The sequence below is a fragment of the Prinia subflava genome, chromosome 5, assembly GCF_021018805.1.
Source record: "Prinia subflava isolate CZ2003 ecotype Zambia chromosome 5, Cam_Psub_1.2, whole genome shotgun sequence".
Taxonomy (NCBI): Eukaryota; Metazoa; Chordata; class Aves; order Passeriformes; family Cisticolidae; genus Prinia; species Prinia subflava.
The window spans coordinates 584,312-692,463 of NC_086251.1; the positions used below are offsets into that span (position 1 = coordinate 584,312).

General features: G+C 48.9%; 4 protein-coding genes and 1 long non-coding RNA gene across 8 annotated transcripts; 2 read left to right on the forward strand and 3 right to left on the reverse strand.

The window, feature by feature from the left end:
* Positions 1–411: 411 nt before the first annotated feature.
* Positions 412–9,422, forward strand: LOC134550618 (collagen, type I, alpha 1a-like). The gene is made up of 9 exons (XM_063397350.1): positions 412–478; positions 2,783–3,300; positions 4,702–4,890; positions 5,716–6,003; positions 6,614–6,776; positions 6,900–7,828; positions 7,921–8,089; positions 8,263–8,366; positions 9,004–9,422. Exons 1-7 carry the CDS (start codon positions 412–414, stop codon positions 7,999–8,001), a joined length of 2,235 nt encoding a protein of 744 aa, XP_063253420.1. The 3' UTR covers positions 8,002–8,089; positions 8,263–8,366; positions 9,004–9,422.
* A 500-nt stretch (positions 9,423–9,922) lies between these two features.
* NAT10 (N-acetyltransferase 10) lies at positions 9,923–32,043 on the reverse strand. The gene is made up of 28 exons (XM_063397494.1): positions 31,165–32,043; positions 29,638–29,729; positions 29,139–29,310; positions 28,763–28,885; positions 28,432–28,493; positions 27,361–27,475; positions 25,974–26,081; positions 25,760–25,893; positions 25,280–25,373; positions 24,830–24,928; positions 23,012–23,148; positions 21,937–22,061; positions 21,534–21,684; positions 21,093–21,189; positions 20,116–20,232; positions 16,764–16,865; positions 16,560–16,634; positions 15,999–16,115; positions 15,525–15,658; positions 15,046–15,094; positions 14,438–14,531; positions 14,239–14,349; positions 13,759–13,931; positions 13,554–13,673; positions 12,895–12,993; positions 12,450–12,523; positions 11,305–11,388; positions 9,923–10,303 (listed from the first exon to the last, which is right to left on the reverse strand). The coding sequence occupies exons 1-28, from the start codon at positions 31,270–31,272 to the stop codon at positions 10,210–10,212; spliced, it is 3,060 nt and encodes a 1,019-aa protein (XP_063253564.1). The 5' UTR covers positions 31,273–32,043; the 3' UTR covers positions 9,923–10,209.
* Positions 32,044–36,851: 4,808 nt separating this feature from the next.
* Positions 36,852–62,394, reverse strand: CAPRIN1 (cell cycle associated protein 1). 4 transcript variants are annotated; one of them, XM_063397495.1, is made up of 18 exons: positions 62,231–62,393; positions 61,693–61,876; positions 53,278–53,340; positions 52,033–52,119; positions 50,563–50,801; positions 50,371–50,453; positions 49,230–49,367; positions 48,623–48,675; positions 48,451–48,537; positions 44,071–44,226; positions 43,871–43,979; positions 43,384–43,445; positions 41,315–41,464; positions 41,021–41,171; positions 40,194–40,388; positions 39,278–39,378; positions 38,815–38,878; positions 36,852–38,127 (listed from the first exon to the last, which is right to left on the reverse strand). In XM_063397495.1, the coding sequence occupies exons 2-18, from the start codon at positions 61,870–61,872 to the stop codon at positions 38,063–38,065; spliced, it is 1,983 nt and encodes a 660-aa protein (XP_063253565.1). In that variant the 5' UTR covers positions 61,873–61,876; positions 62,231–62,393; the 3' UTR covers positions 36,852–38,062. The 4 variants fall into 4 exon arrangements, with proteins under 4 accessions (XP_063253565.1, XP_063253567.1, XP_063253566.1 ...); XM_063397497.1 differs by having other exon boundaries at positions 61,693–61,898; XM_063397496.1 differs by lacking the exon at positions 48,451–48,537 and having other exon boundaries at positions 62,231–62,394.
* Positions 62,395–66,514: 4,120 nt separating this feature from the next.
* Positions 66,515–85,376, reverse strand: LOC134550737 (uncharacterized). The gene is made up of 3 exons (XR_010080405.1): positions 81,712–85,376; positions 79,349–79,437; positions 66,515–67,293 (listed from the first exon to the last, which is right to left on the reverse strand). It is a non-coding gene; the product is annotated as an uncharacterized LOC134550737 (long non-coding RNA).
* A 9,999-nt stretch (positions 85,377–95,375) lies between these two features.
* LMO2 (LIM domain only 2) lies at positions 95,376–102,379 on the forward strand. The gene is made up of 4 exons (XM_063397502.1): positions 95,376–95,567; positions 95,668–95,845; positions 98,419–98,634; positions 101,431–102,379. Exons 1-4 carry the CDS (start codon positions 95,561–95,563, stop codon positions 101,648–101,650), a joined length of 621 nt encoding a protein of 206 aa, XP_063253572.1. The 5' UTR covers positions 95,376–95,560; the 3' UTR covers positions 101,651–102,379.
* Positions 102,380–108,152: the final 5,773 nt, after the last annotated feature.

A 108,152-nucleotide genomic window follows, 5' to 3' on the forward strand; every position in this document is an offset into this window, starting at 1 on the left:
AGGGTGGTGATGCTGCAGATGACACAGGGGTGGTTTGGTGGCTGCTGAGCAGGGCACAGCCCAGTGTGGCGGGGGACCAGGTGAGTGAGGGATGAGGAGTCCCCCCCAAAAAGGGAGGTTATAGCCCCAAAATGCCTGAAAATTCATGCGGGGTTTGTGTGTAACACTGAAAACGGCAAATATTCCCATTTTTGTATATTATGAGAAATTTTAACTGCATTTGAAAACCCATTCCGAAATAAACGCCTGTATCTGCTGTGCCATGGACAGGATACAGACTGTAAGGAATTGTGATTAGGGAGCTGAGGGTTTGAAAATACAAACACAATTCTCTATCCGGGGCCGCGGCCGGCGCCGCTCCCGGAAGGAAACGCCGCAGCCCCGGGGCGCAGGCGCGGAGCGGGAGCGGCAATGGCGGAGCCCGGGGAGCGGCGGGGCCGGGCCGGGGGCACCGGGGGAGACTGCGGCGGGCTCGGAGGTGAGCGGGGACCGGGGACAGGGCCGGGGGGACGGGGACAGCCCCGAACGGGAACAGCCCCGAACGGGAACGGGGACAGCCCCGAGCGGGAACGGGAACAGCCCCGAACGGGAACGGGGACAGCCCCAGCGGGCGATCGATGTCCCGGCACAGGGATGGGTGTCCCGGCACAGGGATCGCTGTCCCGGTACACGGATGGGTGTCCCGGCACAGGGATCGGTGTCCCGGCTCAGGGATCGCTGTCCCGGCTCAGGGATCGCTGTCCCGGCACAGGGATCGCTGTCCCGGCACAGGGATCGCTGTCCCGGCTCAGGGATGGGTATCCCGGCACAGGGATCGCTGTCCCGGTACAAGGATCGCTGTCCCGGCACAGGGATCGCTGTCCCGGCACAGGGATCGCTGTCCCGGCACAGGGATCGCTGTCCCGGCTCAGGGATGGGTATCCCGGCACAGGGATCGCTGTCCCGGTACAAGGATCGCTGTCCCGGCACAGGGATGGGTGTCCCGGCACAGGGATCGCTGTCCCGGTACAAGGATCGCTGTCCCGGCACAGGGATGGGTATCCCGGCACAGGGATCGCTGTCCCGGCACAGGGATCGCTGTCCCGGCACAGGGGTCACTGTCCCGGCACAGGGATCGCTGTCCCGGCACAGGGATCGCTGTCCCGGTACAAGGATCGCTGTCTCGGTGCAGGGATCCCTGTCCCGTCCCGGGGCCCGGAGCGGGAAGGCGGCAGCAGCGGGAGCTGCGGGCAGGGGGCGCCGGAGCTGCCTCGGCCGAGCGGGGCCGGGGGATCCTCTACGGGCCCAAATGAACATTTTGGGGTAAAATCTGAATGGATGTGCGGGAGAGAGAATGCACAGTGTGGGTGAGAATGAGGGATCGGCGCTCCCCGGAGGGACCCGCTCGGGCCGGGCTGTGTCCCTGTGGATAATTTGCTTTATGGAACGGGACCCCCGGGACTGCCGCGGGAATCCAGGGGAAGGAAACCTGCTCTGGCTGGGAATGGGAGCGGGGCTCAGGCGGGGCTGCCTCGGTCCCCGGGGTGTGATCACAGCGCGGTGTAAGGGACGCGTCGATGGCAGGGCCACCTGTAAGGATGCACAGCGGTTCTGTAGAACGAGACACGGATAAAAACCCTCGGTCGCCATCCTCCTCCCAGCCCCGCTGTGTTTTCAGGACCTTTAGGGAGGGGTTGGGCTCTGGACAAGGCTCTCGGGCACAGGGTGGGATTCTCGGGGTGTCCTGTGCGGGGCCGGGATTTGGGCTCGGTGTGGGTCGCTCCCGGCTCAGGCTGTGCTGCGATCCTGTGCCTTGGAAGGTGAAATGAAGGGATCAGCGGGATTTCTGCCCGCGGGGGAAAACCCCGCCGGGCCCGGGCGGGTCAAAGCCTCCGCCGCCCCCGGGACACCGGGACCGGCCGGGCCGGGAGCGCCCGGTGCTGCCGCCCCGTGGGGAGCGCCGGCACTGCAGCCCGGGGGGCGCTGAACGGCGGGATCGGCGTGGGACGGCGTCCTGGGAATGCTGAGACATCCCGGGAATGCTGAGACATCCAGGGACTGCTGAGACATCCCGGGAATGCTGGGGCATCCCAGGGAATGCTGAGGTGTTCCCTGCCCGGGGCACTCGGCAGCACATCCCTAATTCCAGGAGTTGTGTTTTTGGGAACAGCACAGGAGCCTTTCCCTTGCCCAGAGGAGCAGCCAGAGCCTCCCTTCATCCACAAATCCCCAGGATGGAACACAAAATAACAGGAATGTGGAAATGCCCCCTACTGGGAGTTGATGGTGCTCTGGTTTACATTTTGGATTTATAATGTTAAAGGGGGAGTGTGGAAGGGTTTTTCTCTCTCTGCTGTTCATTATTGTACTCACTGCCCTTGTTGCTCTCACTGTTACTGTGTGTTGCCATTAACATTAAATTAAATTTGTCTTGGTTTCCATGATTATTAAACTGTTCTGAGCTGGATTTGTGTCTCTGGTCCCTTCCCCATCCCCTGGGGCTGAGGGAGCTGCTGCTGGTGCCCAGCTGGGCTCTGCCCCTGGCCCGGGGCACTCCTGGGGCTCCGAACCCCCCGGGCTGGAGCAGTTCTGGGGCTCACAGAGAGAGCCAGGGCTGCGTTTTGGGGCTCAGACTGAGCTCATTGGGCCAAGTGCAGACACAGACACTGAGCCCTGGTTCGGGGCTGGAAACCAGGGTCCCTCAGGCAGCTTGGGGGTCCCAGAGAGACCCAGGTGTGCATTTGGAGGCTCGGAGCAGAGCCCGTGTCCTGTGTGCGGGAGCTCTCGCACCGGGCTCTGCCAGCCGTGTCCGAGCTGCCCCGCAGAGCTTTGAGCGCTGCATTTGGGGCCGCTCGAACCCAGCCCGAGCGCCGCGTTCGGGCTCCGGGCGGGCTCTCCCGGCCGGGGCCGGGCTGTGTCCCCGAGCTCCGAGCGGGGCCCGAGGCACAGCCCCGGCCGGGCTGCCCCGGCCCCGCGGAGAGCTCCGCAGCAGCGGCGGAGCGCCGCGGGCGGGGCCGGCGGCGGAGCCCCGGGGCCGCGTTCGGGGCTCGGCGCGGGCTCCGGGAGGGGCTCGGGGCTGGAGCGGAGCCCGGCCCGGCGGGACCGAGCGCGGGATCCCGGGGGCTGCCCGGAGCCCCGGCGGGTCCCGGTCCCAGCGCCCGCCCCGGAGCGGTGCCGGTGCCGGCCCGAGCCCGCCTCGGTCCTGCGGGCCCGGGACCCGCAGCGCGCCCGGCGGGGGAGAGGCGGCACCGCCCGGGCCCCGCAGAGACCCCGGCAGGGCCCGGAGCCGAGGCCCCGGTGCCGGTGCCGGTGGCAGCCCCGGTCCGGCCCGGGTGAGAGCGGCGGGGCCGGGAGCGATGGCCCCGCCCCATCCCGGGCCGGGCCGGTTTCAGGGGCGGGGCCGGGGCGGCCTCAAGGGGCGGGGCCGGGCCGCTCTCAGGGGCGGGGCCGGGGCCGCTCTCAGGGGCGGGGCCGGGCCGCTCTCAGGGGCGGGGCCGGGCCGCTCTCAGGGGCGGGGCCGGGGCCGCTCTCAGGGGCGGGGCCGAGGCCGCTCTCAGGGGCGGGGCCGGGGCCGCTCTCAGGGGCGGGGCCGAGGCCGCTCTCAGGGGCGGGGCCGGGCCGGTTTCAGGGGCGGGGCCTCGGCCCGTGTCAGGGGCGGTCCCGGGGCGGGGCCTGGCCCGGCTCAGGTGCGCAGGGCGGGCCCGCTCAGGTGCGCGGGGCTCCAGTGCGGCTGCGCGGGGCGGGCCCACTCAGGTGCGCGGGGCCCCAGTGCGGCTGCGCGGGGCGGGGCCCCAGTGCGGCTGCGCGGGGCGGGGCCCCAGTGCGGCTGCGCGGGGCGGGGCCGAGGTTATTTAATCCCCGGCTTGCCCTCTCGCCGCCATTTGCTCTCTCAGAGCTCGGAGAGGCTGGAGCTGCGCCGGGCTCTGCCAGCGTGGCCTAGGAGAGGCGCGCTCTACCTCTCTTTCTTTCCCCTCTTTCTCCTGCCCTTATCCTCCTCCTTCTTCCTCCCCTTGTCCCCTCTTTTCTACCCCTCCCGCTTTTTTCTTTCTCCCCCATATCCTCCCTTTCCGTCCCAACTCCCCTCCTGCCCTTCCCCGCTCCCCAGCCTCCCCTGCTCTCTCCGCTGCACGTCCCCGACCCCCCCCCCCCTCCTTTCGGCCCTCTCGCTCCCCTCTCCCCAACCCGACTCCCCTCTGTTCCCCCTCTCCCTCCTGTGTCCATCATCCCTCTCCCCTCCTCTGTCCATCATCCCTCTGCCCTCCTGTGTCCATCATCCCTCTCCTCTGTCCATCATCCCTCTCCTGTGTCCATCATCCCTCTCCCCTCCTGTGTCCATCATCCCTCTCCCCCTCCTGTGTCCATCATCCCTCTCCCCTCCTGTGTCCATCATCCCTCTCCTGTGTCCATCATCCCTCTCCCCTCCTGTGTCCATCATCCCTCTCCCCCTCCTGTGTCCATCATCCCTCTCCCCTCCTGTGTCCATCATCCCTCTCCTGTGTCCATCATCCCTCTCCCCTCCTGTGTCCATCATCCCTCTCCCCTCCTCTGTCCATCATCCCTCTCCTGTGTCCATCATCCCTCTCCTGTGTCCATCATCCCTCTCCCCTCCCACCCGGCCTTTCCCTTGCCCCTCCTCTCCCGAACCCGCCCCGCTCCTTCTCCCTGTCCCCCCTCATCCTTCCCTGCCCTCGCCTCTCTCCCCTCTCCCTCTTTCTCCCGCAGCCGCGGGGCTCGGGGTGCCGGAGAATAAAGCCCAGAGGGCCGGAGCCGGCGCCCCCTGCCCCCGCTGGAGCCCCGCACGGGCCGGGCCCGCCGGGCGGGTCCCGCTGTGCGGGTCTCAAGGAGCGCCCGGCGCCGCCGGGGCTCCGGCTGCCCCCGCACCACAGTGGGGGCTCCCCGGCGGCGCCGGGGGTCCGGGAGGGCCCCTCCTCGGGGGGGTCCTGGGGGCGGGAGGGATGGGCTGAGCCCCCTCGTTAGGAGGGGGTCCCGGGGTGGGCTAGGGAGGAAGGGCCCCCTCGCTAGGAGGGGGTCCCGGGGTGGGCTAGGGAGGAAGGGCCCCCTCGCTAGGAGGGGGTCCCGGGGTGGGGGTGGGTCAGGCAGGGAGGGCCCCCTCCGGAGGAGGGGGTCCCTGGGGGGGGGTCGGGGCGGGCCCCCTCCGGAGGGGGGGGGGCCCGGGGGAGGGGGCGGGGCGGAGGGGGGACTTTCCCCCCTCCGGTCCCCGCCCTCTCCTCCGGGTCCCCTCCTCCGGACGGGGCTCGGCCCGGCCCCCTCCCCGGGACCCCCTCCTCCGGACCGGGGCCCGGGGGGGGAGGGAGGGGGGGCGGGTGGGGTGGGGGGGAAGCAGAGGGGGTCACGTCACTCTGAACCGTGAACACACACAAAAAAATCACCGCACAAACGAACGGCCCCTCCCGTCCGACCCCCCCACCCCACCCGCCCCCCCTCCCTCCCCCCCGGGCCCCGGTCCGGAGGAGGGGGTCCCGGGGAGGGGGCCGGGCCCAGCCCCGTCCGGAGGAGGGGACCCGGAGGAGAGGGCGGGGACTGGAGGGGGGAAAGTCCCCCCTCCGCCCCGCCCCCTCCCCCGGGCCCCCCCCTCCGGAGGGGGCCCGCCCCGACCCCCCCCCAGGGACCCCCTCCTCCGGAGGGGGCCCTCCCTGCCTAACCCACCCCCACCCCGGGACCCCCTCCTAGCGAGGGGGCCCTTCCTCCCTAGCCCACCCCGGGACCCCCTCCTAGCGAGGGGGCCCCCCTAACCCCATCCCGCCCCCCGGGACACCCCAGTGTGATGTAGGGAGAGCCGGAGCCCCGGCGGTGTCGGGCCGTGTGTTTGACCGGAATGGGGACACCCGCCGGGCGGGGCTGTCCCCGTGTGGGGCTTCCAGGGAGGGAGGGGGCGCCGGCTCCGGCCCCGTGGGCTTTATTGTCCGGCACCCCGAGCCCCGCGGCTGCGGGGGAAAGAGAGAGGGGAGAGAGAACGGGAATAGGGGGGCGGAGGGGCTGGTCGGGGTCAGGGAAGGGGCGCAGGTGAGGGGGTCGGGGTGTGCAGGACAGCGAGGAGGGGGGCAGGGGGAGGTGGGGGGCGGCACGGGTGGAGGATGAGGATGGAGCAGAGGTGTGTGGTCAAGGAGCAGAGGAAAAAAGAGGGAAGGGCAATATGGGGAGGCGGAGCGGAAGGAAGGACAGGGAGAATTGAGGGCAGGTGGGGAGGAATTGGGGGGAAGGGGAGCGGGGTGAGGGGGCAGGTGGGAGCCGGGGGGAAGGAAGGGTGGAGGAAGGAGGGTGAAGGTGCAGGAGTAGGGTAGGGCTGGGGGTGTAGGGGGAGAGGGAGAGGGGCAGGCGGGGACCGGCCCGGGGGGGGGAGGGAGGGGAGGGCTAGGGGGGAGAGGGAGGGGGGGGGTTTGGGGGGGGGAGGGAGTAGGGGGTGGGGGAGGGGAGGAAGGGAGGGGAGAAAGGAGAGCTATAGAGAAAAAGAGATAAAGAGAAGTATAAAAGAGAAGTATAAAGAAAAGAAATATAGAAGTAAAGAAATAGAGAGCCCAGCCGGACAGCATCCGGCCCCACCAAGCGCCGAGTGGCAAATGGCTGCAAAGTGGATTCCCGGGGTTTAAATACCCCCCGGCCCCGCCCCGCGCAGGCGCTCTGGGGCCCCGCGCACCTGTGCAGGCCCCGCCCCGCGCAGGCGCTCTGGGGCCCCGCGCACCTGTGCAGGCCCCGCCCCGCGCAGGCGCTCTGGGGCCCCGCGCACCTGTGCAGGCCCCGCCCCTCACACCTGGGCCGGCCCCGCCCCGCCCGCGCCCGTAAATCCCGGCGGATCCGCGCCCGCGCCGCTTTCTGCAGTGGAGGCTCAGCCCGGGATGCGGCGGGACCGGCGCTCGGAGCTGTGCACCGGGGGCTGCTCCCGGCGCCGCGCAGAGCTTGAGGCGCTGAGGTGAGGCCGGGAACGGGACCCGGGACCGAGAGGTCGGCTCCGGGTCCCGCCGGTGTCTGCGGGGGCTTCGGGCGAAGCCGCTTCTCCCTCGACGGGCTGCGGGTCTGGGGCCGCAGGACCGGGGCGGGACTGGGGCAGGGACAGGAACCGGGAGGGGAACCGGGATTACCGCGGCCGGGAAGAGCCGCTCTGGGACCGAGCCCGGCCCTGCCGCTGCTGCTCCGACTGCGGACCCCGGCGGGGCTGCGGGCGGACCCCGGCGGGGCTGCGGGCGGACCCCGGCGGGGCTGCGGGCGGACCCCGGCGGGGCTGCGGGCGGACCCCGGCGGGGCTGCGGGCGGACCCCGGCGGGGCTGCGGGCGGACCCCGGCGGGGCTGCGGGCGGACCCCGGCGGGGCTGCGGGCGGACCCCGGCGGGGCTGCGGGCGGACCCCGGCGGGGCTGCGGGCGGACCCCGGCGGGGCTGCGGGCGGACCCCGGCGGGGCTGCGGGCGGACCCCGGCGGGGCTGCGGGCGGACCCCGGCGGGGCTGCGGGCGGACCCCGGCGGGGCTGCGGGCGGACCCCGGCGGGGCTGCGGGCGGACCCCGGCGGGGCTGCGGGCGGACCCCGGCGGGGCTGCGGGCGGACCCGGCAGGAAGGTAAAGTTTCCCCAGAGCAGGCGCTGGATGTCGGCTGGAAGCGGCGGGGTATGGGAACCGCGGCTCTCGGCCCCGGGACACCCCGGACGCCGTCTGTTCCGCCGGGCAAGGCCGGCCTTGGAGCTCCCCCCTCGGCACAACCTGAGCAGAGCAGAGCCCGCACTCCCGTCCTGTGCCCGCCCCATCCCGGGGAAATGAGCAGAGCTGAGCCACCGCCGGCAGGAGAAGCTGCTCCAGAACAGGCACTGTCCTGCTCCAGCCGCTCCTTCCACAGCGGCCAGGTGAGACCTGATGCTCTTCTCCTTCCTCTTCCCCCGAGATCTCTGTAACGGTAAAATAAATTCTAGTTGAAATATTTCAGCTGTTTTTCCAGGTCACAAGACATCCTGTTATGGAAGGGACCCACAGGGATCGTGAAAGTGAGCTCCAAGTGAATGGCCCATCCAGTGACTGAACCCACCTTTGGTGTTCTCAGCACCCTGCTCCAAACTGAGCCGACCTCAGGCTATGAAGTCCTGCCTGGGATGGAAACTACCGAAAAGGTAATTCCTATGCTAATGCAGTTCCTTCTTCTATGCTAATGCTGCTGTAAACACCAGCCCTTCAAATGCCCGAGAGCAGAGCTCAATGGGCAGCACCTGACTATGGACTAACACAGGTGTGCTGTGTGACAGCACAAAGCTCTTCCATAACCCCCATTTCCTGCCTTTTCCAGGGTTTCTCCAATAGCTGCAAGGTGTTTGAGCCATGCACCTTTCCAGGGAGAAACGAGCAAGGCAAGCCCTGAGGGTTCCCTTGGTCCATGGCAGAAGTGTTCTGGTGAGTGTCCACAGCTGGATGTAGTGCTCCATGCAGAGCTGGAATTCCAACAGCTTTTGGTGCAGTTGGAATTCCAACTGGTCCTAATTATCTCCTGCCCAGCTGTGAAGGGAGGTGGGGTCAGACACATGAACTCTCACCTCTTGCCCAGCTGTGGCTGCCCCATCCCTGGAAGTGTCCCAGTCCAGGCTGGACGAGGCTTGGAGCCATCTGGTCTAGGAGAAGGTGTCCCTGTCCTGGCTGGAATGGGATGAGCTTTAAGGTTCCTCACACCCCAACCCCTTCCACGGTTCTACCTCCTAGTCTGGAACTGTGACACTTGGGAACACTCCAGGATTTTTAAGCTTGGCCCCCAAAATAACAAACTGCTGTTAAAAAGAGGAAGGCCAGGAATTCTACATCCTTCCCTCCCCGCTATTTGGTTTTTGGTAATTTGCCCCTTGCTCACCTCCACCACAGGGCTTGGAGCACTTCAGTACCCATTTAGGGCTGTCTGAAGTGCAAGGACCCAATTCCAGCTGGGAATGTCTTAGACACCACCCCCTACCCCTGCTTCTTCCCCCTCACAACCCTCCACTGGGACAGCTCAGATTAAATGATTCACTCACCGTGTTTGCAATTCCTTCTTTTAAAAAAGGAGTTTTTAAAACGCAGCACTGGAATATCCAGGACATCAGGAGGGGCCCTGGAAGTCACAGGTCAGCGGCAGACTCAGAAGAACAATCCTGAACTGGTTCTCAGGGCATGCACCCACTGCATCCTGTGGCTGCAACAACTCCAGAGCTGCTCCTTCCCCTTGGAACAGCCAGGGAAAACATCCCCATCAGGGATTTCTGACAGGAAAAACCTCACAGCTCCAGGACACTTGGCTCCTCCCAGATCCAGGCCAGCACTCCAACAGGCTCTAAGGAATAACCAAGGGGACAGACCCACCTAAGGCTGCACACCACCATTTTTAACAGCAAAAACAGGGACAATTTCCTCACTCACCTTTTCTTTGTGGGTGCAGCTCTCCAGAGCCTCACACTCCTTGCCTTCCATGTCTGCTCCTTTTCCAGGACCTCTGCAGCCAGTTCAGGGCAGCCAGGGGCCACCACAGCCCTGGCAGTGCTGCTGGGAGGTGTCCCTGCTCAGGGCTGTGCCACTGTCACCAGCTGTGGTGGCACACCAGAGACAGCAGAGCCTTCCAAACCACGGGCAGGCAAGGGCTGTGTTGTGCAAAACCTGTGTTTAATTAAAATCAGCCTCCTAAAGAAGAAAACCTGTCTTTACCTTTACCCAGCAAGGAACTGTTTCCTTAGGATTCGCCAGGAAAAGGAGCTGTGAGATCTGCAGGAACTCAACACTGCTGTGCATCAGCTGCAGGGAGGTCTCTGTTCCAAACCCCACAGCCAAAAGCCAGAAGAATATCCAGGCACTGCACCAGGACTGGGATTGGGACACTGTGGCAAAGGTTTGGAGCCTCTGGAGTCCCAGCACGCCCCAGCTCCACACCAGCCCCTCAAGGACACCAGAAGCAGCAGCTGCAGAGCTCAGGCAGAGTCACATCTCTGCCCTTGGCTGTCCAAGCTCTTGTTTAATAAACCACAGAAGCATTATTAAGGTGCAGGAAGTTTACAGACTCATCTGCCCTCCCAGGGCATTCCAGCTCCTCACTCTGCAGTCACCCTGCATGGAAAAATCTTCACACAAACACTTGGAGCCTGCTCTTCCCACAATACAAACACCTGAAAGATGCCTCTGAGGATTCCTCTTCCCTCCTCTTCTTGCTTTAGAGGAGGACAGGACTCCTTAAGCACAGACCCAGCACTTGCTCATTCAAGTTCATTGATTGGCTTTGAAGTCATTTCTTCCTCTTCTGCTTTAGATCTTTGGTCTTCTTGAATTTCTTCTGCTGCTTGGGTCCTCGTCCTGTTTCTAGTTTTCTCTTCTTGTCACTGGAAAACAGGTAAAAAAAAATCTGTTAAAAACACACTGGGTTGCCATCCAGCAGGGGAATTTTGGTTGTAAAATGAGAGTGAGGGAGAAGATTTAAACTTGGTGCTAGAAAAAGCACAACCAAGAGCCTGACTTGGATTTTACAGGGTCCTGAGATTCTCTAATGCAGATTATCTTGATTTTTTTGCTCTTGTCTTTGCTTTTCAGAACTTTATCTGTCCTAAATGGGGCATCTGGAATTTGGAGTACCTGGAAGAGAAATTATCACTGAGAGTTTTAAGAATTTCATTTTGTCCTTGCACTGGATTCTGACTCAAGCAAACACAACAGAATTCCGAGCTCTAATCCTCATAATCAACTGCTAAGACTCTCCTGGAATGCTTTTGGAAACTTACAGCTTGGAAGAAAAAACATGAAAGGGTGGAATAGAGATCACAAAATCACTTGAGCTGTCAGGCATCCCAGGAGGGGGGAATAAGTGAGCAGGGAAGTCTCAGCTCTAAATCCCCAAAGAATAGTAAGAGAAGATTGCATGCTGGGCAAGGCAGAAGAAAGAAGATGGGTGAAAATTAAGGAATTGCAGAAACACAGACACTTTCCAGGCTCAAGCTCACATTTGGAAGAGTTTTTCTCCCCTGAATTTGCATTTTCTCCAGGGGCTCCCACCCAGTGTGGGATCCCAAAGCAAACGGGGCAGCCAGGTGGAATGAGTGACCCGAGGGGGGACCAGTCCCAGATTCAGAGTGGGATCAGGATCAGATCATGGGCAATCAAGCCAGAATTCCCCAATTAATGGAGAGAGGACCATCCTTGGAGCAGCACAGCAGACCGGGAGGCAGAGCCTGCAGCTGCTCACCCCCCAATTCCCCCAGGAACACTGAGCATCCCTCCAGGACACCGAGTTCACTGAACCCTCAGGCTTCACTCTTTGGGAAAACGTTTCCCAGAGGCAGCAGGAAGGACCAGAGGGACCCCAGGGGGACATTCCAGCTCCCTTTACCTTTTCACGCTGACGACGGAGGCGTTCTGTCCCGCTTTGCTCAGCACCTCGTTCCACTCCTCGTCATCCCCCCGGATGATGTACCTGGGAGGGCAAGGACAAGGACAAATCAACTCAAACTGGCAGCACAGAGGGGAAAAAAGAGGTGTTTCTGCTAAAAATAAGGTGTTCTACTCTGCCAACGAAGCCACTGTGCCAGCACCCAGCCAAATTTGGGGAACACGCACCAAGCCAGGCTGGCAAAGCTTTTCTACGTCAGCCTGGGAAGAAGGGAAGAGCTGCAGCTGGCTGTTGAAAAGAGAAATAAAAGCAGTAATTGCTACTCAAATAAGCTCATGTCCCGTGGGCCTTGCCTTTTTCAAGAGGCAAAGAAATTGTGTAGCAAAATGGAGTGACTGCTCTCCATCTCGAGTTCTTGGAGCTCTGGAATAGATCAGGGTTTGTCCACAATGCTGGGCAAAGCCCCACAAGTTTTCTATAACCTGCACTGAAAAGTATTCAAAATAGATTTTTGTTTCTATCTCCTCATGGAGGAGAATAGAAAAAACATTCCTGGAGGAGAAAATAAATACATTCCTGGCTGAGAAAAGAAGAAAAAAGAAAAGGAAACACGGTCCAAATTGACAAAAAGGTATGTAGCACTATCAATGCTGCAAAATTGAATTAATTTTAAAACATTGTATTATTTTGCTCATGTGACTGACTTGCAGGTCACCTCAAATCACACCCATCCTTGTCCCTTCTGCAAACATGACAACCAAAGATTGCAAGAAGCTTTTGTTGCTTTTTGCCAGATTAACAGGGAACAATTCAGAGCCAAGCCAGACAACTTCCCTGGGACATGAGCACAGTGAACAGAGTTTATAGGACACAAAGTGGTAGGGGAGAGAGAAGAGACAGAATCAGTGGCATCTCTATCTCCTGCTGGTCCAGAGAGACAGAAATCTGCTGGCACTTGAGTAAAAGCTCTGCTTGGTTGGTCTTTTTGTGTTGGTTTGGGTTTTTTAAAATGTTTTACCCACTGCTGACCATACACACTAGTTCTCATTTACTGCAGCCACAGCCTTGTGCACAAATCCCAGCAGGAACCCAGCATTTTACCCACGGAAAAACTGGATCTGAGACCCAGGCAGGTGAATTCTTACTGTGTCAGGTCCATTTCCTTCAGTTTCAGCACTTCTTGCTTGTGCTTTTCCTGGAATTCCTTCGCAGCCTCCTCCTGCAACAGGACAGCACGAGGTGCATTAGGAACTGAGGGCAACAATGGCTTTGTAATGGGAGGGAAATGCCTTTTCCCACAAACACATCCCTTAAAACAAATACCAGCTGGTGCTGAATAGCTCCTGTCTTTTATCTAATGGCATTTTCATGTTATTTGTACACACAAACTCGTAATTTTCTGTGCAAACCCCATACTGCAGCTCTGAGGCACAACTCCAGGTGCACAAAATGCAAACCTGGCAGGTTTTAACTCCCTTACAGTGCCAGACACGGCGTGGAACCCTTTCCATCTAAGGAAATTCAATGTTTCTGCCCTCAAGGGAACTCCCTGGTGTTTAACATCCAAACAGGAACAAAGTTTGTAATTACCAAATCGTCGTTTAAAGATTTCAGCGTTGGCTCCATCACAACATCCTTGGTTGCTGCCATCTGCTCCTCCACAGCTTTTTCCTGGACTGTGTTGAACAGCTGAAAGTGAAATAACGCAGCAGATGTAAGATTTGGCTTTTAAAACACCATTTATCACCTCTGCAGTGAACTCCTAATGCCAGACTCCAGCTTTGCTATCCTGAACCTTAAAGAGAGGAAGAAAACTAGGAACCAGATCTAAAACTTTCCAATTATTTCAAGTCTGGATTTCACGTCTACCTCTGGAAAATCATTTTATTCTTTTCCAAGGAAAGCTGAGATGCCACCAATGCTCTGAAGAATGGCTCAGGCAGCGTGGATTGTCTGCTCAGTGTATTTCAACATGGAAAAGCACAAGATAAACACTCTGACTTGGGAAATCACCACACAGAACCATGAAGTGATTGGGGTTGGAAGGGACCTGAAAGGTCACTCAGTTCCACACCCCGTGCCAGGAGCATTTAAATCACTGCCACACGTTCTCCAGCTGGGATTTCCCCCACCCTGCCCAGAAGTTTCTGCTCAGTGTTCAGGATGCCCAGCTCTGATCCAGCTCCCCCCCAGCACCGTATTCCCTGTGAACACTGGAATTTTTGGAATGGTGCTCCTGCTGCTCCCACCTGCACCACTTTGCGGACGATCCTGTTGAAGAGCCCCATCAGCTGACTGCTGGGCAGCTCCAGCTCCTTCTCCAGCTGCTCCAGGGATTTGTGCTGCAGGCCAATCCCCAGGAAAAGCGCCTGAGGAGGAGACAACAGTGTGTCAGAGCACACAAACGAGCACAGACACACACCCTGCCCCGTTTTCCCCTCTCCCCGCACGCACCGACTGAGCAGCAGAGAGGGAGATGTCTCCCATGTGGCCCAGGAAGAACATCCTGGCCATGGTGGGCACCATGTCCATGATGAGGTGGTAGTCCACCATGTTGCGGGAGTACATCTCCAGCCTCTTCAGGTCGTAGGGGATGAAGGCTGCCTCCAGCTCGGCGCGGCTCAGGGCTGCAGGGGACAGGGCGGCGGGGTCAGGAGTGCTCTGCACAGCTCACCACGGCCCCACTGTTCAGCATTTATCCAGGTGGTTTAGTGCTTTTCTTTTGCCTTTAACCATTCACACTGGTTTTGCTGTCAAAGAGGTTTGTCCCCTTGCTGCAGCAGAAAAACCCTCTAAGATAAAAACCCCACAGGACACAGGTACCAAGCTCTCCCCAGAGGACCCCAGACCTGTTCAACACCTTGGAAAAACAGCAAACTGCAGGTGCCAGGCTCCTGCCACACCCTTACAGCTGTGCCAGTCAGGGTTACTCACGTGCTTGGGGCTGCTGCTTGATGTTCTTGTTCTGCAGGATGTTCAGGGCCAAGGAGGGAGAGAAGGAGCTGAACTGGTAGGAGAGCAGGGCAAGGAAGCGCCTCCTGAAATCTACAGGACAGGGTAAATTACCCCAGGGGCCCTCTGGAGTGATGGAGAGCCCCGAGGGCTCCTGCAGGGTCAGCAGGATGGGAGTTACCTTTCCAGAAGGCAGTGAGCCAGGGCTCCTGCTCAGAGTCCTCTTCGTTGAGCATCTTCAGCATGATGCAGGAGTGCTCCCCTGTCAGGTCATTCTGAGGAGTAAAGACACAATTCTGTGACTCTGTGATGGATTTCCCATCTCCCCCGTAAACCTTTTGCACTCTGTGCTCAGCTGGGTAAGGAAAATATCCTCTAAATCAACAACACCAGATGCATTTTTATTTTCCTTATGTGACTGACTTGCAGGTCACTTCAAATCACAACCATCCCCGTCCTTTCTGCAAACATGACAACCAAAGACCTCCACCTATAAACCTATAAACTTGTAGAATTTGACAAATCTCAGCTATTTTACCACTAACTACAATAACAGCCCTCAACAGCTCTAATTTTTTATATGCAAACTACCAGGAGGGCCCACATTCCCAACCCTAAAACTCAACTCTTTACCTGCAGACCCAAAGAACAAAAAGGAACATCAACAAAACCCTAAAAGCAGCCTCAGCAAACCCTCCTGCCCCAACCCCCTTCTCACAGGAACTCCTGGAATACATGGCCAGGGATTTCAGCAGGGCTGGGATTTCACAGGAGCAGGGGGGTACTCACAGGGGTCTGCCTCAGATAGACTGGCACAAATCCTGCACGCTTCCAAAACCTGGGGAAAAGAGGGAACACACTGAGAACCATGGAGCTGTTGACCACACAGAGATAGATAAATTATTAAATGGTTAAATGCAATTTAACTGCTGTAAAAATCTAGCTGGTGAGAAGCAAGCATGACTCTCTTCAGACATCCCAACACCCACCTGAGCAAGGGGAGTGAAAAACTACAGCCTGTGATGTCAAAAAAAATGCACAAACTCTCAAGGTGCTGTGAAAAGCATCCACATCAGCCAGGAAAACAACCCCCAGCTCTGAAGTCAGCAGCACCTCAAGTTTCTACAGGTCCCAGGGATTGGAATTTGAGCACTCCCTACGTATCACAGTCTGTTCTTACTTCTACACCCTGGAAAAGCTGGGCATGCAAAGCTCCCTGTCTGTTCAAGAAGGGCAGGATGCAAATGGGAAACAGAATCATGTCCTACTTGAGCAGTCTGGGTGTCAGGCCATAGGACACCCCGAGATAGTCCAGGTGCTCAGCTCGCCTCTCACTCAGTTTGAGCAGCAGGGGAGGCAAATCCTTCCGAGGTGTCACCACCTCTTCCAATAGACCAACAGTCTGGAAAAGAAAGTGGGAACGGGTCAGCAGCAATCCCCAAATTATGGAAAAGAAAGTGGGAATGGGTCAGCAGCAATCCCCAAAGTATGGAAAAGAAAGTGGGAATGGGTCAGCAGCAATCCCCACAGTGTGGAAAAGAAAGTGGGAACGGGTCAGCAGCAATCCCCAAAGTATGGAAAAGAAAGTGGGAATGGGTCAGCAGCAATCCCCACAGAAAGCTGCAATTCAAGCTCGTCCTCTGTATGGAAATCAAATCTGAGCATTTCCTCCTTCCAGAGTGGAGACTTACAGGGGAAATTGTGCAGCTTAGCACGACAGAGAATGTACAAAGTGACCATACCTCGCTGCTCACAGTTGTGATTTCTTTTGGCTTTTGAACTGTTTCTTCTTCCAGACATGGGAATTTGCCTTCGTAGTACATCTGCAGCAAAGCCAGAGCTCTGCTGCCGTAGCCCATCTGTGGAGAGGCAACACCACACTGGAACAAGGTCTCTGATTTTTAACACAGGGCCACAGCGTCCTCCCCTTAAAGCCCACCAACAATCAGCAGTCACTCAGTCACTCCAAAAATGATTATTTTTTTTGGCAGCTCCAGGGAGAAGGGCAGCACAGAGCCAGGGAGTCTGAAATGAGCAGCAGCCCTGGTAGTTCAGGGCTCTGTAGTGATCCTCAGGGCTTAGCTCTGGCACTCAGAAAACGCCAAACACTTGGTGATGCCACAGAAAACACCCCGGGATTGTGTAGGGGATGATGTTCCCGTGCTGCCTAGGAATGACTGGAGCACTGCTTTGGTGCCCTGAGCTTAAAATGCAAAAAAACCCTGGAGGAACTGCAGTGTTTTCCTGTTCCTGAGCCCTGCCCATTGCCAGGGCAGCAGCAGAGCCGGGTGCCAGTACTTTACCCCCTGGTAGTCCGGGTGAACCGCGATGCGAACGACGCGCCCGCCCGAGAGGCCCCCGAAATCGGGATCCTGGAACTGCACAGGGGACAGAGAGGCCGCTCAGAGGGCACAGCCGGGCACTGTGCACACAGGAGATCCGGGAAAGGATCCAGGAATCCAGGAAAGGATCCACCCTGGGGGCAAAGGCACGGCCGGCTCACCCACCTGCTCCGAGACGGTCCAGGGAATGAGGTCCCCAGAGGCTTTCCTTCCCCGGGACAGGCTGCTCATGATGGACTGGCGGGAGATCTCCCCCTCCAGGCACACCTGGCAGGAAGGACACACAGACATGAACACACAGACATGAACACACAGACATGAACACACAGACATGAACACACACACAGAGACATGAACACACAGAGACATGAACACACACAGAGCCATGAACACACACACACAGAGCCATGAACACACACACAGAGCCATGAACACACACACACAGAGCCATGAACACACACACAGAGCCATGAACACACACACACAGAGCCATGAACACACACACAGAGCCATGAACACACACACACAGAGCCATGAACACACACACACAGAGCCATGAACACACACAGAGCCATGAACACACACACACACAGACCCATGAACACACACAGAGCCATGAACACACACAGAGCCATGAACACACACACACAGAGCCATGAACACACACACAGAGCCATGAACACACACACAGAGCCATGAACACACACAGCCATGAACACACACACACAGAGCCATGAACACACACACACAGAGCCATGAACACACACAGAGCCATGAACACACACACAGAGCCATGAACACACACACAGAGCCATGAACACACACACACAGAGCCATGAACACACACAGAGCCATGAACACACACACAGAGCCATGAACACACACACAGAGCCATGAACACACACAGAGACATGAACACACAGAGACATGAACACACACACACAGAGCCATGAACACACACAGAGCCATGAACACACACACAGAGCCATGAACACACACACACAGAGCCATGAACACACACAGAGCCATGAACACACACACACAGAGCCATGAACACACACAGCCATGAACACACACACACAGAGCCATGAACACACACAGAGCCATGAACACACACACACAGAGCCATGAACACACACACACAGAGCCATGAACACACACAGAGCCATGAACACACACACACAGAGCCATGAACACACACACACAGAGCCATGAACACACACACAGACATGAACACACAGAGCCATGAACACACACAGAGCCATGAACACACACAGCCATGAACACACACACACAGAGCCATGAACACACACACACAGAGCCATGAACACACACAGAGCCATGAACACACACAGCCATGAACACACACACAGAGCCATGAACACACACACACAGACCCATGAACACACACACAGACCCATGAACACACACACAGAGCCATGAACACACACACACAGAGCCATGAACACACACACAGAGCCATGAACACACACACACAGAGCCATGAACACACACAGAGCCATGAACACACACACACAGAGCCATGAACACACACAGAGCCATGAACACACACACAGAGCCATGAACACACACACACAGAGCCATGAACACACACACACAGCCATGAACACACACACACAGAGCCATGAACACACACACACACAGAGCCATGAACACACACACACACAGACCCATGAACACACACACACAGAGCCATGAACACACACAGAGCCATGAACACACACAGAGCCATGAACACACAGAGACATGAACACACAGAGACATGAACACACACACAGAGCCATGAACACACACACACAGAGCCATGAACACACACACACAGAGCCATGAACACACACAGAGCCATGAACACACACACACAGAGCCATGAACACACACACACAGAGCCATGAACACACACACACAGAGCCATGAACACACACACAGAGCCATGAACACACACACAGAGCCATGAACACACACACAGAGCCATGAACACACACACAGAGCCATGAACACACACAGAGCCATGAACACACACACAGAGCCATGAACACACACAGAGACATGAACACACACACACAGAGCCATGAACACACACACACAGAGCCATGAACACACACACAGAGCCATGAACACAAACACAGAGCCATGAACACACAAAGAGCCATGAACACACACACACAGAGCCATGAACACACACACACAGAGCCATGAACACACACACACAGAGCCATGAACACAGAGCCATGAGCACACACACAGAGCCATGAACACACACAGAGCCATGAACACACACACAGAGCCATGAACACACACAGAGCCATGAACACACACACACAGAGCCATGAACACACACAGAGACATGAACACAAACACAGAGCCATGAACACACACACAGAGCCATGAACACACACACACAGAGCCATGAACACACACACAGAGCCATGAACACACACACACAGAGCCATGAACACACACACACAGAGCCATGAACACACACACAGAGCCATGAACACACACACACAGACATGAACACACACAGAGCCATGAATACACACACACAGAGCCATGAACACACACAGAGCCATGAACACACACACACACAGAGCCATGAACACACACACACAGAGCCATGAACACACACACAGAGACATGAACACACACACAGAACCATGAACACACACACACAGAGCCATGAACACACACACACAGAGCCATGAACACACACAGAGCCATGAACACACACACACAGAGCCATGAACACACACACAGACATGAACACACACACAGAGCCATGAACACACACACAGAGCCATGAACACACACACACAGAGCCATGAACACACACACACACAGCCATGAACACACACACACAGAGCCATGAACACACACAGAGCCATGAACACACACAGAGCCATGAACACACACACAGAGCCATGAACACACACAGAGCCATGAACACACACACAGAGCCATGAACACACACACACAGAGCCATGAACACACACAGCCATGAACACACACACACAGAGCCATGAACACACACACACAGAGCCATGAACACACACAGCCATGAACACACACACACAGAGCCATGAACACACACAGAGCCATGAACACACACACAGAGCCATGAACACACACACAGAGCCATGAACACACACACACAGAGCCATGAACACACACACACAGAACCATGAACACACACACACAGCCATGAGCACACACAGCCATGAGCACACACACACAGACATGAACACACACACAGAGCCATGTGCACACACAGAGCCATGAACACACACACACAGCCATGAACACACACACACAGCCATGAACACACACACACAGCCATGAGCACACACACACAGAGCCATGAACACACACACACAGAGCCATGAACACACACACACAGAGCCATGAACACACACACACAGCCATGAGCACACACACACAGCCATGAGCACACACAGAGCTCTCCCCTGCTCCCTGCCCTGGGATCAGAACTGACACTCACCTGAACCACAGCCAGGACCTCTGGTAACGAGTTCTGGGTGGGCGGAACGGGCGGCAGGAGGCAGAAGAGGTGATGGGCAGGGGCATCAGAGAGCATCTGGAGGTCATTGGGAGAGTTCTGGAGGGTGAAGACATCAGAAAGATGAAAAACTTGCTGAGAAACTGTCCAGAGAATCACAGAATACATCAGGACTGAGTCCAGCCCCTGGCCCTGCACAGGACAACCCCAAGAATGCCACAAATGTGCCTGAGAGTGTCACCCAAATGGTTATTCCATGAGGAGAGCTTCAAAGTCCAGCTGATTTCTGAACATCCGTCTATTTTCCAAAATTTAGAGCTGTTCAGAAATTTGGAACTCACACAGATTGAGGGATGGAGGAGCTCCCAGGCCAGCTCGTGGCTGTCACACCCCCAGACAGCACCTGCTTTCCTCAAGGGAACCCTTCTACTCTAATATGAACCTGAACTTCCTATTTTCATACAGCTCCTCACTCCTAAGCACCAAATCCTATTGGTTTTTTTAAGCCTCACATTTTTAGAACTCAGTGTTTCAGCACTTCTGGACTTCCCCACTCACATTTACAGATCACGCCTGGTCTTGAAACCCTGAGCTGAATTATTGCTCTTTTCAGTCTCACAATGCTGCTGCTCCTGATGAACCTGAGGCCACCAGGACACGGTAAAGAGAACTGCAAATGAGGTTCAGCACTGATAAAACCCTGACAAGCTCGGAGGCCCGTCTGGAATTTCAGTCTCCGCATTTTTATCAAGCCAAAAATGTTCCAGACTATCTGGAAATCCACAGCCAGGAGCCAGGCAGAGCTCCCAGGGAAAGGAGAACACAGCTCTGTGCACGACAAGAAGCAACAGCAGCTGCTGAGAAACCTCAGTCAGGCTGTCACAACAAGCACTGCTGTCCCCAGAAAATCCCACGCTGGAGTGGGGAATGGAATTGGATGGCAGGAGCCCAAGCCTTACCTTGTAGTGTGAAGCCACATAGAGGGCCATGAGCCTCTGCAGGAAAACTTCTGATGCTCTGTGGTAACAAAAGAGTGTGTCCCTATTTACATAGTACCTTAACACAGGCATTAAGGAAAAAACCTCCTTGGAAACCAGGAAAAAGCTTCCTGTTGGTTTAGTTTCAATATCTGGGCCACAAGATGGCTTGTCCTCTTAAGACTCCAAAATAAATTGAGTCTAAGTCTTAATCTACCAAAATAAATGATGATGGGCAGTGTTTGCAGCTTCACCTGTAAAGATAAACCTTTTGTAACTCCAACAAGGGCCTCCCTTTGTGCAACCCTTCCCTGAGGTTGTCTCTGGGGTTTGGTGATGTCCTGGCAAGACACAGCGCCAGGAAAGGGCCCCGTGCTGAACTCATCCCAGCCTCCAGGCAGAGGAACACTCAGCAAAGGATACAGGTCACAGGAGTCTGGCAGAGGGCAGCCCGAGATGATCCTGGTGATGTTGAGGCAGTCCAAGCACAGCAGGTCATTCAGCCACCTCTCCACGGCGTCGCCGGGCGCGTACCTGATGGACTCGTGCAGCGACACCTCGTGCAACGTGCGGGCTGCAGGGGCAGCAAGGGATGCTCAGGGCTGCAAGGCACGGCCTCACCGAGCATCCCTGAGCTCTGGGGGGCTCCCAGGGGACAAAACTCCACTAGGAAACGTCACCTGCCACCTCTTTAAAGCCTCATCTGAAACTTGTGAGGGGAAAGCGGCGGAGTTCCGTCATTTCCCCCTTCCCACAGTGGGACAGCCAGGGGATGTGGCTGACAGCAGCCCCACAGCCCCGAGGATTTGTCCCCGAGGTTCTGTACCTGAGGTGAGCTTGGCAGTGGCCGTGGCTTTGTTCTCTGCTGTCAGGGTCACCTGGCTCTGGGCGCTCTGCTGGCGCAGCTGCTGGATCAGCTTCAGGGACAGCGAGCGGCCCGTGCCCTCGTACCTGCAAAGCAGGAGGGCACGGGCTGCAGCAGGGCAGCAATGCAGCGCCCTGGGCAGCAATGCAGCGCCCTGGGCAGCCCTGCAGAGCCCTGGGCAGCAATGCAGAGCCCTGCGCAGCAATGCAGAGCCCTGGGCAGCAATGCAGCGCCCTGGGCAGCAATGCAGCGCCCTGGGCAGCCCTGCAGAGCCCTGGGCAGCAATGCAGAGCCCTGCGCAGCCCTGCAGAGCCCTGCGCAGCCCTGCAGAACCCTGCGCAGCCCTGCAGAGCCCTGGGCAGCAATGCAGAGCCCTGGGCAGCAATGCAGCGCCCTGGGCAGCCCTGCAGAGCCCTGGGCAGCAATGCAGAGCCCTGCGCAGCCCTGCAGAGCCCTGCGCAGCAATGCAGAGCCCTGGGCAGCAATGCAGCGCCCTGGGCAGCAATGCAGAGCCCTGGGCGGCAATGCAGAGCAATGCAGCGCCCTGGGCAGCAATGCAGAGCCCTGGGCGGCAATGCAGAGCCCTGGGCAGCAATGCAGAGCCCTGGGCGGCAATGCAGAGCCCTGCGCAGCAATGCAGAGCCCTGGGCGGCAATGCAGAGCAATGCAGCGCCCTGGGCAGCAATGCAGAGCCCTGGGCGGCAATGCAGAGCCCTGGGCAGCAATGCAGAGCCCTGGGCGGCAATGCAGAGCCCTGCGCAGCAATGCAGAGACCTGGGCGGCAATGCAGAGCCCTGGGCAGCAATGCAGAGCCCTGGGCAGCAATGCAGAGCCCTGGGCAGCAATGCAGAGCCCTGGGCAGCAATGCAGAGCCCTGGGCGGCAAATGCAGAGCCCTGGGCAGCAATGCAGAGCCCTGGGCGGCAATGCAGAGCCCTGGGCAGCAATGCAGAGCCCTGGGCAGCAATGCAGAGCCCTGCGCAGCAATGCAGAGCCCTCGGCAGCAATGCAGAGCCCAGGGCACGGCCCAGCCTTACCCGTTGATGGTGGAGGCCATGAACACCAGGTAGGGGCCCAGCAGGTTCTTCACCAGGGGCAGGGGGATGGCGGCGGCCTCGTCGATCACCACCAGCTCGGCCTGGCCCAGCTTGACAGCGTCAGCGGGGTGGATGTACTGCAAGGGAGAGGGCACTGTCACTGCCAGCAGCTGGGGAATGTCACAGCTCTGTCACTGCCAGCAGCAGGGGAGTGTCACAGCACTGTCACTGCCAGCAGCTGGGGAATGTCACAGCACTGTCACTGCCAGCAGCAGGGGACAGCACAGCTCTGTCACTGCCAGCAGCTGGGGAATGTCACAGCACTGTCACTGCCAGCAGCTGGGGAATGTCACAGCACTGTCACTGCCAGCAGCTGGGGAATGTCACAGCACTGTCACTGCCAGCAGCAGGGGACAGCACAGCTCTGTCACTGCCAGCAGCAGGGGAGTGTCACAGCTCTGTCACTGCCAGCAGCAGGGGAGTGTCACAGCACTGTCACTGCCAGCAGCAGGGGAATGTCACAGCTCTGTCACTGCCAGCAGCAGGGGACAGCACAGCTCTGTCACTGCCAGCAGCAGGGGACAGCACAGCTCTGTCACTGCCAGCAGCAGGGGAGTGTCACAGCTCTGTCACTGCCAGCAGCAGGGGAGTGTCACAGCTCTGTCACTGCCAGCAGCAGGGGACAGCACAGCTCTGTCACTGCCAGCAGCAGGGGAGTGTCACAGCACTGTCACTGCCAGCAGCAGGGGACAGCACAGCTCTGTCACTGTCAGCAGCAGGGGAGTGTCACAGCTCTGTCACTGCCAGCAGCAGGGGAGTGTCACAGCTCTGTCACTGCCAGCAGCAGGGGAGTGTCACAGCTCTGTCACTGCCAGCAGCAGGGGACAGCACAGCTCTGTCACTGCCAGCAGCAGGGGAATGTCACAGCACTGTCACTGCCAGCAGCTGGGGAGTGTCACAGCATTGTCACTGCCAGCAGCAGGGGACAGCACAGCACTGTCACTGCCAGCAGCAGGGGAGTGTCACAGCTCTGTCACTGCCAGCAGCAAGGGAATGTCACAGCTCTGTCACTGCCAGCAGCAGGGGACAGCACAGCTCTGTCACTGCCAGCAGCAGGGGACAGCACAGCTCTGTCACTGCCAGCAGCAGGGGAGTGTCACAGCTCTGTCACTGCCAGCAGCAGGGGAGTGTCACAGCTCTGTCACTGCCAGCAGCAGGGGACAGCACAGCTCTGTCACTGCCAGCAGCAGGGGAGTGTCACAGCACTGTCACTGCCAGCAGCAGGGGAGTGTCACAGCACTGTCACAGCCAGCAGCAGGGGAGTGTCACAGCACTGTCACTGCCAGCAGCAGGGGAATGTCACAGCTCTGTCACTGCCAGCAGCAGGGGACAGCACAGCTCACACAGCTGGAGCCCTGCAGAGCTCTCCCTGCTCACCCCCAGCACCGAGCCAGAGGCCGAGGTGTGGAAAAACACCAAATCTGGAGAGGGTTTGTGCTGCCCTAGCGAGGAGTGGCTCACACAGCTTGTTGAGCACAATTCCACACAGATTAATCTGCAGAGGAGAGATCTGATCCCTAAAAGCTCTTCCTGCACTGCTGCTGTCACCTTCCTCTGCTTTTGTTTTGGGAGAAACCCACGAGGGAGCTACAAGTCCCTCCCTGAAGGACAGAAGTCATTTTGAGGAAGTCATTCCCTCAAGACCTGCCTCACAGCAGGTTACACATCACACACAATGAACTTAAAATCAAAACAGCCTCAACACCGGCAGAAACAACAGCCAGGACGAAAAACTGGCAAGGCCAGAAAGCAAATTACCTGGATGGTCTGCCTGTGCTCCTTGAACACGTTCACCCTGACCACTGCCTTGTTGAACTCTGGATTCAAGGACTGGACAATCTCATAGTCCAGGTGTTCCTGGAAAACAACATTTTTAAACAATATAAAAAGCCAAGATCTAAGGGAAAAAAAATAATTTGCCATCGTGATCATCATCAAAATAAGCTCAGAGACGGTTATTTCACATTCTAATCAAAAATTCTTGTAAAGCTTCAAAGGCCTCAGAACTGGGAAATTATTTACTGATGTTAAAATCTGCTTCACAAAGTTACCCTGCTTAAAAACAGAGAAAGAAAAATAGCTCTAACCATGATTCCTTTTCTTGCAGAAGGTGGTAAAAAAAGGCTGGTAGCAAATATCTGAGGTCAGAAGCACAGATGAGGTGTGAAAGCCCCTTGAAAGCCCTGTGAAACAGCCTGCTCCCCTCACCTGATACTGCAGTGCATCAAAGCCTTTGAATATGAACTCAAAGAGGGTGTGGAGGTTGTCAGGGCTGGGAGATGTGACAAAGATATTGGAGTAACTGCAGAGGAAAATAAAAATAAAAACAAAATAAGAGCTGAATGGTTTTTCTGACAAGTTTTACCACCTAAGTACCAAACAGGATGAGGTTTTTAATAGGAGGGGTTGACTTTACCCAATAACCAAAACAGAGCAGATTTCTAGAGACACTGAGATTTATGTGTGGCTGTTTCGAGATCATATTCTCTGACATAATAATATTTAAAGAAAATAATTGAAGATAAATCTGACCAACAGTATATGCAGCAATCAAAAGACACAACTGAAAACGAGGGATTTAGGATTGGAAATCCCAAATATATCCAGGTCCTGTCACGCTGGTTTTGCTTTGTTTTTTAACTCAGGGCTGCAGGCCAGGCCTGGGGGACTGGAGGGGGCACCACTCACCCAAAAGCCACAGCTCCAGCGATGGCCAGCCCCAGAGCAGCGGATTTCCCTCGGCCCCTGGCTGCTGTCAGCGCCACGGTGCTCCTCAGGGTCTTCTCTGAGATGGCTTCAATGAACTTCAGAACCGCTTTGGCCTGAGGATCAGGGAAAAAACGTGTTTGAGCTTCTCTCCCCCTGTGACGCAGAGAGCCCCAGCTGTGGCCAGCAGCCCCACCTGATCCAGGGTTTTGCAGCCATCCACCAGCACCCCCACGGGCTGCGTGTCCTGCAGGCTCTCCTTCAGCTCCCTCAGCTCCACGTCCTGGGGCCGCAGGCTCTCCTCCTAGGGGGACAAAAAGGGTGAGCCACAGGGTGTCCAGGCACCATTCTGCCCCTGTGACACCTTTGGTGAGGCAGAGAAAGGGAGCTGGAAGGAAAATTCAGCACAAGAAGAATGCACACCCCAAACCTGGAGAATTTATAGGGACAGACAGGTGTTTAACACTGAAATTTCCAGGTATCTTCAGGAGAAGGGTCACAAAGAGGCTCCCCAGTCCTGACCTCCCCACGCTTGGGAGGTAAAAAAGGGAAGGATTCTGCAGCACACAGTGATTAGAGAATGGCATTGCTAGGAAAAACAGATTGTCCAAAAGTGTTCTGAATGATTTGATTCATTTTTCAGCCTTTGGATATTCATGACCGTGGTTACACCTGTCCCATGAAGTGTCCATGCAGGGGGGAGAATTACTGCAGCACCAACACCAAAATAACATCAAGAATTTCAGAGCCAAGCAATTAACTTGGACACAAACACAATCAGTTTTAAGTGGGAATAAAGGCTGATCTCCCTGGCTGTCACCTAAAATTCCCAAGGCACCAGCCCCTCCAGCCAACAGAAAAGCATTTGTGCTGCTGTCAGTGTTATTCTATATAAAAGGAAATTATTTTATTATTATATGCTTTTAAATCAGTGCCCTATTAAGAGTGTTTTTACCACCTCTGACAGAACAGGTGCTGGTTATTTCTCAGGCCACACAGCACGGTTCAAACGCTTCAAGATTTCAATTTAAAACTGATTTCCCTTCACTGCAACCTACAACTGGGGGTGATAAAAAGGACACATCTCTAACAGTGCCAGTACGTGTCTGGATTATCCTCAGGGAATTCCTCCTGGAATGTAACAGGTGTATCTCAGAGATGGAAACAACAACAGCTTCCAGCTGTGTCCTGGGCCTGGAATATTCTTATTTCCAAAGTGCTCTCCCACCCTCTGACTGCCAAAAAAAAGTGGTTTTGTCTGTCCATCACCTTGAAATCCCTCCATGCAGCCACAACCAAGCTCTACCTCACTGGGCTGAGCAGCAGCACAGGAAAATTAATAAACATGGGCAAGCACAAAAAGAGGTGGGGCAGAAAATTAAAAAAAAAATAAGCAGAGTACAGAAAAAACAGTTCCTCAAGTTTCCCCCTGGTGAATTTTGCAGGACATTCTGCTTCCTCTCTGAAATGCCATCCTTTGGTATGCAGCAGGGTGAAATAAAAATGAAAATTAAACTTTTAACACCCCGTGGACAGCTGAGGGGGATCTGTGCCAGGGAGAAGGGCTGGGCTCGCTCACTGACCTGGGACTGAGGGGGCACAGGGGCGATGCTGGCGGCGTGGCTGGAGATGGGCAGGATGTTCAGCTGGTCATCGATCACCAGGCACATCTTGCACGAGGCCAGGGACAGAATGAACCTGGGCAGGCAGAGAAAAGTCACTCAAAACCCCAGCACCACTCCCTGGTGGCTCACTTGAACCCTCTCCTGAACACAGAGGATTTACAAATCCCCAAAAAGGCCTGGCCCAACGCAGACCCGTGGGATGTTTTCCCATCAGGAAGAGGCAGCGCTGTTCCTGGAGCTCCCTTGGGCAGCTGTTGGAGTCTAGAACATCCCTCTGGCCACCCTGGAGGGTTTGGAGACCAGACAGGGGGTCTGGGATCTGTACAAGGGGGTCAGCCAGCCCCACACAGAGCCCAGGAGGACACTGCCTCTGATCCCTGGCCATGGGAGTGAATGCCCACATTGTATGAAGAATCACAAGCTGGGAGAATTCAAAATAAGTAGTATTTAGTTTATCATAGAATGTAAACGCAGAATGTAGGATTTTTAGTATATGGGGTTGAAGAGACAAGATGGAGGAATTGGGGAGTGGCCCCTGTGCTCCTTGTTCTTTGCTCTCGTCCCCCATCTTTTGCTGAGTTGGATCTCAAGGATTGGTTTAGAGTAGAAATGACATGTTAACATAGGTAGTAAGTATTAGTAAGATTTTGTAAATAAAAAGTGCATTGTGGACAGTGACTGGACCAGGGAAATGGTACAAAAGGCCTGGGATGCTCTGATCCACCCCAGTCCTGCCGCGTGTCCTGCTCTGCTGGGGATGCTCTGCAGAGCTGAGAAAGAACTAAGATAAGGTTCCCTGCCAGGGAGGCCTGGCAGAGCTGAGAAAGGACTGAGATAGTGAAGAATAAACAACCTTGGAAACATGCACTGGCAGACTCAGCTTGTCATCTCTGGCTCTGCGTGAGACCTTTTGGGCAAGGGAAGCTCGAAAACCTGATTACCTCGGGGAACAGTAACCCCGAGGAGAATCTCAGGGAACAGCAACCCTGAGAGGCAGCAGCCCTGCTCTGTGCCCTCTGAGCCCCTCACCTCTCATTGAACCTCCCCACCACGTCCTGATGCGCCTCTGTCCTGTACCGGGAGTGAACGTCCTGAGGGGAAAAGCAAACAGAAAGGAAAGGTCACTCTGGAGAAGGGGCAGCAGCCACAGTGACATCCACAGGACTGTGACACCTTCTTCCCCACTCCTGCCTCTGCATTTCCAGCCACAGACAGCATTCTGACTTTGCTGTGAAACACCCGAGTGTAAAAACCCCACCAGTGATGAATGAAGGAGGATGACAGCCCATAATAGAACCAAAAAACACCCATGCAGCATCCCCTCAGCTGCCAGAGAACACACACACTGTGCTGCACACACCATGGTCATCGTGTAGAGCTGCTTCAGGGAGTTCATGGTTCTCAGCAGAATCACCACGATTCCGCCTCCTTCCACCGTCTCCACGGTTCTGGCCAGCAGGTTTGGGGTCAAGGCTTCAAAGTCCTTGTAAAAAGAGTAAAAAAGAACTTCAGAGTGTCTCAGAACCCAGCTGGCTCCTACTGAAAGGCACAGAAAGCATAAAAACTTAGTTTAAAGTTTAATTCACACTAACCAATGCCCTGTGACAATTCCCCCCAACGAGGCCACCTCACCCCAAAGGCCACCAAAAACTGAAGTGACAGAACAACAAATCCCCTTCCTGCAGCACTGCAGCTGATGTCTGCCACGCCCTTTTGGGAGCCAGGTTATTCCTCACCTGCAGGACACACATGCCAAAGGTGTTCCCCAGGATCTTGTGGGTCTCGTTGTAGTAGCAGTAGCGGATGTTGGTGGCCGCGATGAACAGCTCGAAGGGATCGTCGTCCTTGATGCTCAGGGTCCCGCTCTTGATCTTCTTCTGCAGCTGCCTCATCCTCTTCTTCCGGTGGCTGGGGGGGAAAAAATAAGAATCACACAGGAGTTTTCTTGGGAAAGGGTTTGGGAAAAGGGTGAGGGAGGAAATCAGAGCTCAGTCCTAAATATGAGGTTAAACAGCTGACAAAGCCAAGCCCTGAGTTAAAAAGGTGAGGGGGAGTTTGGCTCAGGGCAGCAGAGCCAGTGTTGGAGCTACAGGAGAAAAACCAGAGGTGCTTTCTGCTGGTGTCAACCCTATTTATGGAGCCAAATTTCAGTCCTGGAGGACCAAACCTCCCTCAGCTCCTCCAGGAACAAGCCTGGCTCCCCCTCACCCCCCAGTCCCTCAGGGTGTGTCTCACCTGCTGAAGCCCAGCTCCTTCTTGTAGCACCACAGCACCGAGGGCCTGGCCCTCACCGTGGCCTTGGACAGCATGTGGTGGAGGATGACGACCTGCAAAGCACACAAAGCTCACAAACAGCCCCAGGGCAAGGGCAGAAGGCAAATGGGTTCTTCTAAAGGTGATTTTACAGCTCTGTTTGCGCTGTGGGGGACGGAGGGATCCCCTGGCATGAAGCAAAGCTGTGTCTGTGCCTCCTCCAGGGCTGCAGGACATTGGATTGGGCCTCCTGTTTCCTCAGCTCCCTTCTCTGGCAGAGCTAACTCCAGGCTAAACTCAATTCCCAGTGTCTGTCTCTTCTGGATAATCCATAGGGATTTTACAAATTCATATGGATTTTCCACAGTGTTTCAGTGAAAACACTGAACACAGCCAGACCTGGGAAATGCCAGATAAATAATGCCAGCAATCCTGTCCTGCTACCTGAGTAACTCACTCTTCTCCAAGTTGGTTTTTTTTTTTTAATAATTAATTTCTTTTATTTGCCCACAAACTGGAGATAAATGAATTATCCAGCAGCAGGGCAGTGATTGTTCCCCTCAGGGGAGCACACACCTCAAACCCTGGGCTCAGTTTTGGGGCCCTCACTGCAAGAGAGACACTGAGGGGCTGGAAAGTGTCCAGGGAAGGGAATGGAGCTGGGGAAGGGTTTGGAGCCCCAGGAGAGGCTGAGGGAGCTGGAAATGGGCTCAGCCTGGAGAAAAGAAGACTCAGGGGGGACCCTGTGGCTCTGCACAGCTCCTGACAGGAGGGGACAGCCAGGTCGGGCTCAGAACAAAGGACAAGAGGAGAGGAAACGGCCTCAGGGGGGATTTAGGTTGGATATAAGGCAAAACCTCTTCCCTGAGCAGGCTGGCAAGCCCCCATCCCTGCGGGGATTTAAAAGCTTCACAGATGTGACACTTGGGGACGCGGGTTAGTGGCTGCTTTTGCTGGGCTCAGGGATCTGGGAGGGGCTTTCAACCCTGAGCAATTCTGTGAATTGATTTATCCTAAAACACCACGGGTTTGCCGGGCTGTTCTTCCCTTCCCCACTCGAAAAACACAGGGCCAGAGCCTCTGAAAAAAACGGAATTTAGCACCTGATTTCCTCCCTACAGCTTCACCCAGCAGCTTCACCTACGAGCGCCTCACAGCGCACTCGGAGAGAGAAACCAGCACAGCTCAGGGCAGAACCGGCGGGGAAAAATCCTCCAGCTGGTCGGGAAATTCAATAACCTCTGGCGCAGTTTAAAAATACCAAGCCAAACACACAAACCCCAGCTTGTCCCGAGTTTCACTGGATGTTCAGGAAATATTAGGAGCTTCTCAGACAGGAGATGTCTAAGGGAGGTCTCACACGCCATTTCCAACGCGGGAGTTCTCTCCCCCTCAGGCCCCACTGCCTGCCTGGGGCTGGGAGGGTTCAACCCCTGCTGAAGGCAGGGACAGAGCAATCCCGGGTGGGTCCCGGCACCCACAGCCCCGCGCCCTCCCGGACGGCGTTACCTGGTCCTTGCCGCGGTCTCCCACCACCACGAACAGGCTCCGCTGCCGCTCCGCCACGCCGTTCTCGATCAGGACGCGGATGCGATTGTCCACCTTGCGGCGCTGCATGGCTGCGGCTCCCGGAGCTCCTCCGGCGCCTCCCGGAGCTTCTCCCCGGCGGCTCCCGGAGCTTCTCCCCGGCGGTTCCCGGAGCTTCTCTCCGGCGGCTCCCGGAGCTTCTCTCCGGCGGCTCCCGGAGCTTCTCTCCGGCGGCTCCCGGAGCTTCTCCTCCGGCGGCTCCCGGGGCTTCTCCGGCGGCTCCTGGAGCTTCTCCCCGGCGGCTCCCAGACCCTCCCCGGCGGTTCCCGGAGCTTCTCCCCGGCGGTTCCCGGCCCTTCTCCCCGGCGGTTCCCGGAGCTCCTCCCGCGGTTCCCGGCCCTTCTCCCCGGCGGTTCCCGGAGCTCCTTCCCGGCGGTTCCCGGCCCTTCTCCCCGGCGGTTCCCGGAGCTCCTCCGGCGGCTCCCGGCCCTTCTCCCCGGCGGTTCCCGGAGCTCCCGCCGCGGCCCCGCTGCCGCCCCGGCCCCGCCGCACCGAGTGGGAGCCACGTGAGGCCGGGCGCGAGCGCCGCGCGGCCTGGGAGGACCCCGGGCGGGGCTGCCCCGGCGGCCGCCTGCGCCCCGCGTGGCCCGGTTTATTTCTAAATTCACATTTCTCTGTAAATACGCGTTTCTCTGGAGCCCGAGCTCTCAAGCGGAGTAACTGGAAGCAGCTTTCCACAGGGGAAGGGAGCGCTGTGCCCAGGCGGCTCCAAAAATCCCTGCGACACAGAGGAGCCCTTACCTCCCACAGCTGTCATTTATTCTATCAATCTATCTATCTGTCCATCTATCCATCTATCTATTCATCAATCCATCCATCTATCTATCCATCCAATGTATTTATATTTCATATTTATTTATTTATTTATTTCAGTGACTTAAAGCCGTAAAAGGGTGATGAACCAAACTCCAGTCACGACGGCAACACAGATTTTATTTTATTTATTATTTTATTTATTATTTTATCTATTATTTTACTTTACATTTTATATATTTTGTTATATTATTTTATTATTTTATCTTACTGTTTTATTTTTAATTATTTTTAATTTAATTTTATTTTTATTTTTTAACGCTTTGCTCTAAAGCAATGCTGCCTGCAGCCCCCTCGGAGCGTGTGGGCACGAAGAGCAGGGCTCTGATTTTTATAATGATAATTCCATTTCCACAGCAGCAAACTCTGAGTGTGGGCGGCCTTTGCTGCTGGGAGGAGAGATGACAAAAACAAATCTGTAATAAAAAGGGCATTTGGAACCAGTTTCCCGAGGAAACAAAACTGCAGAGAGCAAACGGGACACATCCAGCAAAGAACAAACCTTTAGGATTCATTAATAATATAAAATAAAATAAACCCCCAGGAAAGATTAGGAATCCTGCTCCTCAGGAAGGGCAGGGAGCTTCTGACATTGAAGCTCTGCTTCTTAAAAATCGTGAGCTGTTTGGAAGTTTTCCATAGAGAATCCCAAGCTGCACAAAGGTGGAGCAGCAACAAGAAAATGATTTATCAACCTCCCCTGACTGTCCAACGAGGTTTCAGAAATACAGAATTTATTCTCAAACTGACTGTAAAGCTATTCCTAACCTTCAATACCAAAGCTATTTGCATAGCTTTTAATACTGCCAATTTTTCTTTTTAACTTGAACATTCAAACAATGAAGTATTTAAAACCAGGTGACAGAGTAGGAAAAATGTGTTTATTACCACTGGGTGTATTCGGGGTTGTTTTAAAATGTAACAAAAACTATGATAAAAATACTGAATTAATCATCATAAAGGCTGTAGAACATTTGTTTTTTTAGGTGAACCCAGTTAAACCCTGTGAGACAAAACCACCAAAGCAACAGAAGTGTAGCAAGACAATCCCTTCAGGCACGAAATATCTGCTCAAAAGGGAAGGACATAAAACACTGAAATAGATTTATTTTTCAAGTGTTTACATAAGCCATGGACTAATTCGTTTCCAACGCTGAGTTAAAGAACTGCAAAGACATATATACAGGTATGTTTAAGGCCATCAGAAAATTTAAACTTGACAACAAACTAAAAATTCTCAACACTTATTTGATGTGCTAGAAGCATTACTAAAATTCATTCTAATATCCAAAAGCTTCAAAAGTGGCAACACTTTTTTGTTTAATCAAAGTCTAACAGGTATTTCCCAAAATTTAGCTTGAGACCGAAATTTCAGGTGTCCTCTTGATCTGCTGTTGGGTAGGAATGGGCCAGCAGAGTTTGGAACTGAGATAGTTAAACCCCTCTGAATCTTTTAAGAGTATTATGAAGAGGGGGAAAGAATCTGGCTTTTAATAAAACTGCAGTAAGAGCAAAAAAATTAATTCAGAGCCAAGTGCCAAGTTAGGTTCTGGTTTACCTCATGCAGTTCTCCTACGGGCTGATCCAAGTGGCTTTCAGAAAACAGATTTCCTTCCCTCCATTAAAGCTGGATCCAGAATTTTAATGGCATTATATTCAAAAAGCCTCTGAAAGTGGTTAATGGAATAGCACCTCTTCCCTTGGATGAACAGTCTAGAAAAGGAAGTTTCTCATCACACAAAAAATACACTTTTGGAGGACCTTCCCCACCTCCTTCCCTCTGGAAAAATGTACTGGCCAAACAGGAAAATGTCACAATTTCAGCAATTAGTCCTCTCCACGACTGTGAGGTTCCCAAAGTTCCCTCATTTTTGTCCAAGTCAAAAGCTCCTTGCCTGAAGTTGTGCCACTGACTCCACCACAGCCAAGATCAGCTCGAGACCAATGCAGAGCTCAGATGCATTTTAACAAATTCTCTTTTCAGGAAAAACACCATTAGAAGGGAGCTGCAGTGTTGCAATGCTGGAGCTTCCAGCAAAGCACCTGACAAAAATCATAAATACATTTAAGGCCAGATTTAAATATGGAAATTGTCCTCTAGGTTCAGCAGGAGAGTTTTGTTGTCGGGGCTCATTTCCTAGTGGCTCTTCAGATGTTCTGCCAGCTCGAGGGGTGGGAAACCTTTCAGTGCCATCCATGCTCAGTGCAGATGGAAAATTGCAGAATCAGGTGCCCAGATTTTAGAAACGAAACGAGCCTCCTCCACACAGTGACAAACCTCAGCTGCAGCTCGTACCTTCAGGCATCCACATCAATACTTGGCAATGGACTTGAACCTAGAACAGTTTCACATCAGCCAGAGGGGTGGATGGTCTGCATTTCCCAGGATGGGACTGCAGCCTCATGAACAGGGTGGAGGGAATATCAAGGTTCTTCCAGCCAACTGGTTCTGCATCTTGCTCTGTTGGACCACAGAAGATTTTACCCTATTTTTAAGAACTTTTTCAGTATCATTTATCATCTTTGCAATTAGAGCCTCTTCAGGAACTTCTCTCTACTCAAATGTCATTTGGGAGAAAATTGGGAAGCTTGATCCTTCCTCCAAAGACCTGTAACACAACCAATCTTCCCAAAAACTTAATGTTGGGGGGACATTTTGAGAAGTCACATTTTCAAGGGCACAAGTTTCTCTGAGAGTTAAGTCCCAGCAGGATGCATTGCACGGTTAAATAATAAGCCAACAACCTTCCAACTACTCTGCCTGATAATTCAGAGGTTGCTGTATACAAAAGACAGGATCTGGGGAAGAAAACAGGGGTTAAGTGAAGTTTAGAACCCTCTCCACAGCAAAATCCCTAAGCTGCACTGAACTGTTCTTAGAAAACAGCCTGCACACAGCAAAAACAGAGGAGTAAAATTCAGGAGCAGGCTGGCCTCAGCTATAACACAGCTCATGGTTTCTGGGTGTTTTCAAGCAGGAGGATGTCTAGGAAGGATCCAGGTTTCCCCAACACGGCAACAATACATACAAACACCTGAAACACTTGAGGGATTTTTATAAATTTCTTGCCCAGGAACCCTTCATTTACAGCCAAGAGGAAGCAGGAGGCTGGAGGCAGAAGTTTGGTTTAGAACAGCTCAGCTCAGACACAGCCCTGTCCCACACTGTCCTTCCAGCCACAGGATCAGACCCCACTACCCATGGAATGCACAGCTCATCCCTGCATCCAGAACGGGCTCAGCACCAGTCAGCCCCACACTGCCACAGCTCTGCTTCAACACCAACTTCTGCCAACAATCTTTGCTCTAAACAGGCCCTTTTCCCAAAGCCACGTGCCTAGGAGTGCTTGGGATCTGGAGGAACTCGGATCTAGAGCCGAGCTATGGAGTAAAACCTGGGAGCTGCCCTGAGCAGGCCAGGGAACAGGGAGGGCTCCTGTGAGCCCAGCCGCTGTTCCAGGACATTTTATCACACACGGGGGGACACTGAAGGGGCTGTGCACACTCCCAGCTCCCATCCCAGGCATTTGTTCCCCCTGTCCCTCCCTCAGCAAACAGCAGGGCAGCTGCTCTAAAGGCCACTGTCATCACCAGGTTTACAAACTTGCCTCTCAATGAAGAGACCCAATGTTTTATTAATAAATAAAGTTGGAAAAAACCCCCCAGAGCAACCCTGCAAACTCAAGGTGGAACGTTTTGATCCGCTCAGAGGTCTCTAACTGAGCACAGTGCACATTTACTGACAAACTACAAATCAGTTCCTTGAGGAGCATTTGGTGTGGAGAAAGCTGAGCAGCTTGTGTTCTACCAAGCATTTAAAAGCTGATGCATGAAGAAAAATAATTCAAAGAACTCACTGTTTTCCTACATCAGTTCAACATTAAAAGGTTTGTCTTTTTATTTTTTTTTTCCAGTTAAAAAACAGTTGGGACTATTATCTCAGTAATAGCTTCCTAAAAAAGACACAGAACAGCAACTTCTCACCGGACTGCAGTTTAGGAATGTTCTAGGCCTTGACTCAAACTGCTGCTCCCAGGCATCAGCCCCGGGTCAGGATGCCTGGGGTGGAATATGCTCTTCACAAGCTTATCACTCCCCGCAGTGAAAACATTTCTCATTTGTGCTCTTCACACAGGACATGGAAAAGTGACATCCCACCTGTTTGTGTGGAGTTCCAGACTGTTCCACAACGACTGCAAGTTCTGAAAGTTCAGTTGTGATACAAAGCAGAAATGGACCTCTGAGTGAAAACCACCTTCAGTTTGGTACAGAACAGTCAAACACCACGGAGCTGTTCCTCAATTTCACCTTTCCACAGGTAGGAATTGTTTGATGAGCAATGCTTAACACAGAATATAGCACTTTTCTTCTTGCACGTGCTATAGAATGCAACAGAACTACCAACACCTCTATGGAGGCAGCTATCAAAATATTCTCCCCGCTGCAGAGAGAGTGCATGTGCGCAAAAGGCAGGCACAAGTGATTTTTCCAAAGATTATACCACAAGGATGCAGTAAAACTTGAATAAGACTTGGTATTTTCCAGCTCCTAGGCTTATGCCATTTCTTTTATACATCGCTGCCTTGATGAAAAATAAAAAGTCCATCGAAAAGAAAAGTTTCCCAAAAGTCACAGCTAGTAGAAGAAAACCAGAAAAACAGGAGGAGGGTTTACATCTAGTCAGGAATAGGAGACTATCGGGGAAAAAAAACCCAAAGAAAGGAAAAAAAAACCTCATGAAATGTCACCCCATCACATTGAATCTGTTTCAGCCGTTGAAAACCAGTGTTCCAGGATACAATTTTTATAAACATGTTTTATTTATCTTGCTTATACCATTAGAACTGTAACTGCTGGCTGTCATTTCCCTGAAAAGGGGAAATCAACTCAAACACAGACTGGTGCTTTTCAAAAGATAGCAACTGGAAGGGCAGCAGCAGCGGGCATTTGAGATTTCTTAAAACCTTCAAGGCTGCAGGAAAGACAAAAGGACATGTGACCAAAAGTGTTATGATTATCCAGGAGGGATTTCCATCAGTACCGGCATCAGTTATTTAGGTGATAATACAGCAAGGTCAAGTATTAGTGACAGACAATGTGCAAGTCATAAGGAATGATAGAGAATACCAATCCTTACAAAAGTCATTGCTATCAAAGAAACTTAAAAGTGTTTCAAAGAGATATCTAAATACTTCACATCAAATATACAGTGGCCATCCAGATTATAGCTCAGGATTCGTTGCAAAATTTTGTCCAAGTGCCAAATCAAAGCCTTTTTTTTTTTTTCGCCTTTTCTCCTAAAAAAAAAAATTACACAGTTACATTAGCAGTTATGCAAGCGCTCTTAACTCCTTAGCCACAGGAATCAGGGCACTGGTGATGAGGAGTGCTGCAGCTAAGGGGGCCTCTTCTTTGTCACAAACTGCCTCTAAGCCCACCTGTCTATTCAGGGCAATTGCATCACTACACATCTTCAACTGCTCAGTGCTTTGATTTAAGAAGAAAAAGCTGAAGTGCAGCTGTTCTACCAAGCCACACTTCACCTTTTCCTTCCTTTCATGGGAACATTTAAGTTTTGTCAACTGCCGCCACAGTAAATCTTTACGGATTTGCAGATTTCATCTGAATTTTGTTAAATCGCTTTTAAATGTCAGAAGTGAGTATTTGCTTTTTCCTGACACTTCAGTTAACCATGGAGATTGGATCACCCTGAAAATTGCCTTTTTTTTTGCTTTATTCTTAGCAAGGGTGAGGAATCTGAATCTCATGTGCAAGGCTCAAGATGATGCTTAGGACAGAACATGCAGAGTAAACGTTGTTTCGTTCCTTTCAATATCCAGGGAATATAAAGCTGGCAACTGTAGTCCTGTCATTATGGGTAATGAAAATAGTCCCTTTACAACAAACTTCCTGTAAGGGAGAACAAATAGATAGTAACTCTTCTGGTAACATGTATTGTACACTGGCCAGCATGTTTTTGGCGTTGAGGGCAATCCTGTGAATGTGTTTAATTCACTTGCTGAGCGTTCATCTGAGGCATCCCTCTGTTTGGTCTGGGGGGCCCTCCACGACCTAGAAAACACAAAGAGGGGGTTGAATGCTGCAGGAAATGTGGTTAGTTTAAAAATACTCCTAAATCTTGTGGTCTGGACTCAGTCAGACTTGGTTGTGCTTCCTCAAACACGCTCTCAGCTTCACCACAGCTTGCACTGAACTCCAGAGGCCTCAGCTCCACAGCCCAGGGCTTCCAGGACCCTTCACACCTCAACTACCACGGGGGGTTTCACAGATGCAGGGCACAGCCTCGAGCTGCCCTCACTGACAAGGCACTCATGGCAGTGTCTGCATTGAGACAGAACACAGGCTCATCACCAAAAATGTACTACGAAAAAGAACTGAGGAAATAGTGATGGAAACAGACTTTACAAGCTTAACTACAGCCTCATTATGTGAGTCAGGTTTGTTTCCTAAAGCTGTCATTAATAAAAGACAGGTAAGTAGTTCTGCTGTATCTAAATGTCAACAGCAATTGCTGGTTTAACTTCTTTTCTAAGAATTCCTCATTCAACTTCCACCCCCAGTTCACAGGACCCCAGTAATTCCAGGGTCACCTACGAGGGCAGAAGAAAATCTGCTTATTCCTAACTGTGAGCTGCTGAGCAAGGAGGGAAGGCTGCTTTGAAATGCACAACTCTAAAAGCTGGAAAAGAAGAAACTTCCACTCAACCCAAATCAATTACTTGCTACTCAGGAAATTACCTCTAGGAGCTCCCCGAGGTCCACTTTGTCCAGAGCCACGTTTGAAATTTTGTTGATATCCGTCCTGAAGCAAAGAAATACACAAAGTTAAAACATAAAACCTGGGCACTGTTTTGAACTGCCAGCAAAATAAGGACCTTTTAGAACAACATGCATTGACAAAACACCTGTAACTTCAACGTAAAACATTTCATTAGTTTCAAATCATCTTCAAAAAAATAAATTCTTACTTCCACTAGTGCCTAGCAGCTGTAATAAAATGTGCAGTGACAAATGCTCTCTCCAGTTACAGGATGTGTTGCTCAGTATAACTAAGAAATATAAATAGATGCATTTAGTGTTCAACTTCCAAGCTACACGGAGGCAGTTTGTCCTCCTGAGCAGTAAAAGAAGCCCCAGAGGAAGGGCTCACTCACAGCTCTGAGTGTTTTTGACAGCTATTTCCCTCCCCCCTGGTGCTTACCCTCTGGTAGTTTGAGTAATCCCGGGGAGCATTGAACTGGGGCTGTGTGTAGCCACTGTTTGGAGTGTTGGAGAAGGAAGGACGGTAGCCATCGTATCCCCCTAAGGAAAAGGGCACAAATCTTTCACTTGGAAATCAAAGCTGCATTTAATATTTGACCTGCTGCTACTGTAGAAAGAAAAGCAGTAACAGCATTTTACCTAAACCTTCAAAAAATCCCATCCCTTTAGCAAGGGCTGTTTACCTGCAAGTCAAGCAAATGTCTCCAGCATCAGGGCTAAGTACAAAAAATGAGAATGAACACCTGGGAAGCACTGGGAGGAGGCAGAGTTCAGTGCATTCCTCAGAGGAACCTGAGGTTTGATTCAGAGAAGGTTCAGTCCAGAGCTAAACATGATCCTAGGTAGGATCTCAGTGTCCCAGCTGTGATCACTGCATTCACACTCCTGTCAGCTGCATTTCTATTACACAGGTTTCTTCTCAACTCCCCAGCCACAGGAGGGGAAGAGAACATGGAACACAGTACCCGTGTCCATAAATAATCCCACAACACCTGACAAAGAAATCTCTGTCCTATTCTAACATAAACCTCCTTGTAACACTGACAGCCACACATTTAAGGTCCAGCAATCATGAACATTCTCTGATCTATCCAGAACCACAATTATCATTCCTCCATTCCCATTAATTCCCTTGGCCTAGTAACTTTTGGACTCTTGTGTTCTTATGCTTCTACATAAACCAGCCCATCCTCATTCTGACGAAACACAGAACTATAAAACATGCTGTGGAAACAAAAAGCATTTTTGAAATCCCAACTGGCATCCGAATTCCTCGCTTGATGGGGGGATATTCTGCTTACACTTGCAAGTGAAGGTTCCCTGAGAGCTCAGGGGTGCTGTGCAGGGCTGCTCACCTCTGAAGCCGTTGGCCGGGCCCCTGTAGCCGTTCATGAGGCCGCGGGCCCCGCGGGATCCCCCCCGGGACACCCCCCGGCTGTTGTAGTAAGGCTGGCTGTTCCTGGGGAACCCAGAGCTCTGCTGAGGAGCCTGCTGGTGGTTTCCTGCCACCGGGTGACTCTGGTCCGGGGAGCCGTGGTAGGTACCAACCACTGCGGGGAAACGGGGCAAAAACCAGGGTTAAAGTCTGCATTTCTGCATGTTCACATGTAGCTCCCTCTAAACCCAACATTTCATCACAAAGTTTAGGATGAAGCTCTTTGTGCTTATTTCACATTCAGTACTTTTTGGCATTTCAGTGGAAAGTGAAGGCAGTGCTGAGGGTAAAACAACTCTGGACACAGACTTGTATTTTTTCAAGTTGCTAACCTGGAAAGCATTTTTCCTGCTGAATTCAAACCGTATCCCACTGATTTCAGCACAAAAAGCAATCCATATTTACTCTCACATCTGGCTTACTATTGTCACCTTAAATTGCACTGTTTATTTAAAGCAACCTTAGCATCAGCAGAGCCAGTACTTCATTTAGTGCTTGCATCTTCAGAATAATCCTGTTCATGTTTTTTTTTTTTAAACCCACATAAACCTCAGTCAAATGACTTAACAGTTGGAGACAAATGGACTGAATTTTACTCCCTGTTGAATATTCAAACCCAGACAGAGTAACAAAACCTGGTGTTGCTCAGGAGAAAAGTCTGTAAGGGGAACCTGTGACATGCTTTGCTCCATCACCCAGGACTTGACAGACTTATCACCTGCTCTACCAAGGCCACGAGAATCTCACCTGTCTGGAGTTGTTCTTGCTGGAGATCTGATTGTTCTACTTGGTGAGGCTGATTGGAGAAACTCTGGTTGTAACTGGCCTGGTACTGGTTTTGTTGCTTAAGGGTTTCTGGCTCATTCACAGGAGGAACAGGTGCATTCATGTTGAATACCTGTGAGAGCAGAAATTCAGATTAACAGCTCTGTAAAGGAGCGCCCAAGTCTGGGCAATGTGAGTAAGCAGCAGCTCCATGACTGATTCCACCAGGAGGACTGAGCAGCAAAGCCAAGGGATGCAGTGTGGATCTCTACTCACTGTCTGCATGGATTGGAATGGAGCTGCGTTGACGTTGATTCCGCTGCTGTGCAAAGGCTTGCTGGAGCCAGCCTGGAACACCTGGGGCTGGGATGCAGTGGGAAGTGATGATGAGGATGGGGTCTGGTCTGCATTCAGGGACATGGAAGCCTAAGAATTAAAAACAAACAACATTTTAGCAGCTCTTGAGGTAACAAAAATCTAACTTCAAAAACTTGGCTTAAAAATGAGTGTCAATGCCTCAGCTTCACCTCTGCTGATGACTGTTTTCTACTTCAGCTCAATAGCCTCACTCACAACAGCACAATGAGAGGAAAAGCCTAACCACCTTCTCCCTCATTAACCTGAAACACCACTAGAAAAAACTAGAGGGGGGAAATGAAGAAGTTTCCAGGCTAACTGCTGTGAAGAAATAAATCCCATTTCCTAAGCCAACAACGCTATGCTCCCACGCTGATGTTGGCATGCTGCATCCAACTAAACAAACAAGCTTCCAAAGGAAAAGTCTTGCTGTGGAGGACTCACTGGTCACAGACAGGCTCTGATTTTTGAAATTAAAGGGAATTGAAGCACCCCTACCAACTAAAAATAATGTTATTTATCAGGAAATACAGACTGAGAGTTGATGCCACCTGCAGTCAGAGCTCTTCCCACCCCTGTGAAACCTGACTTGCCTGAATCTGGTCAATTGATTCTTTCTGTGGCCGCTGCTGTGCTGTGTGAGAAGGCTGATACAGGGGTTGGGAAGCTGTATATGCCTCACTTGTAGAAGAAACCAAGGGAACCTGACAAAATAAACCCCAAAGCCCCCAAAAGTCAGCTGGTGCTCACACCCAGTTTTGTAAAAAGTATCAGAACTCTGGAGTGGATGGTTCTCTCTAGTCTGAGCCAGCAGATCTTCAAACCAGTACAAATTAATTACCTTTTAACCATCAGCATTTTAACTCCACACAGCTCCAAGCTCAAACACAAGTGGACAAGGGCTGGCTTCCAATGGCCTGAGTTTTACATTTTACAAGCTCTGCTCCCACACAGAGAGCCCAGGGAAAAGTCCAGCCAACAAAGCAGAGGCAATGGGTAGCAACTGATGGGGGTGTTCACACCACACTGCAATGTTCCAAAGCCATGAGTAAGTTTAGCTACTGCTGGCAAGATGCTTGAGAAAATCACTGGTAGCACTGGTTGAGGTAAGGGAAATGAGAAAAAAAATCCACTGGATTAAGTCAGGCGTCACCTAACAGTAAAATAAAAACTAGAGCAGAGCAAACCCTCTGCCCCCAAAAAATCAGTCTATTCCTACTAGACAACAAAACTGTGGAGAGCACCAACACTTCAGGAGGTACATAGGGATGAAATTTAAGAAATAATTCCCTCACTCTTGTTTCTACATAAATGAGTGACTTAGACCTTGCAGAACTTATCTGGACAACCCAAAGGAAGCGATTTACACTGCCTGTACTGTGGATTCCATCATCTATCCACCTTTTTTTTTGGTTTGCAAATACCTACAGGGATCAGACCCATTACTGAGACCAGCAGAGTGCTCAGAGATGCCACACATGCTTAATAAAAATCAGGAACTTCTTTAATCACCAGACAACTGAAATACCTTAACAAGAAAGTGACTACTTCATCTGAACAGTGTAGAAGCAAGTTTAGAAGATCCTACTTAATGCTCAAGTGGAAACAGCACTCAACTCACGCTGACTGCTCCACAACTCCAAGATAAAATCCCAACCCAAGAAAGCAACTGAGAGAACACAAACTCTCTGAAGTTAATGCATGAGATCTACTCGTGCCCTGACACTCATTTCACACACAGGATGCCCTGTAACCGAGTGGTTTTGGCTACCTGCTTCTCATGACTGGAAATTAGCAATGCAAACAGAAAACAGAACTAGGAACTAGTAATGCTTGTAAGAAACAATGGAAATCACCAATTTCCTGAAATTGGAACTTCAGCTTTCTCTTAAGAGTTTCTCATGTAGTTAGGAAATAAATCCATTTACAACTCTAATCAGGTCTAATATCAAACTCAAATCCAAACCAGAATTTACTCAACATTTTACCTGTGTGGCTTCTGGTTGCACAGGAACTTGGGTAGGCTGGGCGAGTCTTGACTCAGCATGAACTGGAAGAAAATAATTTCACTTATTACATAGGAAAATCAAGCCTTTTACAGATAGCATTATTGTCCTCCCTGAGCACTCATGTGAAAGCTGATCATCATGAAGATGATGAAGACTTAAGCATGGCAAAGCTACACTCAAATTATCAACTCCTGTTTCCATGCAAAGAACATTTTTTCTACTTGTCCAAATAATCCAAAGCAAAAACAAAGAAGCTTCAGATGTTCCATATTTCCAAGCAAAATCTAAGAAAGTGAGGACTGGAAGTCTAAAAACAGTACAATCCCATTTCTGAGAAAAAACCCGCTACAACAGGATTGTATTATTACTTGTGGTGACCTTTTTACAATGCAGCAGCAACTGAAGCATTTCTGAGATGACCTGCAGGCTTCCCCAGTATTTCTGTTTAGGATTTACCATTACAAACCTGGAGGGCAAACCATTTGGGGCATGTCCAAACTCTGGGCTGGGTTCATGGGCTGTGCAGATACAATGGCAGGATCAAGCGTTTGGTTCTCAAATTCCAGCATCGAGTCCTGGGGAGAAAAAATAATTATTAAAACCCAATAAAAATCCAATCCACACTGCTGTGGGTTAACGAGATGAATGTTCAGAGCACAGCAATACCTGCATGAAGTTGTAGGGGCCCTGCATCTGTGCCATGAGGTCCTGTACTCGCTGTCTCCTGACCAGGGGGTCTGCCTGAGCCACAGCAGTGAGCGCGTGAGGTTCCGGGACGGGAGGAGACGTCGCCTGTGTCTGTTGCTGCAGGGAATTTACAACCTAACAAGAGACAACAACCGACTGCCATTTCAGCTCCAGTTCAGCAAAAGAAGCACTGCACTCTCGAGATTTGGGAGCTCTTGGCATTTCTGACTTTTGCCTTACTGGTTATGGATGATGGAGTTGCTGTAGTGGTGTTGAAGGACAGTGTTACACCCTACAGACAGGTGCTCATCTGAGCACTCACAGCATTACAGAGCTCACACTCTGCTCTTTTTTCTCTCCACCTACTCTTTTCCCCATGAAAGAAGAATTTGCTCAATATTACATGGAGTTTTTGAAAGCAGGATTTGAGACAGCAATTTGTCACCACTTGGAAATTTAAAGGAAGTAGGGGAAGAGTAAGCGTCAGGAATGTGCATTAATAAGAAACTATTATTTTCTCGCAGCTTTTTGGTAAATGTAAGTGGAGTCAGAAATTTTTGGTCTTTCTTAAGACTTGATAATGCTCAATTTTCACAGCCACTGTTATCCTAGCTCCCTGATTTACTGTCTCAGGAACAGCAGGCAGCATTGCATGACAAGGATTGCCAGACAGCACCGTGAGGGGACACCAGAAGCAGAAGCACAGATCAGGGAGGGCAAGAAAGCTCAGATTTACCAGACATCCCACATGAACAAAGGAACAAACTGCCACAGGCTTTCAGACAGCACCTGAACAGAGCAGAACCACCAGCAAAGCTGGACATGGGCACCTCCAACATCCAGCAGCAAATAGTTTGAAAACAGACAGTGACAAAGATGTCAAGCTGCACTTTAGGGCCCTAACCAGTCCCTAACCTGCTCTTTAGGCAGCTCCCATAAGCCAGAAATGCCATTTTCAATGTCAACAGATGCCCTTTAAAAGTATCATTGTCTCTTATTATTTCTTCTCTATTTCAATGAGCTTCTAATATTACTAACACTCCAGATAAACAGCTAAGCCTTTAAGCTTAGTTACACAGGATATAAATTAGCACACAGGCACCTGAAAGCTCCAAATCTTGATGTAAAATACCTGGTTTTTTATTAGAACTGCAGAGGACAGATTCTGTACAGCAGCCATGACAATTCACAAACCAGTCCTGTGACAAAGGTCTGAACTCTGAGCCTCACACTGCCACTATCCACCCTCAAAGCCTGCAAATTCCTTTTTAATTTTTTCAGAGGAACCTACAGCATCTTCCAGCATTCCTATGCTTTCCATATTTTTCTTTGTCCCTAGCATCCTGCACATGCAGTTGCCTCATTAACTCCAATGCCTTGTTCCTTGAGCAAATCCCAAATACAAAATCTGCACAAAACTAAAATCTAACACAACTTGGAGTCCTCTTTGAGATTCCCTTCAAACCACCACTGGTAGCGATCCACAGAGGCGCAATTTGAGAATTCCCATGAAAAACACACCCTGAGGCAGCCCACACTGGAAACCAAGCACAACTCTGGTCTATCAAACAGTCCCTGAATTTCACATTATGGACTGTTCCCAAATTAGGAATTAAGCTCTGTGAGTGGAAAGAATTATCTAGAGCACGTATACAGACCTTTTGCACATTACAAAGTTTAAAAATTGAAGAAAAAGTGCAAGCCAGATCATCAGGTGAAATCTGAGTGGTAAAACCTGCAGCTCCTCATCTCCTGCATAATTTGTTATCAAAAGTGCTCTCAATTATTTGAGCACTACCACTCGACTTATGGAGTCCTAGTCATTCATAACAATTCAGTATCTTAAGGAAAAAAAAAAAAGGGGTTGATGGAATCATAAAGAACACATAACAGTGACCAAAATATCCAACTTTTCTTTCTCCCAAGTAGTACAGCAGTAGCTTCAGACAGTATTTAATATTTTACATTATCTTCTTCAACAGTTCTTTTTTGATGTCAAAAGGAACAGTTTAGCACCTGTTCCTTCAGCCTTATTAGCACCACCAGGTGCTCTGAGTACAACCACAGCAGGATGAAACAACTGAACTAATTTCAAGTTGTGTGAGGTAAGCTGACCTTGTGAGCAGGCAGAGCTGCCAGACACAATGCAAAGAGACTGACAGGGGACAGGAAAAAAGAGGAGGAAAGGTAAAACCACAAGTTTAATGACACCACAAACCAACAGAATGAACTGGTCTTTTGTCAGCCTGAGAAGTTTTCAACTCTACACAAAATCCATCCAACCAAAGTTCCACAATCTAAGACACAAAGAACTTTGTGTACAACCAGACTCAAGGACTGATTACAGAAGAAGCAGTTAAAAAAATTTAAACTCCAAAAAATAACAAAAAACCCCCTTCATAAACACTATTACCAGTAGAGGACATCTTCACCAAAATGACATCATATAACCCAAATACACTTAGAAAATTCACACGCAAATTATTTAGTTGAAAATTTATGGAAGAACCATACAAAAAACCCTTGTGAAGACATCATCACTCCCCAAACTAGGAACACACCACAGAAATCCTGACTGCATCACATCTACTTGAGGGTTATTGAAAAAGAGAGGAGTTTATGATATCCTCCCCCTTTGTGAATGATTATGGTGATCCTCTGAGCAAATGTTCTCGTTCAGATTTCAAAATTCACAGCTGTCAGTGCACATTCTGTGTCGTGATCTTACCAAAGCACAATTCAGCTACATTATCCTGGGAAAGGACACTGGTACCAGCAAGAATCATTTTACAGGCAGATATTCTCAATTTCCCTTTTTTGTGTTACAGCTGATAAAATAAAGTTCTTTATTATGAAGAAACAGGCTTCAACTTGAGTTTTTTCTACATTATTCTTTTCTACCATGTCCAAAATATTGGGACAGAAAGGGCAATTGAAGCACAGATTCTTTGTACTGTTCTATGAAAACAAAGCTGATCCAATTCCAGATTCAGCTGACTAGGAAATTATGAGTTTCTGAAATCTGTCTGATACCAACTACAACCTGAATTATGTCTTCATCCATACTCTGGACAATTGGTATAAACAGATATGAAATGGCTAAAATGGAAGCCAATCAATCACTGATTTAAAAATGCTCTACCTTCTAAGAATACTCCAACCAAGCATGACTTAAATGTGTGACTTTGGAGGGTTTATTCAGTTTTTAAAGATAATTCTTGAAACACATTCAGCAGCAGTGATAATTGAAGAGTTTCTTTAAGTAAGGAAATGAAATACTATGACAAGGAACTACCAAACTCCTTCACATACATGGCAAAGCTGTCTACTTAGTTTTTAGAAGCCTCACACCCATCCTCAGTATTATTAAATCTTTTAGTGGTCTTCAGCACTGTGAAACAGGAATTTGAGCCAGACTCAGTGTAAAATCAGCCAGATTAGTTTATCTGATCAGAACAGCTGCTCTGTTTTTTCAGCACTTCACAAGATGACAAACACTTACTCCACTCCTACACTTAAAAACATCCCAAAGGCACCAAAAAAGTCTCAAAAACTGACCATCTGCAATTAGCTGCTGCAGAAGGCTAAAATCAATCACAAATTAACTCTCCAGCACCTGAAAGACGCTGCTCATAGTTTTTAACACACAGATACAACCCAAGCTCCAACAGACCAAATTTAACCCTTCCCATACACAAGGACCACAAATTCCAGTGCAATAAAATCACGGACTTGCACATGTAGCCAAGTGTGAGTGCAAATCACCCAACTGGGAGTGGATCCCAACACCAGTGCACCACAAACACCACTCAAGTGTGAAGTAGCTACAAGTGAGATACTCGAAGAACTGTGGCTCTGGGAAGCAGAGATGCACACACACACAAACATATTTTAACATCAAATGATGCACAGAAGCAATCTGGAGTAGGTATTAGTTGAGTTACTCATTTTCAGCTCCCTCTCCAGGGACCTATGCTCAGTGAAAGCACAACTACACCACACTGTCAGCAGCTGGGTAAACTTTCAAGTTCTACATTTTACAGCTAAGCTCTTCAAAAAGAAAAAAGACTTCAAAAAAAGTCTTTAAGCATAAGACTTTTAAGCCCTGTTTTCCCAAGCAAGCGGCTAATGAAGAAAAGCAAATTCTCTGCAACACTAAATAGGCTTTATTTCTTTTTATTTCAGGTACTCCTGAGCTAAATATGTAATTAAAAAACTGAGTAGTGAGTCCAAACCTACTGAAATATAAGTATATTTTAATGTATTGGGGGAGAAGGGATGCAATACTAAAACCTATCATGAGTTGTGAGCCAGCAGAAACAGGGATTGCAATTTTACCTGCAGTACACAAGATCTTACCTCAACCGTTTCAACTGTCCACTCATCTACCTGTTCCTTCTCACTACTGCTGAACTGAGTCTCTGCCATGAATTGTCTGTTTACATACTAAAATAAAAATAAGAAAGGGTATGAAAGTAAAAGTAAGTGGCATTGAAGGTATACAAAATGACAGTCTTTCAGTGAGTAATACCTCAGTTGATTCAACTTCAGCTGGTTCAGTGAATTCTTCTGCTGGATCAGGTTCTGGAAGGAAAAAAATCAACTACTGATGTGGGAAAAACCAACCAAACAAAACCCAAAACAAGAATAAAGACCCCAACCACCCTCATGTTACAGACCTAGAAGATACAAAGTTAGATGAGAAAATCTCGTGTCTCAGGACACTAAGAAATGTCATGGGCATTAACAGAGAACTATTAGTAACAAATATTCTCATAGCTTTGAATTGAAAAGGAAAAAAGTCCATGAAATTCTTGCTAGGGAGAGTTATGTTCAGCTATGCCTTCTCCACAAAAGGGAAAAATGTCCTGAGTTGTCTTAAAATTGGACACAACATTCCCAGGTTTCTTAAGTATGTAATCACACTGCTTCAGAAACTCCCTTCAACTTCTTCCCTTCTTTTCAGTGGTGGGAACCACTGAAACATGGGAAAAGCCTTGGGCAGGCAGAACTTTCATCCTGGATGGTTTCAGTGCTGGAGATGAACACTGCATTTGCAATTTAATCCCTCTGAGGACTGCAGAGACGAGACAGAACAACACAAACGTGTCAGTCACCAGGCATCCTCCCCTTCTCACCAGCCTCTGCTGCAGTGTCTTCGACTGCAGGTGCAGGTGCTGCCTCCTCTTCCTCACACAGCCCATTCTGGTGGTTGTGGGTGCTGTCAAAGTAACTGGTCTGAAGAATTCGTTCAACAACCTCCTTCAGTGCTTTATCTGGGAAAAGGAACAGGGAAACATCAGCACCACTTCAGTCCTCACCATCCCTTCTCCTTCCTTCCTTCCTTCCTTCCCAAAGATCCCATGTGACCCTTTAGCTGTGAAGATGTTGCTGCCCCAAGCCAGTCCATGACCACTACTGGTCCAAGATTTCTCCTCTTACTGGGTCACTCAATAAATCCGTAAGTAAGCCACTGTCATTCAGAAAAATCTGAAGGGCAAGAAGGATCTTAGAGTACACAAACCTGGTCAGAAGCTTTGTGGAGCACTTCACAGTGAGGTCGAGTTTATGAATTTAATGACTAGACTTTTATTCCTGTTACTTAAAACCATTTTCTTCCAAAACAACTGTCCATAAAAATAAATCCACACAGGTACCACCTGATTCATGAGGGTTCTTTCCTTGAGGTGAAAGGCCCTGAGGCTCAGAAGAGCCTTTGTAAGCAAAGAACTCCTCCCCTCAGTGCCTCAGATGAACGCTGGGGTATCTTAACCTGACATCAGCCCCGTTGGCAAAGCAGGTTACTGGCTGCCTGGGCCAGGTATTTGGGAATTATTTCCACAAAAAAGCAGTCTGGCCAGCATGGCCACACCCTGATCTGCAGCTCATCAATGAAAACAGGGCAAAAGCACAACACTTGAGCTAAAGGGGAGAGAAGGTCCCACTAAGGAAGGCCATCAGTGTGTGTGTGTCAAATTGTGCACACCCAGGTTTGCAGAAAACAACTGTTGGTGAGCACCAGCAGCAGCAGAGTACTGCTGAAATGGCAGGAACAGACTGAGCTTCTACACTGAGTAATGCTGAGCCAGTATAAAAAAAGACACCACACACTGAGTACAGACTTCACAGGTCACTGTTACAGCCCAGCTAAGAGCTGAGAAAAAGTAGTTCCTGTAAGAACTCAGAGATCATTAACTGGCCAAGTTCTCTTGCATCAGATGTGTTTTAGTTCAGGCACAAATTCAGTGAGCTGTCTCTTGGTGCAGACACTGTACTTACAGGTTGTTCCACAAACTGGTTTTTCCTTCCCTTCCAGTAGGTCCCACAGGTGAACAGATGCTTGCTCATACTGCTCGTTCAACCTTAAAAATGAATTAATACGAGTTAATTTCTGAGTCTTTAAATTACCATACTAAATACACTGTTAACTGACTGGCAATTTGGAGGAGGAGCACTCTGCTGTAACCCTACCTCACATTCATGTCTCGTTCAGGGTAAACCAGCTTGTAGAACTCATCCAGCATGGTCAGCTCCTCCTCTGTCAGCACTGGCACCCCGTTGGATCCCTGCTTGAGGTCGCTGCGCACCTCATCGTCCCCCAGCTTCTCCAGAATGAACTGCAGCTCCAGCACGGTCTTCAAACGCTTCTGCTCAGCCTCCTCTCGCATCAGCTGCTCCCTACGGGCTGTCTTCTTTATTGTTTTCTGGATCTGCAATGGACCCAAGGCAAAAACACTTTGGAAATGTCTTTAATTGCTAAGAAAACATACAGAGGGAAGGCAAGGGAAAAGCCTGAGGGCTTGGTTCCTGCACTGGACAAGAGCAGAGCCCAAGTGCTGCACTGAACCTTCCACCAGACAGGTCTAAATGCAGCACCACTCTGAACCCACAGGATGTTTCCTCCACTCCTCATCTCAATCCAAGCATCCAGCATCCCAAGTTTAGCTGGTTCACTTGGGAAATTGAATATTCTCTTCCAAAGAATCTACCATGATGGTAACTTTCTCACTTGAAACATCCAAATTTCATTTAAAAAATCAAAGATGTATCTTAAAATCAACTAACTCCTGTCAGGAAAAACTAAAACCAAGTTTGAAAGCACAGCACCAATCTGGCACTCCTGCATTCACTGGCTTCTTTTAGCAGTCCAGGGAAACACTTCAGGACAGACTTGTCCAGAAAAGGACATTCTCCCTTACTAGCATTCCATAAACATAGATGGAACTGCGATGCCAGAAAACAAAGAAAATAAAGAATTAATTTGTAGGCTTAGCCCTATAAATTAATTTACAGTCAGCCAATGTAGAAAGCACTTTATAACACAAGGATGCTGCTGCCCTTCCAATTATTCCAGCCTGTTCACAAGGTAAATACACTCCTTAGAACAGCCAGCTGTATTAACATCCACTACTCAACCAATTCCTCCAATGCTGCTGCTCCTTCCAGAACTCCCAAACGTTCACAATTTAATTCTTGATCCCAGCATTATTCTGTTCTTGATAGAACACCAACCCAAAAGATCACCCATTTCATAGTATCCAGTCAATACCCTTTACAACAATACTATCAGTTGTCCCACAGTGTAGTTTCAGATTGCATTATTAAGAAATGAAAACCCTAAGAAATCCATTTAAGAAAATGTTACCAATGGCAGCCAGTGACCATCTTTAATGCTGCATGACAGACCTGGTCTGTGATCACTGTTTTTAACACTTGTGTTGTGTCAGAAAATTACATTATTCTCGTTTCTACACATTTACACAGTACATCAGCAATTCTTCAGAAAACCTGACATGAACTAATATAAAGAACAGAAGAAAACAGTCAAACATACAAGAAATCAAGGGCAATTCACCCCTGTAAAGACAGGTGACTCCTGCCTCAGTGGAAGAGTTTGAAGTACTTGGATAACCCACATGGCAATGCTTGATCTTTACTTACATCTTGGCTCAGAGCCATGAAACTCCTCTGCAGTTCCTTAGCAAATTCCAGATTATTTGTCACTTCCTGGTATTTTGACACTGCATCCTTAAAAAAATCCAGAGAGACCACAAATGTAAACCATCAGCACAAGAACAGAACATATCCTTCCAAGAAATAAATTCCCATTTTTGGGGCCTGAGGTGAGACACCGCACCCTGGAATGGGACTGCGACTATGCTAAGGAAATTCAGATTTTCAGTAGCACAGGTATCAAAGACTTGTGTATGTCCTTGGGGCCTCCAGTTTCTTTATGTATGTTAAACATATATAAAAGTATGCCTTTATGTGCTCACATGCATGATAGACTGGTTTCATGCTTGGCTGTAGCCAGTTCCTGACAAAAACTAATTAACAACTACAAGAATGGGGGACAAGAAAATCTGGCAACTCAGAACTGCTCAAGAGTTTGAGAATTAATGCATTGTTATCTCCAGTCAGAGCCAAAACCAGAATATACAGAGCACAATGTCCCCTTCTCCAGAAATTGTTGCTTTTGCTGTGTTCTGAAACTTAATACTCTGATCAGCACCAGAGCAAACCAAACTCCTCAACCCATTTGGTAATACTGAGAAATTACATCAAATCAGAATCAAATCAGGGGATATGGCTGCGACATTTATATTCCTGCTGTGACAAAATAATGCATTTCCTCAGACTAAGAAGGTTTTCATCAAGCCTGGTAGCTAGGCTTCATAAAACCATGAGCTTCCCTCCTCAAGATGATGTCAGTTCTCTTAACATGGTTCATCTTCACAACAAAATAAAAATACCAACTGAAAACACACAGATCTGTGATATTTCAGTGTTCAGCTGGCACAGCATCACCAAAGTGAAGATGAAATCTTCCAAAGGTCCAAGGGAAGCAGCTCATTCTTTGAAGTGTCAACAGCTGCAATAGTTGGAGGGTACATTTTTCTCCCTTCACTTTCTCAGTGTAAAAATCATCAACAAAACACTGCTGATTGCAGAGCATCTGGGGATCTCTTGAAGTACCCATGTGCATGTTTGCACCATACAACTGAATTTAAATTGATACTTGCTTTTTATTTACTACGACTGCAAAACTGCTGCTGAACCAAGCTCTGCAATAACCTACTTTAAGAACCAGCCCCAACAAGGAGAGAGGCAGCATAAAATTCCTCACCACAAGGACAACAAAACAATTTAACAGAGATCTGCTTAGGATTTTTTGGTTGTTTTTACCAGTTGATCTTGATTCAGGCGTTCTCCTTTGTTCATTCGTTCCTGGTAATCATCAAGTTTGCTCTGAAACAAAAGAAAAATGCTGTTATGAAGAGGCAAAAATCAGTTTAAAGCTTTTTTCTACTTTTGCTAACAAAATTATTCACTGTAATATTACAGTACAGAGACTGTAACGTGTTACACAAGCAATTAACTATCCTGCAGAAGAATACATCAGAAAAATTGCCTTATGGATTAAAACATAAATATTTTCCCAAGAGGTAAATATTTTTATCTTGTTTACTTGGCTATGACAATGTCTTCATGGCTAGTTGGAATTTCAAAAGAAATTCACATTCCTCCTAAGGGGAAAAGCACTCTCAATGTACATTTCCTTCATTCCAAACACCAGAGAGCTCAACTGAGGGCTGAGGTAGAGCTTATCCCCACTTTATCACTACAGTACCAAAAACCTGACTGCAAACCCCCACTGTCAATGCTATTAAGATTCAGAACTATCACTTAAGATGGTTGTAAAGAATTTTAAACAGTTTCTAATCCTCTGTGCAAGAATGCCCACCAACACAGTTAGTATTAATAGCTCTAAAATAGTTTGTTCAAGAGCATTAGGGGTTTTTTTTTCCCACTGGAGGAAATGAAAAGAAGAATCATTAGGCTACTTGTCAGCAGGATCAGTTTTCTCATCTGCTTAAACAGAAAGCCATGCACAAGAGCAGGCAAAACTCCTGTGTGCCCCAGTGACAGATCCCACAGGCCAGCTACAAAGGCTCTTCAAAAAGCAGCAAAGCCTCTAACGATAACACACCTCATTATTAACCATTTTTCACCACTTTCATTAAAAAACATTAACCTGTTTTCACCATTTTTGGATTATCACAAACTACTGTACTTTGAATGAAATTTGCCCTTATCTAATTTGAAAAGTTATTAAAACGAGTCTTTAACAATTATCTTTGTAATCTAGGATAACAAAACATGAAAGCAGGAGAACACTTAATTTTGAATGTCAGATAATCAAAACCCTGATGCCACCACTGTCTCAAGAGTTTACATTTGCCACTGACACTTTTTTGGTTGCTGTTGCTTTGTTCCAGACTTTTCAGTTAAACTATTTCACCAATATTTTTCTAGTTAATTGAACTTCTATGCTCAGACTTTTTGGAAAGATCCAGGTCTGTGGAACAGTTTACCAGGCAAGCTCCTCTTGCAAAGGATGCCCAAAGGATGTATTTGATGCCCACTGTTACCTCCTGAAACCAAATCACCCCTGGGAGGGTTGGTCCCTTTGATGTCACTTTTGGTGCCCAGTTTGGAACTCTGCAAGGCCTCCAGGTCAGCCAGAACATTTCACTACTTCACCTTCCAGAGTATCAGAGCCAGCAATGGCCTAGCAGAGTCAAAGCAAGAGCTTGCAGAGCTCCAAAAATATATTGCTGGGAAATTCATGCTGGGGACAGAAACGACATGGTAACAGTTGTTAAATGCAGCAGGCACAGCTCACAGCAGATCAAAAAAGCAGCCCTGGAGAGCTTTTGGCACACTGCAAACCCATCTCAACGGGAAGGAAGGTCAGGTTACTCTTGTCCATCCTGATCCCAGGGCAGATGATGCCACGCTTGGCCAATCACAGGACAGTCTCTTCATTTGGGAGAGGGTGGCTGGGCTGTGAAGCTAAAAGGGAGGTAAGAGTTGAACCACTGCAGTGCCCCAGCACAGAGCCAGGTCAGCCCCTCCTCTCATGGCTGAAATCCTAAAGCCAAGTGGCTCTGCAGACAGGGAAGTTCCAAAGGAAGCTCCATTTGCTCCAGTCACCAGCTCCCCCACTGCAGATTACAATTCCCTGGGTCACCCTGATGCAATTGTTTGTGAGGCTGCTCAGTAAACACCCTGCAAACATGAGCCAGCTTGAACAGGGTCTACAAACACAAACTAAAACAAATTCTGTGATCCAGTTTCCAACACAAACCCGTAAACAATGACAGTAACACAAACTGGGTGGAACTCTGTACTCCAGAACACCACTTGGTTTGACTTTGTTGGAGAAATCATATATTGCAAAATTACCCTGTGAAACACAGAATCCATTCTGGTGGCTGAGGGCACAAGGAAGAGACAAAAATATCTTAAAAATAACTACAGCTTTTTCCGTATGCTTTTTCCATGCATGCTTGGTCCTTTCAGATTAAGGTATTGCAGTAACATACTGAACAATGCCCAAGCTTTTTCTTGAATGGTCAAATATTCTAAGGTCTAATGTAAATGTCCTGCTTATTTTTATTCAACTAAGAAGTCAAAGGTAGTATGTCTCTGTTAGGAATAGAAGAAAAGTTACTTGTCTTCACATTTACTTCTTTAAAAATATTCCTCTTGGGAAGGTAAAAGCAGGGGAAGGAAAGCCCTGTCAGCTGCAATGCAGAGGACAAGCCAATGTGCATTTAGTTAAATGTTACCACAAAGATTTTGATTGCCAAGTAAGCATTTTCTATCGTTGCAAAGACACTTCTCAGATCCAAAGCTGCATTACACAGAAATATTAAATAAAATGCCTTCTTTTGTAACCTGCACTGTCAACTAACAGCAATCCAAGAGCAGCAGTAGAGCTGTAAAACTGCAGTGCAACTCCTGCTCAGGAGCTTACTGCAGTGCCTGCAAGAAGGGAAGAGTCTTCACCTTACCCACCCTTACACAACTTCACCCTCACTCCTCACAGACAGAGCTCTCCGAGCACGAAAACCAAACCAGCAGGAAAAAAAAATAATCCAAAGTGAGCACATGAATTCTGTATTGAACAGCTCATGAGTCAGCAGCTCCCAGCTCTGCAGGCAGCAAGCCACCCTGCTTCAGCTTTTTCTGCTGAGATACCTGAAGTATTTTGGAGTTTCCTGGGGAAAAAGCACCACAAACAGGCTCCTGGGGCTGTGGTGTTCATTGCCCAAGTGTGCCCTGGATTTTACTTTAATAAGAACCCAAAACTGAGTTACTTTACTGCAGTAATAGGCAGCTCTCTCCACCTCTGAATTGTCTCAAAAATGTCATCCTGAAGTGGAAACAAAAAATGCAGTTACAGGACATTAGCCTCCAAACCAACAGTGGTTTTAGAAATGCCTGACCACCGAGCTGCCACTTCCAGGGCTCTGCTACAAACTGGATCACTGGAATCATCAGATTAAAAATAACCCTTAAAAAAGGGGGTCAGGAGCAGGAGGGAGGCTCTATATTTAACCAGATCATTTCAATGCTATGGTTGTACCAATTACAGCAGCACAAGTGTGCACAACAAGCTGCAAGGTGACAAGGTAACCTCTGCGAACAGCTGGAGTAAACCCTTACTAACTCCAACTCTGCTACAAGCTAAGAAAAGATGCAAAGGACATTCCTAAGAAAAGATGGAAAGGACATTCCAAGCCTGTTTCCTGAGCTATCTCAAAAACTGAATGAATGTTTTTGACAGCACAAAAGCAATTAAGATAATCCAAAATTTAAAACAGCTGTGTAATACAGTCTGCATTGAAGCCAAACAAATGCTGAGTTACAAATCAGGAATTTATTGACCTGTTTTACATCTCTGCATTGTAACTTGTCTGCCCTCCACCATCACCTCCACACTCATTCATGGTTTTGCAGCAAAAACTGTCCAGAAAGGACCTAAAAACGCCACAAACCAAAACCAGTCTTCTATTTTCTCAAAAAAAACAGGTAAAAAATTTTAAAATGATAAAACACTCAGCAAGGAAGTTCAGAACCTCTCAAAACTCACCAGCTCTGAGAAGCTGTTCCAGTCCTGAGCTAGAACCAGGAAGATGGAAGGATAAAAAAACACCAATACTCCAGAACACACAACATTTACAGGTCTTCTGTTTAAACTGAATTTTTTTTTGGAATGGCACTTGTAGATATTCTGGTGGGTGGTTTTTTCCCCACAGTCTGGGAAGTTTGATAGTTTATTAAAAAATATCTGCATAATGTATTAGTTTTTAAACAAATGACAAGGACACATCAATTCTGAGACTGCAGTTTCATGATCAGTTAATCCCAGAGGAGAAAAAAGCTTCCTCAGTAATCAGAATTAAGTCACAGAAGAGCGGAACCCCAAGTTTTGGTGAACGCACAGAGATGTTCTTTCCAAATCACCACCACACACAATTCCCTAAGAAACACTCTGAATTTACAGGGAAGTTGACTACACTGTAGGAGACCTGGATTTTGCTCTACACATCATTTTTGCTCAAAAAAGTTACTTTTACAAGTGAATTCTAGAACACAAATGTGTCTCTGCCAACACGTTCTGCATGTCTTTTTCTTCTGAAACAAAAACCACGATCCAAACCCCAAAGCAGCACCTGAAAAATTGAAACTAGAAAATGTTTCACAGCTCCTTGGACTCATCATGTATCCAGTGAACTCACTGTGAGACAATCCCTATTCTACAATAACCACTTAAAACCAAAACAGAGCAGGCTGAAACCTCAAAGCACCAACCACCACATGAATTCACAGATAAACTGCTTGGGTTTCCAGACCTGAAGCTTGATATCCAAAATTCCAACTAAGAGAGGTTTCAAAGAAATATTCAGGCTATAAATACATCGTCTGAAATGAATTTTATGGTTTGTTCCAAAATCATGTTAAATCTCCAAAGATAAATTTCAAACCAAGCCTCATAAGAAGAGGTTCTGGAGCCACTCACAAGCCTGGAACATCCAAGTGGCCCAAATCATGGACAAAAGCACTGAGAGAGCTGCTACCAATGAGCAACTTCGAATTATCCTGCTAGCAGAATGGAAAACCGACCCCAGCTTTCACTACAGTTCCTGTCCCCATGGGAAACCCAACATTTACTGAACCAACACACCTCAATGCCCACGCCCATGTGCTGCTCCTGTGCAGGCAGGACAGCAGCACCTGTGCACTGCTCACTCTGCACCCAGCCAGGGTTACACTCGGGAGGAAACTCGGACAGGCTGATAAAGTGACAGCAGCTCGAGTTACCAGGCATAGGCAGGATGTGCCATCAAGGTTTTAAGCTCACATGTCACCCTGTGAACATCTGCCCATCCCCTAACCCACGTGTTATGAATGATTTTGCCCCTTTGGCAGAACCTTTGTTTGACGAACTGTTCTTACATGGCTCATGCTCTATTACACAAGTTGAAAGCAAAAATAACTGGGTTTTTTTTCATTCAGCCCTGAAACAAAACCAGAGTTTGAGCTACATTCAATTGGCTTAAAATTTGGAAATTATTTTCTCCCCTAAAAACAAAAACTAAAGGAGCCAGGGAGAAGGAGAAATTGAAGGTGAAATATTTTCTCCTAGGGAATGAGGAGAGCTGGCAGCATTCTAACCCCAGACACCTGACAAACACCTGGAGGAGTCCAGGCAACTTTCAAATTAACTAAACTCGTCAACATTAACTGGAGTTGCACATCTGAAGGTCCTGGAGAGAAAACATCCCTTTAATTACTGCTTTCCACGACACACAAACACCTTGTCTTCTAAGAACACAGGATAGCATTCCTATCTTTTCCAAATATGAAGAGATGAGGGGAGCACAGACGTTTTCAGGCCATGTTTCACATCCAATTCTGAACAGCAATTCAATTTATCCCAGTCCCTTTTAACACAAGCAATACTCATCCCGTCAAATGAGGTCACATTTAGGAAAAGAAAATGAAAGTGTAACTCATAATCTGGTGTTTTTAGTTCATGCAGAAATATTCAAAATAGTATAGACTAAAGTTATAAATATTATTTCCATTTCTATTTTGGTAGGCACATTGTTTTATCCTCTTCATTTAGAGGTAAACATGACTAACTTCACTCCAAAAGTGCAAATTTCTTCATCAAGAGTGATCTTTCCTCTACTAAAAGTTGCACACTCCTTTGATTTAAAACCTACGACGGTACCTCTTCCAGAGCTATCATTTTTCATCCTTCTGAAACGTGTGATTAAGTGTATTTTTGTGTTCATTCTGTGACACAAAGCTCTAAAAATCATCCCTGCTGGCCTTCGTTAGCAGCTGCTGACAAAGAAAGGATTAACTGTCCAACCAAGCACAAGCTCCCAGCGAAATACATTGGATTTCTCACCCACTCCTGTCTGTGCAGTATCCAGCACAATTTTACCTTCTGGATGGTTGGAAAAATTAAAAATATATTCCTGTCCAAAGATGGAGAATGCAAAGAAACCCTGATGGGTACAATGAGCTTTGTTTAAAGACACAAGGCATGCAATGCTCTCATTATTAGAAGCCATTATTTACTACAGAACTCGATTTCCCCACCAAGGGAAATGCCCACAGATGAGATATTCTGCTTTAATACAATAAAACCCATTTCTCTCATGGCTTTTGTGGTGCCTATGAGTCCTCCTTCAGGAAGTTTCAGAACTTCAGTCCATTAAGACTTAGGAATCTTTGAACTTGAGACACAACATGGAGCTTTTCCTTTTTAAGCCCCAGCCCTTGCCTTTTCTTTAAGCCCACACTGCCCAGCACAGAGCACTCAAAATAAAAATGCTTTCTGTAATTTTCCCGGAACATCTTCCAACAAAAGCCATGTCCAGAAAAAAAAGGGCACTTTGTCCCCTCTCTTCACTTGGTAGAACACTAAAACTCCACTCAAATAGAATGGAATGGCTAAGGCAAGTGTAAATTAGGTGTAAATAATTTAAATAAAAACACTGCTCCCAAGGAAAGCTGACCCTCACACCAGCAACACTGTGCTTTATCCTCTTGACTACTCCCAAGCACAGAACAGGTCAGAACATTCACCTGCTAATCTCAGTTTTTAAAATACGTATTTTTAACATCGCAAAAATATTTTCAGAGGATTTTGATGTATGCTGGGTACTTAACAGTTTAATTTCAAACTTTTTTTTGCATTGGAACAACCAGAGACAGAAAGATCTGCTCTCTTTCTCCAGTTGAGGAGCAGTATTGATTGTGCAGATATTCCTGTGTATTAATGCCAACTTAATGACAGACATCTTGTCCTGTCTACACGTAACAGACATGGAAGAAAAGCTCCTCTGATTCTAAAACTTACCTAAAAGGTCCTGGCTTGCTGCTTTTTGCCATGTCATTTTTAAAAACCAGGAAAACCCCACAACCAGTTTTCAAGTGGGAAGCTACACTGTACACAGTGTATTTACACAGTGTATTATTTATAGGTAAAGCACAGCTTCTTTCCTTTACAACCCACCTGTACAGACTAATTTACTGGGAATATTTCCACCATATACAACATGGAACACTACGAATATGATTAAAAGTGCCAGTTAAAAAAATTAATAGAACAGTTATTGTGCATATTCCCTTCTAAAAATAAAAAGATAATTAGGGCTCTGGCACAAACATAACATTGTTTTTCGGTAATTTTAGCTTGGTGTTTTGAGGCAAGTCTTGAGGCTATGTGTTAGTTCTTTTTCTGATGGAGGCCTCGTGCTTTGGAGGCTGTAAAGCCCCGCGAAGCTCATTTAATCTGCCACCACCGAGAGGGTGCAAAGCACGCCGCGAGTAACCACGGCCCCCTTTTCCTCTTGTGCCACAACCCGAACCGTCCCAACACCGCGGATTGAGTAGCCGCTCCTTCTAAAAATAGCCCGTGGAAGGCCGCTCGCAGCTGAGCTCAGGCTGGCGAAGAGTTGAGCTCAGGGCGATGGAAAGCGAGCGCTGACACCGGGGCGGGGTGGGGTGGCCCCGGCTTTGTGCGGGCGGCACAATGAGCTCCGCCGGGGAGGCCGGGCCGCCGCCATGTTACAGCTCCGCGTCCATGTGCCCGGCTCCGGGGGCACCGCCGCCTCCGGGGGCACCGCCGCCTCCGGGGGCACCGCCGCCTCCGGGGGCACCGCCGCCTCCGGGGGCACCGCCGCCTCCGGGGGCACCGCCGCCTCCGGGGGCACCGCCGCCTCCGGGGGCACCGCCGCCTCCGCCCGCCCGCCCCGCCGGCCGCGCTGCGGCCGCCGCACGCAGCGGGGATGCGGGGAGCCCATCCCCGGCACGGCGCGGCCGCCAAAGGCCCCGCCGCGGGGAACAAAAGGCGGAAGGAGGGGGAAGGGAGCGGCGCCGCCGAGGGGGCTCCGGGCGGCGGAGGGGGGGAGGCAGCCGCGACCCCTCCGGACTCAGCTCCGAGGGCCGGGGGGAAACCGCGCCGGGTCCCGGGGCCACGGGAGGGCGGCCGAGGATGGGGCAGGGGGACCTGGGAGGGGAAGGGGATAGGCCGGGGGAGCGGCGCTCGCCCTTCTGGAACCTTCCAGCAGGCGGCCTCTGGGGGCCACGCCGGGAACAACCCGGGAGGGCTCGGCGGAGGGCCCGGCAGCGGAAAGGGAAACAGGCCGGAGCGGCTCGGGGGCAGCGGCGGCCGGAAGGCGGGGGACACCCGCGGTGGGCCGGGGTCTGAGGGGACGTGGGGATCACCTTCTTCTTCTCCAGGTTGCGCAGCTTCTTGTCGATCACCCCCAGGATCTGCTTCATGGCCTCGGTTTGCACCGTGGTGATGTTCACACCCGCCGCCGCCTGCGGGGCCGCCGCCGCCGGGGCGGCCTCGCCGCCCGGTCCCGCTTTGCCGGTGCTGGTGCCGGTGGTGCTGCTCGCCATGGTGCTGTTGGTAGCCGAGGGCATCTCTGTGAAGGAGGGAGGGAGGGAGGGCCGGGAGAGAGAGAGAGACAAGAGAGCGGAGAGAGCGGCGGGCGCGTCGCGGCGGGAGCGCGGACGGCGGGGACGCGCGGGAGCGCGCACGCGGCCGCGCGCGCACGGCCGCACCTGCCCCGGCGCGCGCGCCGCGGAGCCCCCAACCCGCCCCTCCCTCGGCGCGCGCGGGGCGCCGGTCACGTGACCCCGCGCGGGGCGGCCGCCTCGCGCCCAACGGTCACTTTCCGTTCACGCTCCCCTTCCGCCCCCCCCCCGCTTCCCGCGCCGCTCGGGCTGTCCGGAGGGGCCGCGCCGCCCTCCTCACCCTGTGCGCGACTGAGCCCGGGGAGGGGACACGCTGCGCTCTCTCTCGCTCTGTGCGAATGGCCGCCTCAGCCACGCTCCAGCCCCGCCGCCCGCGCTGCTCCTGCTACCACGGGAGAGAGAGAGAGAGGCAGGGAGGGAGCGGCGGCGCGCACGCCGGCGCGTAGAGGCGAGGCGGCGCGGGAGCGCGCGGGGTCCTGGGCGGCCCGCGGGTGCCCGCGGAGAACGCCTGAGCCCGCGGCGGCAGCGGCTGCTGCACTGGCCGGGCGGAGGAGGCGCGGCGCCGCGGGTCCTTGAGGCGCGCCGCGGCCGCCACAGTGCCAGACACAATAGTGCGGCGTCTGGCGGAGCGCGCCGCCCCTGCCGCCGCCTGTTCCCGGCACAACTGGGGCTCCAAAAGGCGCTTTCTGTGCCCCGGGGCCAGTCCCTAAACCGTGGAAGCGCGTCACGGCTGTAATTGAGCCCTAATAGCCGCAGTTCAGTGGCCAGGAACAGTTGCTTGATGTGTCTTTCAGGCTGTATATCCCTACGATCCCCACATAACATGTTTGATTTTAGTCCTGCACGTTTCAGTCACAAAAAGCTGCCATCGCTCAGTAAACCTTTACTTCTATGCTAGGAATTTAGTATTTCAATACCAATAAATAAAGTACAACACCGGGGTTTCTGTCAGGCAAAGGGAATTTTGGGATGGATACTCCTGCTGCTTAGTGGGACGCAGCTGGAAAATGAAATGCCATTGCCTTCAGCACGATGGGAGCTAAATGGGAAAGGATTTGGTATTTATTGGCTTGTCCTCCTGCAATTAATGGTGCAAGACTTCGGGGACAAGAAATCCCTGAAAATCCAAGGTGCATGCTCATGGACATTGGAAATTTTGGTTATAATAAGCATTATAAGGCTCTGTTTGCATCATTGTTTTAGAAAGGGGTTTTTTTTCCTTTGATTTCTTTGTTTGTGGATCCACACAACCAATGCCATTAAAAAGGAGGAAAAAGCCCAGTTTCTTGAATAACTCTGGTTCCCCATCGCCAGAAGGGAGATGCCTCATGGCCCTTCCTCACCAAATCCTTTCCCTTGTTTCCATCCTGCTTCTTGCTCCCTAGGAGTTAATTCAAGCTGATAATCCAGCAAGAAACTGGTTACTCGATGGGCAGATTTGCTCCTCCATTCCATCTGTAAATATTGCTCCTTATGCTTCTGCTTTCCACATATCCCTGCACTTTTAGGAGCAGCTCAATGCTTTGTCATTTTGTGTTAGATATTTGCTTTACAAATCACCTCGTTTTGCATAACAGGTTATGGGACTTGCAATAAATCACCCATTCCAATTATTTCAGTTGGATAAAAGAAGTATAAAACAATGTCTTCAAATACTGAGAGTCCTTTTCACTGTTCACGAAAAAGATTTTGGTAATACCATTGTATTTTCTTAATTCCATTGTATTAACAAGATTTAATTTCTGTGGATTTACTTCTCCAAGCCCCATGCCCGGGGGTTGAAATTACCTTTTTTCCTCAAGCAAAATGCAAGTTTTTTGTCAACATGTGAAGCACTCGAGGCTTTTTTGACCACAAAATACAATAGTCTAAAATAATATGGAATTATGTCATCCATTCCTATTCATTTCTCATTTTTCCTCACATTGCCATTGCAATTCTCCATAAGTTTTGGGCACAGCTTAGGCAAATTTTCCAGCCAAGCTCTGATAGAATTTGTGCTCAAAAACCTTTGAGATGTTTATTCTTCAGGGAAGAGTGAAACACGAAGCAGCAAATGTTCACGGTGTCAAAAATAAAGCAAGTTAAAGCGCTGCTCTTGAGAGCAGTTACTGCATGAGGTGACACCATCCTGAAATACTCTGTAGTAATTAATGTGCTCATAATTGGAAGTGGGAATTTTTGATCCGCCCTTTCCCACCATTCCTGCGGCCACCACAAATCCCTCATCCTTCTGTGCCAGTATTGATCACCAGTGCCCGGCAGAGGAGCACCCCGTGGAATTCCCAAGCACGGGAAGAGCTGAGAGCTTTGCTGAGCTGTGGGAACTCCATCCTGGCAGCTTCCAGCACGACGAGCTCCTAATGAGCACGTGGCTCTCAGCATTTCCATTTCTCAGAGATGAGCGTGCCTGCATTCCGTGTTTGGGAGCTCTGTAGAATGAAGGTCAGTCACGTTTGTTCAGTCACCAGGGAAAGGCCCGAGAGGAGGGAAAGTCCCCCCAGCAGAGGCATTTCCACAAATGTGAGCCTTTAGGACACAGAATTGCTCAAGATGAGGGAGAGCACATTCCCAACCCTGCCCATTTCAGATTCCTTCCCTTTTGCCCCATTTGCTCCCCTTTACTCAGGGACTTTTGACCAAGCCAAGCCTTGCCACTCGCTCTGGGGAAAATCCCACAGGGAAGTACTGCTAGTCCTCTACCCCCTAAGTGGAAAAGAAAAATGGAAAAATTACAAGGTTTTTTTTCCCCTGATGCCCTAAAAACGATTTCCAATCAAAGGTGGTGTCCCAGGTTAGCTCCTTGTGAGCTCCAAGAATGAGCTGTGTCTCCCTGCGGCTCTGCCAGCTCTGACCATTCTCCTGCAGGAGATCCAAGCACACAAACGGAGATGTGCTCCCACCTTCCCAAACCTGGCATCCCATCCCTGTGTCCTTCCATCTGCCGGTTCCCCACTTATCCAAAGCAGCAACTGGTTCTGCAGCTCACCAGCTCTCCCACCCTGCTGTTCCCAGATCTGTTCTCTGCTTCCCCAGACCAGGATCTCTGACCCTCAGAATTATCCTGGATGACACAATTAAATTAATGTCATTCATAACATTCATTTTTTCTCTGCTGGATGGGTTTTTGTGCGTATTTTTGTTTGTTTGGTTTGGTTTGATTTTGGTTTTGGTTTCTATTTTTTTTTAATAGGCTCCATAAGACTAAAATGAAACTTCCTTCCTGCACATTATCACGGGTCTATTCACCAAGCAGTTCCCTGCCTGAGCTCAGGGAATGTTCTGGGATTCCAGTATTGTCAGGTTCTAGAGATAACCACGGCCTGATTGAAAAGCAGATCCCATTCCACTGCTGGAGCACAGAAAATGGGAAGGACCCACCTCTGCTCCCAGTTCCCAAATTTGTCATACAGGGATTATGGTTGTTAGATTTTTGAGGGAGGCCCAGTCTGCACGTTTCAAAAGCTGGGGTTCCTCCTGCTTATCAGGCTGTTTTAGAAAGGTATCACTTGGTTTTTATTCAGGAAAAATTTATTTTCCACAGGAATTTGCTCAAAGGAGCGAAATTCCCATTCTATCTAAGCTCACAGGCAGGCTAACTTTCATAATAAAATGAGACCCAGACAAAATAAACTTCTCTGAATAAGGATTGAAAGCTCGGTGTGTGTTTTTCGTCTGAACAAGATTAAAACACAAGGTTTTTATCAGAAATGTTAAACATCGATGTTTTGGGAGAAAAGTCAGTAAAAAAATTCAGAAAGTGTTTGAGTTCAAAGGAGATTAAATAATGTCTAATGGTATGATTTGTCAAAACTAACTTAATTCCAATCCAATGCAGCAAAAATTTGATTAAATGCTGCTAAAGAATAGATTTCCCTATCAATGGGAAATCCTTACAAAAGGTATTTCTGTTTCAGTTCTTCTTTCCCTGAAGCAATTGTTCACTGAATTCTCCTGAAGCTGCAGAACCAGGCTGGGATGCTCCCCTGCTCCCCAAATTTTATGCAAAGCAGATCAAGCCTCAGTTTATGGCCAAAGCCCTGGCACAGGAGGGGAGGAGGTTGGTCACACATGCCAAAGGAGCTCTGAAAAGCAGCTCAGAACTCCTCAGGGCTTTCTATTTGCCTGGCTTAGCTGATTTGGATGGGCCCAGCTCACCCCACTCTCCAGGATGTTTATGCCTGTCGTCCCTCTAATTTACTCTTTCAGTCATCTTTTTGTATTTGTAAATTAGATCAAGTAATTCTGTCTCTGTTTCCTCACTGCTAAGGAAAATACTGTGACAAATGCTGCAGCCTCAACCAAAGCATCTTCTTAAACAACAATCTTCTGTTCAATTTGGGCTTTTTTTCAGTCACATTAGTGTATCACAGCCATTTAAAGGAGAGTATTATGAGGCTGTAATTCAAATTTAGGCTGATCATAGTCTTAGATTTTTAGTCATAGATCATACTCTTAGATTTTTAATTCTGGAGAACATCTACAGAGGTTGTCATCCCAAACTTGTAATCACCTCAGGAAATATAACTTTTTTTTTTTTTCTTCGAGAGATGTGTAACTGGGGAGTAAAAAAAAAGCTCTTCCTGAAAGGATATTCAACCCAGTGCTGAAATGTATCATGAAAATGAGAAATTGAAGGGCAAAGCTGCTGCCAAGGGCCAGGTTTTACTGTACATGGAATGGGTAACATGGGGCTCATCATGTGCCTAATTCCAGTTTTTTACCTTTATTTCCATGGATAGAATAATTTTATCTTTGTTTCTATGACTCTTTCTGTGAATGGAGGAGTCCAAACAGTTCTTGACAAATGAGCGGATCCAGTGCCTGCCCTCTTACACCTCCCCCCAGGAAATTTCTGCCTGAGCCCTTCATCTCTTCAGCTGATTTGATCAGGCACAGTCAGTAGAAAAAAAAAATAGGTTTTGCTAATTATATTCATAATTTATTCCTGCTCACAACACCTGAGAATTGCCAATCAAACCTCACACTCTCCAAGGTGCACAGCAGATTCTTCCTGCACATCACATACAAAAGAAAAGTGAAAGAGGAGTGAAACTGAAGTAACTGAAGGTGAAGGATAACTGGTTATTTTAGGGAATCCACAGTGCCCATACAGGACAAATTCCTCACCTGATACCTCCTTTCCTTTTGACGGGGAATGGCTGGAAATTATAATTATATATTAATTATCTTTACATAGACTGGCTTTGCACTCATTTCACTGCGGTTTTCATTTGAGTCATGATTTCTTAGGCTGCTTCTGAGCTGTAGGAGAGATTTTCAGGAACCTTGTTCAAGTCAGGAGATCTTGCTCTGATTTTCCTCTGCTTCTCCTCTGTCCATCTGTGGAAGGAAATGAAAGAGCCTGGAACAGTTTGGCTGTGGCAAATTCATGTTGCCTGTCACCTCCTTTTCCCCCCAGTCACTTGGGATGTTTAATGAATAAATTTAATTTAGGAAGACCCAAGTACACAGCCTAATTTGCAGGTGGCCACATCAACTTGTTGCTTTAATTTTGTTTCCCAGTTGAAAAAAACTCTTTATTGAGAGGTTTCAAATGGCAAAGTTTCTCCCAGACACAGCTGAGGTGAGGGGATGCCTCTCTGCAGTCCTGTGCTTATTTGTACTGACCTGCTTAGCTCAGGCTGTATTATATAATTTACATTTCTTAACCCGGTATCTGTTTGCCAGGCCAAAAAGGGACTGGAAATGCTTGAAACCTCTTCTACAAAATATTCCTGTGTGGAGAGTAAAAGTGTTCTTAGCATGGCTGGGAGAGCTGGGAGTAACCAACCCTTAGCAAGGGGCAGGTACAGGTTGTCCCTTGCAGTTCCACTGTGCCATCTTTGTCATGTAGCCATGGAGCAAAAGAGAAGGAAATCACAGGATGCTTCACCATTTTCTCTCCATCATATTTAGGCCCAAATCTCCTGTCTTTTGGAGGTTCTGAGGCTCTCTCCTGTAAGTCAGGTGTACTTTAAGGTTGGTAGCATATTGACTGTATTTGAGTGCTTTTCTGCTTATCTGTGAGATGTGGAGCCCACCCATCAGCCTGCTGAGCAGATAAAGTGATTACAGAGGTGTCATTTCCTCCCAGTGAGCAGAACTGCATCTCACAACAAATGAGGAAAGCAGAAAGCTTTTACCCCTGCAGGGTAAAATACCTCCAGCCCAGAGGAGAGCAAGGGAGGGCTGACCATTCTCACACTCCAGTCAGGACTGGAGGCTCAGCTGGGCTGTTCTGAGGAAGACTCATCCCTGTCCCTACTCTAAAGAACAATTAATGGTTGTTTTAAAGGAGTATTTCCAAGTTTGTTGGTGTGACAGCTGCCTTTCCACATGGAGTGCCCACTGTCACTGCAGTCCTTCTCCTTCCTGTGTGCTCAGCACCCTCAGAGAAATCAACTTGTGGCTTCCTCAAGCCCATATCCATCCCAGGGAAGCTGAACTAAAGAATTCTCCTACTAAAACTTGCAACAAAGAATTGCAGATGCTTCAGCGTGAAAAAAGCCCCAAACTGACCAAAAAAAAAAAAAAAGGCCAAACAAAGCACAACCCATAAAAATAATGTTAAAACAGGTGAGGAGATCACCTACATAAATTGAGATTTATTCCTAATCTTTGCCTGTGCTTCAGTAGTTTTTTTTTATTTGAAGTCCAAACTCTTTAAGTCCACAGGGCAATTCCATTCCCCAGCACCCCAGTGATGAATGGATCATAAAAGTGTTCCAGGAGCTCCAGAATTATTAGAATTATTCACCAGGTATCTGCAAACACACAGGGTAAGAGACCCTGCCGCAGCAGAGGAAATGAGAAATTTGGGAACAGCTCTCCCTGAGGAAGCTGGAGCACACCTTGCTGAGCAACAATAAAACATATAAAATTAAAAAAAAAAACCCAAACCAATGTGTAATTTTGATTCACTGGCATTAGTAACTGAAACATTGCAGTAACAACACGTTACACTCTGAGAATTGCAATGGCAGAACAATTATCTAATTGGGAAGTCAAATTAATTACACCGTGTTTTAATGACTTAATAAGCCAGAAATGGTCGTCAGGCTGGGAAATGTCATGAAAAATTAGCAGGGAGTGCAATTTGCTGGCTAACAGAAAGTTTTCCTGGCAGAGGTGAAGTTTGGGAGCTGCTTTGCTCACAGAGCCACCACTGAGCTTTGCTTTGTGTCTCCACAGCTGTTTGAGGATGAGGTGGGCCTGAAGAGCTGAAAAAGGTGAGATTTGGAATAAATATTGGGGATAGAATCCTTGCAGAACCAGGGCATTTTGTGAAGGTCACTGGAGGGATTTCTCTCTTGGGAATTCTGCTTGGAGAGCAGCCTGGTGTTTAAAGTGATGATGAGGAAGGAAGCAGCCGTGGGGAGAAAGGCAGGCAAACAAGAAGGCACGGTTTTAAAACAAACAGATAGCAGACAAAAAGAAAAGAAAACATTCAAATACCGTGTGTCTGGGAAGCAGGGTGTTTGTTTTTGCTGGACAGGTTGCAATTAAATGGGAAAAGGTATGTAAATAACGCTGCATGCAAATATTCCCGTGGACACAGGCCTGTGATCTGTTCATGATTCCAGCCCAACACCAGGATTTTGTCTGTGGCATGTTCCTTGCTTTCATCTGTCCTTTGGTCTGGGAGCTGCCAGATTTCCATAACTGGGTCACCCAGTTCTTTCTCAACTTTGTTTTCTGCTGTGAAATGAAAAATTAGCATTTTTCGGTGACATGCATTCGGGGCTTCTGAGAAGACCTTGGGTGGCCACTCTGGAAATCAGGAATGCTGACATAGCTGGGATAATAGGCAGGAAAATATTCATCCTTGTGGATAAGGTGGATTTTCAAGGAGCAATCACACAGTTTGGATGAAAATCATTGGTTGTTCCAAAAGATAAATGTGATTTTGATGCACGGGAGTGATGCTAAACTCTCTCTGCACTTTGCATAGTGAAAACCACAACGCGAGAGCTCCAGAATAAATTGTAATAAAATCTTATTATAATTACAACAATAATTATAACCTTCATTTAAAAATCTTTTTATCTCTGAGAGGCGTGAGTCACAGCGAGTGATTTATTAATTAAAACCGGGAAGGTGCCATCAGCAGCGGTTGCTCTTTAACCACTAGAGAGCGTTCACGAACTGCTTTAAAGCTCCATTTTCGGCTCATCCCTTGAGCTCCAGGGTTTATCTGATAGGGGACACGGGACAGTTTGAAGGAGGTTCAGGGAGACGTCTCAGGTCTGGCTTCTGCTGGTGATGAAGAGTGTGATGAAGGAAAGGAGGCAATCCTCGAACATTTGGGGTTTTTCTGTGATTATTCGCGTCGGGTGTATCCATCCCTAGTGGCCAACAGCACATCACAGATGGGTGTGAGGAAAAAAAATAATCTTGGAAGTGTTAGACAAGGTGAAATTAGTGTTTCAGTTTTATTTAAAGAAGGCCTGGGTTCTATATTTACAGGATGAGTAAGCAGTGCCATTTCATTAACTCCGTGCTGATAACGTTTTTAATTATTTGTTAAATTCACCATCCTATGAAGAGTTTTGGCCAAAACTGGGGCAGGATGCCCAGAGAAGCTGTGGCTGCCCTGTCCCTGGCAGTGTCCAGGGACACTTAAAGATCCCTTCAAGCCATTCCATAACCCTAAAATTACGGACTGGGACCTCCACAGAGAATTAAATAAAAAAAAATCCATGGAGCCCCTCAGCTGCACTGTGTCCTTCCTCTTTAGAGTGCAGTTTCCAAAGGGGTTTCCATAATCCCTGGGGTCAGGGTGAGCAGGGAACACTACAGTCATTGTTACAAGTAAAAAAAGCACAAAATTTCTGCTGGTGTCTTGTTAATAACGACGTTGAGGAACCCAAAGCTCATTTTCCCTTCAGGAATCCTCACTCCTGCACTGCTCCCCTGTCCTTTCCCCACTAGAAGGCAGAAGCGAGGTTTGGTGAGCGCCTTTACCAAAAATCCAAATCGCCCAGCAGGAAGATTCACAGCGAACCGACTGCTGCTGGTTTTGTGTGCTTCCATCACCTTCCCCATTTTCCAGGGGGCCAGGGCTGTGTGCAGCACCCGTGGCATCCCTGGCTGGCTCTGGGGTGGGCTCTGCCTCCTCCAGCCCCACGGGCCACGCCTGGAAGGATGCATTATCCTGCTGAAACTTCAGCAGGAATGTTGAAAGGAGGATTGTAATTAATTGAGTTGGAATTTGGCCAAGGCAGAGACTTTAATATGTCTTCTTTCCTGGCTCTTTTTTATTTATTTTATTTTTTTTTCCCCTCTGCAGGCACAGTTGTATAACACCCTCGTCTAGAGCTTTGACAAATTCCTGGCAGGAAGGTCCAGCCACGGGGCTGGGGGATCCATTCAGCAGGAATGTCTTTGCTGTTCCCTCATCCAGGTCCCTTGGAGATAAAACTGATGTGTACAGCGTGTATTTAGTGAGAGCCCACAGAGTCTTAGTGCTCCCTTTCAGCACATCGATGCTTTCATGTTTTAAGCTCTCGGCTAAGCAAATCTTTGTACTTCTTTCCTCCTTTTCCTTAGCACCAATTAAACTCCCCGGGCATATTTATACAAAAATCCCTGTTCTTTCCGAGGCAGAAACACTTTCTCTTTCTTCCCAACAGATTTGGAGCCTCCAGATGACTGCAGCAATTTTGCCTGTTAGCAAAGAGAGCCAACGTCGCCTCATTTCTCTGGCAATTCTGCAATGCCATTTGCATAATGCGAAGTTTACATCTTCCACTGTCACATGCTCCCACTCCTTTACCACCCTGATGTCCATTGGAAGTGCTGGAACATTCTTTGTTTCATACCAGGCTTGGATTGAACCAGTTGCTTAATTTTCCCCGATTCCTGCAGCACTGCAGGAGTTCCCAACATTTGTCCTCCCAATGAGCTTGTCTGAATTGCTGTATCGCTTTTGCTGCGTTCTCTGATGGCTCCCTCCAAATAAAACGCCTTTGTAGCATCAAGGAAAATAACAAGCACTTTTAAACCTTCTTCTTCCTTATTTTTCCCCCCTGTGAACTGTAAAAATCTGCATATCTGATTGATGCAACTTCATCCTGATCTGAAGCCACGCTGCTTTTCTCTCACCACTCCCTCTAAAAGTGGCCCTGATCTGCTGGCTACGATTTTTGCAGAGTTTTTGTTGTTTTTTTTCCCTCTGTACAGACAATAAACTTTCACGTCCGTGATTATTTTGCTCAGCAGAGTCACCTTTTGCCAGGATTGAGGCGAGGATTGCCCTCAGCCAGGCACCTGCCAGTCTGTCTCTCCCATAGCTGTTTGTAGTGGTGTCATGGAATCACGGAATCACAGGAGGGTTTGGGCTGGAAGGGACCTCAAAACTCATCTCATTCCACGCCTGCCATGGACAGGGACACCTCTCACTATCCCAGGCTGCTCCAAGTCCCATCCAGCCTGGCCTGGAACTCTTCCAGGGATCCACAGCTTCTCTGAGTAACCTGTGCCAGGGTCTCACCACCCTCACAGGGAAGAATTTCTGCCCAAAATCCAATCTAAACCCACCCACTGGCATGGTCACGTGCCTTTTATGAGCAAAAACCCCACCAATTTTTAATTGATAGATATATTAGCTATTTAAAACCCGAGTTTTAAAGTCCTTGTGTTTATTTTTCCTGTAAGCAGATGCACTCCATTGCTCCTGTGACAGCAAACCATGTGGCTTCCTTGTGTTCCAGCCACATTTTGGACTTTAATTAAATATAGCATCTCATTCCTCGGCTTTTCTCTCTGCTGTGTCCCTTCACATACTTTCGTTTTTATTTTCCCCACCCATATTTTCCTTTTTAGAGCTCTCCCTCCTGATAATCCTAATTTATTATATCCCTGTGTGTGCCTCGGGTGAGCTCTGAGCCCCTGCAGCTCCCCCAGCACCGAGGTGGGTGCGATCAGCCCTTGCTGAGCAAGGATTCGGCTTTCCCAGAGCTCAGGACGTTTTGTGCACTTCCCCTTTCTCCTGTCAGTGCGAAATAGATGTGCCACACAATGTGATGGGAGCGTGTACACAAAAATACCCTCAGAGGTGATTCAGGATGGTTTTAAAGAAAAAAAAAAAGGGGGGGGTGGGGGAGGAAATAAACTAAGCGGGCCTGAAATTGTTTTTAGCTCTTTTCGAGGCTGTTTCTCGGTTGGTGCCGTTGCTATCGCTGGCAGGGTGCTCGGCACGCCGCTGTCAAAGGGGTGCCGGTGCCTCTGGGGACGGCGATAAGGGCGGGGGGCGCACAGACCGCACCGCCTTTCCCTTCCTGCTGCCCCCAGGGGCCGGCAGGGCTGCGACAGGGGAGAGCCGAGCCCTCATTATCGCCCCTGTGCAGAGGAGCACCGGCAGCGCCTGCCCGCGTTTGTTCCCCGCGTTTGTTCCCCGCCTCGCCGGCCCCGGCGTTATCGGGACGCGGGGAGCGCCCGCCCGGGACGCGGCTCCGCAGCGCTCCGGGGGCTCAGCCCTGCGGAGAGGGGTGGCGGTGCTGGGTCTGGGCCGGCAGGGTCCCTCATTTCGAGGGATTTGTGTCGCCACTTCTTGGGGAGAGCGGGTTCCCTTCCAGCAGGGTCGCTCATTTCGGGGGATTTCTGTTCCCACTTCTTGGGGAGAGCGGGTTCCCTCTTCCAGCAGTTCCCTTCGGTGGTCAGGGGTGTGCCAGAAACACCTTTCCATCCTCGCACCGTCCCTCTTGAAAAGGTTTAAACACCTTTCTATCCTCGCACCGTCCCTCTTGAAAAGGTTTAAACACCTTTCCATCCTCGCACCGTCCCTCTTGAAAAGGTTTAAACACCTTTCCATCCTCTCACTGTCCCTCTTGAAAAGGTGTAAACACCTTTCCATCCTCGCACCGTCCCTCTTGAAAAGGTTTAAACACCTTTCCATCCTCACACCCTCCCTCTTGAAAAGGTTTTTATCCTCTGAGGAGGGACCTCAGGGGAATTCCGTCCCTGATTTCCTCCCGGCTTTCCACAGCTGGGATCCAGTGGGAATGACAACCATCCATCCCCTGGGAGCCCACAGCCTTCGAGAGGGCCAGTTTGGAGCAGCCATCCCTTATTCCCAGGGACACGGCCCAGTCCCTCTGTGCTCACCCACATCCCCATTTATTTTACCTTGCTTAAATAGCCCACCAGGGAAAATCTCTGAAATAATCAGTTCTGAGCACAGAAACTGATGTTCTGCTTATCGGTGTGCTGCTGACCTGGAACCACTCAGGCACGTAAATATCCAGGGGAGTTTACACAGTCCTGTGGAGTTCCACCCAAATTTTTGCACGCTTTGGGGAGTTTTTTAGGGCTGGGTTTTTGTCTGGTTGTTTTTTGGTGGTGTGGTTGGTATGACAGGTGAACCCCTGAGAGCTGAAGCCTCTGCAGACTGCTGTGATGGTTTATCATAAAGTCATGGATGATTATAGGTGGCTGGAGAAATTCAGGGAGGAAGGGAGGAGCTGGATCGTGGTCCAGGTGACAAATTTCACCCTCCCTGCTGTGCCACAGACCATGGGGAGGAGATCTCTTTTACTGGATGTGTGTGCACATTATCAGCCAGCATTGGAAACCCTTTCATTTTATTCTCAGTTTTATCTCCCAGTAATCTTTCAAGTATTCCTAAAACAGAGCAGATGTTTAATACCTAGGGACAAGTCTAGAATTGAAGGAGAGATATTTTCCAAGTAATTTGGGGGAACCTGACAAGAATCCCTTAGTGCTGGCTGCTAACTGTGTTTTCTTCCTCTTTTGATAGATCTGGCTGTGTCAAGGATGGTCTCCATGGACTTGGTCTAACAAAGGCATGATGGATCTGACCCTTTGTAATCTTTGCCAATAAAGCTGGAAAATGTTATTTTTTTCCCCTCTGTTTGCTATCCTGCCAAATTTTGCTCCCAGGAAAGACTGGCTTTGTCTCAATGCCCAGTGCAATAGTCACCCACCTGGGCTTCTATCTTTTACCCAAATATGCCAACTATATTTTTTCCCCTTTGTATTGCCAAGTTTTTTTGGGTTTTTTTTATTTATTGTGCCTCGTCTCTTTCTGAGGTAAAGTTATAATCTTGAAAGAAGATTTTCCTGATCGGTTGCCATAATAAAACAAAGCAAATCTGCCTTGGGTGGTTGCAGACATTAAGCACACTTGGATCCCTGTGGCTCAGGATTTATTTTGGGCCATAAGGTATCTATGGGATGCATGGATAGGGAATCCAGAGGGGAAAAAAGGGCTCCTATCCCAATTAGGCTGGTGAAACTAAGGAGGGGAGGATGGTGAGAGACGCAGAAATAAGGATGCTATTTCTGATACTCTAATGAAGAAGGAGAATCTGTTCAAGCAGCTCTCCCAAAATTTCACTGTTCACTTAAAATGTGCTTGCTGCTTGTTAGGAACAACCTCCCAGGCCTGCTGGCACTGCTGTTGTTAATTACTGCCTCAGAAGCTGTGTGGAGGAGGCTGAGGATTTAAATTCCTTGGACAATGTAGAAGTTCTGCCTAGAAATGAGGGATGCGTTGCACAGGTTTATGGCTAACAGACTGCTTGGGGTTGGAAGAGACCTGAAATCTCATCCCATTCCCACCTCCTGCCACGGGCAGGGGCAACTTCCACTATCCCAGGCTGCTCCAAGCCCCTTCCAGCCTGGCTTTGGACACTTCCAGGGATCCAGGGGCATCCACAGCTTCTGTGGGCACCCTGTGCCAGGGCCTCAGCACCTCACAGGGAACAAACAATTCCTTCCTAACTTCTGACCAAAATCTCTCCTCTCTCAGTTTGATTTCTCTCTTATTTTTTTTATCTCCAGCTCATCAAATGAGCCCAAAATGACTCAAGGATTTAAAAGTAAGCCTTAGTGCAGTACAAAACATCCTAATGTTTTTGTCTGGTTGAGCTGGCTCATTTTATAAATGGTATTTCCTGACTGGTGTCCTTCCCACCGAAGCATTCATTGCAGTGGGATGGATGCAAACACAGGTCTGGGATGGATCCTGCACAAACAGTTCCCAAGGACAAGGCAGGCAGAAGGTGCTGGGAGGGAGAGCAGCATCCTTTGGCTGTGCAAGAGGAAAACTTCCAGAGGCACACGAGGCAGCCTTCCCAAGAATGCCCCAGGAACCTCTGGCACAGCCAAGAGCTGAATTAACATCTCCTGAGTCCTTCAAAGACAAGCCCTTCTCCCCGAATCAGTTTTATTTGCTAACAGAAAGCCAATGGAAAGAACCCTTTGATTTCAGTGATTTAGGGCAGAGTGCCAAATACTCCCAAAAATCCATTGCTGTGTGCCCGAGCCACATCATCCAATACAGAGAAGAATTTTAACCTCTGTTTCTGTCAAGTTCTGACTCAAAGTCAGGTGAAGGGTGGTGGCTCAGCAGGAGCTCTGGCCCCTTGCTGGCAGTTCCATGGAAATGACTTATTTTTGTCTCTTCTCGTGATTATTCCTGTCTCACATGGGGTAGGTTGGGACCATCTCTCTCTCTCTTTGCTCTGCAGTTTGAATTCGGACATGGAGTGGGGCATTTCTTTGCTCAGCACCCATCTTGTACACAGAATAATTCAAGGAAAGTCTCTTTCTGACCAGTCCTTCCAATAAGAAGAACCCAGTGTTCAATCTTTATCATTCCCAATAACCAGAAACCAGCAGGGGCAGATGCTAAAAGTTTGAAGCCCACATTTCCAAGGAAAGCAAAGAGCTACATTCTCTTCCTCTGCTCTGTCCTTCTTCTAATCCTGGTGCATTTGCAAAAGCTGTAAAGCAAAACACGTGGAAATGCCCATGCTGAGTCTGTTTGGTTATCAGCTAATTAATTCTCAGGAGCAAACCCACATTGGTGAAGTCGTCCTGGGTAACTGGGCATCCTGGATGATTCTTTTTTTTTTTTTGTCAAATCACTCTCTGAGTGATTCAATTTTGGTTTTTTGCATTGTCAGAAAAAAAGCAGCTTTCAAGTTTCACTCGAGGGGTTTTTCACGTGCCAGCGGTGATTCCTTTACATATGTGAAAATTCCCCCATCCAGATTAACTTGTGCAAGGATGCTTTTCGTTCTGTTTTTCAGAGAGGGGCTTGGAGCAAGGGCATGGAGTGATGGGAAAAGGGGGAATTTTAAAATGAGACAGGGTGAGTTTGAAACGGGAATTGGGAAGGAATTGCTGTCTGTGAGGGTGGGGAGGCCCCGAGCGGCCGTGGCTGCCCCTGGAACCCTGGAAATGTCCAAGGCCAGGTTGGAAGGGGCTTGGAGCAACCTGGGATAATGCAATGTGTCCCTGTCCTGGGAATGGGTGATCTTCAAGGTCCCTTCTGAAGCCTCCGAGGCCGAGCCCTTCTGGGATTGAGTGGAAGTGGCCTGGAGGCCCTGCGTGCTCCGGTGGCCGGAGCTGAGCAGGTCCCAGGCGGCCTCCTCCTCCTCTGGCCTTTCCATCAGATCCAAGGAGAACAGAAGGGGCCGTTTGCTGCTGCCCTGCTGGGGCTGTGTCTAATCAGAGTTAATTACGGGAGGCTCCACAAGGCCCCCGAGCTCACAGAGCCGCTGCTCCATCCCGGCGCCTCCGCCGCCGCTTTTGGGAGCTGCCCTTTATGGAGCACCAAAGGTAGAGATTGCACAGGAGCCCTGGCAAGCAGCACAAAGTGCCCCAGCTTAGTACTGAAGCAATGACTAATCAGGGCATCCCAGGAGGAAGCTCTGCAGCAGCTCCTGCAAGGGTAATGAGGACGATTTCCATGGCTGTGGTGCTCTCAGCCGAGCAAAATGCCACAAATCTTGTTTGTTCTTATTTATTCTCTCCAGGTGACACAGAGGCAAAAGAAAAGGGCTTTTCCTGGGAGGGGAGGGATTGCACCAAAGGTTTTGCAGGGTGAGCAGCAAAGGGTTGCTGTTTTATCATGGCGCCACTAATAGCTGAATTCTATTAATTGCTGAATGTTGTTTTGTTTGGCAAATACAGGAAGCAGTTTACATGGCTACGCGAGTGCTCTGGTTGCCAGTCCTTCTGAAATGGTATTATTGTAGTGGGATAATTCTGATTAAGGACAGTTCCCTGAGGAAGGAGGGCCTTTTGATGACTGAGTCATTTCCTCTCCCCGCTCGGCTCCGGGGCGATAGTGCTGCTCTGCCACAGGCACACACCCTTTGTAGCCAGGGACTCCTCCACAGGGGAGGTCCAAAGCACAGCCTCAGGCATTTCCACCTAAGGCTGTGAGTCCTAAAGAAAGCACTGGAGCACCAGAAATACGCCAGCAGTCCAAGCTGAAACTACTTTTCCCCCCTAAAATATTTCACTTGCCAGTCCCCTTTCCAAACCAGTGTCTTTGGCTGTGCCACTCCGCTGGAATAACCTGTCAACCCCTTAAAACTCTGATTTTTGTTCTCACAGAGGCTAATTTGGCAAATTAATTTGCTGAAAGGCAGTAACACCTCTGCAAAGCACGGCAGTGCAGCCTTGTCCTTCTGGATGAGGTCACCTGCCAGGCCAAGGGCACCAGGTCAATGAACACAGGTCAGAAATCAGTAACAGCAAAACTGTGCCCTCCTAAACTGCAGAAAGCTCAGAGTGAGGGCCCAGAGGGAACAGATTCAGTGTCCTCTCACTGCTGGTGGGCATCAACACTTCCCAAGCATGCAAACACCAGGGAATGTGATCCCAGTGGTGGACAAGAAGAGCCCTCAGCCTCTCCCTTCTCTTTGATTTTCACCATGGAGATGCTCGGATGAGCTCAGGCCTAACCACGGCTTAGCAAGAAAACGTCCCTGCTGTCACCTCTGGGCTCAGCCCGGGCCCTGCTCAACCTTTTCCCTTTCGAGGTGCAGTAATTGCCCTCCGATGAGGCAGGAAGCTGTACCAGGGTTATTGCTCTGGAGGAGCCAGTGTTATCAAAGAACAACACATCGGGGCCTGTCCTCACAGGAAGGGAATCATAAGTAATCAGCAGGGCTATAACGCAATTGGCTGCTGCTCCCTCCGTGCTGAGTGCAGGAAAAAAGCGGCACAGGACCTTTTTTTTTTTTCTTTTCGGTAGTCAAAGTGTTTTAAAAGAGCCCTGGTTCCTCTTTGCCTCCCTGTTTGGCTTCTCCAAACATTGCTGTGTTTCCTCAGCAAGATGTAAAAACCCCTTGGTGTGTGTGAGGACGGGGCAGGGGGACCCTTCTTCCCAAATTTTGCAGACTGGGGTCATCCCTGCCTTCCCTGAGTGCCCCCCCCGTTTGGGAGCAACGTTAGTCAAGGGGGAAGAAGTGGCCTAGAGTAGAAAAATGATGAGGATCCTTCAGTGACGCCCTTCCTGCCCTTTATTCCCATTCAGGTTGGAAATTCTTTCTAAAAACAGGTATTTCCCAACACGTGTGAGCGCACACAGGGGCAGTGGTGGGTGTAACATTGGGGTTTTTATACAACTACTCACCATAATGGCCTTTTAACCCCGTCCAGAGTGGAAAGATGAATTAATTTCATCCATCAGGATGCTGATCCCTCAGCATCCCTCAGCAAGTGCTGCAAAAGGAAGCAGAAATATGGAATTTGGTAATAACACGGAATCCAGCTGGAAGAGATGGCAAGGTGGCAAAGGGAAGGCAGGCCAGAGAGGATTTCTCTTATTGCTGGACCACAGGTGAGGATTGCAGGGTCCCACCCTGGTGAGGTGGGCAGGGGATGTGGGGTGGGGGTGAAGGAGGAGCTGTGAAATCTGTGGGAACAAATTTCTCACAGGAGGAGCGTTTTAACAGCTCTTCCTGCTTGGCTGAGTCTGCCCTCAGCACAGAGCCTCTGACAATGCCTGATGGATGAGGAAAGGAAGGAATAGAGCAGAAAACAAACAAAAAAATCTGTCAATGGACCATTTTGGAATGTTTCAATATTTTGCTGTTTGGTGAGTTTAACCATGGGTAGCAAAAAGGACAATACATGAACCTTGAGCTGTCAGAGAAGAGGCTGGAAAATCAGTTGGTACCAGCAAGAAAGGTCCCAACGTTTTATGCTTATCATGTGTCCCCAGAAATAGAAATATTTGTCCTTTGGTTGCTGCTTTTCCTGTCTGTTTTTCCCCCTCTGTTAAACATGGAACTCCTCACTGCTGACTGGGCCCCTGGATGAGCTGGAGTGTGGACACACAGGGATGTGATCACATCCTCCCCACAACCTCCCAACCTCCCTGGGCTGCTCAGGACTCAGGGATGAAAGTCTGAAGAGCCCGAGCAGGAACATCTGCTCTGCCAGGAGTCACGATTTCCCCTTTTGGTCTGATCCAGGGGTCATGGTCCTTCAGACCTCAGCAGAGAGTTTTTACTCCAGGGGTACTTCCAGTGCTTTTACATCTCAGCTGCTCTCCCCGAAACGACTTGTGTCAGTTTGGTTGTTTGTTTTAGTGGTGATGTTTTTAAACTAAAGCCTGTGTGCCCAGGAGGCACATAAAATAAGAGGCTTTTAAAAGCCAGAGGATAAATAAAACACAACCTTGAATAAACAACAGGCTTTTGTCCTAATTTCCTCCCATTCCTTAATGGATGCTGATAAACTATCTGGATTTCTCAGTGTATTAATGCCACAATGACAGCAACACCAAAGCCACAACTTCACAACAGCGATGATTTGACCAAATCGTTGCCTTTGAGGCAGGCAATTGTTTCATTCCAAGTGGGTTGTAGGATATTGTGGCCTCACCAGGCTGCTCCTCTCTCTACCCCATCACAGATGGCTTCAGTGAGAGGCATTTGTCAAAGAAAATCCACTCAGGGCTAAAACATTCCATAGGAAAAAAATAAAAATCTTCTTTGATCAAGTAGGACCACGCACACCATGTTTCGTTATTAATTTTATGCTCAGCACTCTCACAAAGTGAAACTGTTGAATTTCACCCGTGCTGGTGTGCCTGCAGCAGTGCCAGGGTGGCTCCTGGTGTCCTCCACAGAGGCTCTTGGCCAGGAAGGCCTTGCCTTTGTTGTTTCTGGCCATGTGGTGAATTCCTCCCCTCACCAGGTTTGTGGATTTATGGACTTTTCCCTGGCACAGGGAGGTGGTGGATGCCCTGGAAACACTCAAGGCAAGGTTGGATGGGATTCTGAACAGCCTGGTCTAGTTGAAGATGCCCCTGCTCGTTGCAGGGGGCTGGACAAGATGAGCATTAAGGCCCTTTCCAACCCAAACCATTCCAGGATTACAGATCCACAACCTTTGTTTAAGCACAACTTCTGCACTGGAAATAACAAGGAGCCATTTTATCCCTTGGGGATCAGAGCCTGGGCCCAGGATTTCTGCTCCTAGCAGCTTCCACCCTTGAGTCCACTCCCAAAGTGCCCTCGACTTTGCACCAAGGGCGAGTCAAAACAGCCTGGACACCCACCCAGAGCTTTGTTTGGAGAACATTCCCAGGGCACGTCACGCCCAACCCATTTTTCCCTCTGAAAGTCTCGGAACAAAGCGGGCGACGCTCGGTAACACAAACACACACGCACCAAACACAGCCAGGAACAGGCAGAGAGCAAAAACAAAAGTTGCAAGCAAAACAAATGCACATAAAAACACAACTCTGGGCATGTCTGGACAGAGCACTAATTTGGTGAGTGTATGGACTTCATTGCTTGCTGAGAGAAATTGTTCCTCCTCTGTACCAATCCTTCTGTTTTTTATTTCAGGACATGTATGGTTTTTACTGAAGGGGGGTGATAATTTTCACAACCAGAATTAATTTTGCTTCAGAAGCAAGGAAAACATTAAAAAGGGGCAAATTCATCAAAACACACTAAAATATTTCACGTAAAATGACCACACCTGCAGGAATGGAAGCTGAGAATTCACATGGAAAGCACAATGGTTTGTTACAAGGAGAGCAGATGAGCATCATCCCAAAGAGCAGGAATATTTGTCCCTCCCCTGTTTCTTTCCTGAAGGATTCTTTTCTCATGTAGCAAGAAGAGAAGCCAGACCTTACATCATCAGAAACAATCTGGGCATCCACGTGAGAATCAAGCAGGCCATGGATTCAAGCATTCAAAAGAATAGTGGGGGGTTCTTCAACTCTGATTTTACAGAGAAAAAAGGGCTGAAAGAAGAGATTTTTAATTTATAATTAATAGGCATGCTGATCTCCAAGGCAAATTAAAGTTCTCCTATGCTCAGGATTATCCCAAACCCAAAAGAAACGGAAGCTGAGCATTCCCCTTCCAGTCCTTTCTTCTCTTTGATCCCTAAAAGCATCCTGGACATCACAGCGTGCCCTCAGTCCATCCTTGGGAGCTGACAGGAGCAGGGCTGGGAGCACCAGGCCTGGCCGTGTTATGATGAATCCTCTGTTTTAATGATTTGGAGGAAAATATTGTTCGTGAGCTACATAAACAATTTTAATTGGCTTGGGCGCCCAAAAATGTGCTTTTTTTGTTTGGCTGCCAAGGTTGCTTTCTCGCTTGCTAATTATGTTTCGCTTTAGCTTTCAGCAAAAACAGGAAATAAAGCATCCATTACTCGAATGACAACTTTTCAACAAGCCAAGATTTCGACATCCATTGTGTAATTTCCGACCCGGAGCCAGCTAGGAGCTAAGTGCCTTTTGAGCCATATATCCCCTCTCACAAGGGCCTTTTGGGCCCCTCGTGCTCCTAAATAAGGTTTGTGTGTCTGAAACAGCTCGGACACTTTTGCTGCTGCTGCTACCCACTGCCCAAAGAATTCCCTTTCCTACCACAGGATTTCAAGGATCCTGAAGAAGAGCATCTTTTTTTTTTTTGTTTTCCCAAGGTCATGGAGTGATGGGAGAAAGGGGAATGGTTTTAAAATGAGAGAGGGTGAGTTTAGATAGAGAGAAATTCTTTAGATAGAGAGGAAGTCGTTCCCTGTGAGGGTGCTGAGGCCCTGGCACAGGGTGCCCAGAGAAGCTGTGGTTTCCCCATCCTAGGAGGTGTCCCAGGCCAGGCTGGACAGGGCTTGGAGCAGTCTGGGATGGTGGAAGTTGTCCCTTGGCAGGGAGGTTGGAATGAGATGGTTTTGAGGTCATGGCCTTCAAGGTCCCTTCAAAGCTAAACCATTCTGTTATTCTGTGATTCCAGGTGCCAGGCCAAAGGCTGCCTGCATGCCTGGAAATCACTGCAGTGCTTTTAGGCAAAGATTAAATGATGATTTCTCCTCCCTCAGGAGGGTCCCAAGCCCCAGCACCACAGAGGAGGGTTGGACTGATGAGTGTGTGTGTTTTCCTTTTACACTTCTGCTTCTTTAGCGCTGATATTGATTTTAAACTCTGATTTTTCAGGGCTTTTTTTTTAACAAGCCTTTTGAGTTAGGCTTTTTTCCCCCCTCCTGAGATGCCCTGTCTTTTGTGGTTTCAAAACACACTTTCAAAAGCATCCAGACTGGATGCTCTGTGCCATTTCTGTGGAGGAGAAGCTCTTCTTCCTCGTGTTCAGCCAACTGAGCTGTTCTTGGCAAAGCAAGCAATAGGTACCTACCACATGGTGGAGGATGCCCTTTAAATTACCTATAAACCCCTTTGATTCAAAGTGCTGATGTTGCCATAGGCAATTTGCTAAGCTTATTGATCATCTTCTGTTTAAATTAAAGTTTGATGTGCTGGAACAGGCTATTCAGCACCTGAGAGCTAATGGGATGGGATGAGATACAGGGAGCCAGAGAAACCTGCACATGGGGGGAAATGGATTGTGGTCAAAAAGAAAAAAAAAAATGAGGGTTATATGCTGAATAGGTTCCATGGGTCAGTTAGCAATAAATATTGTGGTTGTAAAAGAGCCCAGTGTGGATATTGGAGGTGGGGATTTGTCTGTGTAATTAAAGGGAAACGGGCAGCTTGTTAGAAAACTCAAAATTTCAGGGAAAGGAAGTGAGAAAACGAGTGTTATGATTTATTATAAGCGTGCTCTTAGTGATATCTGCCGGAAATTCCCGCTGCCCCGAGTTTTGTGCTATGCTGGGCGAGATTTGAGCCAGTGCAGGCAGGAGGTGATTGAGGTAAACATTGGCCAAGGAAGTGGGGAGAGGCTGTCTCTGCCAGATGTGTGTCTGTCTCTCCATCTCTCAATCAGTCACACAATCATTCACACAAAATAAAGCTTTGGAATGAAGAAAAATCCAGCTTAATTCATGAAGAACTAAAGTTTCCTTGCTAGAGCCCTACCCAGCAAGACTGAGGTTATTATTTTTTTTCTCCTCCATGAAAATCAAGGTTGATTTCCTGGTTTTAGATTAGTTTTCAAGCTTTTCAGTGTTTTCATTACACGCCACCACGTTTGCCCTGAAGTTAATGGAACATAATGCACTTGCTGAAGGAATATCAAGATGAATTCCATGGCAGTGACCAGAGGTACAACTGAGAGAACAAAGTCACTTTTCCAGGCCAGGCACGGAATTTTGCCCACACTGACCTAGGAAGTGATTTCATAACCCCTCCAGACTTATTAAAGCTGCAATAGTGTTGGTAAAGAGTGGTCCTGTCAGATGTTCACCAGCAACCAGAGCAACCAGGGCTATGGAAGGTGTCCCAGAGGAGGAGATTGGGATGAGATGGACTTGAAGGTCCTTTCCAACCCCAAGATTCCAGGATTCTGGGAACACCTCGAGATAAGCTGTGTGCTGCTGCTGATTTTGGCAGCAGATGTTCTCCTTTATCTCCAATACTGCTGTAAATTCATAAACCCATGAATCCTTTCAAAAGGAAAGGCTTGCAAGATACAGACTTACTCATAGGCCGTCTTAACATCCAGAATTTTTGTTTCTGAGCCCACCCACCTGGCATCCTGTGCCAGGGCCTCAGCACCCTCTCAGGGAAGGATTCTTGCCCAATCCCCACCTAACCCTCTGTCAGTGCCAAGCCATTCCCCCTTGTCCTGTCCTCCCAGCCCCTTGTCCAAAGTCCAGCACTCCTGGAGCTCCTTTAGGCACTGGAAGGGCTCTGAGGTGTCCCCAGAGCCTTTTCTTCTCCAGGCTGAGCCATGAGGGCCGGCAGGAGCTATCTCAGGAAGCCATCTGTGCACGGGCAGCTCTGCAGGAAACCCCGCCAGCCCAGCACCCATCTCTCATTATTATTTCCCTCCCTGACAGTTTTTCTCCTTGACACTTTCCCCACACGACAGCGGGCAGGAAGCGAGTTGTCAATTGAGCATCCCCGCTCGTTCCGCAGAATGCAAAGTGCTTTAGGTAAGAGCCAGTGCCTGTTTATTGGGCACTTATTTCCTGTAGGCACAGCCAAGAGGAAAGCTATTGGAAATAGAAATAGTTAGAAAACTACAGAGGGTGCTTTTAGAATCATAAAAATCACAGGAAAAAAAAATCAGCTAGGTTGGAAAAGAACTTTAGGATTGTCAAGTCCAACCAGCCAAGTTCTCCTGAGACAGGCAATTTTTGTTCTGGTCAGAAATTCATGTTCATTGTTTTAGTGAGTTCTCAAAACCACAGAAAGTTGTGAAACGGGGTGGGGGGGGAAATATCAATTAGTGGCCAAAGCCTGATAGAAACTTCCAAGAGCTCAGAGAGAAGCAGTAGTGCAGCAAGTACCTGTAGGATCCCCATGGACACTCCTTGCTGGAAGCAAAGCCAATCCCACCTTTCAAACTGAAGTTATATCTTTTCCAGGGGTAAATAATGACTCAAATAGACATTAATTCTACAAGAATGGCCATTCATTCTGAAAGAGCCACAGGGTGGTGGGAAGAAAACACAGAAAATGGTGCTGAGATTGCAAACCATCCCATTGTTCATATTGTCATTGCAATATTAGGGCACTAATCCCACCTGGAAAATATTTTTCCTCTGCCCAGGCCACTGGTTATGTAATTATTAATTACATCTCATATTACATAAAACAACAAAAAATATCTCTAGAACATTCTCCGAACAACTGATAAAATCTTTTCGATTGAAACTGGTAATCTATAAAACAAATCTAAAATCTCAAAAAAAACCCGAAGCAAGGTTTATCAATTCAGTGTAGATAATGTTATTCGAGGAGTCTGGTGATTCTACTTGTGCTATCTTTTAGAAAAAAAGATAATAACTCAGCCTTTCCCCAAAAATAAGCTTAGAGTAAGCTTAAAGCCCGTGATAGCTGCTGTACTGTGCTGTGGGGACCACCACTGGATTTTGTTTCACCCAAGGAAGGCAGCGAGAAACTCCTCGAGAAGATGCTCCAGAACAGGCTGCCCAGGGTAGGGCTGAATTCCCATCCCTGCAGGGATTTAAAAGCTCTGTGGATGTGGCACTTGGGGACAGGGTTTAGTGGTGGCCTTGGCAGTGCTGGGGGAACAGCCTAGGAGGGTTTTTCCAGCCTAAATTATTCCAAGGTCTAAGCTGTGGCTGCACACTCAGGATTTTGCTGGGGCAGTGTTTGCACAGGCAAATATTCCCCATTTAGGTCTGTCCCGAGTTTCCTCCTCAGCAGGTAGCAAAGGAAACAGGAAATCAGACCTCAGGAAGGCCCAGAAGACATCTCTGAGCCTGAAGGAGAAGTTCCCAAAGCAGGAATCCCCCCGGTGGACAGGGCTGTGGGGGGCTGCCCTGCCCTGCAGCAGCCCTGCAGCTGCAGCAGAACCCAGCTGCGGGGGCAGGAGGGGCAGGAATTGTGCAAGAAGCTCAATCGGCGCTGAAATGAGGAAGGAAATAATGTGTTAAATGATTTAATTCTCTGAGCTCACTTTGTTCCTTGCAGATAGACCCAGAATCGGGGCTGATTACAGTGCCTTGTTTTGATTAACAGAGGCAGATCTGAGACGGAGACATTTCTATCAGTTTCAAAGAGTTCCCACATCTTGTATTTCATTTGCACAGTGGGGTCAGGAATTCAAAGGACATTTATCTTTCATTCTTTATAGCTAAAAAATTATTTTCAACGATGCCAGTTTAATGCTAGTCGGCTCCAACTGACCTTATTATACTTCAGTGGAATTACTCCAGATTTACACCAGTGGAACTAGGTGGACTTTATCTGATGCTAAATGAATTTATGGGCTTTGAGTACTCTGGATGTGCTTGTTCCACGTCTTGGGGGGTTCGATGGGATTAAAGGGTGATCAATTATTTTAGCTGTGTTTCAGCTCTAAATATTCCATCGGTCGGGTAATGCAGGCAGAATTTGGGAGTTAATGGGCCAAGTGCAGCCTCAGATGCAGCCTGGGATGCTGTTGAGGCCAGGTTCCCCACCAAACCATCACTCCTGCTGCCAGCACCTGACAAATCCGAGCTCCTCTGCGCTGCTGCAGGAGATTAAAGCAACATTTCTTTTGTACTACCCCGTAATCTTTATGTTGGGTGGTAAAGTTAATGTACGGGATTGTCACTCAACCCATTTCACACCAAAGAGCCCAGAGCAGCTCTGAGCCAGCAGTCTGGAGGTGAGAGCATCACCCACCCATCCCTCAGTCTCAGAGGATGTGTGGAGCCGCTAAATGAATCATTAAAAAGAATTGAGAATCCCTGAACTGCTGTAACTGCTGAAAACACCTCCGCCCCCGCCAGTCTCCAGCTCTCAGCAATGCCAACTCTCTCCGGGCTTGGTGGGAGAAATGTGTTTTAAACAACTCAGTTCTTTGCTGCTCACAGGGAAGGGGGACAGGCTTGCAGAGCCCATTAGCTGTTCCACATGCACATCCCTTGGCAAGGGGAATCAGTTTCTGGCCGGCACACAGCCGCTGGGTAGCACAAAGGACAGACTCCTTTAATCTTCGGCAGCAGCATAGCGGTGTCCAGGCCTGTCAGAAGCTGCAGGAGGAGTGATGGCCGTGCTGCTGACAGCCTTCTAATTGGGTAGCAGAAAGCAGCTCTAAAGGACGTGTTTGTGCCAACAAGTGTGGCTTGACATCAAGGGAGATCCGCCGGGGAGCCGAGGGGGGAGCGCGGCGGCGCTGGATGCGCTCCGAGCCCGCCGGGGCCGGGTCTCGCAGCCGGCAGAGCTGGGCTTGGCTGTGGGGCTGGAAGGCTCCAGCAGGGAACACATGGCTCCAGTGCAACCAGGAGGGCTTGGCCTGGCTGCTCTGCCAAAACCTGTGCCCTTGAGCTGGGTTTGGGTTGGGAGGGACGTTCAACACCACCTCGTTCCACCCCCCGGCAGCCCACAGAGGATGGGAGGTGTGAGAGCCACAAGCACTCACCATTTGCCCACCATGAGTTTGCCCACTGATCCTGGTTCTCTCTCTCCACACCCCACAGCCACCAGAGCTGCCTGCTGCACTGCTGGGATCCAGCAGCCAGCACCTCCCTGCTCCTCCAAATCCACTGCAAAGCAGCACAAAGTTCACACTGAAAAACACAGGTAGCTGTGTAACAGTGCCTTCACTTAAATATTAATAGGGGAGGCTGAATAATTCCAGCTTTGGCTGGAAGGCTGGCTGATAGGGAGTGTGTGATAGGAGCTGCTGCACCTACCCGTCACTGTGCTTAGGTGACTCTGCTGCTCTGTCAGGGGGGAATGGAACCACAAATTAATCTGAGAGCGCTCAGCCCCTGTGGTTTTGGAATTAAGGGCCTGCTCTAAATATAAATAAAGATTGATGGACTCGCTGCCTAAAATACCTGGGAGAGAGCTCTAGCACAGGCAGGGTGAGAGGGGCCTGGCTCTGGGACAGAAAATGCAGGGAAGCATGTCCAGGCTTCCCAAGGCTTTGTTATTGTTCCTGATGACCAGGAAGAGAACCTGAAACTTGTGGGTGGTGACATCAGTGAAAAGGTCCTCAAGGGGGCTTAGGAACCAGAAAGGAGAGCTCCAGGGAAGGGTGTGCTCCAAAGTTTCCTCCTGAGAGTGGCCCAGTGGCACCTGGTCTGTACATGAGAGAAGAAAACGCAGCAGTGGGTGGGTGGTGGTGACCAGATGGGCTGGGCCAGGACAGGGTGCTGTGCCAGCCAACACTCAGCATCCCAGCTGTCCTGCTTTGGCACACACCTGCCCTCCCCACGCCGTGCCAGAGCAGGGAACTGGCACTGCTGGCAGCTCTGGGGGTGCTCCAGAGGCGAGCCAGGGGCTCCAGAGGTGGCTGGTGCAGAGAGAAGAGGCACGGGGATGGCAGCACGAGGACCTCACAGAGCCTGGCTGTTTCTAAAATGTGTCAGGATTGATGTGTGCTCCAACAAACATGATTTTGATAGGGTCACTGTGAAGAGACGCAGCAACAGCATGGAGAGACCCCGGTTGTGCTGGAACCAATGCTCTTTCCTCCCTGAAATGACACTTCTCCACAGACTTGTGTGTGTGGGGAGGCAGCCAGACAACTCATTCCCGCGGCATCCAGAGGAGCTAATAATTCCCTGAGTGCTGGAGTGCATCATGTTCCACTAACGTCTGCAGGAACTGGAAATTTACCCGTCCAATTTTCTCCTCTCCCCCAGCCACAAAGGGAGACCACTCCAATTATTTTTCAGACAGAATTAAGGCTGATGTTTACCATTATCTCCCTGGTAACCCTCTCCTCATGACTACATTATGCAACATAATTGTAAAGCAGCCTCAGCTCACTGGGGTTGTTATTAAATGCACTCTGCTGCTTTTTATTTTTTTTTTCCCCCAAGGTCAAGGTTAGTAATTAGGTGGCTGGTATGCTTGGGACAGAGCCTTGTTAGGTAGGAAAAAAATTAGAAGGAATTTAAAGGATGCATCAGGCATTCCCAAGCGATGAAATTTTGTCAGCAGAGGGTAGGCCAGGGAAGGAAAGCGATTTAGGGGACGTGCAGTGGCCCAGCACACAGATCTGCAGATGGAACTTGGACAGACTCGGGGCGTGGATGAATTTCCACAGGGAACGCGGGAAAGCAAGCGCTGATATTGCAAGCTGAGGTGAGCGTGGCTCCTCTGCGCTGCAGCTTTAATTGGAGCTGGAGGAACAATAGTGACTCGAGCTGTTTGTTTTTCTCCTGGCTGCTTTTTCACCGAGGTGGTCCTTCAAGGTCCCTTCCAAGCCAAACCACTCCGTGATTCCTTGATTGCACAGTCCCCAGGCCACCTATTCCTGGGGATTTGCCTGTGCAATGGGATGGGGCAGCCACTCAGCAGGAGCTCTCACTGTTTCCCTGGTCCATGTGAACTGGGTGACATCAGACTTCCTCATTAAATCCACCTCCTGATACACTTAATTGGGGGATATTGCTTCATTGCATGTTGAACCCTGGAAGGAATCAAGAGCAGAAATAACAACATTCTGTGGGGGAACGAGAGGACTGATGGGTTCCTGGAATGATGTCAGATTTCCTGATAAAACTGCTGGTTATTGCCAAGGTTATGGAATTACCTGGTGGCTCTCAGGGGTGGTAACACGAAGGAGTGTGTTGGCCAGAGCCTGCAGTCTGGAAAAGCTGCTTGTGCCGGGAAGCAGCTTGGAAAGGAGCACAAGATGAGGACCTGCAGGTCTGCAAGTGTCTCTGTTTTCAAAAATGCATCATTATATACATGCTAGATAGAAATGTGTAAAAAAAAATCCAACAAATTGAATATATAAATATATATACATATCTGTGTCTGTAGATATACACAGGAGAGCCTCAGCTACCGTCTCTGGTTGTCTGTGACTCCCTCTGAAATTTTCCCTGAGGGAATTGCACTCCCAAGTCACCATTTATTTTCTGAACTGGAAGTATTTGTGGGTCCAGCTCAAAGCCCCTTTTGGCTCAGACGTGTCTCTCCCTTGACATGAATGGGTTGGAATCAGATGTTTAATGCCAAAGTCAAAACTCTCCCCAGTGCCCTACTGGGGTCATTCCCATGCATCAGCATAGGAGAGAGTATTTACCACGGAAAAAAAAGAGGGAATGACTTGAAAGGACTGTGCTGTAGAGCAGTAGCCTTATGAAAACCATGACAGAGTAATTGGATCTGGCTTGTGTGCAAGGCAGCAAGAGAAATCAATAAAAGAAGAGGGAGGAAATGGGGAGGGGGAACCTTTCACGTTGTTGCCGTGAAATATCCCTTCATCTGACTGCCTGTAACTAACTTTTCATCATCCCTGATGTGATCTGCAGTTGAAGATTTCTCTGGGCTATAACCACAGTTGCTGGGCTGGGTGGTTTTGCCTTTTTTTCTTTTTTTTTCTCTCTCTCATCTTTGCTGCTTGTGGGAGAAAATGAGGCAAAACAAAACAAAACTTTCTAACTGCCCAGACTTCTTTATGCACCAGGATCCTTATCTAACGTCTGGACCTCACAGTCCCAGGGCAAACCTCGCCCTGAGTGTGGTTTTTATTGTTCTGGTTTGTTTTCTTCCAGTTCAAAGGAAGGGTTAAGCCCCAAAAAGAGAAGCGTGTCCTTGGTCAGAAGTCTGCAAGTTCTCTGAGTCCCACTTCACCAAAAGCCTCCAAAGTGTGCTCAAGTCAGTGCATGTGGCCATCACTCAGTGACAACTCCTCATCCTCTCTATCCACCTCTGTCCTCGAGGCTGGAAAATGTGCTAGTTGGGAGAATGATGAGAAGGGTTTGATATGAAAGAAAAAAAACCCAAAAACGCCCAATAAAATCAAAACAGCACTTGTGGAGAGTGCACAGACCAGACCAGAACTTACTGGCTGAAACAAAATTTCCAGGTTCATGAAAAGGGAATAAATACATTTTTTAAAATTATGTGGTGCCCTTCATGCCATCAGTATGACACTGTGCTGATATGAGTGACTATAGATACAGCATTGGTTCTGCAGTGGCACAGTCCCACCTCCTTGGCAGCAGCTGGTTTATACAGAGTCATGGAATCACAGAATGGTCTGGCTTGCAAGGGACCTTAGAGAGCCCCCAGTCCCAGCCTCCAAATTCCTCTTCAAAACTGTGTGTTCTGGAAGAGAGACCAAGGCTCTTGTCCTGTGGTGTCAAATTTGGGCTCAAAAAACTCAAACAAATGCAAAATTCTCATTACTCTAGAGCCTCATCCCAGGGGCTGGCAGGTCAAGGCTTCAGTCCAGTGTGTGGTGGGAAAGAGGAGGATCCTTGCAAATTGGTGGATTGGAGTGGAGTAGTGATTCTATCACCAAATGGTGGCTCAGCAGCAGAAGACAGCCCAAATTACAGAAATCCTGATTCCCTTATGCCACCTTTTGTGTCAATTGTTCACCTTTAGTCACGGTCCTGACTTTCCTCTCCCACAGGAAGCACTAACAGAAAATCTAGGCCACCGTCACCGAGATTTAATTCTTCCATCTATGCAGAGACTTCAATCTTCATAAACTGCATTTTTAGGCAACCAGCATTACTGGCTATTGAGGGCAGCAAAGTTAATCTGACTGAACACAGACTTCTCTAAATGAGGGTGACCTGAAATAGCTCAATAGTATCCATAAGCTATAGGGGGGATAAAGCTGGGATATACCAAGGGAATAAAGGTAGGAACAACCTGAGGCTGAGTGGTGATGATGATATTTTGGCCTTCCAAAAGCAAGCTGAAAATACTCCCTGAGCGCAAGAGAGGATGTTTCTTTGGAAACAGACACACTGAGCTATTTCTTTAGATTGCACCACTCATAGAAACGAGGCAGCTTTACATTAAATTCTTATTGAGAAACATCCAGAAAAGTCCAGCTGACTTATTCATGGCACACTATTGCAAGCCCCAAATGCTAAATGTAGTCTCTAACAGCAGATTTGACCTCGGCCATGCTTCAATAATTAGTCTATAGCGTGATCTTTATTAATAAAAGTTAATTGAAACCAAAACTCATCCCTCGGGATTTTCAATCAATGAACACACACGCACACACACGCACACATAAAAAAAGAGCCACACTAAAGAGCACTGGAAAATCCAGCTTTGCAGAGAAAGAAACAATGGAAAGAAAAGCCCTCACTAAAAATAGTGCTGGTCTTTTTGTGCCTGGGCAGGAAATGTCGGCACCACCAATTCCAGCGCTGGATAACGCTTTGTCTTTGGGAACATTATTCAGCAGGAGGCAAAAGTAAATCAACAGCCAGTTCTGCTGAGGAAAGTAAACATTTGCAGATGGGAAAAATTGAGAAGTATTAAGGGACTTGCTGAAGGTGAAGAATAAAAGAGTCCTCCTTGATTAATTGGTCATCTATTCTGGTGGGACAGAAAATCCTCAGCTGTAAAGGCCTAATTTCACTGTCCAGAGCAAGATTATTATAGGTAAACCAAAGAAATAAAAGTGGAATGGTCCCAAAAAGGTGTATGGCTTTGTTCCTCAGAGGTATTTGAAGATGCAGCTCTTGGTCAGCATTCTGAGGACCTTCTTGCTGAGCTTCTCACTGCAAATCCAGCTTCTATTCCATTTTTCTTTGCTCATGACTTTTTCTGGAATCTCTCCTTCACAGGACCGAGAGAAAACAAGAAATAATCTCGCAGTTTTAATTACAATTACTTTAACTGAGGAGACAGATGGTGCTTGCAGGCCCGTGGAGTGATCCCAGCACTATCACGAGTTCTGTGCTTGTAGATGTGACAGGAAAGTTTGTTCTGGATCTGAGTGAAAAAATGAAACATGTACAAATTGTCCTCTTCTGCTTCTACATTGCACATTGCTCCACTGGCAATGCAGGGAATGCTCCTGGTCTGTCCACCAGTGCAAGGAATTGCAAAACCTTAAAAATTGGGGTTTTTTCCAATAATCACTGGCCACTGTGTATTGCAAATCTTCATTTTGATGTTGTTTTTCTAAGGGATTAAGTAATTCCTTATGTGCCAATGTTGATGCTTTTGTCTCTTACCAAAACTTTTGAACTCTTTTAGGTACACAAAGGCACAGAGGTCTTAAATATATTAATTTCCTGTGAATTTTGGGAAAATAAATAGAAGGGGGGCAGCAGGCCAGTGACTCTGGAGTGTGTGCATAACTTCTGAGACAGAACATTTACTGGCACTATGGAGTTGCTCACATTATTCCATCAGGAGTTTATCCAAATATGAGTACTCAAACATCAGGGAAATTTTGCCTTTTATATTTTAGGAGTTTATACTTTATTAAACCTTGAGACACAGGAGAAACTAGGCTCATAGATATGTCTGGGTTTTTTTAAAACACGTTTGATGTCCTTCTGCGTGTTTTTCAGCCACCTTTAATTCAATTTCTGATTCTTTTTTTAACCAAGTGAAGTTCTTAGCAGATTTTTTTTTTTTTTTTTGTGGAGTCTTGCAATAGTTTAGTTATTCAGTCTTCTGGCAAGATTTACATTTATTTTACTTTGCTGATCACAGGGTAAACACGCCAGAAATTAAACAGTTATCATATAATTCAGTCCTGTCTGCAAAAACCTCATAAAAGAGCTTTTTCCTCCAACAGAAATGAGAGTGGCTGTCCTGCTGTAATAGCTTAAAATACATTGGAGATAATGTGCCTAAAGAATAAGAAAGATGTGTTCTAATGACCAGTGATAGCTCTAAAGTATTTCAAGAGCTTGCTTCAAAGCCCCTTGAAAGGAATAACAGTCCTTCTGCTGACATTACTAATCTTGGGATCGGGCTCATTAATGTATTGCAGATATTATATCCCCAGCTGCCAAAAAAGCTGGGAAAAAAAGGAGAATGTAGTCATAAAAATAGACATCAAATGCATTTCTCTTCTGGGAATTAATACAGAAGCGAAATATTGCTGCTACTACTACTCTCTGGGGCTTTATTACAGTTATTTCTTGACTGTTTTTAAAGGAATTAACAGGGCAGGCAGTTCATCTCGTCCAGGACTCTGCCTCCAGCAAGGGCCAGCGTCTAATGCCACAGAGCCTGGCAAAGGCTCGCAGTGCTGCGATAGTTTTCACCCCGGCGCTGTAAATCAGTCCTTTCCGGGATGTGCTGTGCTGATGGAGAGGAGGAAGGGTGGGGGGGAAAACAGACATATTCAGGCAAGACTTTCCCCATCTCTAGCCTCTCTTGGATTAATTGCAGATCGATACTTGGCGCTCGCCGGCTTTTATAGCTCATTAGCATCACACGGTGCCAGGGCGTAAATTTGTTACACAGCTCGCCAGGAATCCGGGGTAGTCTGGACGCAAATGCCCACTCGGGGCTACAAACGAGACACAGCTGAGCTGACCTTTGGAACTCCGGGTGGACAAATAATGCTCGGGATCTTGACCCGTGGCTCTCCGAGCTCTCAAGCCCATGTGTGCGTGTGGGCATGTGCGCGTTCGTGTCACGGAGGGAGAGGGCGAGCACAGGGATGGTGAGTGCCGCTCCCGTGTGCGGCCGAGAAGGCGGCACAAGCCGGAACCAGGCGCTTATTTATTTTTTTTCCCAGCTCTTGGGATCGTTCTCAGGTCGCCCACCTGCCTTCCCACAGACACAACGTTAGTGAGGGAATAATAGCGGGAGAACGCCCCCAGTCCTGGCTCTGGGGAGCCCCGCTCTGTCTCTTTAAGGAACCCAGCGAGTCGTGATGCTGCTGTTTGTATTGCCGAATCCCCAGGAGTGCAGTTAAGAAACGGGCAGCTGTCTCTTTAAGTGTGATTTCCTTCTATTGTATTTGAATCGTGATCAGGAAAAAGGAAATGAAACCAGAGAGCCGGGGCTGAGCCACGGAGTAATAATAACCGCGGGGATGCGGCCGCCGCCGCTCGCAGCGCTGCCGCCCGGGCGCGGAGCGTGTGCGGAGCTGCCCGCTCGGAGCCGCTGAGCGCCGGGCGCGGAGCCGCCGTGGCGGCCGCGGCCGCCGCCCCCCGCCCGCCGCGGGAGCGGCCCCGCCGGCCGGGGCGCGGGGGGAGCGCGGCGGGGATGGGAGGTCAGCGCCGGGGGGGCGCGGGGAGGTGGGAGGCGGGGGCCGTGCGGGGCCGGAGCGCAGCCCCAGCCCCTGTGTCTGTGTGTGTGTCTCGGTGCCGCAGGAGGAAATCCTGTGAATGTCATCGCGGGGCGGCGGGGCAGCGCGGCTGGCGACAAGGCTCCGCGAGCAGACAGCCTCTGCGGGGGCGGCGGGGGCAGAGCCCACCAGCGGCACGCCACAAAGGAACCGGCCCTGCCAATGTCATCGGCCATCGAGAGGAAAAGCCTCGATCCCTCCGAGTAAGTGCGCGCTTTCTCCCCCCGGTGCCCCCGCTGGCCGCGGTCGCCGGGAGCCCCGCGGTGCCACCCGCGCTCCCCGACGGAGCCGCCGGCGGCATTGTGTGCCCGGCAGCCCCGGAGGGCTTCGCTCCGACCCTCCTTGCCCAGCCCCGGACACCGGGCTGCCCCGGCGCTGTGGGGGAGCTTGGGGAGAGCCCCCCCGAGTCGCGGGCAGGAGCAGCCGGGAGCAGCGAGGCGCAATTCCCCCCGGGCAGCGCATCTCCCTATCCCTCATCCCGCCGCGGCGTGGTGGGGATGCTCGGCGAGACAGGAGCATCCCGCCTCCCAAGCCTTCAGGTTTTCCATCCCCAGGGACCCTCTCTGCCCCATCCCCGATCTGCCCGGCTCGCTGCAGCCGATCAGTGAAAGGTCAGGGCTGTTATCTGCGGGTGCCCAACTTCCACGTTTTCATAATGCAACTTCCAAGAGCTCGTAGAAAGCTTCGGTGGGGGCTGGGTGTTCTGCTTAGAGCGTGTAGACAGACTTGATGGACGCGATGTGGGAGATGAGAATTCCCCTCCCTGGATTTCCTACTCAGAGAAGGGACAGGCTGCCGTGTCCACATCCAGGCTTTCTCCCGGGCTGTGCTCCCGTCCCGTCCCTGCTGCACACCTAGGGACGGTAACTCAGCACAGACCCAGGGTCACTCCAGCCCCGGACGTGCTAATTAGCTGCACTTAGGCTTGTCTGGGATCTTGATAAGAGATGAAAAAAGAAATATATTATAAAATCTCCGTTTCTAGATAATGCTTGAAACATCGTTCTCAGTAAATTGAGTCATTCGTGGTTTGTTTCCTGTGAGATACTAAAAATGCCCCTGCTCGGAGCCCGGAGCGAGCACATGGGAACCGCTGCTTTTGGGGATTAAATCACTTAGTTCCACGATGTTTTACATGTTACATTTCCTTTCAGGCTGTTTGTTAAGAAACGCTAATCCCAGTCCCTAATGATGTCCAGCTTTCAACTACAAAGTTTTTTTTTAATCTTTATTTATTTACCTGCCTTGTGTTCTGGTGGCTTTAAGTGCTGGCTTAGAAACCCAGAGACATCAAAAGCCTAATGCGTAAAGCAGGACTGCAGTTCTGCATAAACATCCGCTGGGCTGGTCCGGAGCTCGGGGCTCTCAGAGAAACCTGGCTTGGGATTCCCAAACACCCCTCGCATGGAATATTTGGGGGTACACTCCAAAGTTTCAAATAAGGGAGAATGAGGTGCGCTTCCTTCTACTGGAAAGCTCTCAGAAGTTGTCAGCACGGAGCCCACGTGCTAGGAAAGGGAGCATGCGGCCCCAAAAGGATAAATTTGGAAAAAGCAGGGCCTAATCATGAGTTCCCCATGATTTTAATGAAAACTCACAGGATGGAGAGCTGGCAGGAGAGGGGTGTTACGACATAGCTTGCAGAGCACAGCAGTTTAAACTTAGAAGGGAGAAACCAGAGCAGAATAGAACCAGATAACATCTTAGGGCTTAGCTTGCCTAAATAAAAACTGCAGGATCACTTTCTCAGCCCAGAAGTTCTTGACCAGAGGTCGTTCCTCCCTGCTGAAGAAAGTAATTTTTGCCCAGAAAACTGCTGATCCAGTAAATAAGCAGGAGTAATACAATTTTTTTTCCTGTTGCCTGCTGGAAACTGTGAGCAGAGCTTCTTCATCAGTGCAGGTCTCCTCTGCCCCCACCAGCCCAGGGGAGGACAGACCAATGACAGAAGCAAATTGCTCGGGGACTCTGTGCTGGAGCACTAATCCAATAATATGAAAAGATCTGGGGTCCACTCTCACTAGCCACAGGCTTGAAATGAAGCAAGTGCTTAAGGGATGCATCCAGTAGATTTTTTTGATTGACTTCTTTGTTTTGGGTGAAGCCCAAAACATTATAAAACTTGAGTTCGGGCATTGTTATTTTAATCTTTTGGCCGCTCTTTTTTATTTTTTTTTTTTTTTTTTTTTTAAAGTTGTGAAATTACCCCAAAAGACACAGAAGTCCTTAAGAAAGGAGCTTTGAAGAAAATTCTTGCTTCTTTTACCAGAGTTATCCTAGATCTCCACGTTTTTTAGAAAAAGGAACAAAATAAGGTGCATAAAGAATCAGTGCTGATACCACAATAAAGATCTGTGCCTCCTTTCACTGATGGATGTGTAAATCCCAGATAATTCAGATGTGTTGGCATAGACCCATCCCAGGGGATTCATGTCCTTGGCTAAGGGAAAAAAGTCCTGCAGCAAGATGAGGTAAAATGCTGGCTTTATTAAAACTGCCAGCGAGACTTAAACCAGCTGGGCAACAGAATCAGCTGTTGTGTTTATTTCCTTTGAGAAGTGACACCGTCAAGCTCAGTCTCCAAATTCCCATTTCCCAGCGGAAAGTGTCAAATCCCTCGTGTGCCTTTCTTAGTCCTGGTGAAAATGAGTGAAAATGAGGACGCCATCCCTGTCCCAACCTGCCCGAGCTTGTGATTTTGTTTTGGTTTTCCGTCTCCTCGCGCGGATGCTGTCGGAGCGGGTTTCCCTCTTCCATGGCTGTCTCATTCCCTCAGGGAGCCGGTGGATGAGGTGCTGCAGATCCCCCCGTCGCTGCTGACATGCGGGGGGTGCCAGCAGAACATCGGGGACCGCTATTTCCTGAAGGCCATCGACCAGTACTGGCACGAGGACTGCCTCAGCTGCGACCTGTGCGGCTGCCGGCTCGGCGAGGTGGGCCGGCGCCTCTACTACAAACTGGGCAGGAAGCTCTGCAGGAGGGACTATCTCAGGTACGCATCCCACCCCTCACACCCTCCCTGCCTCCTCCCCAGCGTGTGCTCAGTACAGCTGGGAATAAGGAATTCGTTTGGAGTGGCTCTCAAAGCCTGGCAACGGGTGTAGCAGCGGCCGCAAGCTGGGGTTTGCAGTATGGGCTGCTGTCGTGGAATCCCAGAATTGTTTGGCTTGGAAAGGGACCTTACAGATCCTCTCCTTCCAGCTCCTCTGCCACCTTCCACTAGGACAGGCTGCTCCAATTCCCCTCCAACCTGGCCTTCCAAGGATGGGGCATCCGCAGCTTCTCTGGGCAACCTGTGCCAGGGAAGAATTCCTTCCCAATATCCCGACTAACCACACCTCTGTCACTTTAAAGCCATTCCCCTTTGTCCCATTCCTCCATCCCTTGTCCAAAGTCTGTCTCCAACTCTCCTGGGACCCCTTTAGGCACTGGAAGGGGCTCTAAGGTCTCCCCAGAGCCTTCTGCAGAGTGCACAGCTCCAGCTCCCTCAGCCTGTCCTCACATTTTTGGGATCCATATGCAGATGCTTTCAGTATTGCTGGGATTCTTCCCAGTAAGTTATAGACAAAACTAGAGATTATCTGTGTTGGTTAGAGAAACAACTTGGAGTTGTTTATAGCTAAATCTTTAAAAGTTTGGGGGGGGAAAAAGCATTTTTAATGGAAATGAAAGCATTATGGACAAACCAGAATTATTTGATAATGTGAAGAATACAGAAAGACCTCCTAGGACTCTGTTGTTGGCATCTGGCATTCTGCACACACTGCACCCCATAGCTCCAGGTGAAGGGTCACTGTGGCATCCTGGCAAGCAGAAATTGGGAAAAGGGGCTCAATTCCAGCAATCTCCCACTGAGCTGGCAATGGACTGATTCCCCTAAATGGTTTTTAGGGAGTTTCCTGCTTCTGCCAGTATTGCCTTGGAGTTTAAAGGTGTTTAAACCCAGGTAAGAGGTGAAAGGTCATTTGGGTTTTTGGCATTTTTAAGCCTGGTGCTGAATAAGGAAGAATTTGCACATTTTTCAGAATCAGATCCTATAAATACACTTGTTGTGAGTGTTTTCATCAATAATTCTCTGCCTGCCTGTTTTGCTGAAATTTGGAAGTAAAGGATTAATTGGAGACTAAGATATCCCACAAAAATTGATAACAAAGGATCTTTACAGTCTTGATTAAAATGGATTGATCTTTGCTGTGCTGGTTGTGCTCCATTTCTTCTAATGGATCCCTAAAGTGTCAGGAGGTTTGTGGAACAGAATAATGATATTTGGTATTTTTCCAGCTTCTTTTTTTTCTTGAAGGCTAATTTACCTGCCAATAAAAACGAACCCCAAATCTCAGTGGACTTCCTAATTATGCTGTCCCTGGGCTTTGCTGATGGGAATTTTGCTGAGCAAAAATTAAGGACTGGGTTCTGCTAATGGGACCACTTGTAAATGCAGCAGTGATCCGGTGTTAATTACACTTCTCAGATATTCATTTCGTCTTAAAATGGAAGCAACAGGAAGCATGGCAATACAATTAATGCATTTTCTTGCAGTGAAATCCAACGTTTTTATTTATTTAATAATGCAACGGATAATATCTCCCCTCATTAATGAAAGATTTGGCAACCTTTGTGTAACCTTAGCATTACTTCCACTGGGGAGAAGTAAACACTGACATCTCCTGGTAGACAAAAGGAATTATGTTCTTTCTCCTTAAAGGGCTCTTAATTAACCAGACATCCTTTCTCCAGTCCAGAAGATGATTTAAATAAGGCACAGGTGATGTGTAGGAGGTGGAAAAACTCCTTCCAGAATTAGTATGGAAGTTTAGAAGTTGAACTCAATTATATCACCGGTAGCATTCGTCCCTTTTAAGAATAAAATATCAATATATTCATGCTTCTTTATTGCTGATTTGACTTAATGAACTCTGCAGGGCATTCATTAGAGGCTCCTTTTCATAGACAATATCATGAGGACCCCAGCAGGGTTTCTCCATGTGGATTAAAGAGCAGTCCACAGCATAAAACTGTCTCACAGGTATCTGAGAGGTCTTAGAATGTGTCCTGAAACCCATCAGGAGTGACTTCATAGATCAGGAGTGCCTTTGTGGACATAGAAATGTTTGAAAGGGTTTCCAGTGTGGAGGCACAGACAAAAGGCAGGAGAGCCTCAGACCATGGCTTATCCCAACTCCTTTCTGTAAATTACAGAGCAACACCTTAAGAAAGGCGAAAATTATTAACAAAAGGTAATTTCTGTTGATCACAGAAATTGAAGTGTAAATATGGCACAACTTTATTCAGTGTTCTGGACAACCTCTGCTCCTCCAATTCAGGATAAGGTCATTGATCAGAGAAGTCAATTACATTGATAGATTTGAGTAGAATTAGATTGGATATTAAGGAAGAAATCCTTCCCTGTGAAGGTGGGGACACCCTGGAACAGGTTTCCCAGAGAAGCTGAGGCTGCCCCATCCCTGGAAATGTCCAAGGCCAGGTTGGATGGGGCTTGGAGCAACCTGGGATAGTGGAAGGTGTCCCTGCCCATGGCATGGGGTGGCACAGGATGGACTTTAAATTTCCTTCCAACCCAACCCATTCTGTGATTTTATCCAAGGCGAGCACCTCGGATTTTCTGTTTTGGTTTTTGGTGTTGCAAAGTTTGGGGGGCAGCTTTCTGGTCCTAATGGATCGAGGGCGTTGTCCTGATGGATCGAGGGCGTTGTGCCGTGGTTCTGCTGGGGTTTCCCCAGCCGGCCGGCGAAGGAGCTGCGCTCACCTCTGCACTGTGCCCCTGCAGGCTCTTCGGCCAGGACGGGCTGTGCGCCTCGTGCGAGAAGCGGATCCGCGCCTACGAGATGACGATGCGGGTGAAGGACAAGGTCTATCACCTGGAGTGCTTCAAGTGCGCCGCCTGCCAGAAGCACTTCTGCGTGGGGGACAGGTACCTCCTCATCAACTCGGACATCGTGTGCGAGCAGGACATCTACGAGTGGACTAAGATCAACGGCATGATCTAGCGCGGACGTGCCTGGCAGCCCTGACGGACGCCTCCCGGGCCTGGCTGCACCCAGGAGAGCACCCCTTGGGCTGCGGGCTTGGAAACGGGGGGAAACACCATGCAGTCGGCCCCTGGCAGGCAGTGCCACGTAGAATGTAAACTACACCCGGGTGAAGGAGGGAGAGCAGAGCAATAGCAGCTACACTGACTTGTGTTGACAGCACGGACAGTAACTGACATCGGCTGGCAGCCGGGGACAGACCATGACCCATCCTCCCAGCCGGAGCAGAGTAGGGACTTGTGTAAAGAGATGTTATCACGTTGTCACCTGCAGACTAGGATTGTGCAATTCTGTTTTCTCTCTGTCTTGTTTTCATTTCTGAGTTTAGATGACAAGCTCCCACGGTAGGCGTGACGGGGAATACTGGAAGGAAGGAGGCATCCCTCACGTGGTCATTCCATATGGCCTCACACTTTGGGTGGGAGTTCTTTTTGCATGGATTTCTTCTTTTTCCTTTGAGAATGAACAGTGCATCCTCTAGTCCCAAACTCTTCTTTGAAAAAAACCCTGCTGAATAGTTGTTTTCGGGCACTGCTGTCTCAAGACAAGATGTTCCCCAGATCATTTCTATACAAATATAAATCTAAAGAGTTGTTCAACTATTTTATTAACTTAGATTATATCAATAAAATATTTGTTGTGTGTAGTAAGACTCTGCAGCTTTAATAAAAATAATGAAAGATTTGAGTGGGGTTTTTTTCTTTTTTTTTAGAACTGTGCTGGTTTTTTTTGTTTGTGTTATTAATTTTTTTTTGTATCAGGGTTTCTACTCTTTGCCTGCAGCTGGATCCACTTGACGTTGCATTTCAAAGCACAAATGTAAGAACACTGAGGGCTCAGTAAATCTTGTGCTCTTCATGCTCAGAAATTAGATTGTGCTGTAGGATAAACTAGTGTTGTGTGACACCAAGGCTCTTTGGTGTTTGTGAGGCTGTTTTGAAGCTGGTTCTGGGTGTTTTCCAACAGTCTGAGTCTATCTGATCTTGGAGATTGTGTAGGATTCGTGTCTTTTAGAAAGGTAGCTCATTCTGATTTTGCTCTGGATTATGGAATCCAGGATAAGCTCACAAGAGCCAATAAATGTATTTAGAAAGAATTCATTTCAGTCATCTTTAAGGTCCCTTCCAAACCAAACCATTCCATGACTCTATGATATCATTTTCTCCCCAACTTATTTTTCCTGAGGTGAATAGTCTGAGTTTCTTCTTGCCTGAAAGCTGTTTCATGCCTCTGATAAACCCTTATTTCTCATCTCTGATTCTACATTAATCTTGCTGTGAGTGGGACTGCAACTGCAAGTTGTGTTGAAAGGCACTAAAAATTAAAGCTTTTCCCATAACTGAGCAAGTCTGGCTCCCACCCAGAAGGTGCTTGGCAGGTCCATTCACTCCATCACTACAGACATATCAGCAATAGCACCTAAACCTGTGGATATCTACCTGACTATTCTCAAAAACCTTGTCACCCAGGGGATGTCCCAGCCACTGATCAATGACAACGTTCTGCATTTTACAGTGGACATTCTGACAGCTCTTTCCTTGCTTTTGCTGTCACAAGTAGAATTGGGGATAAACCCTTCAAATTTTGTTATCGGTGAAATTGGAAACTACACCCAAGGAGAACAACTTGGAAAGTATAGTTTGAGGGAGCTGATATTTAGCTATTTTCCAGTGATATGCTGACCTCTGGAGGCCACAGGCAGCTGGTTATAATTATAATTATTAGCCTGAGTTCATGCCAGCAGAGGCAAGGAAAGGCAAGGAAAATACAGCTATCAGCTCTCTTCATTCACACTGGCTCCTTGCAAATACTCTGTCCAGCTAGAAACAAAGCCTAAAGTCATTATTGAGGTTATTTCCAAAGCCTGGTGGGTTTAGGTTGGATGCTGAGGTAGGGTGGAGGTGCACAGTGGTTCTGCAGGTCGTGTCACACATACACAGAGTGTGGGCTGATTTCCATGATTTCACCTCACAGAAAACTTGGACTGAAAATTTAGGGCAAGGGGCCTCATTTACATCTAGGCTGAGATCAGGGAAGAAGGTTAATGGCTCAGGGAGGTCTTGTAGGTTTGCACTAAGTAGACCAAGTCCTGCGTTTTGTTCTCACCTCAGAAAGTGACTTTTGGCCAGGTAGTTCAACATTTTGTTTCTCATTTACCCACTCGTAGAATGGACAGGTTCTCACTTATTCCATAAAAGTTCCTAATGCAAAAGAACTCATTATTTTGTGTAAGGTCAAGTTTACACAGGGTAAATATTTTTTAGACCTAAATATATGTGTTTGTAAAGGAAGGGTCCACAGCGGGTATTATTTTTTATAGGACCACCAGTTCTATTTAGTCCATGTAACTTCAGGAAGAGCTGAAGCTGCACTGGAAAGTGCCAGAAGATCCACCACTTGAGCAGCAATATTATATTACAATTATTATTATTATAATGATTATATCAATCTGTTGCTAGACTTTTCCCTGACAGATTCCCAATGCCTGCTCTCCGAGTCCAGGAGGACAGAGAGCAGATTTCTCTTGGAATTAGCGTAAGCAACACTCTACCTCATCTCAGTTATGTTCCTTACAGTAAGGACTGTCTCCTGCAAAAACAAGAAAATAAAATGTTCCAAAAACAACAGTGAAAAGGAAAGCAAAGCTGATTTAAAGTCCTGAGCAAAAAGCACAGAAATCTGAATATGAGACAGAAATATGAATATGAATTGGATACTCAAATGCATCGTCCTTTCCGTGTTTTCGCTATCAGCAGTATTTTAAAAGGCGTATCATCCGTCAAGACTCCCCTTCTTTGTCCCCATTATTCAGTGTCATGGCAGGAAGATGAGAGCATTACCATCCATATCACTTCTTTAATTCCCTGCCCTTGAATGAGGGCAATAAGAGCCCTGCATAATAGAGTTTTCAGCGGAGAGAGTAAATGGGAATCGGTTGTTAATTCAATACAGGATCCAGAAGCCGTCTCTCCCTTCTCTTTTCTCAAGGTAACACTCTGCCTCCAATTGTCATTATAGCCGAGAATGAAATTATTTGAATTCTGGACACATCAGCACAAAACCCAAGACTCCCTGCCAATTTCGTTGCCTGCTTGGAAGAGAACATCAGAGAGCATCACTCATTTATACGACTGCCAGCCCGAGACTGTAAATTCAGAAAACAAGGAGGCCTCAGGTGCTGCACTTTAACAGGTCTTTCTGCTCCTGAATCTGCCCCCCTCGCACACAAGGTAACATTTTATCTCTGAAAGGCAAAGCTTTCAAGCATCTGCCAGAGCACACGCTCTGTACGGCCTGAATGCGAACTGGAAATGAGACTATTAAGTTTATTAATTGGTATCAGTGACTTAAGGCTTTGAAGGAGATTCATGGCACTCGGGAAAATAATCTATAAAGATTTTTGTTGCTCTAAAAAGACAGTGCAGCATCAGCTTATTTCACTTGCAGCAGGTTCATCTCTTTTATGGAGCACATACTGCACTGCAGGCAAAGGGAATTTTAATGGACACTGGAAAAATTATCTATTCCTCTGTCCCACAACAACTTAAAAAACCATAAAAGGACACAGAACAGAGAGACTGAGATACGCTATCACAAAACATTTAAGGCACTATAATTAAATTAAGATTCAGAAGTCTGTCAGTGAGACGAAGATTAAACTGGCAGAAAGTTGAACCCTGTTTGAAGCAACTTGTTCCCTCCTGCTGGGGGTTGCTTTGTACCAGGCTAATGAGAAGGCACATCTCAGAAAGGTTCCTAACAAGCCAGCAGATCACTGATGGTAATTAATCAACGTGGTTTGCAGGAGCATACACCATGTGCCATTTTCAAGTGCCTTGCAAGCATTAATTAATGTGTTATTGTATTTCTTGCTCCCATTTTAATCCACAAACCCTGCCCCATGGCAGGCCGTGCATGATAAATTTCGATTTTTTTAGGATTTTCAGGGAAGAGATTTTTCTTTATTTAGTGAAAAAATTGAGTGCACTTTTGCTAAGTGCTCCGTGATCAGATCTGCTCTGCATCTGGCAGGTTCTGGTTACATTTACAGCTTGGCATAAGGCAGCAAAGCCTGCAGCCAAGGGGGAATGGACTGCAAGAAGGCTGAATCCTGTGGAGGTGCTGGAACTGCAGGAGAGGCAAGAAGGAATGTTGTAACAGGAGGCATTTTGGGTGATGGAAAGCTGTTGCTTTGTGGTGTTGAGAGAGAAATAACTTGTGAAAGCCATAACCCAAGAGAAATAATTCCTTCTCTAGTCCAGTAGCTCTGTGCCAGCTACGTTTCATGTGATTCCTGAGATGGTTCCTCTTCGGGGCTGTAACTTCTTGGGTTGGTTGGTAAAACATTCACAGGGTTTTGGTTTTCTCTTCTCCTCAGATGTGTCATGCATCTCGCCTCAGACAACTTTACCAACGTATTTTGTAGCAGCCGTGAGCTGGTTTTGATATGCAGAAACGCTTTACTTATTTACTTGTATTTTAAAGAAACCCAATAAAAGTGAAATTCTCCTTCTGTAAGGCACACGGTCTTCAGTCTGGCATTGTGACAGCTTCCCAAACCAGCTCTTACCACGTTGCTATCTCATTAAAAAGGTCCAAGACCTGCAATTATCAACCTAAAGATGCTTTGCAACACCAGGAAACTCCTGGTGGGCTCCAAGATAAGGCTCCATCCCAAGGTGGCCGTGATTTTTTGCACTCCACGGCTGCGAGCGGGCGCCTAGCGAGCCGCGATGCAGCCGCCCTGGAATTCCTGGAGCTGGCCCAGCAGCGAGTGTGACCCACCACGCACGAGAAGCGTGCTGTCCAGCTGATAAGGAAACGTGCATCAGCAAACACGGCTTGTTTATCCCGTAAAAACCGCTTTGGAGGAGCGCGAGCAGAAAGAGCCCGGGTCTGCACTACACAGATAAGAGCTGGGACCAAAAGGACGACCAAAGGTCGCACCAGGCCTCCTGGAAACTCCCAAAGAGGAGCTTTCAGTGGGAATGGATGACTAAGGGAATTGCAAAGGGCTTCTGGAGGCTTTTATCTGCGTGCTGCCTCTCCAAATCCAGCTCAGCACTTCAGCCATTTGTTGTTGCACGCTCTGATGAATGTGCTCTGGCTCGAGGAGCTGGTAGCCAAAAATCCCCACCACTGTGGCTGTGACTGACTGCCTGCCTCATTAACAATCTCAGCTAATGACCTAAGGACAGTGTGTGCAGCTGAAAAGCGAGCTGCTCTCTGGGTCATACACATGTGGGGTTTTTTCAGGTCAGGAAAGACTCGATAGCAGTTTTCTCCAGGGATGCCTCATTATTCTCTACGTTCCTGAGGTAAAGGAAGATCTCCTGAGCTCCCACACAAAGCAAGCAGGGTATTGCCACTTTCCACGGGATCAGGAAATATTCCTGCAGCCCCTTTTCAGTGTGGTCTTTCACACATCCCTCAGGCCATGAACCACACTGTGACACTGGGAATCACATGCAGTGAAACCACTGGAATTGTGTGAAATTAGAAATATTTCTGAGGCAAGAATCATGCCTTTCTATGCCATCCACGCTCTCTAAAGTGAATAAACTTTGTTTTTCATATGTCCCCAGGTAATGTTTCCATTTGTAGTAGTATCTTGTATTTGATTTATGTGAGAGGATGATACGAATTGAAAACCAACTTGGAGCTAAGCCAGGCTGTGAAAGAATAAAACTTGGCTCCGCTGCTTTGTGTCAAAATGGAATCTTTGATGTGAGGAAAAAAGCATGGTCTATCAACATTGCCCTCCAAGTGGGATTCCAAGTTCTCCCAACATACATAAATATTTCACACCTGTTTTGGAGCTAAGAATGTGAGACAAAAAGATTTGCTAATAACCAAAGACAAGCCTGAAGCCACCTTGATGCAGAGCGGGGAGCACTGGGCATGGCTTTTTGATAACCTCAGGCAACTGATGCAGGCAAAAGCATCCACGGGGGAGATGGTCCAGAAGGAGGAAAGCTGGGAGCAGACTCCAGTTGCTTTGTAGGCACCAGGTGAAGTCCATTGGTTGATTCTTGGAGATTCCCTGGACTTCTTTTGACTGTGGAGCTGCCAAGGCTCATTTACCACCGTGAGAAGTTTGGGAGGGGTTTTGTTGGTTTATTCTAGGTCTGCATAGCTGTAACAAGGCAGGGATTTTTTCAGCTGTTGTTTCATTTTGTCAGGAGGCAGCTCAAAGCTGTACTCTGTCAGAGATCCCATTTGTTACTAAAATGTCTAACAAACTCCCGTGCAATACTTGGTTTATTCACGTAGACATTTCCCTGAAGTTCTGGCTCTGCTCCCTCCCTGTCATCTCTCACATCTCATCTGAGATTCACTCTTGTGAAGCCTGAAGATGCGATTTGTTATCAGTTCATATGTAAATGCCCCACTGTTCAAAGGACTGCTGAACTGTCTTTATGTTTGTGTGATTCACCAGAGTCACTGCAGGATCTAACAG

Bases quoted from the DNA above. Each gene is read 5' to 3' on its own strand.
- LOC134550618 (XM_063397350.1), top strand. From the start codon at position 412: ATGGCGGAGCCCGGGGAGCGGCGGGGCCGGGCCGGGGGCACCGGGGGA. The intron at 479-2,782 runs GTGAGCGGGGAC...GGGCTCTGCCAG, and splicing joins AGACTGCGGCGGGCTCGGAG to CCGTGTCCGAGCTGCCCCGC. The intron at 3,301-4,701 runs GTCCGGCCCGGG...TTTCTCCCGCAG, and splicing joins CGGTGCCGGTGGCAGCCCCG to CCGCGGGGCTCGGGGTGCCG.
- NAT10 (XM_063397494.1), bottom strand. From the start codon at position 31,272: ATGCAGCGCCGCAAGGTGGACAATCGCATCCGCGTCCTGATCGAGAAC. The intron at 27,476-28,431 runs GTGAGGGGCTCA...CTGCCTGCCCAG, and splicing joins GTGGGGAGGTTCAATGAGAG to GTTCATTCTGTCCCTGGCCT. The intron at 16,116-16,559 runs GTAAAGTACTGG...GCCTCTCCACAG, and splicing joins TTCACCCGGACTACCAGGGG to ATGGGCTACGGCAGCAGAGC.
- CAPRIN1 (XM_063397497.1), bottom strand. From the start codon at position 61,896: ATGCCCTCGGCTACCAACAGCACCATGGCGAGCAGCACCACCGGCACC. The intron at 50,802-52,032 runs GTAAGTAAAGAT...GGTCCATTGCAG, and splicing joins TCATGGCTCTGAGCCAAGAT to ATCCAGAAAACAATAAAGAA. The intron at 41,465-43,383 runs GTAAAATGTTGA...TTTAATTCTTAG, and splicing joins TGCAACCAGAAGCCACACAG to GCTTCCATGTCCCTGAATGC.
- LMO2 (XM_063397502.1), top strand. The intron at 95,846-98,418 runs GTAAGTGCGCGC...TCATTCCCTCAG, and splicing joins AAAAGCCTCGATCCCTCCGA to GGAGCCGGTGGATGAGGTGC. The intron at 98,635-101,430 runs GTACGCATCCCA...GTGCCCCTGCAG, and splicing joins TGCAGGAGGGACTATCTCAG to GCTCTTCGGCCAGGACGGGC.